The 144179-nt window shown below is 42.5% G+C and overlaps 1 protein-coding gene across 1 annotated transcript; it reads right to left on the reverse strand.

Annotated features, from left to right (window-relative positions):
* Nucleotides 1-22828: 22828 nt before the first annotated feature.
* LOC310937248 (cadherin-18) lies at nt 22829-101362 on the reverse strand (the record flags this gene model as incomplete). Its single annotated transcript, XM_083901478.1, has 11 exons — nt 22829-23382; nt 33300-33551; nt 45017-45134; nt 46384-46505; nt 51480-51616; nt 57282-57535; nt 58105-58292; nt 59621-59788; nt 74303-74422; nt 81092-81386; nt 101132-101362. 11 exons carry the CDS (start codon nt 101360-101362, stop codon nt 22829-22831), a joined length of 2439 nt encoding a protein of 812 aa, XP_083757604.1.
* Nucleotides 101363-144179: the final 42817 nt, after the last annotated feature.

The raw sequence follows: 144179 nt of genomic DNA on the forward strand, positions 1-144179 counted from the left end.
TCAACTTGGTCAAACCTGGTCAAATTTGGCATTTTTTAAATGTTTTGTAATACGGGAACATTTTAAAGGGACACTGTGTAGTATTTATGGGTTTATATGACCCAAAGTCCACTTTTTTATACATATTATGTGCTCCTGCATTGTCTAGTCGCTGTATAATAGTTTTTGTTTCATTTTCGTAGTGTTTCAAAAAGTCATGTAAAATAACATGACCGCGGGGCGCGGTTGCATAGCCACTGTTAGCAGCGAGACGCCATGTTTCTACCGGAGCCTGTAAGGACAAACGCGAGAGAACAAAACAAGCGTCTCTTTACTTGTAGCAGGAAGTCCCGCCTCCTCTCTCTCTCCGCTTCGTCTGCTACGGCCGCGGTAGCTCCGCCCTCTCCCTTCGCCTCACGAACCTCATCTGCTGACACGGAGAAAGACGACGAGGACGACATTTGACCAGCTGAGGACACCGTAGCGCTCAGGGAAGGGAGGGGGTGAGCAGAGGAGCAGGTCTTTGTTGTAAATTTCAGCCTCTCCTCTAGATGGCACTATAAACTACTTATTTCCCCTTTAACAGAAATATCTGTAACTTAATTACCACAAATTAGTGTTTTTGCTGCCATGAAATAAAACATGTCCCTTGTAGAGGTGACGTGTATCTTCTGTATGTATTTGAATATGATCGTTGAGTTAAAACCCAGGTCTGAACACTGCCCCGTGTATCACAGTGGAAAATTGTTATGTTATGAGCAGACTGAACTCCCATCCTGCAGCTTTGTAATATTATTGGCAAACAGAAGCTGCTATTAGAGCATTAGGCTGTTTGGATTCACACAACTCAACCCCATCTGTATTTTCGGTTCGCTGCCATGTGTGAGCAATATTATGGCCTGTGCTGCCAAGAAGTGTTTTTGGTCATTGTGTTACAATCCAGCACAAACAGGCTTTGGCTCCATTTTCTGTTTTTTTTTAATTTTTTTGTTATTATTAAAGAGAAGAGAAATTCATGTTTCCAGCATACTGGGGGTTAGTTAGTTTTTTCTGTATCATGCTAGCAGATGAAAGGGCAGCATTGTGTGTGAAAACGGACATAGTTTCGCACTCGTGTTGCGCGGATGTGGAGTCGGTCATTTTGCAAGGTCAAGGTTAAAGCTGTGCCAAATGTGGTCGGCCCTCAGGTTAAATGAGACCTTGAACCAAGGACTTTATTACATATATAGAAAAAGGGAGGTTGTAGTAGGTACAAAAGCTGGGAAATGAATGCTAATTTTGAAAATATATCAACCAAACTTTTTAGATATACAGGCGAGGTCTGCAAACGTCTGCCTCTCTCGCTCCGATCATTTTGTTTTACATCGCTGCTGAAAAGGTCACCATTGAATTATTGATCAATCGCACCCAAAACATGCGATATCCAGCTTTTGAAAAAAGGGAGCTAATGTTAATCTGACATTTAAATTTGTAGATGTGCGTTTCATCGCCGCCGCCGCCGCCACTGAGCACACACACACCACCTTCCTTCAGATAAGCACTAAATAATAACAATAACTTGGCTGCACTCCAGCGTTCAGTGATAACGGGGGGGGGGGGGGGGGGGGTTGGATGGATGCTGCCGACGAAAACAAAAGAGGAAAGGGCGTGGAATTCATTTTCTCTGTCCCTATCAAAGAGATCCTTATCACAGAAAAACCTGGAGAGCGTATATATATATATATATATACGAGAAGGTGAGACGTGCTCCCGCATGCAGATCCAGGCCGTATGTGGGCGCCGTGGATCTATAGGAAAACAAATAACAGTGCAGGAAAACCCACGTCTGACGAGTTCTGCTCTGTGATTTTTACATTATGCAACAATCACGGGTGCAAGAAAGACGGCGACGCGGCTGCAAGACGTGGAGAAACTCACAATTCCGCGTCGTACGTGTCAAGCATGCGTGTATAACGCGTTCTAATGCATCGCTAGCGCTGTATAGATATAGTATTAAGCACTTTATAATGCTCTGTAAATACAATATTTAAAGGTGCCATATGTAAGAATGTGGCCAAAAACGGTTACTACATTCAAATTCAAAATACCGGGGTCTTTTAGGTTTCGTTTTCTGACGTAACTGGCAACCCGTGGTTTGCTCGGCAGCTGAGGCTCTACTGACTGCAGTGATTGGTAGATGGCGGTAGGTGGCGCCACATGACGCCAAAACATGATTTGCAGTTTGCAAAATATTTTTTTTTAATGCAAATATTTTGTCTGTACTGTTGTTGTTGGTGAGTTCAGTTTGTTATATGAACATTATTCCTGAGTCTCTGTGACATATTAGGAGGATTTTATGGCCAGTTGCTTTAGATTTATTACATAATGCACCTTTAACAATGAGCAAGATGCAATACTCACGTGGACAGTAGGGGCAGTGTGTTTTGAACCTACGCCTACTTTGGTACGATTACAATATTTTATTTATTATACCTTTTTCCTGTTATGGAACAATGTGACGCATTTATTATTATGTAATTATGCGCATAAACTGACTTATATATGGTTAAGGCTCTAAGATCATAGAATATGCAAAAGGTCATATTCTATTGAAATGATTTGTTGTTGTAATATGTGATTATAATTCACTAACTCATTGGGTTTTAAAGCCATTATTTCCTCTTAACCGTATACAGTAAGTGATCACGAGTGCTTATAACTGTTTCTATATAATGTATTATTTACAGATGTAGTTACAGTATTTTTCCTCTCTTTTCTCAGCGTGTAGCCTCAAAATGAGCCATATTTCTCTCGGGCTCTCGTTCCATTTCCAAAGGCGCAGTATGATCTGGCCTTTATTTACTTTCTCCAGGAGCCTCTATCTAACAACATACTCCACTATGAACTGGGGGGCAGTGGGTGATTTCTCACGCCGCGATGATTCTGGCAACATGGGGCTGGGAGTGATAAATGCTCCTCCACCGTCCTCTCATCACAGCGGCGCCATTAAGACGCTACAAGGTGCAAAGTGTGACCACAGGCCCTTTTTTCCATTTACGTAAGTGCCGGGCTCGAGGAGTCACTACTGGTATTTTCAATTTTGCTGCGATGAGAGCCCGTGGGTATTTGAAGACATTAGCGCTTTAGAGGGGTAGGTCTAAGCTGTTACTATTCCACTGTGTTTGAACTCTGTATTTCTTTTTTTTTCCTGTAGTCCTCCTCGGATCAATTTTCTTTGTGCGTATGGTAATATTTCTGAATGCCGATGACTTCAAAGAGATGATGATAATGACATGTAAAATGTACAATACACACAGAGGTAAAAAAAGGGTTTTGGTGTCAGAGTTGCACTTGAAAAAAAGTATATGAAACTATGGTTTGATGTCTTTCAAAAACCAGCGTTGATTCACTTCAGTTCTGTCAATCAGGAAAAAGGCATTGAAGACCGTGATTTGGCTGATCTTACGGTTCAATCAGTGAAACTTTTAGTAAGTCTGAGTGTTTTAACTGGAGATAAACCATGATATATCCACAACACGCAATACTCACATGGACAAACCCATTAATTTCCTATAACGGCCTTTTCCTACCCTCCCCCCTTTTTAAGGCTTTTATGCTTTAGGGAAAATTGTAAATCAGTCAGATTAGACCGAACACTGGAGGGAGGTTAAGGGAGTGTGATGTGCCAGTTATGGAGTTGTGATTCGTTCTACTGCCGTGATCCCAGAGGTAACGGCAAGCTATAATCTCCTCCACCATTACTGTCTACTACTGTATGCAAGACACTGATTATGTACAAGTACCTCATACACCCCCCGCTTCAAAAACCATTGAACCATCTCCTATAAGGGTGCAGTTGGTGTGAAAAAGAACCAACCAAAACTACTTAGGACCTAGTCCTTGTCCACATGGAAACAGAACTTTTCCTGTACAATCTTTTGTCTTCCTTCTTTAAGTTTTCTGTGAAGAAGACGTGAAATCCCTCACAAACATAGAAGACAACATGGAGCATGTACATAATAGCTACAAACTCCAAGTACTACAGGGTCGTGACAACAGATAAGACATCATGATTTTCCCAACGTCGCAAATTGGCTGAATACACAAGTGGTGTTTTTTTAAGATTTTTCCATGGGGATAAAGAGCTGATACTATTCCAGCCATCTTGGCACAAGTCGGCAACATCCCAATGAGGGATGCCACACAAGAAAAACATGGGCAGTGGATGAGATGGCAGGGAGTCGAGAGAAGGAAGTTCTCTTGGATGTTCTGCCATCTCCCAGTAACCTTAAACAATGGTACGGAGAAAAGGCCCAACATGTCCCACTCTGACCATCTCCAGCATAACCTCAAACACATTCTGGTTGGCTGCGAGACGCAGCCTGGACCCAAGGCCGTCACACCTGGTGGCACAACCAAGTGCTGAAGCTACGTCTGGCGACCAAGACTATCAACCGTCAATGCCATTACCTCCATCATCCCATCCTACACCAGCAAGACAACTTGTCTGTGAGGAGCACAAGACTGGGGATTGGTGGTGGATCCAGACCTTGCGCTCTGGTTTCCGCTTAGTTTGCAAGGCACGCATCGTAGAGCTGACCGTGCCTGGAGGCCTACGAATTAAAGAGCTGTAGCGTACGCTGAGCAAAGTGGCTGGAAGCACCAAGGTTTCAAGGCCAGTGGAAGTTGGCTGCAGAGGCTTTGTGGGACAAACTACTACCAGGCTGCTTAAGGACTTTGGGAATTTGAGGCCAAACCCAATACCCAAGTCATCAAATCCCTCTCAAACGCAGCTGAACTGGCTCTGGACGAAGAGGGAAGATTCCACCTGGGCCTCAAAATGCATCTGTGGCACAGAAGGGCTAAGAGCCCTCTGGAGGTGTCGTGGGCCCTTTATCTAAAAACACCAGAGAAGGAGGGTGCCCACCTGATGAACCCTTCTGTCCCATAAACAGTACCATGGCTCCTATCCAGTAACCCCTCAGATGCCTGCTCCAACCCACCTGCAACCCATCTAAGGGATTGTACGACCGAGTCCTAAAACAGAGCACAACCAAAAACATTTGAGGTTCTTCACTCAACTTAGAATGTGGTAGGTTTGTTAACTTGATGCTAGCAACAGGTAGCATAAAAAAAACCTAACTCTGGGGCATGATAGATCTGGACGGCCTCCTAACTTTGCGTCCCTCATCGTACAATGTATTCACTGCACCACTTTGTGTTTGCTTTTTGAACAAAAAGACAATACCCACTTCAAAAAAGACAGGAAAAAAAATGGGACCAATTTGCGGTGAATATGAATATCAGAGAGAAACACTCGAGCGAGTGCAGAGCCTCAGTCAAAACATTATACATCCAAGCTTTACAGACCTACGCTAAACTATTCTGCTGGTTGAATGAACACAGTTTGTATTTCCGTGCTTTGATTGTTTCTCTGATGCATTTAACCGAACCATACATATACAGAACAGCCATCACCGCCGAGCACCAGCTGTGAAGATGTGGATGTTATTCATAAAGAGCAGATGGCGAAGGCATAGAATGCTACCAGTCTTACTTAATGAATGTTGGCATTCATAAAGGAGTCGTGTTTATCCTGTTTTCAGCCCAGGGGGAGGGAGGGAGGGGAGTTTATCAATTTTCCAAAAAGAAACTGAACAAGACAAGCAAAAGAAATGCAATGAAATATAAATGTGTGTAAACATTAGTCGTTCAGTTTCAGAGGAAAGAGTATCTGACTTTACTTTCATTAGAAATGAGGGAAAAATAAGATGAAATGTAATAAATCATCTATTCCGTTGATTTTTTCTTGTGCAGAGGCAAAGAATTCAGTTCAATGTCATAGAAAAATACGTACAAAAATGAAAAAGATTTCAGCGAAAGCGAAAAATGTTGCGCTTTTTTTCACTCGGGCCCCGCGCCACTTTGTTGGTTTGATCCAGGTCTCGTTTGTTGTGGGCCTTCAAAAGTCTCTCCGCTCTCTTTGTTCCTAGCGTTTTTTAATTTCCTCCCGCGCCGTTTGGTGAAAGTCCATGATGATAAAGAGGCATGTTCTCATTCATCTGCTGGATCGAAGCTCAGTGTGGTTAGCAGGAACATCAGATGGAGCGTTTTTATTTGCCTTTTGTGACTTGGCTGTGCCGGCGCGCTCACCAGCTAACAGGTGGAAATGTGTTCTGGGCAGTAAAGAAACATTTTAATTGCTTCTAAAGCAAAGTCATATCCGACTGCTTCAACAACTTTCCGACAGCATAAATATTGCTTTTCCTCTTGTCGTGGTTTCTTCATACACAAACCTTTGGTTTTCCCCGAGTCAAAAATGACTGGCGTAGGAAATTAAAACAACTCCCTCTGACTTTTAAATTCCCTACAGCATACGTTTAGCCTTTTTTTTACTCCTCCACACTAAGCACCTGAACAAATACAAAGATTATCACCACGTTTATTGAATTTTAAGTGGTTCATTAAACTCATCGACTCCTTTAACCCTTTAATCCTCTAATAATGACCTTTAAAATGACCACCGTTTGGTTTAATCCGACCCTGTTTCTTTTTTTTTTGCTTTTTGTCTTCCTGCCTCAAAAATCGCAGGATATCTTCCCTCCATAAGCGACTGGAAACATAAATTGTCAATCACCACGTTCATTTAATTTTAGTTAAAGCGGACCGAGACCGGAAGTTCCAATTTACGCTGTTTTTTTAGTGTGTATCTGCGTCATTACCTTGTTTAAGAAGCCCTGAAGGTTCTAAACAAACAGTTCAGCCACTGCTGAGAACGCTGTGTTTTATTGTAATCTCGGGCTCAGCGAGATCTCTGAAAAAAACCTGGTCCGGTTACGTAAACATCGGTTCTCCTGAACAGCAGATCGTCCTGCTCCGGGTACTAGTCCGGGCACATCCGGTTGCGGCGGGGAGTCGTGAAGAAGCTATTTGTAAACATTGTTAAGACAATGTTTTGATAATGAGTAGCAGTGCATCCACCGTTCCAGAGGGGGGAGCTGTGCTTCTGAGAGCGGGTGTGCTGAATATGTCACTTCCGGCTACTGGCCAATCACAAGACAGTCTGTCTTCTGGGTGAGAGAGTCGAGTCTGAAATATTGCGGCTGGGAAACACCGTCAGAAAAGACAGATTTCTATCGGCTCGTTTACAGCAACTAGGAGGTTTTTGAGCATAAAAACAAGTTAATGTATGTAAGTAGACCTCCATAACTAACATATATGTGCAACAGGACCACTCTATGTGAGCTTTAAATGAACGTTTTCACAACAGTGAGGATAAAGCGGTAGACACAAGGGGGAGCTCTGCAGAGAAAAACGCTCCACTTCGACTTAGCTACACCTTCCCATAGAAAACAAACAGGTGAGATGATTTTATGTTCTTTTAACAGTTGGAAAACATTCACATTGATTGCATCTTATTAAAAAGGCATCTAAATCTCAACACTGATGAATTTTAATATCTTAAAAAAGTGTGTTTTGGCAGCCCTAGATTTAAAAAAAGAACTTCCAAACATTCACATTAACTTTATTAAGCTCCCCTGTGATGAATGCCACTCATTTATGTTGCGTGGATTCATTTCAGGTTTGAAATGGTGAATAAAAGTCTTCAGGAAAATGAGTCTGTGTGTGGGCTTTTATGAGCCGCACATGTCCCTGCTGATGTTCCCGAACACGTTTTTCTTTCCTTTTTTTTTTTTTTTTTTTACAGAATGTTTCCAGACGTCTCGGCGCTACCTCGACGCAGCAGCTCAGTGATATTTCCAGACTCTGTGTGTTGGCATTTTCACTTCTCGCATATTCAAACACTTTTCCACCTCAATTTGCCTTTCTTTGGTCTGAACGGAGCCGAGAGCGCTGCCTCGCTGCGTGTGCGTTTGATGGCGCTCGGGGACGAGGGATGAGTCGTCTTTACACGTGTAGGATTCTGAGTGGGAGGCCTCCGTCTCGCAGTGGAGGTGCATCACGCAGCAGAGGGGAAAAAAAAGGCTCCCACTTCCTAATGAAGTAATCAAACCCAGCGGAGATGTTTATCACACAGCTGGAGGTCCAGTGAAAAGGAAGCCAGATGTACCGCGTGAAAAAAGGCGAACGTTTTAATTCCATTTATACGTGCGCTTCCTTTCTGTAGCCTCGTTTTTAAAGAGGATAAAAACCTGCATGCAGGTATTGAATCTTTCATCTGTGCGGTTTGAATGTTTTGAGAGCCTTTGTTGGAATATGAAATCAGGCTTTTTGCCAAGTATCGACCAACGCAAAGTCATTTACAAATCAGGACACGTCCGACTTTGAATCTTAGCTCAACCGCAGCCTTCGTTCTGCAGGTTTTCTGTGTCTACACCTGCTTCCTCTCATAGTCCGAAGATAACGCTTCGAAGACACCTACTAGTCCGTTATATTCGGTACGATTAAGGACTCGGTTCAATTGGGGGTTGCGAAATTCCCACTTTCCCACTTGTGAAACTGAAGCCCAATTTATACTCCTGCGTAAAGTGCTCTGCTTCGTCTCCGACTCAAAATATTTTTTAAGTGTCCGTCACTCCGTCAAGGGACAAAGGAGGCGGCAAGAGCTGCGATCGGTTCTCAGGACAGGCCGAGCTAACGCTGCTCTGTGCCGGCTCACAGTGCGCACCGAGCGTCCACAGAGGCGGAGCTGATCACCGCCGACAACGTCGCTGCCAAACTGTAAATACGTCATATCTATACACACAGCACATGTTTAGACTCTAAATGGCTCATTTCTCGCCTCAAATTATCTTAAAAACTGCGTTCCGTGACACAGAAATGTGAGAAACGGCCACTGTTTCAACAACAACAGTGTTTCTCTCTCGAACTCCATTGCTCACTGTAGCCAAAAGCACAACAACCTTGCGCAGCGACCCCTACTGATCGGGCGGGAAATTGCAGTGCGTATCAGTCACCACGACGCAGAAGTATGAAGGCTCGAGGGGTCTCCGTGGTTACGCAGTCGTATAACGCATTACGCAGTCGGTGAAGTATAATGTGGCCTTGAGCCTTTTTAAACAACTCATTCCCCTCCTCACCTGAGGGGGCGCTGCGTCAAGAATTACTGAAGGAGAAGACGAGACAAACAATGAACAAGAACTGTTTCCTCCACATCGGAGCAAAACACGGAGCTGCATCAAATCCCATCTTTTTATGTGAACATAAAACACATGCGCTGCTAACGTGCGTCTATGTTTTGGTGGCGTTTACCCACAATGCCCTGCGTTTTAGTCCGCTTCCAGCATTTTTTGGTTCGCCGTTTTTAGGCTTCTCCCCAAACGAAGCTAACGAACTAGGATTCAATTTAGAAGGCGCTAGCATGAATTAGGTGTAACGTCTGGTTCACATTCATCTCGTTTCCGTGCACAGTTAAGTGAAGCTAAACGACACAATTTAACTGTACTATACTGTCCCAGCATATAAGCACCAACAGAGGAACAATTTATTGAATAAAGCGCGTCCACCATCAACTTTGTGACCCCATTTCAGCATTTTCTGCCCGACTCACGATGTCACAGATATATCTGGCGTTTACTCCGATGTCGAGCATCACTCAGAGTCCATGCTACCATCCCATTCACTTCACATTATTTAATTCTTAAGGCTGACGGAGTGTAAAATCCACTCTCGTCGTCAGTCTTAAAACTGCACCACCCTAGATTTTAACCGTCTTCTTTCTTTCTTGGTGAAAACCTAGTAAATCTACCCCCAAACTGCATTATCAGGCTGCATGTGTTCGTCTGACGTGTTAGTTTCCCTCAGACTAAGACACGTTTGATTCATTTTTGTTTTCCCTTGCGTGACCCAGGAAAGACTGTTGTTCACACCCCAAATAACTTCATTTTCACTGCAGCACAAAACATCTAAAACATTTTAAATACACAGCGTGAGGCTCCGGTGTCGTGTCTTGGCCTCTCTGTTGCCTTTAGTCATCTGAAGCTTCAGCCGTGCTCCTCCTTTTCAAGGGAGAGGATAATCAGAGACAAGCAGCAGCAGCTGCTGCCGTGTCACTCAGCTCAGTGTCCACACCTGCAGCAATCACACCCACCACTGCTAGTAACTCCAAAAACAAATCGCTTTATCATTGTATTTCTTTCTAATTCATGAGCTATATTGACAGGGAGAGCGTGCAAGCTTTTGTGGCTGCACCAGATTTAGCTGAAGGGTAAATTTCCTGTTCGGGAAACAAAGAATAATCGAACATAATCACACAAAAAAAGCATCATAACATTAAAGTGCAACACATATTCTTGCTTATTCAGCCGTGATGACATCAAATATAGACCATATATGTTTATTTGACAGTGATTTAACGATTTAATTCTGCATTATGTTCACATTTGTGTGATTATATGGTGAATATTGCTCAAATAAGTGCTTACAGAAGCCCGATCTCTCCACAAACCCTCAGGTTTAGGGTTCACACGGTATATAACGTGCGAACACGGTGAAATGTGAGCCTTAGCTTTGTTGAGAATATTGAATGACAGAGTGTCTCCTTGTTCCCTTTGTGCCTCACCATTCTTGTTTTTGTGTGGTTGTACAAGAAGAAAACATTGCCACTCATGCATGGGAATGCTAATAAAAGTGTTGTGATGCATGCGGAGGAGGGAGGGGGTGTTTCATTTGTTTGTTTACTTCTTCTCAAGCATCATATTAAATAAACGTCCCTCAGAGATTTGGCCGCGTCGGCTGGGACAAGACTGTGCTATGAGGCGGCGGCAGAGACGGCGGCGGCGATGCCTCTGCAGCAGCAGCAGCCTTCACATATTAGCTTTTGAGTAAGTGGGACAAAATTCAACACTACTGTATGATTTCAATATGTCATGGGCACATGTGGGTCACAAAACATTTCCCCGGAGAGTTGGAGTCACAGAGTCGAGCGCAACGTTACACCAACACACACACGATAATGAAAATAATCTCGCCTATATTCCCCCACGGGGGGAAAAGCTACAGTCTTCTTTCCTTCGCCGTTTCCTTTCATATATATTTTTCCTTGACTGTTTTCCTTTGCCTTTCATTGACAGGAAAAAAAAAGAAAAAAGAAAAAGCTCAAACAAACGAGACCTTGAAGTTGTTTGTGCGGCGAAAGAAGAAGAAGAAGAAGAAGAAAAAATAGGAGTTAGTAAACACTTTCTCTACCTGTTTGATGTTCCTGTTTAATCTCCGCGTGTAAAACTTCTGCGTGTCTTGCAGGGTTCTTTTTGCTCATTTTGGAAACAGCGATGAGCTGAAGAAGAGCGTCAGCCTGCGTCAAACACATGAAGGAAACGCGATCATCCCCCGAGGCTTTTCTCTCTTTATTTTCCTTTATCTCCACATCATTTATTTCTACAACAAACACAACGAGACACAATCGTGAGACTGCAAGTTCTGGACTGCAAGCGCTTCTTCGTGCACTTCTCAACTCTGCAAATAATTGTCAAACACGGTCCATGCAGACGTCGTCTTCATTAATTAAGCATGTAACCTGTTCAGAGAAGTTCATAAATGCCTCTAAAAAAAACTATAGAGGAAGAAAATACAACCAATATTAGGGCAAAATTACTTGTTTCAAGCTCTATGATCTGCCAGTGCAGCAAGGAAATGGCAATACCTTGAAACAAGTCAAATCATCTTCAGTATCTTCTGCAGAAACAAGATAACCCTTTATTTTAGTAGAAATTCTGGCAAAGGTAGTGAAAAATAAAAACATAGCCATCGGAATATTTTTCCTTTTTTAAAAAAAAAAATGCTACTTCAGATTTATTTTCCTGAATTATTGAGATATGTTTAATACATTAGATTAAGTGCAACTAAATGCCCTGTCAAAATGTATTCATAGCTATTTATAAAAACAGTTCTATATGTATGTATATGTTACGGCATGCCGTTCAGGAAATTAATCTTTCAATATATGGAATGAAACTTTGAATAAATTGAATGAAACTTGAATATATTGAATAAAACTTGAATATATGGAATGAAACTCTGAATATATTGAATGAAACTTGAATATATGGAATGAAACCTTGAATATATTGAATAAAACTTGAATATATTGAATGAAACTTTGACTATATTGAATGAAACTTGAATATATGGAATGAAACTTGAATATATCTAATGAAACTTGAAAATATTGAATGAAACTTTGAATATATTAAATGAAACTTGAATATCTGGAATGAAACTTTGAATATATTGAATGAAACTTGAATAAATGGAATGAAACTTGAATATATGGAATACAATTTGAATATATTGAATGAAACCTTGAATATATTGAATGAAACCTTGAATATATTAAATGAAACTTGACTATATTGAATGAAACTTGAATATATTGAATGAAACTTGAATATATTGAATGAAACCTTGAATATATTGAATGAAACTTGAATATCTGGAATGAAACTTTGAATATATTGAATGAAACTTGAATAAATGGAATGAAACTTGAATATATGGAATACAATTTAAAAATATTGAATGAAACCTTGAATATATTGAATGAAACCTTGAATATATTGAATGAAACTTGAATATATTGAATAAAACTTTGAATATATTGAATGAAACTTGAATATCTGGAATGAAACTTTGAATATGTTGAATGAAACTTGAATAAATGGAATGAAACTTGAATATATTGAATAAATGCTGTATATATGGAATTACACATTGAATATATTGAATGAGGAGTTTCATTCAATATATTCAAAGTTTCATCCATATATTCAGCATTCATCAAGATTAATTTCCTAAACGGCATGCCATGATATATATATATATATATATATATATATATGTACACATATACATATGCACATATATAAACATGTGCTCTCATGCCCCTTCCACAGGGACTTGCCACCACTCAGAGAAAACGACAGGCAGCTGGTGGATCCTCACAGCTCCGCCCCTTTAATGACAGTGTGTGCTTCACCTGGGGCTCAGGAGCCTGTTGTTGTTGTGTATGTTGAAGCCTCACTGAGTGATTGGCTCCCGGGAAAACCAGGTGAGGGCAATTAACCGTTAAGTAGCTGGCAGGACATAAAAGCTGCAGCAGCAGCAGCAGGAGCAGCAGCACAAAGAGCGTGTGGTTGTTCTGTGAGATGTCTGACAAAGCTTTTTCTGCCCTAAAAATGTTTGTTGTCTTTGATGTGTGAACACACCACTCAATCTCAAATGTCATATCAAATTTTAGATGTTTGTTATCCAGAGTGGGACTGCTCTCCTTTCACTCATCAGTTTGAGGAAAAACTTTGGTCTCTGGTGAAGGGGGGGGGAAAAAAATCAAAGCGAGTTTATAAATAATCTGTCCCTCATTCAGCTGAACGTCAGAAACGCTCATCGCCCGTCTCCCCACAGACCTCATTATCCTCCCTTAATTTCAGATTTTATTTTTTTTTATTTTATTTCAAAGACAAACGAGTGCACCTGGCATCTCTCAGCGAACCTGTCGATGATGAACACGAGGAAGACTCTGCCGTCTCCGCCTCTCCCACCGGAGACAAACGGGCTCACAATCAAACCCAGTTTTTCTTTTCCCGTTCCAAGTAGAATTCAAGGAGGACTCGTGTCTCATATCAGTGTTTTTCTTTCATTCATTCATTCATGTTGTTCGTGTAAGAAGCTAATGTGTGAGAGAGGATCTCCCCACTGTTTCTGCAACACCATCATCTGTTTGCTGCTCACAGTGAAAGGCCTATAAATTCACCACATATACAAATATTGTTCATGTTCACAAAGCACCTTTCTATACTCTTACTGCTTACGTGCATGGTTTACACCCCTGCATCTATTTAGCACTAATTAACAGGTCACTGTGTTTACATTCAAATGTGAAAGCTGCACTTTAAACCTGCCTGTGAATGTTTTTACATGCATGTTGGGTTATGAGAAATGTCATTTAATCTTTGTTCCCATGTACTTTGCACGTGGAAATTAGAGCTGCAAACCTGTAAATGATGATGTTCTCAAATGTCTCGTTTTTGTCCACAAACCGAAATGATTCATTTGCTTTATGGAGCAAAGAAGCTAGGGAAATTTTAACATTTAAAAGGTGAAACGATCAGAAATCTTGTTTTTTTTTAACCCTGGATTTCCTCTGGACGAGTTACAGCCGCGGCACGTCAGCGGGCGCGGTCGCCGTTGCAAATCGCTTCCATTCTAATCAATGAGAGATCGGCGCGTCCCAGAAGCGGCTCGCCGCGCCGCGCCGCAGCGCTATCGATAGGTAGCGGTTCTATTTTTTTGCCGTTGCCGCCGCTGAACCGCGTAAATTTCAACAGAGCAGATCGCACCAGACGGGGAAAGCGACACAGACTCAAAGTAAAACATTTCTGACCCCCTTTCAAAATAAAACACAATACGCAGGTCATATAGCCTGTCACAACTGCACATCAACATTACGTCGTGACCGGTGCTGCCAGGTCAACCGTCAATTAATCAGAGCGTCTCTGAGAGTCATAACGTACGACGAGAGACTGATTGTTGAAGTGGAGAAACATAAAATAATGTATGTATGACCCCAGATCGACAGTTCTTCCACGTCGGAGAATGAAAAGAAGCTGTGTTGTTGTTGTGTCCTTTAGACACGCAGTCTATCGCGATCTCGGGGCCCGTTTCGAGATTATCGCGCGAATACCGCTGGCTCCCAAGGCAACGCGGCGCTGCTGTAACGCTCCCGGTGGGGATTGACGCCGAGCAGAGGACGAAGCAGAACCGCGGCACGTCAGCGGCTGTAACGCGTCCAGTGGAAATCCAGGGTAATAGTGGGGGGGGGGGGGTGTAAAAGCTTCAAAGCGATGAATTCATTATCAAAATCGTTGACGATTAATTTACTAATTGTTTCATCTCTCGTCGAAATCACTAATCTTGACAATCTGTGACCGTTGATACTATAATGGAGCACTTATCAGTCCAAGACTGAATCTAAAAGCAGAGTAAATAACAACAAAATGAAAAACTAAAACCCTTCTAAGAAACCAGGCAGCTGGATAAACTCACTTTCCATTTAAAAAAATTGTCAGTTGAAGACCTTGACCGACTCCTGTTTTTTTTTTTTTTTTGCTAAACTGATAAATCTGTGGAGCCGATGTTGCACAGGTTTAAACTGACTGAGTTTAAGCACGGCAAGACGGAGGAGAATATCGACTTCTATAGCCACGAGAGCATAAATCTGTTTGTTTCCAAGTGCTGTGGTGGGGAGGAGCCAAAGCTGAGGCTGTCGCATGTTTACAGAGGCGAACCTAGACTTTAGGGGGGGAGGGGGCCCCAGGCAAAGAAGCTAATCGGGGGGGGGGGGGGGGAGGGAAACCCTTCTCTATGTGCATGGAATAAGCCTCTAATGTATGCATGCACAAGGCTAATTCAAATCTTATTTGAGGGTAAAAAAAAAAAAAGGTCATCAATCTCTTTAAGTGTTGACTGCCGATTCCCTTTATGTGTAGTTTTTATGTCCCAGCAACCACAACAAGTGAAGTTACGACTCCCCAGCCGTTCATTTAGATAACTGCCTGATTTTTTTTTATTATAGTCTGGAATCGCCGTCCAGAGGTTAGCAAGATGGCTGCACGGTGTCGGGGACTCGCGTAGAGGGACTTTAGCTTCAGCTTTTGACCTGGGACGTCCTCTGGTGACACGCTCCATGTGTCGAACAGAGCCGTTTCTCGCTATATGCGGACTATGCGGCTGCATAGGGCCCCACGGCCACCAGGGGGCCCCCCCCAACTGCAAGTTCAGACTCATATTTTATTATATCTTTGAGAATTAAAAGTAACCTGTCTTTATTTGCATGTATTGGATGCATTCATTATGCATTCATTATGCATGCAAGTGTTTGTGGTGTCATCGGAAAAAGTCGCATAGGGCCCCCAAACAGCTAGAAACGGCCCTGGGTTATTCAACAGTGTTTTACATTGGGTCATTTCCTGTATAAACATACTGATATTAATACTATTTATTTAAAGGCATGTGTTGACCCCCAGTAAAGTGAGATCATTGGATTCCATTTGCTCTGAACCTAAAATAAATGCTCCTCATTAACTTGTAATCCTAGTGCAAACAAGTGACTTTCAGTGAAGTAGGCAAGAGAGGGAGAGACTGTTGACACCTCTGCAAAATTAAAGAAGGACATAAGAAATTTATTCCTTCCAAATTAATAATTCCTGGCTGAGCCTCAGGCTTTGAAACATCCATCAAACACCTTTTTTTTTGGTGTAGATGTCGGTGATAATCCACCGTGTGACTTTACAGCATGTTTAATTTATCTCGCACGTCGCATTCAAAAGTTTACCCGTCGTTGAGGAATTTTTAAATAAGGCGTGGTTGGGAGGAGCTTGCGCGTTAATTGAAGAAAATAAACGCGTTAAGCCCTTAAACACTAATTAGACATGGACTCTGTGTGAGCGAAAATGTTTCAAATTATATAAGAAAACGTCATCGTATGTGAGATCAGTGCAGTAAGACGTGATTTCTTCCACTGGGGATAATCTTTGTCTGGCACTTAATCATTTAAGCTGTTTTGATTTCCGCCTGTCAGGAAACAGTGGGGGAGTCTCTCGAGTGCCTTCATGAATTGTTAATGCTTGTCTTGCACCCGTGTGTGTGTGTGTGTGTGTGTGTGTGTGTGTGTGTTTTTGTTTGTGGTGAATAAGGCATCACCGCGCTCATTAGCAGAGTGAAGGGTGAAAATTGCTCGCAGCTGCCGTCGTTCAGGAAACTCGCGGTTTTCTTTATCGATCGGGTTCTTTGAGGAGATGACGGGCGTGATGGGAAGCCTCGCGTCTGATTTGCATTATTAATCATAATTAATGATTTCATCTTTACCCTTTAACACCAACGAGTGTGTCGGCGACAGTTTGCGCTATTGGAAAAAATTCAGGTGGGTTTCTGGCAGCTGAGAAGTTGAACGTCAAAGCCAAAAGTGTTGTGGTTATTACGGTAATTTCACTCGTGCTGTTGGGGACCGTATCTATGTTCCCCGATTTGTATGGGACCCTTTTTCCCCGCTTTAACCCAAAAGGACTCGGGGGAACATAGGACCCTAACCCTAACCCTAACCCTTTACCCTCCACGCCCAGGCTTCCACAAAGTGGGGAACATAGGACCTTTTTGGGGAAAAACGGGGAACATAGGCCCCGGGGAACATAGGTACGACCCCTGCTGTTGCAGGAAGCCAGAGAATCAGCGTCTTTATCACCATAGTTGGAAAAAGGCCCGTTTTGGGACATTGAGACAAACTCAACTCTGTTTTAAAATGTTATAATTTAACTGAAATCTGTTGCTCATGTACTACAATGTTTTTCTTTATTTCAAATGAATACACTATTTGCAGAAAAATGGGCAAAAGCACTTACTTACATGACTTTTTATGGTTAAAATGAGCAACAACAGAGTCCAGAGATATTTTGAGGCTGAGGTGTTAAAGCATTGGTTCTCAAAGTGCGGCCCAGGGGCCAATGGCGGCCCCTAGAAACATTTCTGGAGGCCCGCAATGAATTAGAGTTGATAGTTTTAATCCAGCAGGTACTAAGCTTGTTAAATGTTTATTGGACATTACTGGATACAGACCAATAAGTGTAAACTGTAGAACTGCAATCTGGTCATTAAAATTATTACAAATGAGATTTTTCTGGGGTTTTTTTTTCCTTTTGTGGCCCTCAGTCCAACGTTGGGTTCCAAAATTGGCCCTCGGGTATCAAAACTTTGAGAACCCCTGTGTTAAAGGGTTCAATGAGCAGAAATTAACTGATCAAAACATGGGTGGCGGTAGAAGGAGATGAAGAGTTAACGGTCAACTGGAGCTTGAAGGAAGAAACAGAGGTCTGACGTTTCCTTTAACAGTTCACTACGCTGTAAAAACAATATTTGCTTTAGTTTAGAATGAAACATTAATAGTTCTTCCGTGTCTTTCAAACCCATTGACTCGCTGCCAGAAGAGTTGTCAGGAGGTAATTGTCCAAGGAAAACATCTGCATGAAGACTTGGAACAATAATCTGTAAAAGATCGAGGGGGAAAAAGTGGTGGAAAGAGGCAGTTTCAAATTAAACTTCAATTAAAAGTTTGAGGTTTTTAGGCCGTAATTGATCACACACGAAACGGAAGGAAATGTCATTTCAGCTAAATCAACAAATAAGTGGGAAAGAACGTACTAATAAAATCCTACAAAGAACGTAATGGGAATATTAAGGAAGCAAATAAACAAAAATGATTAAAAGAAATTGTGTTAAAATGTATAAAGAGGAATTTAATTATGAACAAACTAAACGTGTCTTGAGTTTGCGTTCATTAAGGCTGAGGGTCATAGTGAGGCTTCATAATGGACTTTTTTAAAGCAGAGACGAGAGCTGATGAACAAAATGAGAGAGGTCTTTATTTTTCCCTGACAGCGATGAAGATGTGTAAAAACTTGTGTTCTCTGAGGAGACTCGTTTTTCAAAGCCTGAGTTCACAGACGCACAGTTTTTCCATAATGGCCTCTCAACAGTCACCAGCATCAGTGGAGGAGAGGAGGAAAAAAACAACAACTTACTTATTAGCATCTTTAAAGTTTAAAATTCAAACTTTCTCTTTTGGATTCGAAAACAAAACAAAAAAACCTGACTCTCCTCCTCAAACTTTTGGGGCTAAAACAACTTAATGATCCTTAAAGCTCGGGGAAATTTGAAAGGAATTTCGGTCTCTTTGATCTATTTTTTTTATTTTATTTCCAGTTCACCTCCACATTACTCTGGAGTCATGAACATGTATAATATGCAAAGCTGGCCCCTCCATTAAATCACACCGTGTGAAGCCCTTCAAACCTGCTTTAGAAGCTTCTGACCTCAAACAGTAGATGAAAAGCAAAAAGCAGCAGCAGCAGCTGCTGCGTGTTTTGGCCCCGAAGGTTTCACGAACAACCACTGTTCAGTAAAAACAATTAATAATCATGGAAAAGAAACACCTAAAGTGTGAGATAAATGCACTTCCTTCCTTGACCTAATTTGCAAACCGCAATTAGTGCTGTTTGCGTTGCCGTGTAAACACTCGGCTCTTCATGTGAGGAGACGCTGAAACTTCATAAGAACCAGCGCAGCTCCAAATGGGTCATTCTTTTTTTTTTTTTTTTTCAAAAAGAATCCATTGTACGGAGCCCCGAAGTGACATGAGAAAAAAAAAAATTCAAAGTCGAGATCTCGCGTTTCAAAGTCGAGATCTCGCGTTTCAATGTCGAGATCTCGCGTTTCCCTGAGAAATATGAAAAAAAAAAAAAAAAAATTATTTTTTTTTCATTTTTTTTTTCATTTTTTTGGGAAACTCAAAATGAAGAGAAAAAAAATATTTTTTTTTCCCCCAGATTTTTTTGGGAAACTCGAGATCTCGACTTTGAATTTTTTTTTTTCTCATGTCACTTCGGGGGCTCCGTACCATTGAGCTTCTCTCTTAACAAAAGATGAAACTGTGGAAGCCCCGACGCTCGTCCCCCTCATACGACCTGTGAGATATTAGCCCGTCGCCTTATCTTTGGAAACCTACATGCTGCCAATGCTTTGATAGATTGTGCTTCTATAGGAGTAGATTCCCTTTTTAATCCATGTAAACCTCAAGGTCTTATGATGAATCAACATTTCTTGGCTGCATCATGTATGTTTAATTACCTTCACGCTAATTGCCCTGAGATTTCCCCCCTCTCCCTCACATCCTCCACAAGATTCATCTTGTACACAAATTACCTGCCTATAGATGAGATAAGAACTCGTTTAATGTAACAACTGAGGAAATGATGTTGATTTTGAAGCTGGGGGAGGGGGGGGGGGAGTGCACAGAACACAGAATCCATCAAGGGTCATAGACGAATATAAGATCCTTTTTAATTACATAGTAAAACTGGTTAATCATGCAGTTCAGCAGATGTTTTTCGCTGACTTTAACCCTCCTGTTATCCTTGAGGTCCATTTGACCTCATTCAATGTTTCACGATGATGATCATTTACATCACAAATTACTTCATATTACAATACAAAAAAGATCTGTCAATCAATGAGATGATATGGTGATGTATTTTATTTAAAGGGCTATATAGGTAGTCAACAAAGACACTTAAAAATACATATCATTATTTTTTCCTTTACAGGGGTCAGATTGAGCCCAAGGATTAATGGATTGACGTCAAATTTAAGGAAAGCAGGAGGGTTAAGAAGACTTTAAAGCTCACATAGAGTGGTCCTGTTGCACATATATGTTAGTTATGGAGGTCTACTTACATACATTAACTTGTTTTTATGCTCAAAAACCTCCTAGTTGCTGTAAACGAGCCGATAGAAATCCTCTTTTCTGACGCGGTTTCCCAGCCGAGAGATTTGAGACTCAACTTTCTCACCCAGAAGACAGACTGTCTTGTGATTGGCCAGTACCCGGAAGTGACATATTCAGCACACCCGCTCTCAGGAGTGCAGCTCCCCCCTCTGGAACGGTGGATGCACTGCTACTCATTAGCAGATACACACTAAAAAACGGCGTTAACTGGAACTTCCTGTCTAGGGCCGCTTTAAGATTTATTGTTTTGAATGGTTCGTTTAAAAAATAAATACATAAATAAATAATTGATTGGAAAATAAAGCAAGAAACGTAACTCTCTGTCAGAGTGATGTAAAAGAAGTTAACGGTGAATCCTAAGGGTTTGAGAAACTGCTACTGCCTTTTATTTGAATAATCGATGACTTAAATGACACTCATAGAGGATAAGTTGAAGTCACTGACTGTCAGTTTTCATAACTTCCATCATCTTCTTGCTTTAATCTAAATGCAAAAGAAGAAAACAGTCATTCATCGGGAACAAATAAGTAAGGAAACAATTGAGACTGTGGGTGAAAAGTGTTCATCCTCCATTTTTAAAAACTCTGAACTAAAATGCCCCGAAGAGCATTACAAACAGACGAGGGACGACGATGACTAATCGTCAGGGAAAAACTCACACCACTGTATAAAATTCTGATACTTGTTCGCCATTATTTCACAGGAAACTGAGACGCGATCTCCAAAATGCTTGATTGCACAAAACGACGGCAACTTTAACTCCCAGCTCGGCAAATGACACGACTTTAAAGGTCGTTTTTCTTCTTCTAGTTGACCTGAAATGTGAGGAGATTTCACCTATTTTTACTGCACAAGAGGAAAAACATCTTTTCCAGTATACAAAGGCCACCGTAGCTCACCTACACCTGGAGGAAAAATCTGTCAGAACCTGCAGTCTCACCACTAGATGTCACTAAATCGTACACCCTGGGCCTTTAAAGCCTCATTGCTGTAGTGACCTAATTGCTGGATTGACACTGGATAAAAATCCTCGCGTTGTTGGAAAGTGGAAGTGATCCTGATCTCAAAGTCCGATACACAAAACCTACAGATATGTTGCGCATCTAATTACCCTCGCACGTGACCCCGGATCATCCTGGAACACTAGCGTACACGCAGTTCTCCGGTGTTCTAGCAGTTGCTGCAAAAATAAATCAATAATATCGTGATGCTCTCTAACTCAAACGGAATTATATAAGAAGTATGCTGAACGCCAGTCAACTGGGACTGTTATGAAACATGAAAAGTTTAAAGAAGGAGAATCATTTTTAGTTCTTTAAGTCGTCCCCGCAGAGCGAGCGAGCGCTCACCAGCACCGCCCACACCCGGCAGCCTCGGCTCCATTACCTCGGCTGAATCGCATTACAGGATCGTGAACGTTCCAATAACACTAAAAAAAAAAAAAAAAATGTGTCCTGATGCGCGTCATTTCTCCAGTTTCTGCTCCTCTGAATTAGTATAGAGCGCTGTAATCAAGACTGGGGCTTTGCCGGCAGCATCTGGAACCACTGCACACATGTACAGTGTGTTTTCACCCCCATTGCAGAAAAGTGTCACGCGCAAGAAAAACTAATGAACCGATGCAGAGAGAGCGGCTCTCCTACGGAGAAACGAGAAGCAAATTGGAAATTTGACCTTGCGGGGAAAGAGGGGGGGGAGGGGAAAAAGAACGCTGAGAAAAGTTCAGGACCCTTGAGTTGCATTTTTGTTTTAGTTTTGTGTCATTAAAAACGAAATCTGTGGCAAGAAGACGACGAGATGCACGACGTCGACACTCGGACACTGTACATTTCTACATTTTGATCCAGAAGAACTTTCTGGATCTGTATAGAACTTTACCCGTTTATAGCTATGACCATCTTACATAGGCATGCCAAAATCCATCCCATTAGAACCAAGTTTTGCTGCCAAATTCATTATCTGATCTCTACTCCTGTCCGCTCTTAACCACACCAACGGATTTGATGATCAACCCGTCGGATAAAACGTAAAACTGGCTGATTTTGAGTAATAAATGACATTAAAAAAACCAACTCCTTTGACTCGCGTTTGCATACGTTCACACGGCTCCGCATCATCCTCTGCTCGGTGAATCACGAGGCACCTTTGGTAACAACCTCCCACCGTCGTGATCCCAACTACAGCACTCAGTGATCGATACTTGGAAGAAGGAGAAGAATAAGAAGGGAGGAGACAAATGTACCATTTTCTCACATATCCACTCGTATGGATTTCAGGTCTTTATTAAGCAATAAAAAATATACACCGAGGAAAATATCGTTTTCCTTCCCCCCCCCTCCCCATATTGTTGTTGGTCCGTCTCAAAATCTGATTTCAATACTTCCAGTTGAACGACCCATAATCCAAAGCAACAAATTGAAAAAGGGAAAAAAAAAAAAAAAAAAGAATTGAGCGAGCGGTCTTTTTAGTTCAACAGTTGACGTTGCGAACCACCAGCATCTGTGTTCGTTTTTTATCATCGTTGACTGGAAAATTGTTGAAAAAAACAGATTTGGTTCGAAACGGGAGCGAAATCACAGACTAGGCTGTCACTTCTGACTCGGCCGCTCCGTAGAGTTCTGCCAGTTTCCGGAACTCGGGCCCCCAGTCGTCCAGGTAGGTATAATCCTGCTCCGATTGCGTGCCAGAATCTAAAGGACTGACGGTTCCCGCGGGCGAACCCTGACCCTCGAACGCGTAGGTCTGGAGAGAGTCGTAGGGCGGCACGCTGGTGTCCACGTCGGCCTCCGCCAACCTCTGCTCGATGAACTCGTGCACTTCCGATTCGTCCAGCTCCACCGAGCTCGCGCTCCGGTGGCTGCGCGGCGGCGGCGGCGGCGGCTGCGGGTGCGGGTGCGGCTGCGGCTGCGGCGGCGGCACGCAGTGTTGCCTTGCCTCGGGGCGAACGTCCCGCCGGAACTTGAGCTCCTCCGCGGCGGCCGGGTTGCGGAGGGCGATGATGTCGAAGGCCTCCGTGTCCTCCTCGCCGCCGCCCTCGTCGTCGTAGGTGACCACGTTCTCCCGGACGTCCTCTTCGGAGATGATGAGGGGCTCTTTCTTGCTGCGGCGGAGGGTGACGAAGAGAACCACGATGGCTGCAAGACAGAAGAAGAAGAAGTCTTATAATTTGGGAAGGGGGAAAAAACACAACATATGATCAGAACAAGACTTTTTTTAAGACCATAATGAACACAATTTAAGACCCATTTCAAAACCATATTGGCAAAAAAGTCACGAAGGAAAACTGGAGAACTGTCCAGGGTGTACCCCGCCTATCGCCAAATGTCAGCTGAGATGGGCACAGCACCCCCCGCGTCCCTCTGGTGGAGGATAAAGCGGTAGATAATGGATGGATGGATGGATGGATGGATGGATGGATGGAAAATCGGAGCCACAAATCGTTGAACTTGCAATTTCGGCTTAGCTGTGGGCTTTCGTTAAGTTTTCTCCGCTGCTATGCTAAGCTGTAACACACCGCGGCGCGGCGCACGAACGGCACGCTAGCTAGTGGTGTTAGCGGGCAGCACAGGTGGCCTACTTTAGTTCCGTGTTGTAGTTATGTCATCGCATTCTCAAGAATAGAAACAAACATCTTTTATATAAAAGTAAAGTTAACAGATTTTTAAGACCTTTCAAAATTGTATGTTAGACCTTTTTATAAAATTTTAGGAGAATTTAAGTAGAGCTGAAACGATTAATCGATTACTAAATTAATCGCCAACTATTTTGATAATCGGATTGAAGCTTTTTTCATTATTAAAACAAGATTTCTGATTGTTTTAGCTTCTTAAATGTGAATATTTCCTTGGTTTCTATGCGCCGCATAACAAAGACATCATTAAAACTGAATCATTTTGGTTTGTGAACAAAATGAGACAATCGAGAACATCGTCATTTCCAGCTTTGACAAACACTGAACAAGGTTTTTTAATTTTTTTTGACATTTTATGGACCAAACGATTCATCGATTAATAGAGAAAATAATCGACAGATTAATCGATTACGAAAATAATCGTTAGTTGCAGCTCTAAATTTAAGACATTTTTAGGCCTTAAATTCAAATTATTGGATTTAAGACTTAAAGACCCCGAGGGATACCCTGCAGCATAAGCAATAAAAGATGTGAAGTAAAAGGCAGTGGCACAGAATTATTGCAGATGTATAATTTCCAGGATATAGGCCATAAAAAGAGTTAGAATATTGACAGAATCTAACCCTAAAACACTCGATTCACATTAGCTTTGCTTTTTAAATGGAGCTGTCCATGTTTTTCTTATTTAACCATGGATAAATTTAGCATCTCAGATATGTAATGGTCTGATTTAAGAACTCAAAATCAAAATGTAGCGAACTGTAGTCTGGAAATAAGTGGGATTAATGTGTCCCTAAAAATATTACATGTTTATTTCCTCCTAAACAAAGTCAGACAGAAAGGAAATGGAAAACAAATGAACAACGCACTTAGCACAGCTGAATTGCCATGATGTGATTCTATGCTAACACTGTGTGTTGTTGAATCGAACGTCGTGCTTTGTAAACAGGAAATGAACACAAAGCACAATTTTTTATGTGCACATCTATCCAGTTTTCCATCAGGACACTCCACCACTAAAACTGTACCAAGCGGCGAGGAGCGATGAATCAACGGCGGCATTAGCCGACGTTAGCGCGTCGCGGCGGGCAGGTCTTTCGGGTGCAAGCTGTTTTTTGAGACGATGACAACAATACGCATTATCGTCGTTATCGTTTTATCCCGCCGATCCAATATGTACGACCTCGTGGATGCATCGAGTGGGATGACGGCATATGGAGCCACGTCTCGTGCGATAATCGCCCTCATCTTTTAGCGAAAGACGCTGGGGGGAGGGGGGAAACTGACTTGCGCCGCCGCGTCAAAGGAAATATGTTGAAAAAAAAAAATCGATCTGCTGATGAGCGAGCACGCGTCGAGTGTGAGGAATCTGCTCCGACTGTTAATGAAACCACCAAGCCGAGTAATATTTGATGAGATCCTCTACAGCTCGGAACTCGCTGCTATGCGGCTAATGAGAGTTATGCTTCTTTGGGTTGATGATGACCTCTCTCTGCAAAGTTGTTAACGCCAACATCCGTTTAATAAAACGGTGTCGGCACTGAGGAGGGGGAAGTACTATTTTATTTTTAAAGGAAGTTCATTACGCCACATCAGCAGAGATGAGGCAGATAGATCAGCGTTTCCCCCGCAGAGAGAGCGAGAGGGAGAGGCGTCTATATGCGTCGTAATGAAGTTACGAAATTTAACATCCAACTGTTAGATTATATCGGTGTTAGATGAGCTTCTCAGGAAGAAGCACCTTTTATGTGTGAGAACTTCACACACTCGCAAGGAAGGTGGTGGCCGTCGGGGTAAACGACGAGTGAACGTTATCTTGATTATTGACACACACTCTCAGCAGACTGAGTCGGAATTCAAGCCCAAAAGCACACGCAACGGATTAAAGGTGCAAAGTTGTTTATTTAGCCGAGTGAAAGCCTGAGCTCCTCCGTCTCACTTGGCTGAGCGAGAATGATCCTGACCGCGCTGAAGAAAAATGTTCCAGCTCATCCAGATTTGTCACACCTGAGAATTCCAACCCGTCTCTGTGTGAGTTGGTCACCGGGAGCAGAACGAAGAAGAAATGTGGTCTGTAAATGACCTTTTAATATGCCACAAATGCGTTGTTCCTATAGTTATTAGTTTCATAAGTAATCTCTTAGAATTGGCATATTTATTTTTTACCGTCATTTCCGGTGTTTAGGTTGGTGCTTTTATTTTGATAGCGCGTAACCGGAAAGGACGAAGCTGAGAAGAGTCGAGCGTTCGCACGGCATAAACGGGTCTAAAAAAGGTTCAAAAACGTTAAGAAAATGGATGTTAATAAGTTGAGTTTAGCACCTGGCTGACAGAGCCGTTTTTTGCTATATGCGGACTATGCAGCTGCATAGGGCCCCACAGCCACCAGGGGCAACCCCAAACTGCAAGTTCAGACTCATATTTTATTATATTTTTTTTAGAATTAAAAGTAACCTGTCTTTATTTGCATGTATTGGATGCCTTCGTGACGCATATATTTGCAGTGTTTGTGGGGTAATCAGAAAAAGTGAGGAATCTCTACCTTGAATTTGAAAAAATAGGGGCCCCCAAATAGTTTCTCGCATAGGGCCACCAAACAGCTAGAAACGGCCCTGCTGGCTGATAAGGGGCACAAGGTTTGTCATTTTGTTTCCTTTTATTTCCTTAATAATGCTGTTTTGGTGGGATGCAGGGCATGTCTGTCGGTCTGAATGAGACAGTTATTTCAGTTGTTTGTTTGCTAAGCATAAATAAAAGCAGGATTACTTTGTTTACATTAATAACATTTCCTGATATTAAAGTTGTACATTGACAGTTAAAATACTGAATTGTAAGTTAAATATGTTTGTTTATTGCACTCTATTCTGAGGTTGCCATTAAGCTAAGATAGGTTAAAAAAGGATTTCATGATTGTAAACGGAGCCGTTTCTTGCTATATGCGGACAATGCAGCTGCATAGGGCCCCACAGCCACCAGGGGGCCCCCCAAACTGCAAGTTCACACTCATATTTTATTATATTTTTGAGAATTAAAAGTAACCCTTCTTTATTTGCATGTATTGGATGCATTCGTGATGCATATATTTGCAAAGCATGCAAGTGTTTGTGGGGTAATTGGAAAAAGTTAGGAATCTCTACCTCCAATTTGAAAAAAATAGGGGCCCACAAATAGTATCTCGCATAGGGCCCCCAAACAGCTAGAAACGGCCCTGATTGTAAAGGAGGATTATTTATTTTTGGTTAAAGGTTTTAACACACTCTTTTGATTTTACTGGACGTTACGAAGTTGGTAATACTTTACCTTTGTTTCATTCCATAGCTCTGATGGTGTGTTCAAGGTGTCAAAAGTTTAATGGAGCCACGTTACCATCTATTCAGCTCAAAAATAAACACTACAAACAATAAACACGCGACCATCATTCAGCCGGGGACGCTACGTGGATCTTTAAACTTCCTGTTGAACAATAATAATAATAATGCAGTCGCTACACCCGCAAATTCTTACTCTACTGAAGCCCACACTTGCCAGAGCTCATCACCTCAGATTAGTATATTTTCCCCATTCACTGTGCACGCTTAATTGCGCCGCACTCACTACATTAACGCTCCCTGAATGGTCCATTCAGGTCGTTTCATAAGCAAAGACGATTGTTTCGCGCGCACTTCACTGCAGCAGTAACCACTGCACAAATCTGATTTACGATCCAATCGTCGAAGATTACACTCGCGGCCTAACGCGTCTCGTCCACGTACGAGGCCGTCTCCCTCCGAGTGTTTTTAAACGTCCTGCATCGCAAAACAAAAGTAGTAAAGTTTTTCTAGGTCAAGGCGAGAACAGAAAACTTATGATAAAATTGCAAATTATATGAAAAAAACAACACAAGGGGGAAAACAACCGGTGACAAGTGCATTATTTACTGTGATCAGTATCAATATAATTAAATGCCATCCATCACCCGGAGCCACTTCAGTTTGTATTTCAGAAAATAACAGTCCCTGAAAAATGTTCTCCGCAGTCGGACTGATGTTTGCGACAATACTTTAAATTGGAAAATAATCTAATGTGGACCTGCTGGAAAATATCATCGTCAAACTCACATAAATGTTAGCGGAAATGTTTGTAATATTATGCAAAATTCTACATCGACCAACAGCAGAAATGCAAAATACACCTGTTATTTATGTGGGTTCAGTAGCAAACATCCGTGCGATTTAGTTCAGAACTACTATTTGTAAAGCGGAACATTCCGTCTCATTTAAGCAAAGTGAAAACGACTCGACGTTATCAGCCCGAGTCAGTTTAGAGATAGTCTTTGGGTCTTTTTTTTTCTGCTGCAGGCTTAATTACGTGGGCTTATTAGAGGGCACGGTGATAAGACGCCAACATTAATTGGGCAGAAGGAAAAACAGACTCAAAACAAATCACAGCGATGAGCAAATCGAGCGGAAATGGCAAGTGTGAGTAAAACGGACAATGATGTGCCACTTTAGTCTGAGAATAAGGCTTTTCTTCATGTTTTAATATTGATTTTTAAACTAGAAATATGTTCATTTTGGAATTTGGACATGTGAAGGACACCAGTTTGTTAAATAAATTAGTAGAATCAAAAGCTTTGGAGCCTGTAGGAACTTGTGAACCTGATCTACCAATAGTTGTATAAAGTTCAAATTCAAAATGTCTGACTTCCTGTGGCGTTGAGGCCATGGACCAAATTAACTGTTTTGTTCGTTTTGGGCTTTTAAAAGTTCCCACCAAGTTTCGTGAAACTCGGTATAACTTAATCTTGGCGCGCTCCATCCACTTTTCACCTCGGGGCGGCGCTATAGAGCCCTGGTTCAACACACGGGTCCGAGTCCTATGTCGATATCACATTCATCCATGGCAAGAATCAAGAGTTTTTAATGCACGTTAACCCCTTAAAAAACGACCGCAAAGCCACGGATAATAAAACAATAATAATAATCTGAACGATAACTAAAGGTTCCAGTGATTTTAAAAAAAGGTAAACTTTCACTTAAATCACAGAAGTAAACTTTATCACTTGAGAACCTTTTTTCGATTAAACTTCGTTAAGTTTTAAGATGAGATTAAAAAGTACCAGCCTAAATTAAGCTCAATGTGGTGCACGAATTAAAAACGGTTCACTTTAAAATCAACTGTAATTGCTTTTCTCTCTCTCTCGTTTTCCTATGTGTATTATGTGAAACTACTGTTAATACGACACATTTTCGCTTTTCGACGACTCTACCCCCGGTGATCTGGCATTAAGCAAAATTAAAGCCCGAGTAAAAAAATGTGTCCAGAATACAGTTTTTTACAAACGCACATTTTAATGCAGCAATTTGAAATAAGACGGTTTTCTTTTTTTTTTTACTTTGCTGCACAGAGGACACAAGCCTGTCGGACCCACTCGACTCATTTGCATAACAAGATCTGTCCATAAAAGCAAAGTCCACTGGAAACGGAGGTCATGATACAGATCTGTTGCAGATCACGCGTCAAAGAACCAGATCCTCGCTAAAAGTCTGGCAGAACAGAACAGAGAAAGAGAGATAAATACCACAGGGAGAGAACACAAGTCCCCAGTGGGCTTTAAACTGGCTTTACACTGCAGTTACACCAGGACACACACACACACACAATCAGCTTCTCCTTCTACGATATACCACAACACCTACTGAATGAGCAACGTAGAAGATGATGACGAAATGATGCAGATGGTTCAAATAAATGGACTGGAATCTGATTTACTTTGACAGCGACGCGTCTCTTGAGGTGATGGGTTAGCGAACCGCCGTCCGGCAGCGGAGCCGAGTGTCAAACAACCTAATTTGTAAGTGGATGAAGTGCGAACCTGATGCAAAGGAGGTCAGACATAAACGCACTCTGTATTTACAGTACATCAGTGGCTATTGCTCCAAGACGGCAACGGCTTCCTCTAAACCACGTGTCAAACTCGAGGCCCGGGGGCCCAGATATGGCCCGCCACCTCATTTCATGTGGCCCGCGAGTGATTCATTCTTGTTTTAAAAATGGTCTTAAAGGGACACTGTGTAGTATTTATGGGTTTATATGACCCAAAATCCACTTTTTTATACATATTATGTGCTCCTGCATTGTCTAGTTGTTTTTGTTTCATTTTCGTTGTGTTTCAAAAAGTCATGTAAAATAACATGACCGCGGACCGCGGTTGCATAGCCACTGTTAGCAGAGAGACGCCATGTTTCTACCGGAGCCTGTAAGGACAAACGCGGGAGAACAAGTCAAGCGTCTCTTTACTTGTAGCAGAAGTCCCGCCTCCTCTCTCTCCGCTTCGTCTGCTACGGCCGCGGTAGCTCCGCCCTCTCCCTCGCCTCACGAACCTCATCTGCTGACACGGAGAAAGACGACGAGGACGACGTTTGACCGGCTGCGGATACCGTAGCGCTCAGGGAAGGGAGGGGGTGAGCAGAGGAGCAGTTCTTTGTTGTAAATTTCAGCCTCTCCTCTAGATTATAAACTATAAACTACTTACTTCACCTTTAAGGCGTGCGTTGACCATAAACGCCACTCGATCGCAGTGTATCATGGTATATGCATCATGCGACGAGTGAAATTGAATAAGTAATAAATACAGAAAGTTATTTAGCAACATTTTACGGAGTAGTTAGCTTTATTTTACATTATATTTGGTTACGTTTAGTCCCATTTATTCTGTATGACAGTTACATCTGGCCCTTTGAGGGTGACAATTATGCTGATGTGGCCCCTCAGTGAAAATGAGTTCGACACCCCTGCTCTAAACTGTCATCAAATATGGTGCGTGTTGTCTTTTACGTTTCAAAACTAAACGTGCACGAGAACGTGTGTCCAGAATCGGCAGTTTATGGACCGTCTTACGTGACTTTCGTATTCCCACCAGTCGAAGCTCGGAGGCTTCGACTGTTCACAACGGCGATTGGGGGGAAAAAATACGGCAAAAACGTGACTTCCGGGGAAGCTCGGCTTCTCTGGGAGTCAACGGAGCAGTGGGCCGGGAGTGGGCAGAGGCTGGGCTCCTGCGTGATGATTGGAGGAACTGTCTGAAAGGTGTGGAACCAGTTTTTGACTGACAGCGTTGCAGAAACAGACCTGTGTGGATTTTGCGAGGGAATGTAGCTGCTCCTAGGGTTTGAGCCCCAGTTGTGCGTGGGTTTTCTCTGGGTTCTCCGGCTTCCTCCCACAGTCCAAAAGGATGGATAAATATTGCGTTTCCTTTCTTGTTCTAGGTTGTTTGTGCAGAATGCATGTAAGAATTTGCATAAAGACAACATCCGGTGTTGCTCTGTCAGTTGCGATTACGCTCACGGTCCAAAACTGGGAGAGCGGCTCCAACATCTGAGATCTATGTCCACCAGAGAACCCTCAGGCTCCCAGGAGACACAAGCGCAGCGAGTGGGGGAATTTTACATAATGTACATATGTATATGTGTGTGGTGAGCTGTTCTCTCTCTCTGTCCTAACTAGGATAAAGCCTGGTGCCGACGATTAGGCATTCGGAGTGCGTTCTCTCACTCAAGCGCCAAACAGCGGTGATGGCCTTTTGTTCGCACTCAGCCAGAGGCTTTGTCGAGGCGGAGGCAGACAGCCAGTATGAATATGCATAACCTTCACGCGCTAATGTCCACAGACAATCACTAAAGAGAGAGGAAGAGGGAAGGAGCGCGGCGACGCTGTCCAAGACGATGTTACTAGATAGTGGTGTCGTTTCCGACAGGGTTTTACGATCGTAGAGGAAGAAATTTGGCCACAGGTTGTGTCTTGACATGCTGGGAAAAATGGAGAGGTTGAGCAGAGAAGTCATTCATGTGTTAGATGTCACTAATTCTCACACATTTGGACCTTTTTATTTCATCTGGAAATTAGCCAGTAATTAGAAATTTACACCAGTATGGGTCAAAATCACTTGAACGGATGTCGGTTAATGAAATATGATCCAAAAACCAGTACAAAATTGATAAATTCAGCTTGTTTTGTATATATATAAAATAATGTGACCAATAAAGTCAAATGTATATGTTAAAGACACACACATTTGTTGCTGCCATGGTAACGAGGCGTGCCCGGTTAGGTTTTGTGAGAGTGTGCAGCGGGGGCTGCTGGCAATATGGGGGAAAAATAGCCCGGTTGTGTTTTCACTGTTTACATTTCCAGACTTCTGTATTCAAGGTGCTGACAACACATCCGTCACACGTGAAATCAACGAGAGCGGGTTTTCCTGTGTTGGCTGTCGCCACATTCTTCTATGCTTGTCCTCTGCTCCTGTAGTCACAACATACAATGTCAAACACTTGCCAGGAAGGGGAGGGAGAGGAGGAGGAGGAGGAGGACGACTGTGCTGCATTGATATTAGGAGAGATGACTTAAAGCTGCAGTGTGTAACTTCATTTGGTGATTTCTATACGTTACTATTCTGCCTCCGTTTGGTCAGAAACGATGTAACGAGGAGCGTATATTGTGCGTATACAGCCGCAGCACCGGGTTCAAAGCGGTGAACGTTTTTTTGAGCAGTAGAAACATTTCTCTTTTGAAGTGTTCTGTGGATACTTGCTGCGGGAGGCAACAACAACATCGAGCTAGTAAAGCGTCTGCAGACTGTATATAAAAACGGTCACGTCACGTCATATTTTCACATTTTCTTCACTGACTTCCATTAAAATTGAGTCATCTGTGTGGAGTCTCCCTCAAGTTACCAACTGCTAATTCCCTCCCCGGGCTTCGTTTTTCAAATAGGAAGACGACTACAGTCACGTATGCATTACCTTCATCTGTCTTGATATAAGACATATCGCTTCCTATCCTCAGAAACACAGTCGTGTGGTCGTTGTTCCTATTTAGAGTTATTCAATTAATCTTTATTTATCAGGGACAGTGCAGTGAGACACGGTGGACATAAAGTGCATCGGATGTACTGCACATATACAGCGAGTATATAGCGATTTGCTAGTTTGCAGTTTTGCTAGTTAAAAAAAGATTTCAAACTGTCAACAAACATATTTGAGGGTTTGCTGATTTGTGCTTTTTCTTTTGAAACAAACACTCCCCGGCTCTCTCCCCAGGCACGGTGCGATTACTCTCTGTATTCCTTCAGATGCATTCACCTCCTTTGTGACCCCGGCGTCTCACCATCTCCTTCTCTAGTCACCTCTCTATCCTTCAGTCTTTCTCTCTGTCCCTTCGCTGCCCTCTCCCAACATTTACTGCTCTCATTCTGCATTCTCCGTGTGTCCTCGCATGTCTATTCATCGCCTCCTCTGCCCTTGTCAAACCCCTCTCTCTCGCTCTCTCTCTGCTTACTCACTGTACATCTCCTCAATCCAAGCCCTCAGGACATTTGGAACCCCGAGGCTGTTCCCCCCCCCCCCCTCTCCACAGTCCCCGCAGAGGTCGGCCGCGACTTACCCAGCAGGATGACGATGCACAGCAGGATGGCGATCAAAGCCCCGGTGCTGAGCCCCGCCGAGGAGAGGAACGCTTCGCCTTGGCACATCCGGATCCTGCCGTGGCGCTGACACGGGCACACCCGCAGAGTCAGGGTGCTGGTGCCGCTCAGCGACGGCTCCCCGCCGTCCCACACCACGATGGGCAGCTCGTAGAGCTCCTGCGTGAGGTGGTTGAAACGCCTCCGCCTCGCGATGATGTTTGCTGTGCTGTCTGTGATTTAAAAAAAGAAGGAAAATGAGTCCTAATGCTTTCTTTCATTGAAGCCTGCAATTACATATTTATACAGACACTGTCAGATTTTTTTTTTTTGCCACAATGAAAGGCTGCTTCCCCGCGCGTTTGTGGCTAATTACTTTTGAAGGTGTTCATTTGCTATTTGGGTGTGCGCGCAGCAAAGGAGCAGCTCACCTTGGCCTCTGCGGAAACCTGCTCACTTCACGGAAAACATGTCATGTAGATAAACTTGGAAAAAGGCTGACTCGATAGAAAAGGAGGGAAAACAAATATAAACGTGGGCTCTGGAGGAAGAGGAGTTGAAGGAGACGCGGCTCTAACGCGCGTTTGTATCTCTAACGAATGGCTTTCGGTGAAATGTGCTTACTGTGTGTGTGTGTTTTTTTACAACGTGGACTTTCCAGACCAAGCGGTCAAGAGCCGTCTTGTTTCAGTGAAAAGAGGAACATTTTACTGACTTTATTAAGAGCGTGAGGATCGTCGGGTCAGCGCCGTTATCTACTCGACTCGAAATATGACCTAAAATGGACGTTGTGCCGTATTGAAAAAGAGTTCAAACGAGTGATTTGGTTCCATAAACGTCTCAGGGAAACATTTGCTGCTGTTGTAAATCAACTGAGACCCAAACAAATGTTTTTCCAGGCATGGAAAAGCTTCATTTTTCCAGATCCAGAGACAAAGTTGTGTTTTATTAATGTTGGAGGCTCATAGACCACATACTGTAATAAAAGATGAAATCAGTGTCTTGAATATTAATATTTTCTGGTTTCTTTGACGCATGTAACACACAAAAAAAAAATCATTAAAACTGAATGATTCTGGTTTGTGGAGGTTTTAAAGCTCACATAGAGTGGTCCTGTTGCACATATATGTGAGTTATGGAGGTCTACTTACATACATTAACTTGTTTTTATGCTCAAAAACCTCCTAGTTGCTGTAAACGAGCCGATAGAAATCTGTCTTTTGTGACGCTCTCCTGAGCCGCGATATTTCAGACATAAATCTCACCCCCGGAAGACAGGCTGTGTTGTGATTTGCCAGTACCCGGAAGTGACATATTCAGCACACCCGCTCTCAGAAGCGCAGCTCCCCCGTCTGGAACGGTGGATGCACTGCTACTCATTATCAAAACATTGTTTTAACAGTGTTTAAAAATAGCTTCTTCACGACTCCCCGCCGCAGTCCCTTTGACGACCTTTGACCCGGAGTCAGAAGACACTGTCGCTCGTGAAACACCTCCACAACGGACGTTATTCTTCTTCTGCGGTTTCAATGTAAGCAACCGGATGTGCCCGGACTAGTGACCGGAGCAGGAGGATCTGCTGTTCCGGAGAACCGGTGTTTACGTAACCCGGACCGGGTTTTTTCAGAGATCTCGCTGAGCCAGAGATTACAATAAAACACAGCGTTCTCAGCAGTGGCTGAACTGTTTGTTTAGAACCTTCAGGGCTTCTTAAACAAGGTAATGACGCAGATACACACTAAAAAAACTGCGTTAAATGGAACTTCCGGTCTAGGTCCGCTTTAAAAATACCGATCAACATTTTCTGGACCAAACAAGTACTCGAGATGAATCGATTACGAATCAAGTGAGAAGTAGGATGACATTCCCATAAGCCATACAGTGTGTATGGTCATGTCCTATATATGGTATGAGCTGAGGTTATGTAAAAAAATAAATAAAAAAATTGACCTGAATTCTTCAAAATAAATCCATACATTGATGTGCGAAACACGTGCAACGGGGCAACTTGGCAGCAGCAGCCTGTTTTTCTGCTTCAGCTCAATGAAGTATAGCCCAGTTCACTCATGGCTTAATTATGACACTTATGTAAGTTATAAGCCCTGCTAAAAAAAACAACAACAACAACATATATATACTGCATGTGCTTGTGTATGGACGAGAGAACGTGTGCATGATGAATGACAAATCAGACTACATGGGCGGATGATTCACATACCGAGACACGACTAACTCCGGCCTACCTAGAAACAGGTGACATACTGCACACGCACACGCACACACACACACACACACTGATCTACACGATATTTTAAGCTCCAAAAAATGCTGAATCGTGCACAAGGCAAACCTTTTTTTTTTTTTTTTTCTCTCTCTCTCTTTCCTTCCCACCCAAATAAAAAAAAAAAAGAAGAAAAATCTCAGTCATGCTGCTCTTTCACGGTGCTGCTCTGAGACCTCGCCTCCCACTCCAATCTCTGCTCCGTCTCTGAATAATTATAATGATCGACAGTCGGAATGACAACATGTACTTCAAGCTTTATTAAGTCAGACTCGCAGTATCACCGCATCAGCAGGCACATGCATGGGTGGAGGGGTTGGGTTCTTTTTTTCGAGAGAGAGAGAGTGTGGAGAGGGAAGGATGCAAATAACGAGGGAGAGACTGTGTGTGTGTGTGTGTGTGTGTGTGTGTGTGTGTGTATTTGTTAACCCTTTAGGACCTCAAACACTGACCAGTCGTCATCATAGAGACTCATTTCTGAGGAACTAGTCACGTTTAGGCACTGTGCGAAACACAGGGGGGTCTAAAAACATTTTATAATCGAAGAAAAATGATTAATGCGCCGCACGGTGCGGCGTGTGTGTAAATTCCTACGCTAGAAAAACACCCTGAATGCACCCGTGTTGCGTGCAGCTGCAGCAGCAAGGGTGTGACGTGTGTGGTGGTTCAATAAATACTCAAGTTTTGAAATCGATGAATATCGTGTCTATTAATCATGATTTAAATATTCATCTTTATGGTTTCAGGTTTTCTGTCGAGTGAGAAAGTTCACATAGGCAGAAGCGCGCGTGTGTGTGTGTGTGTGTGTGTGTGTGTGTGTGTGGGTCTGCACAGCTTTGTGGAATTCCCAAAGCGCTGGGTTCATTAGGCTAAAGCTGTCATAACCACAGCCACAGATGTGTCACAGGGAAATTTGCATACCCCCCCCACCACCACCACCACCACCACCATTTTACTGTTTTCTATAAAACATAAAATAGTGATTTGGTTGTTAAACATCTGGTTTACCTATGGAAAGTAAGTTACTATCTATGTATCTTTCCACATCTTAAACTCTATATCACAGCATATTCTTTTTTTTACCCTTTAGTGTTTTACAACGTTTGGCATCCGCCGCGTTTCAATACAGCCTCCTTATCAATTTAAATATCTCCTTTCATGAAACTCCTTTTCGCCTTTAAAACTAGACTATTATATTATTTCCACACCAAGCATACAGTTTATATGTACGGAGTCCCCGATGTGTATGGACGAGAAAAAAAAAAAAAAATTAATATTTTTTTTGGAAACTCGAGATCTCGACTTTGAAAATTGAGATTTTCCAAAAATGTTGAATTCTTTTTTTTTTTCAAATTTTTTTTTTTTAACTCGAGATTTCAAATTTGAAAATCGAGATTTCAAAAAAAAAAAAAATCAAACTTTTTTTTTTTACATTTTTTTTCAAATTGTTTGGAAACTCGAGATCTCGAGTTTACAAAAATGATGAAAAAAAAAATTTGAAAATTATTTTTTTCAAATTTTATTTTTTTGAAACTCGAGATTTCCCAAAAAAATGTTTTCCAAATTTTTATTTTTTTTTTCTTATGTCACTTTGGGGGCTCCGTATATATGTATTTGCACTTTTACAGTATCAAATAAACCACTACTGACAGACGTGGATTGCGTGTTCTTTTCTGTAATATGTTTGTAGTGGAACAACAACTCAAACCTTGTGCCTTGCCAAGGAGAGCTGGGACCGTAGGTGGAAAAGGAGCCATATCTTTTGTTTTGTATGCAACAGATCTAATAATCTCTTTCTCTCTGCCAACATGGACACATTTATTTGCAGCATAGGTAGTAGCCCTTGGTGGTCTTTGGAGTAGCTATAATCCCAGACTTCAAATACAAATATTTCTGTCCGTAAGAAAAGAAAGAAAATCTCAAACACGTCTCTACATGCTTCACACACGCGTGTGTGTTTTCATGCACTTAAATGGATTCCTTGAGAACTCTGGTGTGGCTGATGGGATTCAGCAGGACTCTTGTCTCCACTTGCCGCCTATAGAGAGCCACATGCTGAGCGACAGTATGGCTGGATATACTATAATATACTGACTCACAATCTGAAGGAGCGGCTCAAGCAGCTCGTATTTTCTGTGGAAACTGAGTTTCCTGTCTTTAAGATGTGTTTCGTCAGTTGCCTATATTATACGGACTAGTGTCACATTCAGAAAGACGGCGTTTCAACAGCTCCCGTGTCGAGTGCAGCATGTGGCGGCAGGCGCTCGACACGGAAAACGTGGTCGAAAACGCCACCTTTTTGTTTCGCGTTTGCAGAGAAACGACGTGCATTGAAACAGGACGACACACAGTCATTAGCATCTGCTGTCCAGCAGTTCAAAAAGCAAAAGTGCTGCCAAACACAGACGACGGGGTTGGAAAACTGCACTGTTGACACACGTGCCAAGATGTAGCCTGTAGTCGGTCCACATTAGGCTTAAACCCCCACTTTAATTATTTAGTTGACCAAATGTTGTGCGGCAAACGGAGCAGGGCTAATAAACCACATACCACATACACCTTTAGGTGTTATTAGCGAGTGGCTCTGAATATCGATTAAAGGCTCAGCGCTGTACAAATACTCATATCATTTTGCTCAGGAATAATTGGCATTTTCGTTGCAGAATCTCAAATTCAACAAGGATTAGTCTCAGGCTCAGAAAGGCTTAGCTTAACTAATCATACCCGGCAGATAGTCGGATCAGTCAGATCAGTCTGCCCACTGCTTTCTTTTCAGAGCATCTACTCCATCCACCACCTGTGATTTGTGTAGTTGATGTAATTATGGGTTGGGGGGGGGGGGCCCCGTGTGCTTCTGCACTCACAATCGAGTCAAGAAGTGCTGTTACGGCTCTGACGCGGCACCTTTTAGTGGTAGTTAATGGTGTTAGAGAAGAAATTCAGACTTCTGAAAGTCACGCTGTTATTTACGTTTGGCTGCAGCTGCTGTTGTTCAGGAAACGCTACCTTTTGCTTCCGTTTTCAACGTCGCGCAATCACGTCGGAGAGTCCGCGCGCGTATGTCTTGGTTGTGTGCGTGTACCCACAATGCCCTGCGTTGTAGTTGTAGTCTCCGCTTCCTGGATTCGCTTCGCTTGAAGCGAACGGAGGCCTACGACCGAAGATTTTTGCTTCTTTGGTGCGGATCAGAGTTCGGTTTGCGCGGTCGTAACCCCAAACGAACCGGAACTTTACCGAGCAAACGAGCCAGGGTCCGATTTTAAAAGGAGCTGGCGCGAACGCAGCCTGAGTTGAAGGAAAACGGTATGAAGTCACTATAGAGAGCAAAGAACTCTCTGTAAATGCAATGTCTGTTTAGGACAAGGTGGTTTAACTTTGATGGCGTCGACGCTTGTTCAATTTCTTGCCAACCAGTCCTGTGTTTTAATATCAAGGGCAATTTACAAGACATAGTCTCTCCCCTCCACATCTACACTTCAAGTTAGGGCCAATTCCTATCTTAACCCTCAAGCTCAACCCTTAATCTAAAATAACCCTCAAAACCAAGCGTTGAGGGTTATTTTGTCACTTAGAAATGGGACAACCCCTTAAATGCAGATACGTCTTCAGACTGTAGGGGGCAGAATAACGCGAAAGCTGCGTCCAGTCTGTCAACTCCAAAAAAGAAGAAGAAGAAGAACACATTTACGTCAGGATTATTTATTACGATCCGTTTGTCAGTCAAGTTATTAGGTTGTCAGTTAGTTATAAGATGATACTCATACAAATATTCAGCTGACAGTTACCACACACCACGACTTATTGAAAAGTAAACCAGAAGATCGTAAAATAAAAATAAATGTTACGCAAACAATGACGTCAGTAATCCATAATATGGGCCTAAACTAAGATAATACAATGGTTTTCATCATTTTTATATCTCTATTAACAAAGAAAATACTTCATTTGTATCGCACTCGTTTCGCTGCTTTCGACGCCATCTTTCTTATGTCAAAACACGCAATGCATTCTGGGTAGCCCTTGCTCCCAAGGGTGGTCTCGGAAAATCTCAATATCGAGGGCGATACAGCCCTGAAACTCGGCCCCTCAACTTAATTTTTCTGAGAATCGGGGACAGCACTTGCACTAGAGGGAGCGCTCATTTTTGAGATTGAGGGTTAAGCAAGGAATTGGAATTCACCCTTAGACTAAACGCGGAGCTCTCGTCACCCTGGACTTTACCTGAATAATAGAAGATCTTGTGTGTCAGACTGTGACACAGTGACAGCCCCCTCTTCACATGGATCACGCCGTCTAACAGGCATTAGAGGGGGACGTTGAGCTGTTTAACAGCCATTTCCAGTGAAGTGTGAATGACGTAAAAAAGGGAATTAAATGTCCCGCATATCAGTGACTTGACAGTTCTTCATTTTCTCTTCTTCTTCATCAACACCGCTGATTAACTGTAATATTATACGCTCCTCTCTCTGTGTGGAAAGACGGGAGACGCCTCGATGGAAATCGATAGATCTATTTATAAGGTACGCGGTTTATTTAGAGATCAGAGCCATGCAATCGCTTTTAATTGTCTTTTCTAGAAACAAAAATTGAGATCGAACGGGCTTTTTGGACCGTCAGGTGTTCTAAAGTAGGTGTATACATACAGGACTTTAATATCAACAGACGTGCAGGGAAACAACAACAACGTTGATCTCATTTAAGCAGCGAATGTGTGGTTTCTTGATGGTAAATATCACTCACTTACTACACTGATCTGATGGCACCGACTGTAACAGGATAATGGCTTTAAAAAAAAAACAAAAAAAAAACGGATACGGCTGCCGGAGAAGACAGAAAATCCAGAGTTAATGGGTTCTTTCAAACGTCACCGTTATTGAATTACTCAGAGCAAAAGAAAAAACAAAAAAATAGTCATCTAACATATTAGTGTCTCAAACCCGATCCAATTTGTTTTTGCTTCAAACTAAAATAGACTGAGCACAGAGCCACACACAGGTTTAATGATCTACTGTAAGCAAAGTGTAACCGAGGAGGGAACGAGGGTTCAACCAGAGACTTTTAGATACGTGAGGAACTGCAAAGGTTTTTCATCAGCGGCACAACAGAGAGGGAGGTATTAGGTCCTGGCACGGAGCAGCGATGCCAACTGTTGCTGCGCTGGAATGGAGCTGCTTCAAGTGTGAAGAGCTTTACTTTAATTATCCGACACAGGATTCAACAGTATGGTGCATTGTGTGTGCGTGTGTGTGTGTGTGTGTGTGAAGGACGCTGACACCTCCCATTGAGCACAAGTGCAAATGCAAGGCTCCCAGCGACTGGATAAAGCTGTGCAGAGAGCAGTGGCTTATTATGACGAGAGGGGGGGGGGGTTTGTGCACATGAGATTGAAAAGAAAAAAAAAATATATATATATATATTTTACACTCCAAGTGCCAAGTCATTTTAGGGTCACAGGTCACTAATGGGCAGACAGGCTGTTCTAAGTAAGGTCCGTATAGAACAGCTGTCTGGGTCTGGACTCCGACCTACGACCAATAAATCATTGATGATTGTCACGTTTCAATGGACACAGCTTTTCTAACCATCTAAACTCTTAATTCTGTACATGTATAATGTATAAATGAGCGTGTTAGGTTGTATAACGTGTTTTTAATTAAAGCGGACCTAGACCGGAAGTTCCAATTAATGCTGTTTTTTAGTGTGTATCTGCGTCATTAGCTTGTTTATGAAGCCCTGAAGGTTCTAAACAAACAGTTCAGCCACTGCTGAGAACGCTGTGTTTTATTGTAATCTCGGGCTCAGCGAGATCTCTGAAAAAACCCGGTCCCGTTTACGTAAAAACACCGGTTCTCCAGAACAGCAGATCCTCCTGCTCCGGGCACTAGTCCGGGCACATCCGGTTGCGTACATTGATCCGCAGAAGAAGAATAACGTCCGTTGTGGAGGTGTTTCACGAGCGACAGTGTCTTCTGACTCTGGGTCAAAGTCATAAAAGGGTCTGAGGCGGGGAGTCGTGAAGAAGCTATTTTTAAACACTGTTAAAACAATGTTTTGATAATGAGTAGCAGTGCATCCACTGTTCCAGAGGGGGGAGCTGCGCTTCTGAGAGCGGGTGTGCTGAATATGTCACTTCCGGGTACTGGCCAATCACAACGCACTCCGTCTTCTGGGTGTGAGATTTATGTCTGAAATATCGCGGCTGGGAAACGGTGTCAGAAAAGACAGATTTCTATCGGCTCATTTACAGCAACTAGGAGGTTTTTAATGTATGTAAGTAGACCTCCATAACTAACATATATGTGCAACAGGACCACTCTATGTGAGCTTTAAGCAAAAAAACGACGTTGGCGAAGGCAAAAATGGACTAAAATATCAAAGAAAAGTAAGAAAGGGAGGACTTCAAATGGCAGGTCCTCAAAGGAGAAAATTGGACGGTGAAAACAGAGTTGGTTAATTAACATTTCTTTCCACTTTTGGGAACAAGGAGGTAAAAGCAGCCACTTTTGTGCATCTTAAAAATGTAGTGTTTGTGTTGTTATCTGTCCTTTTATCTGAGGCTATTTTCATTCTCCTTCATTATTCTACCACTTACTCATTTCTAATCCGTGCGATCAGTGCTGTAAAATCTTAAAATAAGCATTTCAGGAAGGAACTGACCTCACAAATGCAAAGGATGATAAATAACAAATTTACATCCACTGCAGTTCCTGTATGCGTTTTTTGTAAAAAACGCCTATTTGTGCAGTAACCTTTTCTGTGTTACTGTGACGTAAAAGACTTGAGTTTGTCTTGTTTCTCGTGCTCCTCCTCGTTGTGAAAATGTTGCACAAGCTGCCGTCCGTCTGTCTGTCAGTTGTTTGGTTTTTTTTGTTTTTTTCAAATCAGGACCACATGCCTCGTCTAACAGCAGGCTCGAGTGTGAGCCTCTGGCATTTAGCTGCTCCACTGGAGCAACTCTGTGGTCAGCATGAAGAAGTTAGAGGCTTTGCTGCCTCTTCTCTTTCCCCCCTGACCAGCTAACCACCCTGTCTTCTTGCTGTAAATCAGAACATGCTCTTTTAACACCTTTTTTTTCCTGGTTAAGTGACGGGGAAATACACGGTTCTCTTTGTGTTTGAGTGGTTTTCAGTAAACCCCCACAATGAGCAATACTATGTTCTTTATATGAATTATTTAGACTCTTCTCCTCATCCCACATTTGTGATGTACAAATCCCTTTGTTTGTTTGTTTGTTTTTTTCCTCAGGTTCTAACATGGCAAATGATTAAAACATGAATCCGTATTTTCTGTTTCCATGTCATGACACATAATCGTCCCATCCCACGGGATGGGGATTATTTCTCTGATACAGAGGAGAAGAGATGGTAAACAGCAGGTGATAAAACCCTAAATTGAAATGTACTCCCCTGCTCAGCCAGCATGAATCAAATGACACAATGGGGGGGGAAAAAAATAAATAAATAAATAATAATAATAATACTATTAATCCTTCAAGAAAGAAGGGTTTCTTTCTAGAATGCTTTGGGGAGATTTGGCAGCAGATGCTCTGATGTAATAAATCTTAAGACAGAAACGTTTTTTTGCAAGAGAGGGGAATATTTTCATATATATATATATACATATATATATATTTACTATGTCTTGAATGCACAATAAACATGCATGCACTAATGTATTATATCTATAACTGTATACCCAGGCCGCCCAATAACCACCTACAACACATTTTATCAATGATTCTAACGTCCCATGCACATTATTATTATGATGGTGATTATGAAGCACAAAGCAGATTATGATGCATTACAACCACAGGTCAGCGTCGGTGTTACCAGACTTTATTGGCCGCAATAAAGAAGCTTTTTGATGCATTATGATACGCTTATAACGAGGATTGCGACAGTGACGTTACGATGTCGCATATTAAATTATGAGTGATTAAAATTGTAAAAGACATGAGAAAAGATAAAGGAAAGACGAGGCAGCGTTGCGGATTTTATGCGACATCGCGGATGCCGACGTCTTTAAAACACCCCGAGAAGAAGAATCCAGAGGGAAGAAAAAGGCTGTAAAACACCAAAACTGTCATTATAATAATGTCATACGGCATCATGAATAGTTGTAGACATGAATCCTAGTGTTTTCATGAAAAGACAATATGGCGTAAGCGTCAAACTGTCCCTCTATAGATGGCCTGTGTCCCTGTGACCAGTGCTGCTGCTGCTGCTGCTGCTTAACACATGGTTTTCTCAGCATTAGCTTGATTATCTCCCCCCCCCCCCCCCCCTTTTCAACTCCACACTGTGATTCCCCCGACGCAGCATATGGCAAAGCAGCAAAGAGAGAAGACTGGCTGTAATGTACCTCGCTGTGAGTCTCTGTGATACCCAAACGATTAGGGAGTGCTTCTGCAAACACTGAGCTTTCACTGTAGGTGAAGGAGCTCCAAATCTTTTTAGTGATGTCGATGTTCAATTAAGTCCTTTTGGATCCTCTGAGAAATTAGAAATAAAAGATCTCGGCGAAGATGTATCGTTAATTATCAAAGCACGGGGAATGTATTCTGTCGCCATTACCATAAGAATAAACACTTCAAATTGTGTGCGTCTTCACTTGACTTTGGAGCAGGTCTGCTGGGGTTAATATGCGTCGGCACGTTCAGTAATGTGACACAAACTACAGCCCGACGTGGAGCAGCGATCTGCTCCTTGTTTGATTCATCGCACCCCCGGGAGTTTGGCGTGTATATACACAGGAAGCGAGCAGCATCTCTAAGAGCCACTTTACATGGAAGCTGCAGCTGGGTGATGTAGAAGAGAGGAAAGGGGAGGATTATTGCGGTGGTGGTGGTGGTGGTGGTGGGTCAATCAAGCTGATTTATTTCCTCACAACCAATCTCTTTCTGTCTCTGTTTTCCCTGCCTGTCTTTGGCTCGGAGATTCACGCGGCGCGCTCTGAACTCCTTCTCTTCTCAGTGGGCAACTTTTGAGAGATATTCTGGCTGAAAGCTTTTTAAAAAATACATTAAAAAAAAAAGCCCTGTGATTGCACAACAACCCTAGGGCTCAAGTATTCACCTGAGACTGAGATGGTTGCCATGGTAACAACGCACTCAGGACGGCGTGGAAAGCACCAAAGCGGAATGCACACAAACATGCTCAAAAAAACTCTACGACTCTTATATGTCGGGGAACTCCCGGCAGATTCCAGAGGCATTCGAGAGTCAAACATTTTGACGAAAGCACACATTTTTCTATTCTATCGCACCTCCAAGGGATCAGGAAATCACTGGATCACTTATTGGATCTCAGGATCCCCCCCCCCCCCCCCGTAGGTAGGAGTGGGAAAACTCAAAAACTCATACTGAAAACTCATCAGAAATGCAAAACCAACACATTATCGATCACGTTAAATTACCTCCGTTGTCCTTCAGGGTGAAGTTGGGATTAACGGGGAGCTGGCTCGGCAACGCGAAGGTGAACCGCTGTCCGTTGGCAAAGTCGTCCTTATCCACAGCTGTGACGGTCTGGATCACCTGTTGTTGTTGTTGTTGTCCCGGAGACAAGAGGGCAAATTAGTAAAAAAATGACACCTGCAACAGCTGCTGCAACTATTACCCGATAACATTTGTCTGCAGTGAGATCTGACCCAGGTGTTTTTTAAATTGGCTCAGATCAGCAGCGATTTAAACACCTGGTACCTGGGTGATATCTTCTTCTTCTTCTTCTTCTTCTTCTTCTTCTTCTTCTGCTTCTATAGTTTGGTAAAGGCCAGATGCTGATGAGTCAGCACTTTTTTTTTTTCAAGCACAATGTTTTTTTTTTCCTACGCACTCAAACTATCTTCCTCCATTATTTATGGCGCTTCCTGTCTCTCTGAAGTGGAAGCAGCGTTTTTCCACGGTAACGAGACTCTAATCATTGGGAGCGAGCCACACACACACACACACACATGGGGGAAAACATGACAACTCCATCAAGAAAGAGCTTCGGTTTACTGCTGCAGGACCCTAATAATAAATTATAAATAATAACAATCTCCTCTTGCGGTGTTTGGCGTAAACATTGTTCCGTTTCTTTTGTGTCGTCGGATCAGAGGACGACCTGGTATATGAAGTCCCAGCTCTCGCAGCATAAAAGGGTGCAAACATTAATTAATCCATTTAAAAAGACCACTCTGGTGCCATCGTGCTTATCATTATTATTATTATTATTATTCTGGTAATTCTGCTTGATGGGATTGTTTAGAAAACCACTCGAAAGCAATACAATGCAATTACGATCTTATTCAACGTATAATTATTCCTATTTCATCCGAGAAAGCCCGACGCTAAAAAGCAGGTAGCGTTTTTCGAGAACGATTAAAACAAATGTATTTAGATTGCGTATTCTCCGTCTCCACTGAACCAGCGTTTCCGCCACCATTTTCCAGCCGCTGATTGCTCTACATCTCAGAAAAGAAAAAAAAAACCCTCTCTTAATTTGAGTGATTCAAAAAAACGACTGAGAGCAAATTGGAATGAGCTTCGATTTCGGGGGCTTCTCATTGTTTACTGATGAGATGCTCGTTTTTTTTTTTTTGAAAGAGCGATGATTAAGCGGCTAATTCTCGCGCCTTTTGCCGTCTGTTGCGACTCCTCTCTCAGACGGCTTTTACAAACTGCTGAGGGAAACGGTCGCTCTTAGTAGAGTTGTGAATGTGTGTGTGTATTCGTGGAGGTACAGCTCTCTTGCACACTTGTTCTCGCACACTTGTTTTTCTAGGGTGAACCTCACGGCGCTCACCTGTCCCGGCCTCGAGCTCTCGCACACGATGACCTCCTCGTCTGCGGCTATTTCTGGCGGATTGTCGTTGACGTCCAGGACCTGGACAGTGACGGGAACGTGACTGAAGAGGCCGGGGTTGTCTGTGGAGAGAGAATACGGGACAAATAAGATGAAAGTCAAATGTAATATAGAGCATCGACACAGTCTTTTTTTTTTTTTTTTTTTCTTTCAAAGTGGGGCACACTGTGCTCCTGATGCTGGGCTTTGTCTTACGCTGTGTCACTGTTAAAAAGCACTGGAGTTTGCAGCATTGCAGAAGGTAATTTTTTTCTGTATTAAAAGCCCATCTGAGCCTCTCTGTGCTGCCTTGTGTTGTCCCAGTTGGCGTTGGTGTGCGCGCACGCTTACGACACATTATTATTTAACAATTACACTGCAGAAGCCAGTCAGTCATGAAGCGTGCATGTGAAACATATGCCTTATGTTAATAATAATAATAATAATAATAATAAGTTTTCTCTAAACCAACTTTTAGAAGATGACACGACGTAGCAGCAACTGCTACAATCCTACAACATTCTACATTATCCATCCATTTTCCACTGCTTTATCCTCCACAAGAGGATCACGGAGGGTTTGCAAGTCCATCGCAGGCAGGCTTTTAGCCAGCACGGCGTCTGGGCGTCCCGTTTCCCCCCCGGTAACCACCGAAACGATGTTGTGATGACGCGCGGGTATAGGCAGGCGCGCTGGCCGCAAAAGATCAGTTTGGAACACCAATAAAACGATTCCAACACGACGCGAGGACAGCACCTATTAAATGCTGGAAAGTCTCTTTGCGCAAAAGCGAAACTTGGCTGCCAAAGCGTCTTCTACAGAAAGAATGAGACCACGGAGTGAAAACGATGAAAAGTGCGCTCTTGAGAATCTGTCCACACGTTTTACTAAGATCTACTCGGACCCCCTGTATTCCATCGAGACTGCTGTACTCGATCCTCGTCATAAAGATGTATGCGTCATATATGGATGTGGGGTTATATAACTGCGCATAGAGATATTATCCATTCTGCGTTGGATGGGGGGGGGGGGGGGGCAAGGGGGGACACAACCTTTTAAAAAATCTAGCTTAAAGCCTGATCACAGGGCCACATAAAGAGACAAACAACCATTCACTGACTCTCACACCTAATTTAGAGTGTCCAATTTACCTAATCCCCATATTGCATCTTTTTGGTAGCCCGAGAACCCGGAGGAAACAACGAGAACATGCAAACTCACTGCAGAAAGGCCCATGTTCCAACCGGACCTCGAACCCGGCCGTAAAGGCAATAGTGCTAACCAACAACCTACACCAACCGCGTGGCCTTTATTCTACATTATGTCCACTTAAAATGCTTGTTTTTAACCATCAAGTACAAAAAAATAGGTGTCTGCATGATACCTCCATTTGAGGTATCATTCAAGGGCACATGATGACTATGAATTTCTAGCATCAACAACCTGGGTATATGGTCAAACATCCATCCATCCATTTTCTACCGCTTAATCCTCCACCAGAGGGTCGCGGGAGGTGCTGTGCCTATCTCAGCTGACATAGGGAAATAGGCGGGGTACACCCTGGACAGTTTGCCAGTCCATCACAGGGCCACATATATAGACAAACAACCATTCACTCACACTCTCACACCTACAGTCAATTTAGAGTCACCAATTCACCTAATCCCCATATCGCATGTTTTTGGACTGTGGGAGGAAGCCGGAGAACCCGGAGAAAACCCACGCACACACGGGGAGAACATGCAAACTCCTTGCAGAAAGGCCCTCGCTCCAAAGTTGTTCCAACTGAGGCTCCAACCCAGCAACCGGGTCTTCTTGGCAAGGCAACAGTGCTAACCACTACACCAACCGTGGGCCCTATATGGTCAAACAGCCACAGTAAAATCAACAGATTCCAGAGGTTCACATCTTTGTAGCTTCCACTTTTCTCCACTTCTCAGCCATCAAATTTAACTGGCTTGTCTTTGTCGTCCACATCAGCTACATATTCAGCCCAGAGTCTCGTGATAATGTCACAGTCAGATTTCACACCATCATTGATAATCGTAAGGCTGAAAACCTCCCAAAAAATCACAATCAACACATACGCTTTACTCTACCAGATGAGGCACAGCATTTCACACGATCTGTCCCTGGTTCCAGAATTAATCTCCCACACTCTTGACCCCTCTTCTGCTTGGCCGTTAAAACATTCACCTTGTGGGCAAACCTCGGTCCCCAGCAGATGAGGATTAGATTTACTGGGCAGCTTCCAGGTGCAAAGTATATTTCACAGTTTGACTGTGTTGCAGAACAACGCTGACAAATAGCATGCTCACTCAGCAAGGCCTTCCTTGAATAGAAAAGCAGACATGCAGGTGCAGCAGTCTTTTCCATTAAATTAATGTCGCCGGGGCTTTTTTATTTATTTACATCATCTTGTGCAAACACTGCAGGTCAAAAGTTTTCGCAAAAGACATTTTTTTTTAAGCCAAACAAATTTGCGATCTCTGTGATGAGAAGTTTTGCTGCAGAGGTTCCTGGCTAACGTTTTTGCACTTGCAGGCTGATTCGATTTCACCTTGTCTCCGGTTCCTCCTCTGCCACCTCCGCACAGTTTAAGTGTGGAGACGGTGCCGCTCTTCCATCATGTGAAACTCCCATTTGTCTTCCCTGCTAATGTTTTTGGGTCATTGTCTTGCAGTAGAACAAAAAAACCTTGACCAACCATCTGTCACCATTACAATACCTGCACTTCCTGCAGGTACAGTGCATTGTACTAATGATGTGGACACAAGTTTGTTTATCCCTTTTTATATACACAAGAAATGTCTGACTTTGATGTATGTGTAAGAAATACAAGAGAACAGGTACTGCACCAAATTTCCAATGCACTTCCATTAGCTCCACCCACCCACCCACAAGTCGGCCATTTTGGAGAAACAAAACTGGCTAGTCTACATATTTGAACAAACTCGCCCTAGCCTGTTTCAGCTAGCCGCGTCAAACTCCGTCGATATGTTTGAAACAAAGTTGACTTTAAAATGGCAGGAAAACTACTTTTAAAATTACAAAGATGAAAAGTTATGGAGAGGTTTTGTGGATTCAAGACGGCAGGGACACAGCAACCATTGGCGTTTTGGTGGATTTCGACCATTCGCCACGAAACAGGAAGTGCCCAATGACTTCGACATACATTGAATTCCACCAAATCTCCCAAAACTTTGTGTGCAGATGTTATAGACCAAGACGAACAAAAAAGTCAAGCGTAACCATGGCCTCAACTCAACAGGAAGTCGGCCATTTTGAATTTTTCCGTCCATTTTTGGCACCCTATGTAAATGAGCTAGACGCATCAGTCCGAGTTCATTTTAATATCTGAATGAAAGGCAGTTAATCAAATGATTAATTGAATTACCTGTTTTTTGTTAAGTTTGACACCTTACCTAATATCTTAGGGTATTTGCTATTTACCTTTGTGTCATTTAAGGTTATTCACCGATTTGTTTCTGATTCAAATGGGGAAAACTGACTGGAAATGAACAGAAAGGTTTTCTGATATCTATTATACCAAGGTGATCCAAAAATATTCTCATTCATCCTTTAATTCACTCCCTTTGATTTCTGCTGGTGATCATTATACACGCGTCAGTATGAAGTCTGTGCAGCGAGTCCTTTTTTCTACATTCAGCTGTGCATTTGAGAGCCTTTTGTGTCCTTGTTAATTCAAAAGTGGTTAAAAAAAACCTGCTATCACACGCTCGTTTGATGTTGTCTTGGCGTGTAACTGCAGCCTTGAATACTGAAGAGAAGCAAAGAGATAACATAAAAAAAACATTAGCATGCAGCTCCTTTCGCCTTATGGCGAGAGATTTGCCTAATTGTGATTACAAATTGCCCAAGTTACCTGATAGCAATTCTTAAAGTTGGCGCGACCTGCATCGATTTTAATTAATTTCCAATGTAAGGGGGAGGACATTGGAACAATTGGGACTAATTTGATTTTTCGAGCTAATAAGGAAAATACACGAACCTATTTGAATACATTTCTAATCAACATGCAAATGAAGTCATTCATCCGCGTTTTCTACAGACAATTAATTCCACTATTAACTCACCTGATTGTTGTTGTGTTTATTACTGTGTCGGCGGCTGTAGCTGTTGCTACAGTCTACCCAAACGCTTTCTGTTAATTTCACGCCGTTAAAACATCTCGTCGCTCTGAAAAGCGGTCATGTGTGGTAAATGTAAAAAAAAAAAAAAAAAGTACAGATGAAAATCGAACGCGTTACGACGCGACGTGACGAAGGGTATTTTGTTCACTAAATTGAAAGTGAATGCACTCGTAGGGAAGCAAATAAGTGTAATCTCACTACTTCCTGGAATAAAATCTGAAGTATTCCGCTTACGTCTGAAAGAGCTGCAGCTACAGACGGCCATTTTCGTTTGCCTCTGCAGTGGATTTGTCGACAGTTGTCTTCGATCAAGACGTCAAATTGAATCTCTGAGTAATGTGCTGCCCGTTTTATTCTGTAGGTAACGGGAGAGGCTCACACGGTTTGCTTTTTTGGTGTGTGTGTGTGTGCGCGCGTGTGTGTTATTGATTTTGACTCCAGTTTTACACTCCATGAATTTGAAACTGCACTCTTTGGTCTGACTATATGATCCCCCCCCCCCCTCATGGTGTCTTATTATCTCACAGAGAGAGAGAGAGAGGAAAAAAAAGTCTGGGGGTTAAACAACGGCACTTTGTGCTGCCGTGTCTTTCATCCGCCTCTGTTCGGCTTTTCAGTATTTCAAGTGTCAGTCATTGGAGACGTTCTGCTATATTTAAGCCGGTAAGTGATGAGGACGGAGTTGGTTTCTGCATGCACTAAATATTTAAAACGCAAGTTTGAACATTTTAGGGCTCTAAAACTGCTAATACGTTCACTTTCAGCCCCGCTTAAGGGCCACACTCACGTGGATTTAGCAGCAGAACACTGCTCCGCTGACATGAGAGCAAACAGCTCAAAGCATGTGCATTCATTTGCTCGCTTGTGCACATTGGAGTTATGGAAATGAGCTTGGGTACCTACCAACCTCCGAGGCCATCACAGTGATGTTATGCCAAGGCATGTCTTCCCTGTCCAGAGGCTGCGTGGTCCGCACGACTCCGGTGCTCTCGTCGATCCTGAAGTACCTCGTCCCTTCGTCTTTGCTGTCCATGAAGTATCTATTGGGGAAAAAAAAGAGTAGATTTTCACTTTCCGATGCATTTAAGAAGTCTGTTGGATACATAGACGATGAGGTTGAAAGGTTCTGATCATATACCAGTTAAGAATCAGCAGGGGGGAGAGTCACGTAGTACAGCAAGGTCAAAATATGGACTTATTAACGCTGTTTTTTTAGCGTCTATCTGCGTCATTACCTTGTTTAAGAAGCCCTGAAGGTTCTAAACAAACAGTTCAGCCACTGCTGAGAACGCTGTGTTTCATTGTAATCTCGGGCTCAGCGAGATCTCTGAAAAAACCCGGTCCGGTTACGTAAACACCGGTTCTCCGGAACAGCAGCTCCGGGCACTAGTCCGGGCACATCCGGTTGCGTACATTGAACCGCAGAAGAAGAATAATGTCCGTTGTGGAGGTGTTTCACGAGCGACAGTGTCTTCTGACTCAAACACTGTTAAAACAATGTTTTGATAATGAGCAGCAGTGCATCCACTGTTCCAGAAGGGGGAGCTGTGCTTCTGAGAGTTTGTGTGCTGAATATGTCACTTCCGGGTACTGGCCAATCACAAGACTCTGTCTTCTGGGTGAGAGAGTTGAGTCTCAAATCTCGCAGCTGGGAAACACCGTCAAAAAAGAGGATTTCTATCGGCTCGTTTACAGCAACTAGGAGGTTTTTGACCATAAAAACAAGTTAATGTATGTTAGTAGACCTCCATAACTAACATATATGTGCAACAGGACCACTCTATGTGAGCTTTAACCTTTCTTCCATGTTTGCTCCAATGTGACCAATATCATAACTTTCCCAGAGCTGAATAATTCTGGTTTTCGTCTGAGCTGCTCCCCTCAGCCGTGGCTCTGCACAATCCCAGTCTTAAACCAAAAAAACAGCGATAGAGTTTTCAAACAAAACAGCAGCCTCTTTTGAGCATCTGTGTTTTTGGGACTCAACAAAAAAATCCTCGGTCATTTAACCTTCGACTGGTGAAGTCGCTGCAACACAAGCAGACATTCAGACTCAATGCCGAAAATGTTTCAACAGACCGTTCTGTTATTTCACTGTTATGTCTCTGAGCTTAACTGCAGATTTCTGAGGATAAAAACAAAGACAGAAAGCTCTCGACACATTTAAAAAGATACAAGTGTTATTACCCTCTATCTGAGGGACTTTTTTTTTTTTTTTAGTTTTGGTCCTGATTTACAACTCGATTCAAGCATTTGATAACAAAGTTCGTGCCATCCATCCAGGATCCTGGATTAGATCTCGCGTGGTTTATGAATATTATAAATGATTTGTATCCGTGCAGAAAGTAAAAGTGAAATTGTGCAGAAGCCGTTGAAGCCGGGAGGGAATGAACTCGTGCCTCCACACTTTTAAAAAGTCCTCTAAAGAACACGGAGTGAATAATCCCAACTGGTTTTTCAAATGGACTTAATCTCTCGACACAATGTTCTGAAATATATATTTCTGTGTCAAGAGCATTTATGCTCAATATTTAATGACAAAAATATCTTTAGCAACGCTGTTATCAAACTCAAACGTGAAGCAGCTGTGGAATACGAAACAAAAATAGCTGACCTGCCCCTTTCTTTTAGAGTATAAAGCAGAAAATGAGCATTGACGGTATTTTCCCCTAATTTATCTCATAATGACCCATTTACACCTTTAATCCCGCATTCACTCTCCCGAGCAGCGCAAGTTTGACGCCAGGATTGCATTTATTTAAAGTATTGCGCTAATTCTTTAAGCATGGATTGATTACAAGTTTGCACAGCAAAGGCTGTCATGATTTATTAAATGCTCAAGTGTATAAGAGCAGAAGGTTTTTTTTTTTTCAGTTGCTGCTGGGCTCTTTGCCTGGAAGAAAATCGTGTTATTTTCTGGCTCCACTGAAAACAAACTTCAACCGTTAATTACTGCTATTGGTGTTTTGTTGTTTTGAAGGTGTATTCTCATGTTCACGGAGGAGGTAACTGCTGCTGCAAAGTCACGACGTCACAGTCGCGCGCCGATAAATTCCAAGAAAAAGAAGTGGAGTCATGTGGCAACACACTTGGGCCGAAGGGTCTTAAAGTTAGTTATTTATGGAGGTCTACTTACATACATTAACTTGTTTTTATGGTCAAAAACCTCCTAGTTGCTGTAAACGAGCCGATAGAAATCTTCTTTTCTGACGCTGTTCCCCAGCTGCGAGATTTGAGACTCAACTCTCTCACCCAGAAGACAGAGTCTTGTGATTGGCCAGTACCCGGAAGTGACATATTCAGCACACCAGCTCCCCCCTCTGGAACGGTGGATGCACTGCTACGCTTATCAAAACATTGTTTTAACAGTGTTTAAATATAGCTTCTTCACGACAACCCGCCGCAGTCCCTTTTATGACTTTGACCCGGAGTCAGAAGACACTGTCGCTCGTGAAACACCTCCACAATTCTTCTTCTGCTGCGGTTCAATGTACGCAACCGGATGTGCCCGGACTAGTGCCCGGAGCAGGACGATCTGCTTTTCCAGAGAACCGGTGTTTACGTAACCGGACCGGGTTTTTTCAGAGATCTCGCTGAGCCCGAGATTACAATAAAACACACAGCGTTCTCAGCAGTGGCTGAACTGTTTGTTTTGAACCTTCAGGGCTTCTTAAACAAGGTAATGACGCAGATACACACTAAAAATCAGCGTTAATTGGAACTTCCGGTCTAAGTCCGCTTTAAGTTTATGAAGCCGCAGTCTCATTTCAAGGTGACGGGGAGAGAGGAAAGTGAAGATTGGAAGAAAGAAGTATAACTAGTCAACCATGATATTAATCAAGTCTAAAATCCTGCAAAGCTTGGAGAAATTACAGTCTTTTTTTCTTTAACTTGCTGGTGATACTACACACTAAAGTTGAGCTGTTACTTTGGCAAAAAAAGTAAATACAAATACAAATTGGTGAAGGAATAGATCATGTGAAGCATGTTTCAGCAGAAAAAGTACAGTTTTAAATTCATGCAAGTCAGATACGAGCCAGTGTAGAAGTTAAAATTGGATTCAGCTAATGTTCACTTCATGATTTATACTTGTGTGTTGAATAAACGACCCATTGTGTCTTGTTTAATATACAAATCGGGCAACTAGAGCTGCAACTAATGATTATTTTCGTAATCGAGTCATAGTTTGGTCCATAACAACAAATAATGTTAGAAAACTTTAAAAAACATTGATCAATATTCACCTTTTAAGAAGCTGAAACAATCGGAAATCTTGTTTTAATCATGAAAAAAAGCTTCAAACCCATTAGTCGATGATTAAAAATGCCTAATGACAGCTAGATTATAGTTATAAAGCGTAGGAATCACATTCAAACATGCATGTATCGTACAGAGAGGATTACATTGCGTGACGCTGATTAATATGCAGGTAAACAAAAACAACCTGAAAGTGGTTTCTTCACAGGAAGCAGAGCGAGAACTCGCTAACTGTTCCCGGTGATTGTGATCACGTCTGAGAGCAAACGGAGCTAATGAGCCGCCCAGGCGCTGATTGGCTATTGAGATGTCAATTTCACGCCGTCACTCGACATGATATGTCGTCACTTCGATGATATGTTTATCCCGTACAACACATGGCGCGACACACGAGGACGACTTTTGATGATCAAAGGGAGACGAGCACAGATCCCTGCTGCATTCCCGATACAGGCACGGGGGGAGAAAGAGTGGCCGAGTTCAAGTGGATGTCGTTGGAAGTGCCTCCTGGTGCTTTCTCCTTTATGTGCTGAACATGGAGAGTGATGTACAGCAGGGATGGACAGAGGAGGTATCCCACAGGGAGAGAGAGGTGGTGGTGGTGGTGGTGGTGGTGGTGGGGGGACTCTTTCATATGTAGATTGAGTCTTGGAAAATCTCACGCGAATCAAAGAGGCCATATGTCTATCTGTCATTTCACATTGTATATCATTAACAAAGATATGCAGCACTGGCCTCTCAAAAAAATCATCCAATAGTCTGTTAATTCTCTGTCTTTCTGAAGCTTTAAGCTCTTCAGCCTTGACTTTAAAGCCTCTGCTCACCTATCGTCCACACACAGGTGTTTTTTTATTAAAAAAAACCCATAAATTATGCTTGGGAAACACCTGCCACAACCACAATAACATCACATTTCAGTTAACACTGACTCTCTAGTTTCAGTTTCACCTCGTTGTTGGTCTCAAAACATTGTTAAAGGTCACATAGAGTGGTCCTGTTGGACATAATATGTTAGTTATGGAGGTCTACTTACATACATTAACTTGTTTTTATGCTCAAAAACCTCCTAGTTGCTGTAAACGAGCCGATAGAAATCCTCTTTTCTGACGCTGTTTCCCAGCCGCGGGATTTGAGACTCAACTCTCTCACCCAGAAGACAGAGTCTTGTGATTGGCCAGTATATTCAGCACACCCGCTCTCAGAAGCGCAGCTCCCCCCTCTGGAACGGTGGATGCACTGCTACTCATTATCAAAACATTGTTTTAACAATGTCTTGTAACAGAGTCTTGTGATTGGAAGAACTGTTTGTTTAGAACCTTCAGGGCTTCTTAAACAAGGTAATGACGCAGATACAAACTTAAAAAAGCAGCCTTAATTGGAACTTCCGGTCTAGGTCCGCTTTAATTTTCTGCAAATTGAACTTTCTGAAACTACACAGAACAACCACAGAGGAGAGAATCGCATGCCCATTGTACCTGAATGGTCATTTTATGTGCATTCTCTGATGTATTGGTACGGTTTAACACCGTCTTCTCATTTCAGGTGTTATCTTCTTTGGAGGCTACATTCAAAGGCCCCTTTCTATTTATTGTTTGGCATCCACGATATTGGATGTGCTATTCCATAGGCTCCCCTAAATGTGGTCGGGAAACAAAGGAAATAATCAAAGAGTTTTCGTTCCTTCGAGGCCTAAACTACAGGATTCACGAGAAGCGAGAGAACAACGTTTGGAAAGGATAAAATGGTTGGCTACAGATGAGAAAAACATTGAAAGATCTCGCTGTTTTAGTCAGTGATGTAAGACCAGAGCTCGACGTCGTTGAACACGTCGCCCCAAAAGTGGCAGCTGGTAACTGGATTGGGTTACACCTCGTTTCTAATCAGTCAAAGTAATTAAAACAAACATACGTGGGCATGCAAAGGCTTTCGCATTTGATCCAATAGCATGTAACAGCTACAGACACACACACACACAAATACGCAAATAATACATTCGCATTGGCTGTCATCTCACGAGGAGTTTCAGCTCAAATTAAAACAAGCTGCGCGTAGCTGCTCAAGTGTAAAGTCATGAAACGATGCACCTGTGCAGAGCAAAAACCTGAGATTAGTCCAGCGCCCGAGGCTAATATCGGTCTCTTTTCTCGGCAGTACACAAGCATGTGTTTTAAAGAGCATACAGATGTGCTAAGTTGTTGTATCACCTCGGGCTATGCCACGACGCACACTCTGTTATTCATGTAAAAAAAACAACAAAAAAAAAACAATTGGCTTGCGGGAAAAAAAATGAGAATCCAGACAAAAACAACACAAACAAGATTCTAATTCTAGAGACGATGGAAAAACCTGATTAAGAGCAACAGTATTTTGTATGTTGACAAATGTGCATTAACATTTTAATCCTAATTTGAATATATATACACACACAGTATCGCGTTAGCATCTTACCTGACGGGGCTGTTCCTGCCGTCTGGATCGCGAGCCGTCAAAGTTCCCACCTCGGTGCCGCTCGGCGAGTTCTCGTACACGTCCATGATGTAGTAATCCATAGAAAAGACGGGCGCCTCGTCCACGTCGCCGACGGTTATCTTCAGCGTGGTGGAGTCTTTGAAAGAGCCGAGGTAGGAGTAGCGAGGATCCACGTGCGTGTTCATGCCCTCGATGTGGAGGGTGTAGGTCTTCTTTCTCTCGTAGTTCAGAGGCTGTCGGCGGGGGGGAAAAGGGGAAGCGTAAGGATTAGCGAAAGTAGTACAAAGCAGCATCTAATCCAACATGTGCATCGTTAAAACTTTGCTATTAAGCATCTACTACTGATAAAACATCCACATTCGGCAGATATATACCATCAATGACATTGGGCGATAGGTGGGGTCACAACCTGGACAGTTCGCCAGTCCATCGCAGGGCCACACATTTAGACAAACAACCATTCACTCTCACACCTACGGTCAATTTAGAGTGCCCAAATCACCTAATCCCCATATGGCATGTTTTTGGACTGTGGGAGGAAGCCGGAGAACCCGGAGAACACGCAAACTCCAGGGAACTTTAAACCCAGGTGAATCCACTAAATGCCGATGGTAGCTCTGCCCTTTCTTTACCCACATATTTATGAATAACGACCTCACGAATGTACCGCAAGAAGCAGACGACGACAACAAGATGGAACGTAACTTTAAACCACTTGGAACGTCCATGGAGAACATTGACCTATGGTGGTCAAAGGTCCCTGCAGATGTTCCTCAAAGAAAAATGGTCCTTTAAAATGTACCTTTTTGAGGCTGATGATTCCCTCCCTCGTGTCCCGGTCCGTGGCTATGGAGAACATGTTGGTTCCCTCCGAGTTGATGATGCTGTACTTGATGTCCGCGTTGACGCCGAGGTCCTTGTCGTTGGCTTTGATCTTCCCCACCGGTTTGCCCACTTGAGCCGATTCGGGGACGTAGAGCTGGTAATTTTCTGCGGGGGCGGACGGACGGACAGACGGGCAGCGATGAGTGTAACCATTAAGACGCAGACTGATCTAACCCACATCTCTGTCTCGATGAGAGCCCTGTAAATGACTTAGTTTTGACAATTTTCAATCCGTCACCCTTTTGTTCCTGAGGGAACGTCATTAAAAAGCCTCTGCAGTTTGGTTCAGTTGATGCGAGATAGCGCTGCGATGGAGCACATCAAACGCCGAGGCAGTTGATTATTAGGAAAACATCGACGGCTGCAGCACCAAATGAAAAAGTCATGGCTGAAAAGGAGGGAGGGGGGGGGGGGGGCGGGAGGGGATTGTGTTTGATGAGGCACTTGCAAAGGCAAAGAACCACAACTACATCATCACTTTAATTTATCATTTAAATGGTGGTGGGGGTGGGGGTGGGTGCAGACATTCAGACTACAAAACACAGGGTTGGGGATGAATGCTTGTCTAATTTTGCTAATTTAACTGCAATATTAAACCCCGACTGAGCCGCGCGGTAATGAAGTCTAATACATCACGGTGAGGAACGCTGCTGAGTCAGTCGGCGAGAGGAAGACTCAATAAGCCGTGATTTACTCCCTCCAAACCAACTGAGACTGATATATGGTTAATCAATGTCTGCATGGAAAGGAAAAGTAAAGATTAAAATGATTTGTGATCTGCAACGAGCACACTTTACTCTTATTTATATATATATATATATATATATCATACTGTACTGTGAAAAATAATGTAAGCCTGGAAGTGAACACTGAACAATTTGGTTTCAAATTGTGATGAGTCAAGGTGGCTACCAACATTATTTCACTGAGGCTTTTATTTGGTCATAGTTTGGCTTCTTCGTGCTAAAAAACCTCACTTTGTGTTTTTCATGATGTGACATTGAAAGAATCTGAATAAGCAAATGGTTTCTTCCTTAAATCTTCAAACTGTCTGACAGTCATTTTAAAGTCCATCCTAAGGGGAATGAAGTGGTAAAGTTTAGTGACCTCTACTTTCTTCCCTTGACCTCTGTGTGGCTTGAAGTGGACCGATTAATGCTTCGGAATTCAGATTTCTGGTCTTTATTTGCGTCACTGATGTGCAGAGGCCTTTTAGAATGGGCCAGGCCAATCACAGCCATTCGTATAAAATGGGAGCACCCGACGGGTGAAGCACTTAGCACAATATTGCGTACATCAAACTCTACTGGTTTTCTTCTTCGCTACCTTTTAAACGGCTCCTTTTGATAAAATCAGAAATGAACTTGAAGGTACCATATCCATTGGTAAAAGCCACCTTATATATATATATATATATATATATATATACGTACTTTGGGGGAACTCGGGCGGGTTGTCGTTGACGTCGGTCAGAGTGATGTTGATGGTGGTGGAGCCCGAGAGGCCTCCGACCTGACCCGCCATGTCTTTGGCTTGAATAACAACGGTGTAGTGTTCTCTGGCTTCCCGGTCCATATTTGATAAGGCAGTCCTGATGATTCCTGCAAAGTAGGAGAAAAACTTTTTTTTTAGAATTAAATAGATAAAATACAGTTGTTTGGGCCTTTATTTCAAAAATAAATGAAGGTGATACATGTTGACCAGCAACAAGACATAGGGCCAATTCCAATTCCTATCTTAACCCTCAAGCTCAACCCTTAATCTTAACTGACCCTCAAAACCAAGTGTTGAGGGTTATTTTGTCACTTAGAAATGGGACACCCCTTAAATGCAGATACGTCTTCAGACTGTAGGGGGCAGAATAACGCGAAAGCTGTGTCCAGTCTGTCAACTCCAAAAAAGAAGAAGAACACATTTACGTCAGGATTATTTATTCCGATCCGTTTGTCGGTCAAGTTATTAGGTTGTCAGTTAGTTATAAGATGATACTCATACAAATACTAAGAAAGTAAGATAATACAATGGTTTTCATCATTTTTATATCTCTATGAACAAAGAAAATACTTCATTTGTAGCGTACTCGTTTCGCTGCTTTCGGCGCCATCTTTGTTATGTGAAAACACGCAATGCATTCTGGGTAGCCCTTGCTCCCAAGGGTGGTCTCGGAAAATCTCTATATTGAGGGCGATACAGCCCTTAAACTTAATTTTTCCAAGAATCAGGACAGCACTAGCGGCAGTGTTGTTTTTGACAACCATCTTAGATTTAGTCTTAGTCTTAGTCTTTTGGACGAAAATTATTATTAGTTTTAGTCACATTTTAGTCACTTCTATATGTGATAGTTTTAGTCGAGTTTTAGTCGACGAAAACTCAAAAAGGATTTAGTCTAGTTTTAGTCGAAAAAAGAAGTATAGTCTTTTAACAAATGTATTTAGGTCAATAAGTATTGGAGATTGTTGTTGGGCAGTGTCGCACATAAGTTGTGAAAATAGCAGCAGATCTATAAGTTCAACACACTGTGAGCTTGCAGATTGGCTATTATTACACACAAAGAGATCACCACACCGTCACTGAATGTAAACATGGCTAAACATGCTGCTAAAGAAACACACACACACACATAATGAATTGACGTTAGCGTAACAAAAGCTAACTTTAACCACTACTACTAACTACTGTGTCCAGTTATTGTCATGTCCCTAAACAATCCATCTCTCTGTTGTTTGCTAACACGTTAGCATAAAGATCGCTAGCTTAAAATGCTAACGACTCCACTTACAGAAGTGTCGGGTTAGAAGAAGTACAGACGCAGTTCAGTCCCTCTGTGGGATTCCTTATCCATCCTCATTCAACGGTGAGAACACACACGCACACGCACACGCACACACACACACACACACACACACACACACACACACACACACACACACACACACACACACACACACTGCAGAAGCAGTAGCGGGGACGACGTGCATATTAAGTAGCCATGTGCTTTCTCCGTGACCGTCAGGTGATTGGCCGAAAAAACTAAATGTCATGCGTTTTAAACGTCTGTCAGACCACCCACTGACATTTTTCGTCCATTCTCGTCTCGTCGACGAAAACTCACACACGTCTCGTCATGTTTTCGTCATCCAAGAGTCATGTTTATCTCGTCACCGTCTCGTTATCGTCGTGAAAAAAAGAAAAAATGGCGTCAACGAAAAGATTTCGTCATCGTCATCGTTGACGGAAAAAAAACACTTGCACTAGAGGGAGCGCATTTTGGAGATTGAGGGTTAAGCAAGGAATTGGAATTCACCCAAAGAGTGATTTTAGCAACTCCGTTTGATTAGCAACAAAAAGACAGTATTTTTGTCTCCTGATATTTGTTCCTTAAAAACCTCGTTCACTTACAGTCCACAGTCATTCAGCAATATGTCCGAATTTCCTTTTAAAGAGACACCAAATCAAAACATGTGTTTCATCTTTGATTCTCCTCCTCTTTCTCGCCATCAAGGTTAGCCTTTACTCACTCATTTAAAAAAAAAAAAAAAATCATATTTAAAATGACTATGCAACCTTGGCTCGCGATGAAATGCAACTTTTCAGCCACTCAATCAAATGTATTACTACAACAACACAGCCATGAACTTTCATTGTGGTAACTCTGTGATATACGACTCCACCTCAGCTCACAATGGGGAAAAAAAACAAAACTCTGTCCAGGTAAATTGTGACACAGTTAACGAGCTTAAAAAGGGGAAGGTACAGTATTTTGCTTCCTGTGTTGCTGTGTGGGAGATGATTTATGGAACACATTCGGTGCACCCTTTTTTCTGTGTATGTGTGTGTGTGTGTGTGTGTGTTAACATGCCTGTTAGTCCAAATTAGCTTTGTGGTGGTGCTTTATGTCTTTATCTGTGCTCAGGGCCTTAAATGGCCATTTCAGCTCCTAAAAACCACATCAGCACATGGGAGCCTGATTTAATATGTCCCACCACTAACGGCAGCGTTTAGTCAATCTTGCTTTTTTCCCCCCCCCCCAGAGCCAAGACCCTGCAGGCAAACATTGAACTTCTGTCCCCGTGAACTTGTGAACCCGGCAAATATAAAGACACGGTCGGTGGCTGAATGGGAACAGTGAGACCCAGGGGGGCGCGGGGGGGCGCGGCATGGCGGCGTGGCGCCGAGCGCGACAGGAAAAGGACCTTCCTGCTGCCTCCGGGTTGTAAGAGGAAATCTTTAGGCTTAAGGTAATGAATCTTTCTTTTTCATTTACTCGGAACATTGTTTCCTGAAGATGCACACAAATGGCTCTAAACGCTGTAATGCTGAAAGTAAAAGCACATAAAGGTTTGCACGCTGTGTACAAACTCAGAAACATAATTTTCCCAAAGTTGCTTATCCACTGGAAGTTATTTTTCCAGTCAGCCTCACGATATGAGCTGTTGGTGCTACCAAACTTATTTTTATTAGGGGTGTCAAATATGATCATCATTAACGCGTTATGTTTTTTTAATCGCGTTAATCTTCTTCTTTACCGGGGGGCAGCAGCGGCAAAAGCGTCATAAAACCACGTCTAACTTTAACAAACACAGACGTGCTGCATACCCACAGAAAGGTCGGAAACTCAGCTAAAAGCTCATATAAACCACTCTTATGTTCAACAAACACAGTTAAAACACCGACGGATCAAACCCGCAGGAGCGGGAAAAAACCCGTTCCAGCGCACACGTTGAAAAGCGGCACCGGAGAACTCACAGATTTTTATCACTCAAAATAAGAGCAAAACAACAACTGACTTTCAAGAAATACAAGCGGAAATGTCGTCTTACCTCTGCTGTTTATCAAAACAAGTTATTTCCACCGGAACAAAACTGATTCTCTTGAAGAACTACACTTCCCAGCATGCTTTGGGGGCAAATCCCAGTCTGATTGATCATTTACTTTGTATTTTTCAACAGTATCGTTTTGTTACAGAAAAGAGAGAAATCTTTGGTTATTTATTTATGTTCAAATCTGTTCACAGTGTTCCAAAATATGTGCTATTAAATGTTACATTAAGTTGTTATATAAGTAAATGTTGTTTAAATAAAGTGTTTTTTAAATTTAAAAAAAAATCGTGGAATGTATCGAACCGTGGGTCAAAAATCGTGATACGAATCGAACCGTGAGTTTGTGTATCGTTACAGCTCTAGTGTTTACGCAAACTAAGCCGACGGAAAGCGACTCAGACTTCGTGTCACCACTTCAAATGAGACTTGAATGAATCATTTTCCAGAACAGATAATGGTTTCTTGTGTAGTAAACAAGTAAAGACACATTGTAATGATCCTAAAGCCAAAGTACGATAAGTACGACAATTCAAAAAAAATGCATTTCTGCACCTTCCAACTGTGATACTTTCACCAGATCATTGGATGAGATCAAAATCTAAGCTAAAAGGTAGAAAAAACAGCCACTAATAACACTGCATTACCTGCACATAATACGTACTTGATTTCCATTCAAAGGCAAACAACCCAATCACATAGTTATTTATATAAGTGTGTATGTGGCTGCTGGATTTAAAACTCCAAACCAAAAGTGCATATTATAGTTAAAGCGTCTGAAGTACGTCATTAAAGACTCAGTTGGAGTCGGTTTCTCTACGAGTACTCGAGTTTAAATTCAAACCATAAAATCTTAAATTTGACAAACCTCCGTTTTGCAGCAAATAACACTAAAGTATAATATGATTTCTTAAATGTCGCCACCAAAGAAGCAGCTATAGTGTTGTAGTGTAGCATTAGTGTTAGCTAATTTGTCTCCTTCTGTCTTTCGTTCTTCTACAGACAGAAGTTAATCCACTGGCCTCTGGCAGAATAATCATTAAAAAAGTGGGTCAAGGAGCAGCAAAGCAGCAGCCGGCAGTATTAAGATCCAACGAGATCACAGGTTACACGTTTTCTGTTACACTGAGCCGGTGCCGAAAGGAAACGCGAGTGATTCTGCAGCCAATTACATTTAAAAAAACATCAACTTGTCAAGTTTAAATAAATAACTTCTATGATGGAGGTTAAAAATGTTGTGGTTTTTGGTGAAACGGGAGACGAATCTGGCAAAGGACGACATGTTTGACCAGCTACAAATGGCTGTTTTTTTTCCCATGTATACTTTTATATAATAATTGGTCTGGTTGTATGTCCGTCGAGGCATTTTGATCTATGTCCTTCGGTCGTGCTTCTTGGAAGTCGGAGGTGACGCCACCCTCTCTCGACTAAGGGTGAATTCCAATTCCTTGCTTAACCCTCAATCTCAAAAATGCTCTCCCTGTAGTCCAAGTGCTGTCCCGATTCTCAGAAAAATTAAGTTGAGGGTCAAGTTTAAGGGTTGTATCGCCCTCAATATTGAGATTTTCCCGAGACCACCCTTGGGAGCAAGGGCTACCCAGAATGCATTGCGTGTTTTCACATAACAAAGATGGCGTCGAAAGCAGCAAAATGAGTGCGATACAAATTAAGTATTTTCTTTGTTAATAGAAATATAAAAAATTATGAAAACCATTGTATTATCTTAGTTTAGGCCCATATTATGGATTTCTGACGTCATTGTTGCGTAACATTTATTTTTATTTTACGATCTTTTGTCAATAGTCGGCCGGTGTGGTTTACTTTTCAATAAGTCGTGGTGTGTGGTAACTGTCAGCTGAATATTTGTATGAGTATCATCTTATAACTAACTGACAACCTAATAACTTGACTGACAAACGGATCAGAATAAATAATCCTGACGTAAATGTGTTCTTCTTCTTCTTTTTTGGAGTTGACAGACTGGACGCAGCTTTCGCGTTATTCTGCCCCCTACAGTCTGAAGACGTATCTGCATTTAAGGGGTGTCCCATTTCTAAGTGACAAAATAACCCTCAACACTTGGTTTTGAGGGACAGTTAAGATAGGAATTGGAATTGGCCCTAAAACTCAATCGAAAATGAGAATTGAGATCTTCTCCCACCTAAAACACGTTTGTAGCATATCCAATCACTGTCAGAAGCAGATGGAATTGTATATTTCCCCACCAAATTGTTCAGGCCTACTATCAAACATATTGATTCCTCCCATTCATGTTTGTATAGCAGCTGATGTTTTTACAAAAACAGAAACAATTTACCCTTCTTACAAACTTCACCAAAACAAACTCTCGACTCAAACGCTCAACAGAAATTCAACTTGTTAAAAGTTGCGAGGAACAAGCAAAATAAGAGATTTAGACCTCTGCACTATATTAAGGTGGTGGTGGAGTCTGTTTAATGCAGCAGCTCAGTGACTCTCTGCTGCTGCTGCTGCAGTGTCATTTTATGTGAATTAGTTCTGCTCAGGAAAAGGAACAATGGTTAAGTGGGCCAGTGAGCTTGACAGACGCTAATGCTTTAGCGGGGACTTTTTTTATATCAAAGGATATCAAAGCAAAATTTTGAGTGTCAGGATTTAAAAATAGGCTCAGTCATCGCTGCGTTTGCATTCTCTTCACTCGACTTATTTGTCTGATGTTAGAATGCACGCGTACAGAGTGATAATGCTAACGCTGGTTGAATGATTACCTTTATTTACGTGGGAGTTAACTGACCTTTGAGATTTATATTGGTACATTTGCTGCTGTTTGAATCCGTGTTAGCACTGTGATTCACACGCACATTAATAATGAACACTTTTGTTTTAATATTAAGATTCTGTGTGAGTTGAACTCGTTGTGTGTATTCACTTTAAAACACAATATATGTTCTTCTTGGGGGGGGGGGATGAAGTGATAAAAGCAATTTCCCGGGAAAAGCTTATAAATACAAACACAACTTCAATCATCAACTTCAAGCAGCCGTCTGTTTATTTCACTCGCTCAAAGCTGACCTATTACAAATAGGAAAACACAGACTTGGGCAAAGCCTGGAGGAATATATCTGTATTTCAGTCCATAAACTCCACAAGCTTCAATAAAAAAAAGATTTCTCAAGAATCGGAACACTCTCTTCAAATGTCAGGTCTCAGTGTGATTCTGCTGCTTTTCCTCTCCTTGGTCTCAGTTCTCATCAAAGTGCTCGCAGCTACTTTTCCCATAATGACTCTGCAAACTCCACGGAAAGTTATTCTTTGTTATTAACAAAGGCTTTTTCCTTTGGAGCCGTTTTAGCAAGTGGCTACATTTCCTCCCCCATTAAAATCAACGCTACAACAGATGATTTGACCCCTTGCAGGTCACTTATTAGCGTATTATGCGAGATCGTCTTTGTTGTCGGCCTCTGTTTCACCATCCACCATCCACCATTTGCAGCCTACGCAGTTACATATGAATGCTAATGCTAATCGAGGTTGACTGCAGTGCACTTACACGTTCATGTAACAGTCATCAAAAATACTCAGAATTCAAGTCTACACTTTTAACTACTTAACTTAGAGTTAATGCACGATACACGCTTCCATGACGACTGACTGGAAATAGACGCGCATGCCGCCGTGTTCAGGCGCCGTTTACCAGTTAGCTCCGTTTGCTGCATTAGCTCCTTTTAGCGCCGTTAGCACACCTACGGTGGAACTGGAAGGGTCGTACCTATGTTCCCCGGGTCCTATGTTCCCCGTTTTCCCAAAAAAGGTCCTAAAGGTCCTAAAGGCCCTACCCTTTTTTTGAAAAAGGGTAGGGTTAGGGTTAGGGTTAGAGAAAGGGTCCTATGTTCCCCGGTCACATACAAAGCGGGGAACATAGGACCCGGGGAACATAAGTACGGTCCCGAACTGGAGCAGTCTGTTTATTAAAGGAAAATGAGCAGCACCACAAATAGCCAGCGTACCTGTGTTACTGCGTATGTGTGCCTCTGTTTTTTAAAGTTTAGCGTTACTTTAGAGCAGGGGTTCTCAAAGTTTTGATACCTGAGGGCCAATTTAGGAACCCAACATTGTACTGAGGGCCGCCAAAGGAAAATAAAAAAGAACAAAAAACGGAAAGAAATCCCATTTGTAATCATTTTAATGACCAGATTGCAGTTCTACAGTTTACACTTATTGGTCTGTATCCAGTAATGTCCAATAAACATTTAACAAGCTTAGTAGCTCCTGGATTAAAACTATCAACTGTAATTCATTGTGGGTCGCCAGAAATGTTTCTGCGGGCCGCCATTGGCCCCCGGGCCGCACTTTGAGAACCAATGCTTTAGAGACTAATTTTAACAATCGGAAGTCACGTAAACATGACGTGACACACGGCTTTTTTCATTCAGTCTTCTAGGAAAGGCGTTAACGAGCATTAGCGTTGAAGCCGTTAAACCATTGACAGCGTTTGTCAAATTTGTAACGTTACCTTTCAATGTCCTATGTTAATGTCTCCAATTTGAATTGGTAATTAAAGGGTTGAAATAAATAGACATCAGGATGAAAACTACATAAAGTTTTGGTGTAAACTTGGATAAATAAGTAATATTTCTCCCACTAATTACCCATCTTGACTCACTAACCTGCATTCATTGTTAAATGAAACTCTTCAACGGTACAGAAAAGCCTCCCCCCGTGGGTATATTTTGGGATGTGCTAGTACCTGACAGACATGTCACTTTTTTCTTTCTTGACCAGTCCTGAGCCACAACACCTCCGTTAATCTCTGCTAAATCTCTGCAGAGGCTTACGGTTAATTTAGAAAATAATTGAGAAAGAGCTGACTTCTTTGAACCTGGGGCCCATTTGACACAGTGAGGTGGGTTTGGCCTTTTCCTCAACCTCCCCCAGTCTATTAGACGTGATACCATCGCACTACCCTCGGCTCTTTGTCTGGCGAGAAACTTCTAAGAGAGGACAATCTCCTGGGTGAACAAAAAGGATTATAGGAGATTACTAAAGCACTGTTCAATCTCCACCTTCAGGAATCTCGTTTTGTTGGCCTCTTTCATACGATGTTATCCCCTCATGTCTGCTCTCTGACAGCATTTTCCAGATCAAAAAAAAAGGAAAAGTAGATAACATCAATGGCGGCGGGGGCAGCAGCAGCTATAATAATCACAGAAATAATACAAGTGTATGTCTACGTTTTCAAAAAGGTTTGCCCTTTTTATTATATATTGGATCTTTAATCTGATTGTGAATAATTGGTCGGACTTGCCCCGAGGCTACGGCACAGCTGATTGACACGAGTGACAGCTTCCCTTTTCCTTGTTCTTACCAAAGACTTAATCCGCAAACTGCTCAAACATCTTGATCTGTGTCAGCTCCTTCAATAAACTCTCCCAAATCCCAGATCAGCAGAGAAATTAGCCTATTTAGGGATGGAAAAGGGCTCTGCAGCATGTGTGTGTGTGTGTGTGTGTGTGTGCCAGTGCAGATGTGTTGAGAAAGACCCTCCGAGTCTCTGCGGGTATAAGTGACAGATGCGCAGCGGCGGTGGGAAGGACAGGTGTTATGACCCGACTATAAAAAGGATGAATGCAGCCATCGGTCTGCGATGTGCTTTTGCTGAGATATAGAAAGCTCTTAAATTAAATTTGCTGCCTTGGCACTTTTGAAATTTGCAAACCATGTAATCAAATCCACCGCAGTGAAGAAAAAAAAACGCAGTTATTAGCATGTCACTCAGCTTGCCTGCATAACCACGCTACTTACACTTCCTAATATTGTAAGGACACTAAATCAGGGCGGTGGATGTCCACTTGTAACTTGGATTCTCCTGGATTTGGTCCAGCATGAGCAGCAGTTATTTAGAGATTTAGGATTTAAAGCGGACCTAGACCGGAAGTTCCAATTTAAGGCTGTTTTCTTAGTGTGTATCTGCGTCATTACCTTGTTTAAGAAGCCCTGAAGGTTCTAAACAAACAGTTCAGCCACTGCTGAGAACGCTGTGTTTTATCGTAATCTCGGGCTCAGCGAGATCCCTGAAAAAACCCGGTCCGGTTACGTAAACAGCGGTTCTCCTGAACAGCAGATCGTCCTGCTCCGGTCACTAGTCCGGGCACATCCGGTTGCGTACATTGAACCGCAGAAGAAGAATAACGTCCGTTGTGGAGGTGTTTCACGAGCGACAGTGTCTTCTGACTCTGGGTCAAAGGTCGTCAAAGGGACTGCGGCGGGGAGTCGTGAAGAAGATATTTTTAAACATTGTTAAAACAATTTTTTGATAATGAGGAGCAGTGCATCCACTGTTCCATAGGGGGGAGCTGCGCTTCTGAGAGCAGGTGTGCTGAATATGTCACTTCCGGGTACTGGCCAATCACAAGACAGTCTGTCTTCTGGGTGAGAGAGTTGAGTCTGAAATATCGTGGCTGGGAAACAGCATCAGAAAAGAGGATTTCTATCGGCTCGTTTACAGCAACTAGGAGGTTTTTGACCATAAAAACAACTTAATGTATGTAAGTAGACCTCCATAACTAACATATATGTGCAACAGGACCACTCTATGTGAGCTTTAAAACTTCACCCAAGTATATGCAGGAGACTTGGTGGCAATTGAATGAATGAATCACGGTGTCGTCCCACTTAACAAAGTTCAGATGTACAACATCTTAACAGATCAGGAGGATGGATTTTGTCACGCTTATGTAAAACGGTAACAGCTATGAGCTGCAAACAAGTTCTATAAAAACACCCAGAAATTGTTCTGGATCCAGCAAATCCAAATTTAAAACGCCGTTGACAAAGTGTTTAAGCCTTTAAGGCGGAGTTTTCTGCACTCAGTGCCCCTGATTGCGATATAATCCCAATTCTTTGTCTGACTTATTTTTGAAACGACTATATATAAGTGCGGCTATTACCGAAAATGCCTTTACTCACGAGAGCGACTGCGATTGAAAACCTTTTTATAAATGTACGGCGGCTCTGCTCCGAGTCAGACCATCTCTGCGAGGAACGTTAAATTCAGGTGAAAGCTGTTTGGTTGAATTCCGGCTTACCTAATAAATAGTCGTTAAAACCAACACCTGTTCTGTGGCATTTACTCTTCACCTGAACAGAACGGTGCTGACAGCCGTACAAATCTTACAAACCCACGATGTACGTGCAACAGTAACAACCCAGCCAGGGCTATAACCTTATTAGCTGTACAAATGTCAGCGTTATACATCTATTTGCAGACAACTTCACGAGTTTTATTGACAATGTTGAGACGGAGAACTCCTGGAAAAGGCTGCGGTGGATATACTGCAGAGTTAAATTATTGTAACGCCGGCACATTTGTTTCCCTTTTGTTTGCACCGTCTCCCCTCAGCCCTTTCATCATTATCTGTTGCAGAACTTCAACAAAGTCTGCGCCGTTGCTCGTTCGTTTCTTTGAGCTCGATATAATCCTTAATTGTTATCTCTCCTTATTTTTTGCATACTGCATGATGACGCCCTCGTAGATAAAGTTGGGCAAAGTTTTACATCCATGACCGGATCTCGTTTCCAGCAGAGACGAGCAGCGGCTTTAATCTGCTTCTTAATTAGTCGGGTAAAGATGTTTAACTTCCTGAGTGAGATATTAATAGATCTGTCTCACTTGTCTGACTTTGAAAATGGGAAAAAAAAATGTCAAATGGAATTTCCCTTCCACAGTTTGGTAAAAGAAAAATGTGGAAATGTGAATGCTGGTTTTAGTTTAGTGGCATTTTGCAGCTGTGGATTGTGAGTTCATGCTAGTTTTTGAGGAGACTCCTGATTGAAAATGTTAAAAAGTTATGTCTCAAAATAGGCCTCTGCTAAGAAAATGACTATAAATATTTCACTATTTGAGGGGAGTGCACTGCGTTAAGAACACAGCGTGATGTCGAAATGTTAGAAATCACAGATGCAACCAACTGAAAAAATTAGATCATTTGATTATTAAAGTCTATCTGTAAGTGTGGCTATTTGAAACTATATAAAAGACACTACACTGAACTCTACTCCCTAAGTAATCTGCAGTGCATCCATTACCTCAAGGTGGCAGCAGCAGCAAGCAGAAGTGACGACATTTACACGGGTTTCTTGAATGCATCTTGTAGCCACTCCAAAGCACCAGCTTCTACACCGCGTGTCTTGGGTCTTAACGGGTTAATGAGCTTTGAAAAAAGTCACAGCGTCCGTCTAAACGGACATCATTTTTCAAAATAAACATGCAAATCTCTTGATTTGGTCATACAGCCGTTCCATTTTGTTTCTTTTAGGTCACAGAAAGGCATTAAGCCTGTATCGCATTGCAGCAATCATCACAGATGTTCTTCAGTTTGATTAGGGTAATTAAAAACAGAGCGTTTTTAATTTCCACAGCTGCAAGGCAACAAGAGTCGAGCTAATTGAGTGTTTGATAAAAGTTCCCCAAATTCATGATTTGCTTTGCTGATCATTTTCCAAACAAGTCCTGGCAGTTTTTGACATTTTCAAACACACTATGCCCCAAAAGGGGATTTGGGTGAAGCTGGAGACGGTTCTTTGGGGGGGTTTCATTCGATCCTACACATCCAGGTCAAATGCAGTCATTACCCTCTGTCCTGAAATGGTCTTTCCGTCTTAACTCACGGGTCATAAAATCCGTTGCCCCCAGGTTAAATATGAAGAAGTGGCTGCATTCACGCGCGTGTTCTCTCTTTTAATCCTGCTAAAAAAACAGAGAGACGGCAGCATGTATTCGCAGCTCAGGCGTTCGCGGGCTGTCGGCACAACTGCAAGCATGAAACGTGCGTAGGTGCAAGGCCACGGCAGAGGATGACAAGTGACCGCCACAAACCTGCAAATTATGCCACCTTGTATTCAGAGCAGTTCACGAGATATCATTTCAAATTCAAAGGTGAAGCCAAAGAGAGTAGGGTGGGGATGTAAAAAAGGAAAGTAGACGACACGCGAGTGGACACCAGCGTGATCGACGGCTCGTATCATCCGGTCGGGCGCCATTGGTTGCGGGGTGACGTCTCCAGAAACTGATGAAAACTGAAATCTCATTTCAAAGCAACCTATCGCAACCTGTCGGGGGGGAAAACCCCAGCTAATGACACACCGAAGGAAAAAGATATTAGAAATGAAAGAAACAAATCAAATAAAAGGCATCTCTGCTGTTCAGTACAGCCAGTACAATAATCGTTGGTGGAGATTCCTGCTGGAGCCAGGTGTGTGTGGATATCAGGGGGGTGTAAGCAAGGCAGTGCACTGTGAGACAGATGCAGCCTCAGCTTCCCAGTGAGGTGTTCAAATAATGGCAGCGAGCCAACACAACTGCTCTAAAGTCTCTGCATAATAAAGACCCTTGTGCTGGTGCTGGTGCAGCTTCCTTCCATTTTCACACTTTTTTTCCCCACTGCCCACCGGAGTTCCCCCCCCCCCCCCCCCCAGTCCTAATTCGCCTGTGGCGGAAAAAAACAACAGCCGACTTATATAAATTGGAACGCGTGGGTGGAATTGCAGTGTCGGCCGGCTAGGACTTCGATCACATCCCCCCACTCCTCCGCACGCCCCGCGCTGAATTACAATGCAGGCAAGATGCTGAGTCAGCTCGGGCAAAACAAGCCGTCTCATGTGTCTAACGGCACGGCACGGCACGGCACGGCACAGTGCATTGGAGGAAAATCCCATTAGAATAACATCTTTGGCAGTCAAAATGCGATTTAAAATGAACTTCATATATTTGGCTGGAGAAAAAAAACAAACTTCTTGAGGAGGAAGTCCAGTTTGCAGAGCTTCAGCTTCACCACCACGCCGATGTGAAATTGCTTCATCAATCCCCCCCCCCACCGCACACACCGCCCCCTTTCACCCCCTCGAGGTGAAGTCAAAATATTACGCCATTCATTTGTGTTGCTTGTTCAGCAAAGACTTTGTGTTTTACATGGGGCGGTGTGGTCTCAGAGGGGCCGAGCAGTCGTTGCAGACGGCAACGAATCAATTCATACAAGTGGATTGTTGTTGTTCGTGCGAGCGAAAGCAAAGGCTTGAAGAGGCAGAAGTGAGCGAAGCCTCCGATGAGTACGAGCGTACACTCTCTTTTGAAAGACAAAGACAGCTCAGGAGCCCATGGGCGCACACTTACTTTTTACATGTCTCGCACTTAAGAAGCTTTATTAACATTTAATAGATCCAATAGCGCACATGCAAATACAAAAATAGGATTTCGAAAAAACACAGAGCACTATCACCTATTACGCCTACTTCCTCTCTCTGAAGGTAGGAAACAATGGATTTCCCCTTGACCAGCGTCTCCTCTGACCACCCTGAGGAGTTAGTTACGGTCCACAAAGAGTGCACCGCGTGCTCTACAGTGCGACGGTCCTACGAGCGCTCCATAACTCTCGACTGTGGCTGCTTCAGCTTTTATGAGCTCTGACGTGCCGCAATAACAGAACAGGATGTTTCGCAGCGAGAAACATACGCTGGGCTAGATTTGACAGCGCTGATATATACGCATCACTTCAGGGAGGAAACGACAACACAGATTATGGCGTTACGGAGTTATGTTCACCCATATTAAAGCCGACCTAGACCGGAAGTTCCAATTAACGCTGTTTTTTTTAGTGTGTATCTGCGTCATTACCTTGTTTAAGGAGCCCTGAAGGTTCAAAACGAACAGTTCAGCCACTGCTGAGAACGCTGTGTTTTATTGTAAACTCGGGCTCAGTGAGATCTCTGAAAAAACCCGGTCCGGTTACGTAAACAACGGTTCTCCTGAACAGCAGATCGTCCTGCTCCGGGCACTAGTCCGGGCACATCCGGTTGCGTACATTGAACCGCAGAAGAAGAATAACGTTCGTTGTGGAGGTGTTTCACGAGCGACAGTGTCTTCTGACTCCGGGTCAAAGTCATAAAAGGGACTGCGGCGGGGAGTCGTGAAGAAGCTATTTTTAAACACTGTTAAAACAATGTTTTGATAATGAGTAGCAGTGCATCCACCGTTCCAGAGGGGGGAGCTGCGCTTCTGAGAGCGGGTGTGCTGAATATGTCACTTCCGGGTACTGGCCAATCACAAGACAGTCTGTCTTCTGGGTGAGAGAGTTGAGTCTGAAATATCGCGGTTGGGCAACAGCGTCTGAAATGAGGATTTCTATCGGCTCGTTTACAGCAACTAGGAGGTTTTGGACCATAAAAACAAGTTAATGTATGTAAGTAGACCTCCATAACTAACATATATGTGCAACAGGACCACTCTATGTGAGCTTTAAAAAAAACACAGCCGTATTTACGCACCTGTTTTGGGGTCAACGGAGAAATATGGCTGTCCTTGTAGAATGCTGTAGACTATTCTGGCACTGTTTCCGTAGGTGGGGTCGTCGGCGTCACTCGCAGTCACTTGCAGCACCGACGTGCCTGCAAAAGGAACACAATAACAAAGTTATTTCCTAATGTAGAGCGTATTGATGGAATTGAATTGTATAATGGCGCGGCGTGTTAAACATCTCCTAGCAACTGTGCATTCAGGGGTCCAGGGAGAATGGGCTGTGCACAACAACGTGGATGCAAGATTGCAGAGACACTTTGCCATGCACGCCGCGTCTCGAGTGCTGGTATGTGTTATTTAGGCTGGGCTAGTGGCAGAAATTGAATGGTACCTCCCATTAACGAGTGTATAATCTGTTAAAAATAAACTTATAAGTAAAATGTAACGACACAAAGAAGAACAATATCCTTTTTTTTTGGTATGCAAAGGCCACCGTAGTTGTTCCTAATCTGCAGTCTCATCATTGGATGTCGCCATTTCACACACATTGGACAATGCAAAGAAAAAGCCGCTTCCTCACAAATGCGCTCACACATTACAGTAACGTTGTTTTCTTTTATGTAAACACTGACTCAGTCACATGTGATTATGTTCAAAACGTAAATAATACACACATAATTCACCGGCTGCCATGTATAACCACTTATGTCACATGAAAGGAGGCTTAAATGGAGGAAGAAACACCGGTTATTATTTTAAACGACAAGGAATGCTTTGAAAACTTGGCTCATTATTTACATTGATATATTTTTTTTTTCGAGAAAAACAACAACAACCTGCGTAAGAGCCATTGTGGTTCAATTTAACGCATCGAGCGTTGCTCAAACAGCATCACAGGCTTCATTAACCCATTATAATTGCGTGATGAGTGCACTGTAATTGCACTACAAGTCCATATAATGGACGAGTATATCTAAGAATCATAGCAGTGTAATGTTAGAGGGAGACGGGGACAGCAAATCTCCAGGACTTGTTGTTTTTCTTCTTCTGGGAATTAAATGAAATTAAAACTCACTCCACTGTGTCTCACAAGATGTGGTTTTTTTTGTGTTTTTTTTTTTCTCCCGGGAAAAACCTGAAGGAGCCGAGTGGAAATGTCAGGCCATAATGAACCATGTACTCCACCGTATGCTTGGCCACTTCTGAATCTCCCATGTCAACCTGCACTGGGAATTATTTGGAGCAAATTAATTCTCAGATAGGGTTTGGATGGCGAGGAGGGGGGGGGAGAAAAAAAACAAACCCTGTAAAGATAGAACATCATTCATTCGACAAACTTTAAATTGATATTCGGTGACGTAGGTGTTCACGGTCGACCTTTTACGGTTAATGTATATTTGTCAAGAGAGCACAGCCGCATTTTCTTTGCATCGCAGCAGATGCGACGTAAAGATTCTACCTTTTCTTCTTTATGATTATGACTATTCGCACCGATGCTGCACTCAACAACGTGCAATGCACTTAACGTAATTGCTGATAGCATCCACCTTAAGTGTTTGTCATTTTCAGAACTATAAAGGGCGACATAAATAGGTGTTTTTCGACGCTAAAGAGCGAGCACTCGATATTTAACCTAAAAACCAGAGCAGCTTCGTGAATGAAAGAGCGACCTCTGCCTAATGTCTGGCAACAACAACAAAATTAAAAAAAACAATAATGTCCATTAGTCGGTAACCCATGATCCCAATTAAGGAGTTGGCGCTTTTAACGGCGTAAACCCCTTCTTGATATGGAATCGTTAAAGTTAAAACGACATTGACGCTGACTACATTTGAGGTTTAAACCCTCGTAATGAATTTGACCTCACATTATTGACACGGCAGATGAGCTTTAAAGACGAGCTGGCACTCCTCCATACATTAAACCTCGCTTAGTTTTTTCAATGGTAGTAAGAAACTTAAAGCGGACCTAGACCGGAAGTTCCAATTAACGCTGTTTTTTTTAAGTGTGTATCTGCGTCATTACCTTTTTTAAGAAGCCCTGAAGGTTCTAAACAAACAGTTCAGTCACTGCTGAGAACGCTGTGTTTTATTGTAATCTCGGGCTCAGAGAGATCTCTGAAAAAACCCGGTCCGGTTACGTAAACACCGGTTCTCCTGAACAGCAGATCCTCCTTCTCCGGGCACTAGTCCGGGCACATCCGGTTGCGTACATTGAACCGCAGAAGAAGAATAACGTCCGTTGTGGAGGTGTTTCACGAGCGACAGTGTCTTCTGACTCTGGGTCAAAGGTCGTCAAAGGGACTGCGGCGGGGAGTCGTGAAGAAGCTATTTTTAAACACTGTTAAAACAATGTTTTGATAATGAGGAGCAGTGCATCCACCATTCCAGAGGGGGGAGCTGCGCTTCTGAGAGCGGGTGTACTTCCGGGTACTGGCACAATCACAAGACTCTGTCTTCTGGGTGAGAGAGTTGAGTCTGAAATCTCGCGGCTGATGAACATCGTCAGAAAGGAGGATTTCTATCGGCTCGTTTACAGCAACTAGGAGGTTTTTGAGCATAAAAACAAGTTGATGTATGTAAGTAGACCTCCATAACTAACATATATGTGCAACAGGACCACTCTATGTGAGCTTTAATATTTCAACACAGAGCATATTACATTAGATCAGTTGGTGGTGAAGCTTGAATAAGAAAATTAAAATATCCAATGTTATGAATTGGCTTCTTATTTTCTTGGGGAAAACATTACAAACTATGCACTTGGCCTTTTGGCCATTGTGCCTCCTTTATTACCTCCACCACGGTGGTTATGTTGCATGGGTAGATGATCGCCCAAGTCTGTTCCCATTCAACTTTGGTGAGAATCTTTGCACTGATAAAACATCACATTTACAGTGTGGGTGTGCATGTACAATTTCTGTGTGCCATTGTTTAAAATGCTAAGGTTTTTGAGCCTTGGCAGAGGTCTCTCTATAAGTGCTCTTTCCTTATCTTCTTAAAGTTTCAATCTATGGATCACTGACAGCGATAACCGATGCTGGTGCTCAGCTTTCTTCTGATCCACTCCTGTTAGCAGCAGTGTTAACTTGTAATTATTATAATTTTTTTTCCCTGATAGAATTGGCTTAAGTTTCCCAAAAGTTTCAAGCGTTAGCGCGCAACGTCGCAACGCAATCGCCTGATGTCTGCAGTTTTTTTTGTATCATTAGGGGAACGACTCGGGAGTGGGAAATGGCGGCCAATTCTCCAACTGTTCTCAAACAAGCAGAATGTGGTAAGATTTGTTCCAGATGTTAAGTGATACTTTGGTACTGACCATAAATACTGGTTTTCCAAATTTCCTCCCCTAATCACTGCTGACCTAAACTCATTGCCGTGACCACAAAACACAACAATCAAGAGTGTTGAACCCCAAAGTCTCCATTTTAATTCATTTAGAACATTGGTTCTCAAAGTGCGGCCCGGGGGCCAATGGCGGCCCGCAGAAACATTTCTGGCGGCCCGAAATGAATTACAGTTGATAGTTTTAATCCAGGAGCTACTAAGCTTGTTAAATGTTTATTGGACATTACTGGATACAGTCCAATAAGTGTAAACAAAAATACTGAGTATTTTATTTTTACTTTATATTTTAGTGTATTATTGGGTTATAAGCTGGGAATAAGCAGGTAGCTACAGGCAGTAAATATATGGTAACATAAATGTGTTACTTGGTATTAACCTGAAATGAGAAGGTTAGAAAAATGGCCAAAATACTGGGTAATTACCCAGTAAATTATAAAGCGTTATTATATTAATGCCTAAATTACATTATATTAACGCTTATATTACTTAAGGCTAAACTGTAGAACTGCAATCTGGTCATTAAAATTATTACAAATGGGATTTTTTTCAGTTTTTTTGTCCTTTGGCGGCCCTCAGTCCAATGTTGGGTTCCTAAATTGGCCCTCAGGTATCAAAACTTTGAGAACCCCTGATTTAGAAAAAGGTTCAAAGCTTTTCCATTTGTGCAACCAGCTCAATTTTTTCTACATTAGCACCAGTAACACTCAATTATTCATAACCCATCATCTAAACAAGCCACCGCGTCGGCCTCGGGGTAGTGAAACCACAATTAAACAGTGTTTTTTTTTTTTTTTTTTTTTCCCAGAAGTGAAGTGATTTGACAGGAAGACGGAGACGCTAAGCTCCAGCGTGTCCATTTTCCACTCCAACATCTCAACTGGGAAACACACACAATAGTAAGAAATCGAGTCAAGCACTCAAAAAAACCTACGATTACGTCAAAGATATGAATCATGAACATAGGATTACCTGGCACACAACCAGCTAATCAATTTAGACAGGAAAAAAAAAAAAAAATCACAACCAATTAGCTGCCACACTCGCAGACAGCCTCTCCCTGCACTTGGGAGCGCCGGTATCGACAAACGCTGCGGGGATTAGTGCTTCGGAGTGTGAGGACAGTTGATTGTTACAGCCGATTTGACGCCACAGACCCCGAACCGAGAGAGGAATTACTTTAATGGACACGAGCAAAAGAGGGGTTGGGGGGGGGGGAGTCAGGGGGGCTGAAAAAGGCTAATTATTTTCCCCTTCACAGTCCTTGATTTCCTCCCCTGGGTCATCAATGGTGATTGATTTTTTTTCTTTTGGGCAAACTACAATAAAGTTTGGAGCAAAAAGTGAAACTTTGAAATGAGCAGTCTCATTATACGAAGGACGGTGTTTTTTTTTTTTTTAATAACGCTGTTACTACTCTCACATCAAAAGATATAGCAACAGAGTTCAAGGCGCCATATGTAAGAATGTGGCCAAAAACGGTTACTACATTCAAATTCAAAATACCGAGGTTATACTTTTAGGTTTCGTTTTCTGACGTAACTGGCAACCCGCGGTCGCTCGGCAGCTGAGACTCTACCGACTGCAATGATTGGTAGACGGCGGTAGGTGGCGCCACATGACGGCAAAACATGATTTCAAAACAAAAACGTGATTTGCAGTCTGCAAAATATTCATTTTTTTAATGCAAATATTTTGTCTGTACTGTTGTTGTTGGTGAGTTCAGTTTGTTATATGAACATTATTCCTGAGTCTCTGTGACATATTAGGAGGATTTTATGGATTTTATTACATAATGCACCTTTAAATAATAATCTAAATGAACGATCTGAGGAAAATATCTAATTGTGATATATATATATATATAGTTTTAAGATGTGGTTCATAATTACAAGAGTTAAAAACTAATGGAGCTGGAACTGCAGCTTACCATTATATTCATAAATGATTAATCTGTTGAGTTTCATCGAGTCACTGTTTGGTCCATAAACAAAGGATTCAGTTTAAAGTTCATATGGAGCAAAGAAACGAGAAAATATTTACATTTAAGAAGCTGAAAGGAGCAGAAATCTTGCTTTTATTATGAAAAAAAACCCTCAAACGATTCATTTAGTGAAATGCCATCAACATTCTAAAATATGATTTGCTCACAACATGCAGCGTATATATGTGACTTTTTTTTATTTGGCAACGAACAATAAAAGAACAATGATAAATTTCAGCCTACGCTGTTTTGCAAAACTGAACTGCGTCCGGTTGCGATTTCCATCGCAGAATGAGTAATTAATCAGCCCTATACTTTGCAGGGGCAAACGCAGCAGCACATGTTATTCTGCAGAACCACAGACACTCATGGTCCCAGAGGAGATGAAGTCACGTATTTGACACGTCCGACTTGGAAAACAAATAGACTGACTCGCAAAAAGCTGTATATGTGTCAGGCTTGTCTGCTCATGCATATTCATGTTTGCAGCGGTGCAGATATTGACTGTTTTATAAAGGAGGGGGGGGGGGGGGGGGGGCGCGTACAGGTCTATTGGGGTTTGCATATTTAATAGGTTTTCGCACATTTCTCATCCCTGTGCTGCAAGAAGCAGATGAAGCTGTTTATTTTAACAAGTATTTCTGCAGTTCTTCCGGCAGCCCGAAAGGAATTTATTTCACACACACAGACGGATATAAATTCAGCAAAACTGTCAGCTCCACAAATTGACTGTCTTTGAGTGGATTTGAGGCGAAATCAAATTGACAGCAGTTTGACCACACATTCGGACGACCGACGTGTGTTTTTTTGGAAGGAGCGCCTGTGAAATGATCTGAGCGTCGGACTTTTTTTGAGCTACGGCGCTGTGAGGCAGGAACCAATGGAGCGAGCAAACAGAGTGCCCTCTGTTCAACCCGGGCTAAAAACAGAGCAGCGAAAATAAAAGAATGAAAAATAGATGTTTGCAACATGATGCCGGGGCCACGGTGCGTCTCAGAGGAGGGAGATAGAGGCTTTATCTTTCCGCCATGATGCTTGAGGACTCCGCACTCTCTCTCTCAATGGCGGAGGCATTATCGAGTGCTTTATAAAGACCAAGGCCACCAGGGGAAAACCCATCGCAGCAAGCCAGAAAAACAAAAGATGGAGTCTGCTGGCTCACAGAAGATCAACCACTCTGGAGAACGTCATTACAGACGGGACAAACCGCAGCGTCGTGCAGGTTAATAACATGTTTGATCCTGGTTTTTTTCAATCCTAATGCCTTCTTCTGAGGCGTCTCTCTCTATTTCAAACGTATACTGTACACGAGACGGGGAAAAAAAGTCACCGGTCTCGCTAAACTATTTCCCCATCCGTGCTGCAGGGGGGGATAAAAGATCATAAACATGAATTCTATTTAAAGTCGACAAAAAATAGCGCTCGATCTTAGAAACTTTTTTTTTCAATCGTCTGAAGGTCTGTTTCATATTTGTGGGACGTCTACTCACCAACTTCAGACATCTCAGGCACCGTCGCTGCAAAGGGTCCGTCTGGAAATTTGGGCGCATTGTCATTGATGTCCTGCACTTTGATGATGAATTCCGACTTGGGCTCCAGGGCCTCCTCCGTGTGGCGGTCCAAGGCTTGCGCGTGCAGAACATAATGGCCTTTCCTCTCGCGGTCCAGGCTCTTAGTGGCGTGAATATCTCCCGTCACCTCGTCGATGATAAATATAGTCCCGGCTCCTTCCCCGCTCAGGATGTACCGGACGGAGCCGTCGCCTTTATCTGAATTTGAGTGAAGCTGCGGAAGGAAGAGAAATGAGAAAGAAAGGTTATGAGGATACAGAGGGAAGAACACATACAGATGTTTGGCTGTAAAATTGTCTGCCGTGAACTGAGACATGGACATGTAGAATCTACTCTATGTCCATGTCAATCACATTGTTTTTGACATACCATCGAGTTTAAATTCCCTGCATTTTTCAGGCTTACGTTGGGCTGTTTTCACATTTTTCAAATCCAATTCATTCCAGATCGAAATCTACTGGTTCGCGTTCAGAGTTGTCTTTCCTGTGAATCCTACTTCCCTTTCAAACGACAGGCACGCGCACGATGAAACCTTGCTAGTCGACTCAGACGTTGAAGCAGGTACTGGGTCGAAAAATGGAAGCTTTCACAGCAACTTTTCGGGTGTGATTTAGATCTAAATGACGGCACCTTCATTCATTGCTCACTGGCTTTACCATGCCGAGCACATGCATATAGGAGACTCAGGGCCAATTCCAAGTCCTATCTTAACCCCTCAAGCTCAACCCTTAATCTTAACCGGCCCTCAAAACCAAGTGTTTTGACCAAGGGTTATTTTGTCACTTAGAAATGGGACACCCCTTAAATGCAGATACGTCTTCAGACTGTAGGGGGCAGAATAACGCGAAAGCTGTGTCTAGTCTGTCAACTCCAAAAAAGAAGAAGAAGAAGAAGAACACATTTACGTCAGGATTATTTATTACGATCCGTTTGTCAGTCAAGTTATTAGGTTGTCAGTTAGTTATAAGATGATACTCATACAAATATTCAGCTGACAGTTACCACACACCACGACTTATTGAAAAGTAAACCATAGCAAACGATCGTGTGTGCGCATCAGCCGGCTATTGACAAAAGATTGTAAAATAAAAATAAATGTTGCGCAACAATAACGTCAGTAATCCATAATATGGGCCTAAACTAAGATAATACAATGGTTTTCATCATTTTTATATCTCTATTAACAAAGAAAATATACTTAATTATTAGCGTACTCATTTCGCGGCTTTCGCCGCCATCTTTGTTGTGTCAAAACACGCAATGCATTCTGGGTAGCCCTTGCTCCCAAGGGTGGTCTCGGGAAAATCCCAATATTGAGGGCGATACAGCCCTTAAACTTGCCCCTCAACTTAATTTTTCTGAGAATCGGGACAGCACTTGCACTAGAGGGAGCGCACATTTTTGAGATTGAGGGTTAAGCAAGGAATTGGAATTCACCTTTTCTCACGGCCACATCAGTATCTCAATCAATCAATACTGGCCACAATCGCTGAGTCAGATATCGCTAAAACAAGCAACTTAAATCTGGTAAGATCTAATGCTGTCAATTAGCACAGGAACCATGCTCTGTAGTGACAGACGTACACCACCATCATCATGTCAGCATAATGAATGAGGGCTGTAAACGTCTGTCTTACAGCTGTGCAGAGTGTTAGGATTGTGAAACGGCTGATTGTCACCAGGCGATAAGTGGATCAGCACAAAATGTCACATAGACTGCTGAATTTAACAACTCAGAAAGGAGTATCTGATACGGAAATCTTGAATTGAGGAGTCGACACAGCACATAGATATTCATATATGAGTCACATTAATGAGAAACAATGGTGCGTGAGTTACTCCACGCCTGGTAGAGATAAACTCTCTAAAAAGAGACGTACGATTAGATTACGAAGAAATCGAGAAACCAACCAGTGGATTGATCGACAGAATTAGTCTCTGTAACTGTGTCTCAATACAAGACGGCCAATGAAAGCCACCGGCTTCCTCATAGACCACAGAGGCTGAATCGAAATGATAGACAGAGGTAACTGGACTTGCTTGAACTAAAGCCCAATTCATACTCCTGCGTAAAGTGCTCTGCGTAGGTTACCCAGAGCCTGACAGACAGCCTCTGCGTCGTCTCCGACTGCAAGAAATATTTTTTAAGTGTCCGTCACTCCGTCAAAGGGACAACGGAGACGGCAAGAGCTGCGATCGGTCCTCAGGACAGGCCGAGCTAACGCTGCTCTGTGCCGGGCTCACTGTGCGCACCGAGCGTCCACAGAGGCGGAGCTGATCACCGCCGACAACGTCGCTGCCAAACTATAAATACATCATATCTTAACACACACAGCACATGTTTAGATTCTAAATGGCTAATTTCTCGCCTCAAATGATCATAAAACTGCGTTCCGGGACACAGAAAAGTGAGAAACGGCCACTGTTTCAACAACAACAACAGTCTTTCTCTCTCAGACGCCATTGCTCACTGTAGCCAAAAGCACAACAACTTTGCGTAGCGACCCCTACTGATCGGGCGGGAAATTGCAGTGCGTATCCGTCACCACGACGCAGAAGTATGAAGACTCGAGGGGTCTCTGTGGTTACGCAGTCGGAGAAGTATAATGTGGCCTTAAGTTGACAACCTCTCACCAAAGAGGCTTCTTTAGCTCCAACTGACTGCTGGAGAAACCTCAGGTATCAGGTATTTTGCTTACCTGTCCTGAGAGTCGTTATATTCAGGAGTCAAGGTGAGAGGATGCACTTTTTGACCGCACTTCCACTTAAAATAAAAATGAAAAATAATGGTTGTGATGCAATCAGCCTTCAAAGGCAGGCTCCCAAGGAAACGGCAGCAGTCCCTTGGATTGAAACAGCAGCTCGTACGAAGGCTTCGGTCTAGACGTTCGCACCATTACTGAATGTTGAAAAGCGAGCGCCTCAGCAAAATCCTCAGATGTTGGTAGTTTTTCTGAAGCTCAAACACGGCCTGAGTCAGATATCGCTTTAGTCAATATTCCGCTCTGCCACTCGACTGTACCCGAGCGTCGCCGCAGAAACGCGTCTTTACAGATGAAGGTTTTTTTTTCTTTCTTTTCTTTGGCGGAGAAAGACTGTTGAAGACCTCGTGTCTCACCGGGAGAGAGGAATAATAAAGGCAGAGACGGACACTTTTTTTTCCAGCCATAATTGATACCAAGAGGATAACAACTTTCATGCCAATTGCTCAGTTGCATTGCAGTTTTTAACTTTTTAAATATATATATATATATATACATGAGCCAGAGCGCCACTCACTAACATCATTATTTAAACTATTTCATTTTTCAGCCATGAATAAAACATGTTGGAAATCAGGTTTTGTATCCCCCCCCCCTCCCCTCCCCCCTTTGGGAAATGTCAGAGCTGAACAAGACAGAACAATCCATTTTTCAATGTACATCGGCGTCTCCTTACTCAATTTTGTTTGTGTTTTTTTTCCCCCCGTCTCTGTGTTTCATATTTGTAGATATGCACATCGACGAGCTGAGAAGACACGCTTCGGATTTCCAAAGCACGAGACGCACATAAATAATTCAGTGCTTGTATGTAGATAATATGTTACTCCCTCTCTCTCCAATTACACGGTAAAGTCTGGATAAGAGTGGATGCTCACATTCATAAGGGTATACAAAGAAAAACAGCAGTCACACATTTCTGGTGTCAAGTTTTTGTTTGCAGAGTCTTAATCCCAGGACCTGATTTGCCTTAACTTTCAACAACACTCAGGTCTCGTTAAAATTAGAATGTGTTGATTGTGGAATAAATTGACACGTATAACAAAGCTTTATTTGTGGTTTTAACATCAAATTTCCTGCATGTTGAGCCTCGGAGAACAGAAATAGTAACCTAATGACTCTTTCATTGTTGAAGTTCTAACTTTGGCTGCATTTATCCGTCTGCCTCGGCTTAAGGATGCTATGACCAAAACTAAAAAAAACAAGCAGCCTTGATGAAAGAGTGCCCTCTGTGTTTCTTCCAAATTGAAATAATGTTTTCCCCTCTTCAACTTTGCAAAAAGAAAAAAAAAATGAATGCCACGCTACCCACTGTGTTGTTGCTGGTAATTAATTAGACGTCCTGCAGACTCTACTGTCACAGCGAACCAAATGAGGCTCAATGAATCATCACAACATCTAGAAAAAACCCTTTCCTGAACAACACACGGTCACCAAATCTGCATTTGACATGATATAATAGTTTTAATTGAAAATTACGGAGCCCCTGAAGTGACATTAGGAAAAAAAAAAAAAAAAAGAAGAAAAAATTTTTTTGGAACTCAAGATCTCAAGTTTCCCCCCAAAAAATGAAAAAAAAAAAATTGTAGAAAAAAATTTCATCATTTTTCAAGATGTCGAGTTTCCCAAAAGAAAATTTGAATTTTTTTTTTCATAATTTTTTTGAAACTCGAGATATTGCCTTTGAAACTCGATTTCCATTTTTTTTTTTTTTCTCATGTCACTTTGGGTGCTTCGTAGAAAATGGATGGAAAAAAGCAGTTTCTTTGCCACATTAACTTACTGAGAATAAAACAAAACCAGCTCATTAAATAGGTTATGACTGTTCTACAATAAACCAATTGACCAAACGGCATAATGCATTGTTTTCTGTCCATACGTTACATAATTAATCACCACGTCTCCACAGGATTCCCATCAGACGTCTCTGCTGGGAAATCTGACACGACTAGAAAGCATGTGTTCATGTATGAACGTCCATTAGGACTCGTGTACAGTGGAGGAAAATCACTAAATTAAGGCCACATTATACTTCTCCGACTGCGTATGCGTTATCCGTCTGCGTCACCACGGAGACGCCTCGAGCATTTATACTTCTGCGTCGTGGTGACGGACACTCGCTGCAATTTCCCGCCCGATCAGTAGGGGTCGCTGCGCAAGGTTGTTGTGCTTCTGGCTACAGTGAGCAATGGCGTCCGAGAAAGAAAGAGAGAGAAAGACTGTTGTTGTTGAAAAAGTGGCCGTTTCTCACTTTTCTGTGTCACGGAATGCAGTTTTAAGATAATTTGAGGCGAGAAATTGGCCATTTAGAGTCTAAACATGTGCTGTGTGTGTTAAGATATGACGTATTTATAGTTCGGCAGCGGCGTTATCGGCGGGGATCAGCTCCGCCTCTGTCAGGACGCCTGGAGCGCACTGAGAGCCGGCACAGAGCAGCTTAGCTCGGCCTGTCCTGAGGACCAATCGCAGCTCTTGCCGTCTCCGTAGTCCCTTGACGGAGTGACGGACACTTAAAAAATATTCCGTGCACCCGGAGACGACGCAGAGGCTCTTCGACAGGTTCTGCGTCGACGCAGAGTCTCTACGTAGCCTACGCAGAGCACTTTACGCAGAAGTATAAATTGGGCTTTAGCCTGTGACTTTCAGACTTTGTTTCCGCTCACCCAGCGGTCAGCACAACAAAGTCCAATTAAGCGAAACCCCCCATCGGTATTTCCTTCCTGTATCTAAGAAGTTATTTAACAAGTCGAATGTGCGAGGTTGTCGGGTCACGTCTAATCAAAGTCTGGAGGAGCAAACACATTAACGGAGCTGCTGTTGATTGCGAGCCCGACTCTTGATGAGCACGGACCGTCCTTTTCACGCGGTTAACACTAAGCCTGTAATTGCGAAGAGTCAAAAGATCTCCCGTTTGAATGAGGTGTGTTAATCAGTCACTGAAACAGAGCAACAAGAAAGTTGTGCCTGTTTGTATTTTGCCAGTGCAGACACAAAATGTGGATTGGAGAGACGACACATTGGCGTTGTCTGTCGACTCATTACCGAAGACTTTCATTAAACAGTAATATATTTCATCTGAAGGAGAAAAAACAGGGTTTGTTTGGACAGGACAGCAGAGTAGAGCTGCACTTTGAGGCCCCCCAAAAATCATCATTTTGACAGATATTTTTCATAATTGGTACACGCACACCATGATTTTTGCTTCCCGACTGTCACTTTCACAAACTTTCTTGAATCGAAATCATAAAAGCTTGACATCTCTGGAGTCTGTCAATGATTTTGGGGCCATTAAATTGCTGCAGAATTTCATCATCATGTCGAATTTTCCATCCATCTTGTTCCACTTTATCTCAGCAGACAGAGGGCGACAGGCGTGGGGGTCACACCCTGGACAGTTTGCCAGTCTCTGTGATGGACGACCATTCTCACACCAATTGAGTGTCCAATTGAACTTATCTCCATATTGCATTTTGTTGGACTGTGGAAGAAAACCCACACACACACAGGGAGGACATGCAAACTCCAATCAGAAAGACCCTTGTTCCAACCTGGGTCTTCTTGCTGCGTTGTCTTTCAAACTGGACGTCACCATTTCCGTTGTCTTTGCAATTAATGTTGTGGCCCCTCATTTGCAGGGCGCTGCCTGTAGTTTGAAAATCTAAACTAAATCATTTAGATGAAGCAAACAAGGGTAATTACTTCAGGGCAGTTCATTTCCTCGACTCCTGCGCGGCTATATCCACTTCCACCCAGCAGCAACTCGACATCTCCGGCACATAAATGGAATTTCGCCTGCAGGCAGAGCGCTAATTTAGCCATTGCCTTCTTTTTTGTAGGAGCCAATAAATCAAGATCTGGGCAAAGTGCAAACCAATGATGCATACCTCGACTGCTGCCTTCCAAAATCTATGGGTGATAAAAGTGTCAACAGGTTGCGGGCCATTACACAAACATCACAGGCCGAAGGAGCAGCAGTGTCCAGCCAGCTGAGAGGGGATTTGACAGTAGAGAGGGCTCAAATCAGACAGTTATTAAGCGACGACTGCTTGGATAGCAGTGTTTTTAGGTGTTCTCTGAGAGTCGGGAGAGTGTAAATTATTCAAACGTACAGTTTTCTTTTACATCCAGTGGAGTTATTAGCGCTGCTGTACAGAAATGCCTTCACAAGATGGTGACCACGGTAAAACATGGCTCTTGTTGAGATTTAATTTGAAAAATAAGTCTTTATTCTGAGGCTGTAAAGTGAATATAGACTTGTAAAACATACGTGGAGGTAGTATATTCACTTTCTGCCGCTGAACATCCTCTAAATGCTACACACTGGACCTTTGGAAGAAGTAATATATAAATCAGGGTTTCCCCCAGTGTATTATAAGCCTGGCTTATTATATATAACCCTTTTATACACCACAGATTTTTCTATACCCGGGAACAAGAGCGCATGCGTTACATCGTTCTTGTCAATAAAGATGTTATATTTAGGGATGCACCGATAATTCGGCGGTCGAAACACAGCTACAGCGTTAAAGCGTCGTCTTTCACAAAGATTAAGACCACGGAGTGAAAGCGATGAAAAGTCTGTCACCAGGTTTTACTCAGATCTACTCGGATCACCTGCACTTCATCGAGACTGTACTCCATCCTCGTCATAAAGATCATTAGTTTTATGTGGGGATAAAACACGTAGAGAAATGATCCAGTCTGCTTTAGATATGAAATGACCGCTTGGAGACTCAGAAGTGCAGAGCGACGAACGGCGCAGGAGAGGGAGAAGAGAACATCGCAGGGGCGGTGCGCAGAAATAAAAGGGCCATTTGTCTGAACCAGATGAGGGGGCACTACCACTTTTATATTTATGTTGCTTTATTTTACTTTTAAATGTGACCATTCACTGGCCGATTACTTAATTAATATTTAACTTAAGTGAAAAAAAATGATATTATTTATTTAATTTCAAGAGTGTCTTTTTGTAAGACTCTATAGTTGGTGTTTAAGTATTGTTAATAAATGTCTTACAATAACACACAATAGTCATAATTAAAACAAATTCCTGTGAACTTTTGGGCCCGAGAGGTACCACCGGGCTTTGCGGGTTTTCTGGGGTAAACCCTGATAAATATTATTTCAAAATCACTCATCTTGGCTCCCTTTGAAACAGCATTGATTGAGTATATATGTAAGCACATTTTTTTGCTCTTTGTATAAGTAAATAAACTCTTACAGTATATTAACAAACCATCTGTGAGTGTTCAATGCCAAAGAGATGAGAAGAGAGGAAAGACTCAGTGAGACAGACGCCTCCATCGCTGCTGTTTAAGTCTCTATTTCACTTATTTCTCCACTAGATCAAAGAAGATTGGACAGAAACAGGCGCAGAGTAAATTTCTATCACATGATTAAAAAAAAACAAAAAAAAAGACACGAGCCCCAATTTCCCCCTGTTTAACTAAAAAACCAATAACTACATTTTCTCCACAGAGGCTGCTGCTGCCACTGCGTTTCACTTTAGGCTTTGGGATATTTTATTTATACTTCATTAATTTTGATCACACGGAAAAATTTAACGATTGCCCGCCCTCGATATGACGCGAGTTAATTTAGTTAAAGTGCAGAGCACGCGCGATACGGGCTCGATGTGGGAGACGCGGGTTTCCAAAGAGAAGGAAGCGGCGTCAGTGTCGCGTGCATTAAATCAATAATACATGGAAAATGCACAGGGAGGGAGTTTGATCGGCGAAAAAATCAAAGAAGGAATCAACGAGAACGGTGAACCCGACGACCTCCGCAGTCTCGTCGTGTTTGTCGTCCCCCGCAATTCAGGCTTGGGAGGAATCCGTTTCCCTCCGTTGGACATCAAAACAAGGGATTGTGTTTTATCTCTCTGTCTCTACGGGCGACTTTATTAAAGACTGGCGGAATATAGATGACGGGCGTGTGGCTGGCAGCCGGCAATGCATTTTTCTGAGGAGGAGTTTAAAGAGATCAGCCGAGTCTGGGGCTTTAAAGTCGCCCCGGCGGAAAAATAAACATTCGTCGCACACGATCCCAAGGTGAAACTCACTTATAATTTCATCATATGCCCACAGGAGCGGCCTTGAAAGTTTATCTTTCACTTAGTTTTGTCGACAAAGAGAACGGGGCTTTGTACGCTCGTCATCAAGAGCAGATGGTAGCGTTACTGTTTTATCAATACGGAGACTTTTTAGTATTCATCTCTGTCATTTGGTGCCACTTTGGAGCGAATGACACCTGAAGGCAGGTGTAGAGGATATTTTCAATACCGCATACACCTTTAACGCCGAGTGTATCGTAGACAACGTTGCATTACCGTAATTACGCAACGGTTTATGCTATGGGAAACGTTCCAACTCTTTCTGAAAGCTGAGAAGTTGCACGTCAAAGCCAACATGCGGTTATTGCGGTAATTTCACTCGCGCCGTTGCAGGAAGCTGGCAAATAAGCGTCTTTTCAGCGTCACCAGAGAGGAGAGCGTTTGAAAAATGCCTGTAAATACAGTCGTTTCCAATTATTTTGAACCTGTTTTGGACATTGAGACAAAGACTCACACAAATTTCATTTCAAAGGTGCCATATGTAAGAATGTGGCCAAAAACGGTTATTGCATTCAAATTCCAAATAGAGAGGTCTTTTAGATTTCGCTTTCTGACGTAACTGGCAACCCGTGGTTGCTCGGCAGCTAAGACTCTACTGACTGCAATGATTGGTAGACGGCGGTAGGTGGCGCCACATGCCAAAACATGATTTCAAACCATGACTTTGCAGTCTGCAAATATTTTGTCTGTACTGTTGTTGTTGGTGAGTTCAGTTTGTTATATGAACATTATTCCTGAGTCTCTGTGACATATTGGGAGGATTTTATGGCCAGTTGCTTGAAATTTATTACATAATGCACCTTTAAATGTGTTATACTGCTAAACTTCCAAACTTAACAGGCAAAATCTGGCAAAAAAAATTGTAAATAACTGCATGCGACATTAAGTTATTCTGGAAAAATGGGCCATTTTATGGTTAAAATAAGCAACAAAAACAGTAACGCTCCTTCGTCTGTGGCTGGTGCTCAAGCTACGTCTCTAGGCGTTTATTCAGATTTATGAAAAATGATGTATGCGAGTTTTAAGTTGAGTGTTTATCCATCTATGGTGGTACAAAAAAAAAAGCGGTGGATAAAATGGCAACCGCATGCAAGCACTGTGCAACACACACATATGCTTACGCTCGCGGCAACACTTTGAATAATATATTCGCTCATCTACGGAGAGACGTCAACCCCAGTGCGACGACTGACAGCGCGAGGAGGAGAGAGCCGAGTTTTTATTAGTGACAAGAAAACCTTATTCTTTTTTTGAGGGTTTGACAGAACAGACAGTTTATATTCTTACCTGGAAGGCTAACAGTTGTTTTTGCCAAGTAAATGAAGAGCGTGTTTAAATGCGGCGACGTCTCCAGACTCTTACGACGACTCCCCCGAATATCAACAGCGGTATTTGTCCATTAGACCATTATTATATTGAAACTGATACTGATCCACATGCACAGAATGTGACTCATGCAACATTAAATAGTCACATTTTTTTTTTTTTTACTCCCCGTAATAGAGCTGGGTAATATAATAAAGTTGAAGGGTCACGGATGTAATCAAGCCAGAAGCTGCAACAAGTGATTATAGTTATTAAAAACTCTCATTTGCGGAAGTTGATGGAAAACGAGAAGTCGCATTTTCCTTTTCTGCGTTGCTCGAGAGCACAGTGTGAAAATGGCACCGAGGAATAAGGAGAAAATTGAACCGTTTCACAAAAAATAATTAGCACTTTTCGACGTCATTTGTAACAACGTGCCATTGTTTGATTAGCTATTTGTACCAGGTACTTGTTTTAGTTCCTCCTTTAGTCCCAAGGAACCAAGGCGAACAAGGCCAAACTGTAGATCGGTTAAAAAGGCTTAACAATCCTAATAACGTGGGTTAATCTCCAACAATTATCAAGGAAATGTTTAAGTGGAAAAGGACCATATGTTGCCACATACAAGCTATTTCTACACAGTCATCTGACGACTTAATCACTTCTTAGGCTTCTTATTTGGTTATCTATTGATAATCTTTTCTAAAAACCTATGAAGCACTGTTGAAACGCATAAAAAAACACATCAAATTGCAGTGAATCTGCGATAACTGACGCATTACAAGACAATCGTCCATCACATTATCTGTCTAACTGATTAATGCAGAATGGTTCAGTGCAAGTTTTGCAGGAGTTGTGCTATTTTTTTTACCACTGTCGTCTTCTTACACATACACAAATTGGCAGGAAATCTATTAAGAGTGCCGCCATTTTTGATACCAGGGCATCAGTAATCATATCTGTAAAATATATTTCTATACTACAGATATGATTACTCAGCAGCTCAAGGATATTTTCAATTCAAAAGAACAATATTTATGCATGCATGAATACAGCGTGAATGAATTGTTTAGATTATCCCGTAGCGGCCATGCTAATCGTTTTGTCCGCAAACAAACCAGTGCCGTGCACAGTCCTCCATAATTATGCAGCAACGGTGGGCGGATCTGCTCTGGTGAGCACCGGCCCTGATACGAGATTAGTTTGGACACACAGCTTGACCTTCATCTCCACTTGTTTTCTGTTCTTAAACGGTTTTGTCGTCGTGTTTTTTTTTCCTCTCGTACAGATCCTGATAATGTATGCGTCTGGTTGGATTGCATTATTGCTGAATGCCCCCTATTGTGTAACAGCTTGGTCATACACAAGCACACAGATCCACATAATGTATGCATGCATGTGCCTCGTCGGGGCCTTTGCTTTCTCTGTGGTTTCACCGCTGCTGTGTCCTCTCATTACTGAGTCCGTATAGGAAGCTATTCTGTAATACCGTCGTCTGTGGTACCGGACTCGCCGAAAAGGCTATTAATAGCCGTGCATGCATCACATCACATCACGGCAAGGTCGGGCATCTTTTTGTTGATCTGTTGTGTTTCCTGCATGGTTGCGGGCTTTCACAACTCCCGTAATCATCGCAGCCGCCGGACAAACAGAGGTGACATTTACTTAGCGTTTGCTCCCGGAGAGATTCGTCGGGAAAAAACGGCGTCGCTTTGGCGTTCGAGAGCACGTCTGAAGGCTGGAGTCGGAAATGAGCAGCCTATGTGCTGTAGCTGACGATCAGAGCATTGGCTTCATATTTGTAATTAGCGAAGGGGGGGGGGGGTTGGTTTTTGATTAAATCTCGGCTCTTATACTTCACTCAAGAGGACTTAATCACTTTTTATGTGACCATGCTTGATTGTCTGATTATCACCACATATCACTGATCAACTCCTCTCTGCACACACCCCCCATCAATCCTTTCTCTTGGATTGATTTGTAACAGTCACGGTGTAAAAAAAAAAAACCCGGATGATGATGGAACGCCAGCCTAATGACCGTACATCAGCAGACAGTGATGAGGGGGAGTGCTGCAGACGCACCGTTGAGTCCCCCCCCCCCCCCCCCCCCATCCACCCCCCGGGCCCTAATCGCCGTCCTCTATTTTGACATCTGCGGGGAGACGGAGAATGAATCGTTGTCTCCCCAGCAGGATGGTTGACTCCTTGACGTACAGTAATGAGATTATTAGAGGCGGTCGGAAGGAAACTCTGACACTCGTTTAATGGCTTTTTGCCGCTGCTAAAATTTAATATTTGAATCAGACTGGACCGAAACCATCTGCAGATCGGCTTTCGGGAAAACATGACTCCTCTGTCTCGTGCTCTCGTCGGGGGGCAAACGGTTCAGTCTCAAGTTTCTAAATGGTGATAATATGTTCAAGTGTCAGACGGGAGAAAGCACTTTGGAAGCAGTGGATGTCGACACAGTAGACAGTGGACGTGCACTTGAGTTTCCTTTTCTTTTCTTTAAAGCTCACATATATATATGTTAGTTATGGAGGTCTACTTACATACATTAACTTGTTTTTATGGTCAAAAACCTCCTAGTTGCTGTAAACGAGCCGATAGAAATCTGTCTTTTCTGACGCTGTTTTCCCAGCCGCGATATTTCAGACTCAACTCTCTCACCCAGAAGACAGACAGTCTTGTGATTGGCCAGTACCCGCAAGTGACACATTCAGCACACTATCGCTCTCAGAAGCGCAGCTCCCCCCTCTGGAACGGCGGATGCACTGCTACTCATTATCAAAACATTGTTTTTAACGGCGTTTAAAATTAGCTTCGTCACGACTCAGAAGACACTGTCGCTCGTGAAACACCTCCACAACGGACGTTATTCTTCTTCTGCGGTTCAATGTATGCAACAGGATGTGCCCGGACTAGTGCCCGGAGCAGGATGATCTGCTGTTCAGGAGAAGCGGTGTTTTACGTAACCGGACCGGGTTTTTTCAGAGATCTCGCTGAGCCCGAGATTACAATAAAACACAGCGTTCTCAGCAGTGGCTGAACTGTTTGTTTAGAACCTTCAGGGCTTCGTAAACAAGGTAATGACGCAGATACACGCTAAAAAAACAGCGTTAATCGGAACTTCCGGTCTAGGTCCACTTTAAAGAAGAAACTGACATTAAACAGTATTTTAAATATTTAAATGATCTTCACAGATAGACACAGTGAATTCCTCTCTGCCACACACACACACACACTCACACAGCACTCAGTGAAACCACAACACAACAAAGGATGAGTTTAACCTCATCTGTCCTTGAATGGTTATCTTTTAATATGACATTAGGGTTTTAGATTTGTTTACTACATTAGCTCATGTTTTGGTTTTTACCTGCCGCAACTTCAGTTACAGTTGCGTAGGGATGCACCATATTGGTAATTTCACCAATAAATTGGCAGTACTTGGGAAATCAACATTATATTTCCATACTCGTGTCAAAGTAGATGTCTACTATTTGCCATCAGTCACATCAGGGGAATGTTTGCCAATTTAAAGACCAATAATCGGCAATATATATATATATATATATCGGCAGGAGCTCAAGACAAAGAGACGCGATCCCGACGTGACTCAAAAATCAATCATTTTCCATGGAACACTAGAAGCTATAGCCGGCGAACACAGTCCGATATTTTTGCTAAAGCACAATTAAAACGCGAGTCATTCGAGGGAATCGAGTTATTTGTAGCTTTACGGGTTTTTTTTTTTTTCAATGACCATGCAACACATTTATGTGATATAATATCCTTTAAAAGTAATGGTGTAAAAAGGCACGAGGCGTGAAGTTTGTATCATCTGTTCGTCCTGTAAGAGTTTCTGCTTCTCTGTTAAGCTTTGAGATGAAACTGCACTGCTCTAAAAATACCACATTGGCTTCTGTTCAGATATCTTCAGCGTACATTCATGAGAGGGAGGCCTCAGATCTGGTGTCTTTTTATTCTCTTCTTCTGTGGTTTTGTTGCTCGTGGTCACGTGATCCCTTTTGCCAGATCGCTGATACTGACCTTGACTCTGTCTGAGATATGTAGCTAGGTTATTTTTCATTTTCTTTAGAGGTATTGGCGTGAGCTTTATTATGTAAGAAAGAGCTTTGGTGTTGATTTGCAGATACTCGTTTTTTTAATGGAATACGACAAAGGGACATATTCTGACTTATTGGCAGAAATCAGTAGGTTTGTGCATGTATGTGCAATCACTTTACCGGTAGTTGCATCATTAGACGGAAGGTTTCAGTCATCTCCATGACAACCAATCACACACATCCCCTGTTTATCGTTTATCCTTCTGTCCGCGTGTTTGTTTGTGTCTATATTTGTGCCACATTTGTGTGTTTTTTTCTTGTTTGTTTTGATCACGGATGGATTTCGATGGCGTTGTTGTTGGTATACTGTAACGGAGGAGGAGGAGGAGGAGGAGGAGGAGGAGGTGGACTTCATTTATTTATACTGACGAGACAGAGAGGAGAAAGTATCTCGTCTTCTTCCATCTTCCCCTAATGGGAGAAGACGACAAAACTCTGACAATGTAATATATATACGTCGCAACTTTGAAGTACGAATTAGGCAAAAACCAGAAGCCATACACAGCCACAGTCGTATATATCCGCGTGTGCTAATACATTTGCAGCAGCGCGGGAAGAATGATTGTTCCGTGAAATATTGAAAATCTTCGTGCACTTTGCTTCCTTCGCTATTGCAGCAAATCTCGTTAGGAAGCAATTTTTTTACGTAGAATAAACACTTCACTTTCATTACGTCTCGTCACCCGTCGGAGCTGTTTACTGTAAACGCAGCGACAAAGACGATTCTGTCACAGCGCAGTGTCTGTTTTTAGACGTATGAATAAAACATGAAGGCGCACCTTTTTTTTTTTTTTTCCCTAAAGGTTGAAACTTTGCTCTACAAAATGAACGCGGGGACGAGGACAACGATCGTCCGTCCGTCCGGGGGCCTGAGTTTCAGCCTCGAAGCGAAAAACGGCGCACTGAGCCGACTGACACGAAGACATTCACGCCTCCCACTGAGCGAGAGGGCAGTTGTCTCCTGTCTCTTACTCGGACGAGTCCTGTCCCCTTACCGAGCGTTTGCGTCTCGCTCGTGTGCAAAAGCTGTCATTACCCAGATGCATGAGTTCTCTTGTCCCTTCCAGAAAGGTGTCACTGGGGATTATGGGGAACCTTAGAGGGGGGGGGGATTAAAAGTGTTCTTGACAGTCTGGCATATTCTTTTATCTCCAAAAGTTACTCTTTCTGTCCATTGCACGAGACATAGAATAGAAGTATGAATGTTGTGGTCTCATATCACAGCGTTGGGTATCTTCAGATAGTCAGACAAAGTTCTTTTACTTCTTTTTATACGACATTAAAGCAGCATACTAATGTCTTCAGCACATGATGGCGGTAGTAGACATCTCTCTTTTCAGCATATTTAGGGTTTAAAGCAGGGGTTCTCAAAGTTTTGATACCTGAGGGCCAATTTAGGAACCCAACATTGGACTGAGGGCCGCCAAAAGGAAAAAAAAAACAGAAAGAAATCCCATTTGTAATCATTTTAATGACCAGATTGCAGTTCTACAGTTTAAGTAATATAAGCGTTAATATAATGTCATTTAATCATTAATATAATAACGCTTTATAATTTACTGGGTAATTACCCAGTATTTTGGCCATTGTTCTTTCCTTCTAATTACAGGTTAATACCAAGTAACACATTTTTGTTAGCATATATTTACTGGGTAAATAGCTAGTAATTGGGGGCTGTAGCTACCTGCTTATTACCAGCTTATAACACAATAATACACTAAAATTCACCATATAGAAACCAGGTAAATACCCAGTATTTTTGTTTACACTTATTGGTCTGTATCCAGTAATGTCCAATAAACATTTAACAAGCTTAGTAGCTCCTGGATTAAAATTATAAACTGTAATTCTTTGGGGGGCCGCCAGAAATGTTTCTGCGGGCCGCCATTGGCCCCCGGGGCCGCACTTTGAGAACCAATGGTTTAAAGGGACACTGCATAGTATTTATGGGTTTATATTACCCAAAATCCACTTTTGTATCCATCCAATCCATATGTATACATATGTGTTATGTGCTCCTGCATTGTCTAGTCGCTGCGTAATAGTTTCTGTTTCATTTTCGTAGTGTTTCAAAAAGTCATGTAAAATAACACGGTCGCGGAGCGCTGTTGCATTGCCACGACGCCGTGTTTCTACGGGAGCCTGTAAGGACAAACGCGAGATAACAAATCGAGCGCCGAGACTAGGCTGAGAGCGGATCTTTTTACGAGTTTAGAACGGAGGACCACACGTGTTTTACAGCGGATAAAGGAACACCAGTACCCGACCGTACGCCCGCATCACGGAGAAAGACGACGAGGACGACATTTGACCGGCTGAGGATACCGTAGTAGCGCTCAGGGAAGGGAGGGGGTGAGCAGAGGAGCAGTTCTTTGTTGTAAATGTCAGCCTCTCCTCTAGATGTCACTATAAACTACTTACTTCCCCTTTAAGGGACGTACGAAATTGAGCTTGTTTCCCATATTCAATCCAGTGATGTTGTCCAGAACTGGGCTGATATCAACACCAAGTTTAAAAGTGTTACGTTTGACCTTGTCGTTGTGATAATTAGACTTTCTCCGAGTCCACTTTTTTTTTTATATATCTCATCTCATATCAAGAAAATATCCTTGTATTTTTTTGCCCTTTCTTCTTGATGAAAGCAATTATCAAACGCTAACAAATTCCCTGACGGTGAAAAAATGCTCATTTGCTGATCGCTAATGTCCAGAGTTTTTTTTTTTTTAATCAAGCAACGATAGAAGAAAAAATCAAAGCAAATACAGTGCACACTGTATGCCGGGTACATTAATCGTCCTCCTTCTCCTCCTCCTCCTCCTCCTCCTCCTCCTCTCCTGTCTCGCTCTAATTAAGGGTCATTCTGTCTCCGAGCCACATTAGGACACAGCACAACAGTCCCAACCCACATAATTAAATGTTTTTTTTGTGTGTGTGTGTGTGTGTGTGTGTGTGCTAACCATCTGGAGACCTCATCTCTTTAAACATGCATGTCAAATTGATTCCTTAATAATGTTTACGTTTCCTCTCAGCGCTTTATTATCATCCAGGATTAGCTGTTTGTGTTTACTTTGCATCGGCACACACACACACACACACACACACACAGAGAACAACAACAACAACAACAACAACGCCCCTAAGGTAGGAGGGAGAGTTCAACCAACCAGCGTAAAAACCAAACCAGTCTGAACTTTACAGCAGCGGGTGAATTTAATGTTAGACTAACCACGTCTCGGTTGCCGTTTCTGCTTCGGCGAACTGACGCTGCGAGAAAATGCTTTGCCCGTTGTGTAACACTCGGAACACAATGTACGTCTGTCTCACAAAAAAAACCACTCAGGGATTGTTTTTTTTTTGTTGGTTTTTTTGTCAGCGCTGTGGGATTTAACGGTTCATTCATGCGTCAAATAATATTAGCAAAAACATGCTTCACCAATAAATAGCCTTTCTTTGCCTCTTTGTCGGCCGCACAAGGACATTGTGTGATTTAAAAAACCCCAGGTTTATCGAAAACAACAACAACAACAACCACAACAACCCGCACACATTTGAGTCTGAAAGTGATATTTTCCCTTCCCTTCCTCACACCCCTTTATCCCAAGCTTGTCATTCTATTTTTTCATCCTTTCTTCTTCTCCTCTACTTCAAACAGTCGCTGGATGTTGAAATACAGACATGTGTGTCACAGTCACAGGAGCGTCCTGCCTTTCTCGTATTCGTGCCTTTCGCGGTGCAAGTTGAGAGGATTAGTCTGTGCCTGAGTGGCCTAGAATAATGATCACTGCAGCGGAGAAAATACATTTTTCACATTTTCAGGAGATAAGGGGCCAGGCAATCTGCAAGCAGAGGACTTAACCAGCTCCCTGTGGCTTATTGTGGAGCAAAAACATAAATGTCACCGGCAACCGCCATTCAACCACACTGCTCCTTAACTCCTGAACGAGTGGCGGGAGGAACACCCACTAGGACTGTCACTTTTTTTTTGTTTATCTTGAAATACAGATATACGCTCAAGACTTAGTGGGGGAAAAAAGTTCAAACTTGAACCTTACACAGTCTAGGAGTGCATCAGACCATCCAGCAGAGGGCACCTTGTCGTTAGATCCACTTTGAATCCGACAGAAATGTTTATTCCGCAGTGAAAATGGGGGGGGGACAAAAGCTAAACCGCCATCCTGAGCGAATAATCACGACATTAAAGCGGAACTAGACCGGAAGTTCCAATTAACGCTGTTTTTTAGTGTGTATCTGCGTCATTACCTTGTTTAAGAAGCCCTGAAGTTTCGAAACAAACAGTTCAGCCACTGCTGAGAACGCTGTGTTTTATTGTAATCTCGGGCTCAGCGAGATCTCTGAAAAATCCCGCTATGGTTACGTAAACACCCCTTCTCCTGAACAGCAGATCCTCCTGCTCCGGGCACTAGTCCGGGCACATCTGGTTGCGTACATTGAACAGCAGAAGAAGAATAACGTCCGTTGTGGAGGTGTTTCACGAGCGACAGTGTCTTCTGACTCTGGGTCAAAGGTCGTCAAAGGGACTGCGGCGGGAGTCGTGAAGAAGCTATTTTTAAACATTGTTAAAACAATGTTTTGATAATGAGGAGCAGTGCATCCACCATTCCAGAAGGGGGAGCTGCGCTTCTGAGAGCGGGTGTGCCGAATGTCACTTCCGGGGTACTGGCCAATCACAACACAGTCTGTCTTCTCGGGCGAGATTTATGTCTGAAATAGTGCGGCTGACAAGTGCTTCAAAAAGGACAGATTTCTATCGGCTCGTTTCTAGCAACTAGGAGGTTTTTGACCATAAAAACAAGTTAATGTATGTAAGTAGACCTCCATAACTAACATATATGTGCAACAGGACCACTCTATGTAACCTTTAAAGCATTTGAAAAATGCAAACTCATCTGTTAGCTCCCCCGAAACGAGGCAGGAAGGGGGCATCGCAGCAAAAGTTCAATAGTGAGAGTCAAATAAAACCCGTCATATTTGTGTGGGTGTGTGGAATATGTGAATATCTTCGAAGGAACATGATATAATATATCATATAACATTCATTTGAATGTGATTGCTGTAAAAAAAAAAAGGTGACAGCCCCTAACACCCATCACTATCTTTTTCCACCGAAGGTCCCATCGCTCACTCTGAAATGACACTGAAATTACGTTCATAAAACCCTCTAACAATGAGACACTTTGTCCCCATTGGACGACTCTTCTCAATTTCTCACCGCGCTGCTCCATTTCTCACAAAGAGATCAAATCTGGGATTACTGCCCGCAGAGATGAACCATAATGTAATATTTCTGTTCAAAGGCGCGGGGGGGGGTGACGCTCACTTTCAAACTGCACTCCACTCTTGCTTTGCCGATGTCCCAGAGTGACCAGCGTGCTGAGAAGTGCTCCTTAATTACAGAGAATCAAACATCTTCTTTTTTGGACGTTATCACGAGAAGAAGTCGGTCAGACTTTGTGATGATGTGAACACAAATGAGAACTCAATTTCCACATCTGAAGAAAAGGAAAAGCATGTGCACTGCCAAACTACCTCAATAAAACAGCCTCCTAATTCTGTTGTAACCCCGTTTCTCAATAAACAAGACAAAGTTAACTGTTAAAAAGCATCAACATATATATAGTTCTTGAACCTACCTTTCCCACATACTGTGCATCTGGTCCCATGTGTTCTTCTAAAACAAAGAACTGATTCCAGATCCAGCCACGTTTGGGTCTGTGGTGCACCTCCGTCTCCCCGTTAGCCAATTTGGTCTGGTTCTTGGAGAGCACTTTGGCGGGAACATGGTGGCTCGCACCGTAGCACCTCTGGATGAAGCAGAGGCAGACCAGAAAGGGACAAATACAGGAGGTGGTGGATATCCTCATGGTGTGCTTTTGTAAAAGTTATCCCCGTTTTATTCCAAAGTAGCGAGGTCCTCCTCCGTCCGCCGCCACCACCGCCGCCGCCGCTGCTGCAGCCGCCACCACCGCTGCAGGCTCGTGATGTAGTCCAGGCAAAAGAGGGGATCTAAATCCAAACAAAGGGAACAGTGGTCCTGGTAGCTCCTCCAAGGCTCATGGCTGGAAAGCCGAAAAGGTTTCTTAAAAAATCAAGAGACCGAGACGCGTTCACATTATGGAATTTCCCAGGCTCTGAGATGAGCTGCACAAATGAAAAACGTGAAGTTCTCTCCTCGTTTCTACCGAGCGTAGAGGTTAATCCCTGAAGCCATTCCGGATTTCCTGTGGGAGACAGGAACACACTCGTTAGAGATAAACACGACGGATATAAGCCGCTAAATGTCCAATATTAATTCCCTCCGATTAAACTGCAACTCATAAATCCTTCAAGATTAGGTCGTACACTCCTGACAAATGTATCTAATTGTGATCTTTCTGGCAGATCACAATTTTGGCTTGAGTTAAATGTAAACAGTTTTGGTGAACTTGAAATACCAGGACACAAAGATTAAAACTCAAAGATACAAGTAAATGACAACCATTGACAATAAGGTCGAGAATCTGGGTCAGATGGACAATATTTTTGTATCCTAGATTAGCTAACATCCATACAACTACATTCAGTCAAAAGTCATCTGCATTCATGCTAATATGCCCCAAAAACACACATCACATGACCATATTTGCTTGGTTTCATTAAGTACTAACGAGAAACAACAATGGTGGAGAGGACAGGGACATTTGTTCCGGAGGTTTTTGTACACATGTGATTGTAGAGTCTCAGTTTTTGCCCGCCCAGCCTAAAACACAGAGCTTGGAGCTTGTTATTCTTAACTTCTAAAATGCCTTGGTAATGTAGACGACAGGCTCACTCAGGGCTGAATTTCTGCCTTTTTTAAAGCGGACCTAGACCGGAAGTTGCAATTAACGCTGTTTTTTAGTGTGTATCTGCATCATTACCTTGTTTAAGAAGCCCTGAAGGTTCTAAACAAACAGTTCAGCCACTGCTGAGAACGCTGTGTTTTATTGTAATCTCGGGCTCAGCGAGATCTCTGAAAAAACCCGGTCCGGTTACGTAAACACCGGTTCTCCTGAACAGCAGATCGTCCTGCTCCGGGCACTAGTCCGGGCACTAGTCCGGGCACATCCGGTTGCGTACATTGAACCGCAGAAGAAGAATAACGTCCGTTGTGGAGGTGTTTCACGAGCGACAGTGTCTTCTGACTCTGGGTCAAAGTCGTCAAAGGGACTGAGGCGGGGAGTCGTGAAGAAGCTATTTTTAAACACTGTTAAAGCAACGTTTTGATAATGAGGAGCAGTGCATCCACCGTTCCAGAGGGGGGAGCTGTGCTTCTGAGAGCGGGTGTGCTGAATATGTCACTTCCGGGTACTGGCCAATCACAAGACAGTCTGTCTTCTGGGTGAGAGAGTTGTGTCTCAAATATCGCGGCTGGGAAACAGCGTCAGAAAAGACAGATTTCTATCGGCTCGTTTACAGCAACTAGGAGGTTTTTGACCATAAAAACAAGTTAATGTATGTAAGTAGACCTCCATATAATATATGTTAGTTATGGAGGTCTACTTATTATGTGCAACAGGACCACTCTATGAGAGCTTTAAAATAAGGAGATAGTAGTAAGGATGAAGCCTTGTAGTGCTATTAAAAGGCTGTCCGTGACAATAAGGTCACTCGGTGACTGATGCTGCCATATGAGGTCAGACTCGTGTATCAGAGGAATGCAGCGGTCACAAAAACTCAAAGGACGACTTGGATTCATTAAAACATATCTGGGAAAAAAAAGTGGGTTTTGGATGTTTCAATGCGACCCGGGCAGACTGCGAGGCTTAGCGTGTGCCGCGGCGTGGTGAATAATAAGTGTGGTGGAGAAGAAATACATTTACTATGATAAGGGCAGACATCAAGGCACTCAGACGTAGAGCGGGGGGGGGGGGGGTGATTTTTAGAAGGCAGTGGAATGGAAAAGACAGAGGGAAACGGTTTCTCCAAATCAAAATTGTACATTGAAGGTGGCACTGAAGTGGTGAGAAAAAAATAAATATAACCGCGAGTGGTGTTGAGTTTCTGTGTTTAGCGAGCGTCGGAGTGAAGCGCTCGTGTTGTCTTTGCGCGAATGTGCATTTACGCGCCGCTGTTGTCTTTGAAGAGGAGGCTTTACGGAGAGTTAGATGTTCGTCAAGTGCCACTGAAGCATGAAATCATTCCTCGGTTGTTTCTTTCTTCATTTGATGAGAGGGAAAAATGGCATCATTTGACCTTGCTGATGTTGCAAGAATGCCCTTCAGCGTGATTTCAACGTGAATAAAAGAAAATCACGATTCCAAATCTCATGTAAGTTGCTTTATAGTAAGATTATGTAACATTTGTGACTCCTATATAAATGATTACCGCTCTTAATACTACTTTTCTTTCTAAAGTAAATACGTTAAAGGTGCATTATGTAATAAATCTAAATCAACTGGCCATAAAATCCTCCTAATATGTCACAGAGACTCAGGAATAATGTTCATATAACAAACTCAACTCACCAACAACAACAGTACAGACAAAATATCTGCATTAAAAAAAAACATTTTGCAGACTGCAAATCATGTTTATGTTTTGAAATCATGTTTTGGCGTCACGTGGCGCCACCTACCGCCGTCTACCAGTCATTGCAGTCAGTAGAGTCTCAGCTGCCGAGCAACCCACGGGTTGAACCAGTTACGTCAGAAAACGAAACCTAAAAAGACCTCGGTATTTTGAATTTGAATGTAGTAACCGTTTTTGGCCACATTCTTACATATGGCGCCTTTAAAACAACACAATCAGATGAGCTTTTCCAAGCATTATCATCCCTTTCTGTTCCATACAGTTTTCTGAGATGTGCATAGTTGTACTTCTGGGGACACGTTTGGACCTCAAAAAAAAAAAAAAGTAGTTGCAGAGTGAGCTTTTGTGGCCATAAAGTGAGTTAAAACCTTTTATTTTAACACATTTAATAGCCTATATCACACTGCAGTGAGCGTGAGAGCTGTGAAATCCTCCACACCGGTGCCAATCCCGGCTGACATGGACAGGTCGCCAAATTAAGAGTGTCCAATTTGCCTTATACCCCAAATCTGCTTGTTTTTTGTACTTTTGGAGTAAACCCACGCACACGCGGGGAGAACACGCAAACTCTTATACCAACTAAAAAAGAAAAAGGCCAGACAAAAAACTATTTTGTTTTGTAAAAACACAGTTTGACTGAAATGGTATCAGGAAGATTCTGAAGGCTGTGATAAAAAAAAAAACTCTTCGAATCAAAAGAGGTATTGAGCCATCCGTACCCATATTATCCGCCATTACAGCTGCTGAAAGATCCTTTATAAAGAGGATGGCAGGAAGTACACGAACTGGAAACCAGTCTGGTTCAGTGGATCGACTCGCTGTTGTCACAAAAGCAACGTTTATGATGCGTTTAAAGAGAATAATTGCATGAACACTTTTGTAAAAACAGCAACAACAACACCCTCAAAATGCAGGTGAGTTAGTCCCGTCTTCAAAGTGCCGCTGTAGAATAGCAGCTTTGCTGGGATTATTTGCGAGGACAAACGCAGGCATTTTGATATTTAATAGGATATACAGCCTGACACACCGACATCAGAAGCCTGCTGTTTTTCCATCCCTCACAATGTGCGTGACAACATTAGAGAGGAACGTTCAAATGAGACATTAATGCAACTTACAGCTGTCGCACACTGAATTTCCACTTTTTAAATGAATATAAATAATTCCACATATATGTGGATTAGGAGATTTAGAAGTCCCCACGACTAATCCCCATGTTTTTATGTATATGGGTTTCGACTCAACGCTCTTTGTTGGTGATGTGACTGAGAGTCGTTGCATTGGGTGATAGACAAAGTCTGCTTGGATTAAAGCAGCAGAGGATACATTTGTGTCAGACAGACACTAAACATGTGTAATCTGGGAGAAGATCCTCATCTCCATAGGTGCAGCCACTCCTCAATCCCGCTTTCACCCTTTGTAAGTGAAGAAAAGATGGGGATTTTAAAGCTTTTTTCCTCTTTGTTCCTAACAATTTGATCCTTTCAAAAGCCTTCGGTGAGACACTTGTGTCTACCTGAATTCAGGCTGTATTATGTCAGAATGAGAGCGTCTTTTCCACTGGTTTCACGTTTCACCTCCCGGGGGCTTCCCTTCAATCAGTTTCCCTAATTGTCTGATTATCATGCTGATTTCGAAGCAAACCGCGTCCCGGGAAGCCGTGAAATCAACAGCATCTGGGCTCCGTCGATGGGAATGATTTGCTGCTTTTATGTCGATGATATTGTTCCTGCCTACGGCTTGTTTATGTGTGTGTGTGTGTGTGTGTGTGTGTGTGTGTGTGTGTGTGTGTGTGTGTGTGTGTGTGCAGCTTTTAACAGGATGGGTTATGCACAGTGGCAGCCACTGAGGGTTTGGCGGGATTCACACACACAAGACAGATACTTTTTTTTTGTATTCTCGTATAATTCAGTTTGATTTGGTTCTGGTCCTGCTGTGGGTGGTTGACTAAGTTCATAATCTGATTGTGGAAATCCCAAACTTTCTATCAGAGGTGGAAAAAGTACTAAGATATTGCATTCAAGTAAAAGTACCAATACTTTGATGAAATATAACTCAAGTAGAAGTAAAAGTAGTCATCTAAAAATGTACTTTAAGTAAAAGAAATCACTTACATAGAGCAAGGTAATGCAGCTCACATAGAGTGGTCCTGTTGCACATATATGTTAGTTATGGAGGTCTACTTACATACATTAACTTGTTTTTATGGTCAAAAACCTCCTAGTTGCTGTAAACGAGCCGTTAGAAATACTCTTTTCTGACGCTGTTTCCCAGCCGCGAGATTTGAGACTCAACTCTCTCAACCCGGAAGTGACATATTCAGCACACCCGCTCTCAGAAGCGCAGCTCCCCCCTCTGGAACGGTGGATGCACTGCTACTCATTATCAAAACATTGTTTTAACAATGTTTAAAAATAGCTTCGTCACGACTCCCCGCCTCAGTCCCTTTGACGACCTTTCTACCCGGAGTCAGAAGACACTGTCGCTCGTGAAACACCTCCACAACGGACGTTATTCTTCTTCTTCTGCGGTTCAATGTAAGCAACCGGATGTGCCCGGACTAGTGCCCGGAGCAGGACGATTGGATGTTCAGGAGGACCGGTGTTTATGTAACTATAACGGGATTGTCAGAGATCTCGCTGAGCCCGAGATTACAATAAAACACATCGTTCTCAGCAATGGCTGAACTGTTTGTTTTGAACCTTCAGGGCTTCTTAAACAAGGTAATGACGCAGATGCACACTAAAAAAACAGCATTAATTGGAACTTCTGGTCTAGTTCCGCTTTTATAAAAACCCGGAAAATAAAGTGATAAAGTGCGAGGGAGGGCGACACGTTGAGCAAACAGTTCAGTCTGCGAGAGAAATGAAGAAAGACAACATGCTCCTGCCACTCAGTGCTAAGAGCTAATGTTTTGGCCTCCCGCTGAAACCTCGCCCGCTGCATTCAATTTCACGGCGTCAGCTTTGTGCTGATGTCAAACACCAGATCGGCAAAGACTGGGGGGAGGGTCAAAACACATATCACTGAACCTCCATCCGTCTGTCAGGAGGAAGAAGAAGAAGAAGAAGAGCCTGTTGACTCTTCGACTGGAAAAAGAACAAACACTTGATTTCACACCTTTTACCATATGGAGTGTTTGTAGTCCTGGGTAATGTTTCACTGAGCTCAGGTAAGTAAACAAGAGGATTACAGAGAATACAGGAGAGCACAAACCGCAGAGGAGGAAATTAGTGACACAGCACAAAAAAAAAAAAAAATGTGTTGTGCTGTAACAAGGCTGCGAGATGTTTTCCTGAGGCCCGAACATGGATTCATGTTTCCTTTTCTGTTTCGTTTTCTGCTGAATCAGATGGAGCTTTTAGGAACACAAATCCTGTGTGTTCCCTCATCTTGTCTGTAGACAAATAAAGTTTTTTAGGGTCTATTTTATGTGGCTTCTTTGCTGATTACAGTGAGCTGGGAAAATTCAACAATGTCGAGAACGTTTTCCATCCAGGGTTTGGTCTAATCCGAGCAGATTTTTACAACTTTCAGATTAATCATAGTTTATTTTTATCGTATTCCCTCAAGATGTCAATAAATTTAAGGCGGTATTTCAAGCATTGATTCACGTCGCTGTGTAAAAAACACAACCCTGAACAAGAAGAGGTTCAAGGACCACTGAACCAGTGTTGTTTTCCGTTGACGGCACTTTTTTTCATGACGATAACGAGACGGTGACGAGATAAACACGGCTCTTTGAAGACTTAAACATGACGAGACTCGTGTGAGTTTTCGTTGACAAGACGAGAACGGACGAAAATGTCAGTGGGTGGGTCTGTCAGACGTTTAAAACGCATGGCATTTCTGCTTAGTGTGGATAAGGAAACCCACAGAAGGACTGAACTGTGGCTGTACTTCTTAACAAAGATAGAGGCCGACACTTATGTAAGTGGACTCTTTAGCATTTTAAGCTAGCGATCTTTACGCTAACGTGTAAGCAAACAACAAACAGATGGATTATTTAGCAGCAGAAAGAAAGCAGGACATGACAATAACTGGACACAGTAGTTGTGTGTGTTTCTTTAGCAGCATGTTTAGCCATGTTTACATTCAGTGACGGTGTGTGGTCATCTCTTTGTGTGTCTGCAAGCTCACAGTGTGTTGCAGTGTGTTGAACTTATAGATCTGCAGCTATTTTCACAACTTATGTGCGACACTGCCCAACAACAATCTCCAATACTTATTGACCTAAATACATTTGTTATGAGACTATACTTCTTTTTTCGACTAAAACTAGACTAAATCCTTTTTGAGTTTTCGTTGAATAAAACTGGACTAAAATTATCACATATAGAAGTGACTAAAATGTGACTAAAACTAATAAGCATTTTTGTCCAAAAGACTAAGACTAAATCCAAGATGGTTGTCAAAAACAACACTGCACTAAACAAAGGTGAGGTCACGTGACTCATATTGTCCTTTATTCCCTGGATTAGCCACATAACTGATTATGTAATCCCGGAGAATCCCTATCAAAAAGGTGAAAAATAAAGCCCAGCATAACCCCTAAATCTGTGAGATTAGCTGGATCTGCACCAGAGTGGCTTCCTCCTTGTGTCCCTCAAGTGGAATTCACTTTGACAGTTTTGGATTAACCCTGCAGACAGAAGACAAACCAGTAAATAGACTTAAAAAGGAGCTCCAGGAGAGCATATTCAAGGCTCCAGATAAACCGTGGTCGACACACAGCAGTAAATTTGTGCTTCAAATATTAGATATTTTGATTTGGTTTGGGGTTTTAAGTAATAAATATTCATGGTATTCATCTTCTGTGTTTATAATCCGTTGCTCTGTGAATGAATGCTCGGTGACAGTGACAGTCAGTGCTGTCAGAACTCCAAAAAACGAAAAAAAAAAAAAAATGTTGCTAGATCTGCACCTGCTCTGTAAATAAGGCTAAACCGACCCGGTTTGTTGTCGGTGAAAGGGAAGCAGATTAGTGTGATCGGGTTCGCGAGCGAGGCATTCCCCTGACTGTGTGGCACACCCTCGAGGTTCCCGCCCGAAATTGGAGGAGACAAATAGGTTAGAGAGAGCGGTGCCAGCAATTCTGGGCTTTATTCAGGCTGACTGTTGTGTTTCCTCATGTTACTTTGAAAAACAACGGGGAGGGGGAACCCCCAGCAGCCGGATGGGATTTTTGAGTTTCGACTTTTCGACCGTCCGAGCTTGTGTCCGTCCATCAGCAATCAGCCAAACCCTCTAGGACTGTTGACATTCACAATTACTAGTTTTCAAATCAAAATATCAATTCAAATTAGTCTTTTTTGGCATACTATTTTATGCCATTTAAAAACGCAATACATCATCCTTATTTTTCCGGTAAATACTACGGCCGCAACAATGACATTACATTAATTTGGGAAAACGGCGATCAAAACGTTCACGTTCTTTTCCCAAATTCATTCATTCCACTTTTCCCCACATTCATCACATCTGTTCTTTACCAAAACATTCTCAGATTCTCTCCTCCCTCCGCTGTTCAAAGTCTCTCATGAGGGGGTGTGTGGGCTGAAATATGTGCCACCAAAAACTGAATTTGAGTCGTTTATATTTGAATTTGAATTGCTAAACGTGAATAGTTGCATTGAAAAACTGAATTCGAATCACATAATTTGAATTTGTATTGTTTAATTTGAATTATTGCATTGACAAACTGAATCTGAATAGTACAATTTGAAATTGATTTTTTCAAATTCAACACTCCATATCTTTCACATTCAGTTCTCAAAATTCAAATTCAAATTACTGTGACAGACATCCGGGTAGTTCAAGGATGAAGGAGGAACAATCGAGCGCGGATACGGGATAATCGCTTTGGTTTGTCGCCAGAACACAGCAGCAGAGAAAACAAACCTGAAATAAATATTTATATATATATATATGTATATATATATATACATATATATATATATGTTAAAGTCTATTTCTCAGTGTAGCGTTGTTTAGATCTCGTTTCCCGCTATGCACACTGGAACTTATTAGTTTTATATCAATACAGAGGGAAACTAAAGTATTGGGATATAATAATCGCCCGACCCTTTACCAACTCCTGTCATAATACACACAACAGACAAAATGCTTTCCAAACGTTCCATCTCAGTCTCTTCCAAATACACTTGAGGGTAATTAAAAGCAATAAGCAGCAGGTTTTGTTTTTTTTTTTAAGCACAGATTAGGTCTGGAGGTAATTAAGCCCAGTGCAATAATAATGACTCCCACTGAGTCGTGTGGGCAGCCGACGGCGTGTCAGTCACCTCCTCCCACCATGTATCCAAAAGTCAACGGCAACTCATCACGCTTCCAGTCCACTGCCCTCTCCGAAACGCCATCTGTCTCCGCTGTTTATCGCGAAAACCTCAAACCCGTCGCACTCAAAGGTTTTTTTCCGCGAGACGCGAGTTCATCTCCTCGAGTTAAACATCCTTAATTACATTTGCCAAAGAGGAGTCCGTCCTCTTCTTCTTTTGACGGTGTCAAATTTGAAGACACGCCAGCTCTTGTCATCCCCGACTATATGTTGTTTGACTGCTTAATGAGAGCTGGCTGCGAAGAAGGAGAACGTTCCCATCTGTCGTGTGTTTAATGGTCGAAATCTTTGAGCTCTCATCACAGAGGACGGAGCAGACAGCGCCCATCTGCTGGCCACTGTGTTGAAAACGCAGCCACTGTTTATTCCACTTGCATCATCATCATCATCATCTTTGTCAAATGCAACCACAGCACTGTGCTGCTGGACAACATCCAGACACAAATCCATCAAAGAAAAGCAGGGCAAATGCATCGATTTGAGGACTCAATCCTTGATTGTTCATGGATTATTGAGTAAATCTGCTTTTTTTCAACATTGTTTTCCTTATTAAAGCGGACCTAGACCGGAAGTTCCAATTAACGCTGTTTTTTTAGCGTGTATCTGCGTCCTTACCTTGTTTAAGAAGCCCTGAAGGTTCTAAACAAACAGTTCAGCCACTGCTGAGAACGCTGTGTTTTATTGTAATCTCGGGCTCAGCGAGATCTCTGAAAAAACCCGGTCCGGTTACGTAAACACCGGTTCTCAGAAAACGGCAGATCCTCCTGCTCCGGGCACTAGTCCGGGCACATCTGGTTGCGTACATTGAACCGCAGAAGAAGAATAACGTCCGTTGTGGAGGTATTTCACGAGTGACAGTGTCTTCTGACTCTGGGTCTGAGTCGTGAAGAAGCTATTTTTAAACATTGTTAAAACAATGTTTTGATAATGAGTAGCAGTGCATCCACCGTTCCAGAGGGGGGAGCTGTGCTCCTGAAAGCGGGTGTGCTGAATAGTACTGGCCAATCGCAAGACTCTGTCTTCTGGGTGAGAGAGTTGAGTCTCAAATCTCGCGGCTGGGAAACAGCGTCAGAAAAGAGGATTTCTATCGGCTCGTTTACAGCAACTAGGAGGTTTTTGACCATAAAAACAAGTTAATATATGTAAGTAGACCTCCATAACTAACATATATGTGCAACAGGACCACTCTATGTGAGCTTTAAATCAATTACTTGAGTCAGGGATGGTTGATGATTCAAAAACAAAATATGTGATTCCCTTTTACACTTTATTTGACATCCACTCAGTCGGTATAATTATCTGGCATTTTATTGCAATAATTATCAAATATCAACTGAGTAACTTCACCTTGTTGCTCTCATTAGCTCTTAAGGCCTAATTTGAGTTTATGAAATCTAATGAAATAAATGAAAAAATTGCAGTATTGATTTGGAAATTGCAGCAAAAAAAAACCAAACAACATATAACAAATTTATTCATTTATGAAGAAACCAGTAACTCTGATCATTAGATGTTAGAATTCAATGACAAAAAAGTTTACTGTTGGGTAACTTTTTCATCACTGGTTAACAGAAAACTGGTGACTTAAGACAGACAGGTCAATGCCTCTCATATTGATTGAAAAGCTTGTGAAGAGTGAAATTATTCCGACTGCTGAGGGCATTTTCAAGGTCTTTGTGTTGTGGTTGGAGGGCGTGTTTACCTTAGAAGACACAGGGTCATTTTACAGCACTATAAAAATTTATAAAAAAATGCCCTGAGCCCTTTTCAGTTAAGAAGTGTATTGTCTTGGATTTATGAGTTTTAAGTGTGAACAAATTTCTGCTCATCAATTAATTGACTAAGCATTTCAGCAGCACTTGACCGAGCCGCTAACGCTTTTGGGATTGAAGTCGTTTCCGTGACTAATGGAACGAGAGAAAAAACAAGAGGAGAAGGTGGCTCCACAAAACGTAAATGTATTCACATCCCCTGCAGCTACTTTGGTTCTCTTTGTGTCTGAGGAGTCTCAACTCTGAGGCTGAGGCTGCTGGAGTTTGGCAGCCTCCACCGTTTTACACACACACACATTCTTGTACTTGCTGCATACTGAGGACCAGCATTTCCACTTTATAAATCACCACAATTACAAATATCTACTTCATGAATGACATCTATAAAGAACTACTGGTTGCAGTACAACAAAATGTATGCAGGTGGAGCCCCAGAGCAAAAAGGGCTGGAAAACTTTTTTGATTAATTTTTTTTTTTTTTTGGGTCCAAATTTTAACAAAAATGTCATACTATACTGTCGTCCAAAATTTGAAAAAAATCTTTGACAGAACCATTTTGGTCCAAAATGTGGCCCAAAATTTGACAAGACGTCATGTTATACTATGTCGTCCAAAATTAGAAAAAAAAAAATTTGACCCCAATTTTTGGTCCAAAATTTGAAAAAATCTGACAAAAAAAATGTGGTCCAAAATTTGACAGAAAATGTTTTTACCCAAAATGTTTGGTCCAAAATTTGACAAAAACATCATACTATACTATGTCATCCAAAAGTTGAAAAAAAAATGTGAAAAAAAAGAATTGACCCAAAATTTGACAAAAACGTATAGCATGTTATAGCAACCTAAGGAAGTGATTTGAATGAAAACAAAGTGAGGACCGGCCAAAATGTCCTCACTCCGTAAAAATGACCTCACTTTGTTGGTTAAAAACCCTCACTGGTCCTCAGTATGCTGCAAGTACAAGAACACACACACACACACACACACACACACACAGGTGGGTTTTACAACGAGGATATAGGGGAGGGCATTGTGCTCTCATCCACGTAGTGGGGACATTAGCATTTCATACACAGATACGCTCACTTTTCTCGCTGCCAGGTAAGATTTCTCTCATGAGAGGTTGAAGTGCAGAAGTTTTTTGGGTTGGGGGGGGGGCTTCGCAGATGCTCAGGTGCCAACACACACACACACACACACACACTTGTGGCGTCGGGAGGCAAATATGTCACCTCACCGCGCAAATAACGAACAAGCTGGCGATGTGGACGGACGGAGGATGAGCGGCACGTTGTGTGGGCTGAGCTCGGTCGTGATTTCACACTCGTGCAATACAAACGCTGTTGAAATCTAAAAACTATAGGCATTCTTCTGTAATGAGAGCAAAAAATCAAAAAATCACGACTTTCTCACTTATGAGACGACGGCTCACTCACTCACACAATTTACAATTTGTTTTCTGTTTCTCTGAATCACCGGTGGGGATTCCATTGTTTATTTCTCTCTTTTTTTTTTTAGCTCTTCGCTTTTTCTTAGTTCAAGGTTTGTTCCCATCGTGACCGCTGAGTCCATTACCACTGGGCCACTTGTGTCATTGTGCCACTTTCTTGGATTTCGCCATAGAAATTTGATGAATGCTGCCCTGTACTTATTGTAAGCACCGCTACAATCAAGTTCTTTCACATTTAAAGCTGCATTATGTAATAAATCTAGAGCAACTGGCCGTAAAATCCTCCTAATATGTCACAGAGACTCAGGAATAATGTTCATATGACAAACTGAACTCACCAACAACAACAGTACAGACAAAATATTTGCATTAAAAACAATATTTTGCAGACTGCAAATCATGTTTATGTTTTGAAATCATGTTTTGGCATGCGGCGCCACCTACCGCCGTCTACCAATCATTGCAGTCAGTAGTGTCTCAGCTGCCGAGCAACCACGGGTTGCCAGTTACGTCAGAAAACGAAACCTAAAGGACCTCGGTATATTGAATTTGAATGTAGTAAACGTTTTTGGCCACATTCTTACATATGGCACCTTTAATTAAGGCAGCATTTAAGTTCTTGATTAATTAATGAAAGAAAATCCACATCTAAGGCGACTTTGACCTAATGTTTTCACAAATTGAAGGATGTTTGGTTTGGTTGAGCTCCAGGAGACATTTGACTTGTGAGGAGCCATTTTCTTGTGCGAGAATTAGGAGAGTTTGACTTGTTTATGGGCTGATAAATGGACTTCTAAATTACTACGTGTGCCCCTGTGGTATTGGACTCTGTTGGCCGGCGATTGGCTGACTCACTGTTGTAAATCCTTGTGTATTTTATCTCTTTGTATTTTTGGATTGCTTTTCTGTGTAGGAAGTCTGTCTGCCGAACATTTGTTTTGTTTGTGGGTTCAACGTCTTGGGAAAAAATTGTGAGGACGAATTAAGTGTCTCGTATTGACCTCCACTGGACTGCGAAATCCCAGTGCCAAATTGTTTTAAGGATTTCCCAGTTTTTTGGGATCAATACAGAAAACATTTATCAACAAAAGTTCCAACCAATCTGTCTTGGAAAACCAATCTAAGCACTGTGACAACTCAATACTACATTTCTGTGTCTGATACCGATACTACAACCTCGAATTACTACTCATACCAATCTCAGTCCGTTATAGACTTTTACTTTTCGAATAACATTGCTGTTAGTAAGACATCTGTGCTGAAGCATTTACTGCTAAACTTATTGGTAGCAGGGATCTCTCTCTTATGAGCATCTGGTCTCATTCTTCACCTCCCGCTGTCCATTTTTACCTTTCACCCCAACCTGTCTAGGCAGATGGCTGCATGATGGCTTCTGTTAAAGGGAGTTTTTTCTCTCCACTTGAAAATAGTGTTTGCTCATTGCGTGAACTGTTTAGGTCTTCTGCTCTGAATTATGTTGTCTACACTCTTAGAAATAAGGGTTTCAAAAGGGTCCTTCTACAAGGGCTGAGGTTCTACGTGGAACCATTTGCTTCTGAAAAACCCTTTTCCCGAAGAAATGGTTTTTCAAGGGTTCCTGGTAACACTAATGGTTCCAGTAAGAACCGTTTTCATCCAGAGAACCCTTTAAAACCCCTTTCCTGAATAAAGGGGTTTAAAAAGGTTCTTGATGGAACCCTCCAAAAGGGTTCCAGGTAGAACCTTTATAAGAATGTTCTACCGGGAGCCAAAAAGGGTTCTCCTATGAGGACAACCAGAAGAACCTTACATGGTTCTACTTAGCACTTTTATTTCCAAGAGTGTATGTACAGATCCTTGAGATAATGTATGTTGTGATTTGACGCTATGAACGATACCGAGTACAAAAGTTAAAAAAAAGATTTCTTTTTCTGTGCTACAGAACAAAAACAAATAGAAATACAGTTAAAAATGTTTCAGTTGACTCAGGGATTATGTAACTGATGATTCTCATTAGGTTTGACCCTCCATCAAACCTAGAACAAGACAGTTAATTCAATTAATTCAATTAAGGAGTTGAAGCTAAAATTGAACATCAAGGAGACGAGGAAGAGTTGCTTCAACCCAGTTGATCTACTGCCGATTGCAATCTAATTGCTAGATTGTCTCGATGAAGCTTCTGATCGCAGACGTTGTTTAGCTACACTGAGGTTCATCTCAAGACGTGAAGGAGAGCTGTTCGATAACATTTGGCAACAGTGCACGAGAACTCGGGGCATGGAAGTGGGGAGATGTTGCTACAAAGTGAATGGTTCCATCACAGTTCTGGAGAGTGTTCTAAGAAAATCCTGCTCTCACGCTACACAACCAAGCTGGAACACAAACAGTAACGGCGGCGATGACGTGAGAGAGCGACGTGTGTTTGCACTATTCTCTTTGCCGTGCATATTCTGACTCGCGTCAGCCTCTCGGTTGGATGTTGAAATAGAATAATAGAAAATATTTAGGTCAAATGCTGCCGCTTTTTAAATGACATTCAGTGTTGACTTTCAAGTGGAGGGTTTATTGAAGTGGTTTCTTTAAGTCGGGCAAACACTCAGTCGCTCAGAGCTCAGGCTCTAATCCACCTCCGACCTGTGAATCAGTAGGGATGTCCTGTCCACCCACTCCCGCACCATCATCCACCCGCCCCCACTCTCCCTATCACGCTAAGAAAATCGCTGGCACGGTCCAATTAACATCCATCTCACATTACCATGTCCACGCGAAGCATGTGAGGGCTGAGCAGGACTGACAGGCGCGCCGCACACTCGCGCTTTTGATCAGCGAGCAACGCATCGAGGTCACTCACTGACCGACCAAGTGGCATCACTCGTCAGGGCACTGGAGTCTATGTATCTAAATAATTTAGAATATGGTGGTATGTAATGCAGTTTTATTCATAGTAAAGACAATCATTTGGATCATTGGAAGTATTGGATGAACCAAAACAATACTCAGTGTCGGTGCCGTTACTGATACCGGTCCAATACTTTCTAAATACTGTCGGAATCACTGGATTGGAAATCAGTCCTTGAATTTGAGGAACTTGGTCCAGGAAAGGCCTTGAGAAGTCCTTGAATTTGATGTCAACCAAGGTGTGGAGCACTAGGTTTTTGAAATCCCGGGTTATGGCTATCTAGTAAAATGCAAAATACTCGTATCACTTGAAATATACAGGAATCGAATACCTTTTTTTGTTTTGGTATAAAATAGTATTATTTTTGTACCATCAGAGATTTAGGAGACTTTTTAGGAGACAGACAAACTTAAATCTCCATCATGCTTATTCTGATGACTGTTAACTGACTTACTGTGTACACGCTGGGTATAAGCGGCGTGCCAGTGACTAAGCCTGAAGCGTTGAGAGGTAAATCTAGAGGGAAATGAGCGCGATAAAGGATGTGCCCAGGTGAATAAAATAGACACTTTCCTCCTTGAAGAAGCTGAAAACCTTACGGAATGTGACCAAAAGGCACTTCCAGCACCCAAAAAACGCTTTTAAGCAGAGAACAAAATAAAATACTCAGAGGCAGAACTCCAGGATCCCAGGAAGACACGCAGAGTGCTTTCACAATGACAGTTCATCCTTAAAAGCTGGGGGGTTTTTTTGTTGTTTTTTTTTTTTTTTAAAGAAAAATCCTCTGTGCAAACTCACAAGTGTGACATGGAAATCCACCATTAACTGTTCAGGCGTCATATTGGCAATCAAATGACTTTGTTCCCATGGCTATGAAAAAATATTCTTTGCACACACAAAAATAATGTGCGGATCGGGAATATCCGTGTCTCCATTTCCCTGAAGCAGCGTTTGTTACTTTAAAGCTTCCGGCATCTTCAACTACATTGAAGGCAAACATCTCTCAAGCTTTCAAGCGATAGGAACGAATAAAAGGCAAGAATCTCCTTCTGTGACGATTCGCTGCACGGTTTTGTTGACTTTGCAGGTTTGTGACGACCACTACCCGATCAATATTCACTGCCGCTAATCCGCAAAATAATGGACGAGGTTGTCACAGCGAAGACAGCCGATCTCACAGCAATCGCAACAAACGCTGCGCGCGAAAGACGGCGGGAAACGATCAGACTGCTGTTGCGTACGCGTAAATCGTATATGATACACGACCCGTGATGAGAAATCAATCGTCAAACCTTAAAAACGGGACAAACAAGCCTCGGCGAAAAATAATAAATGATGATGAATTATGACTAATGTGAGGGTTTTTTTTTTTTTTGGAGGGGATTTAATGAAGACGAATGTATCATTACTTGTGTTTTTCCTGAAGTTCGACGTTGCACTAATGCTCCGCTGTGCATTCACGTCCTTCTTAAAGTGCTCGGCGTTCCTTAAGGAAAGGCTTTGCCGCCCATTCGTCACTGCCAGCGCAGGCAGCAGATGAATCATTCTAATGCTGCTCTCGCCCGTCCTGAGGAAACTGGGTAGTGCAATAATGTGATTCAGACGGCTCCGTGTCACACTGTAAGCAATGAAAGGCAAAATAAAAATAAATTAAAAAAATGGAAAATGCTCCATGACAACGGGCCAGAAATCACGAAGCCCCTTTTTTTTTTTCTTTTTTTTTTTACTGTTGGCATTGCTGAGCTTGCTGTGTACAATTTCAATCATTTCCTCCTTTTTTTGCCCCCCCGTTCAAAACGATTCAGGCAGAAAGCCTGCAAGGTGTCATCGCTTCCTGATTGATTGCCATGTGCCTTGACCAGAGCAGCCAGGTGATGATGTGCAAATTGAAAACACCCTCTGGCTTTCGCCACGTGTCTCCTGATTGGCTCACGCCATTTGTTTGGCAGAGTATTTAAAAGTCAGCACAACCATATGGCCTGTAAAGCCTTCCTGAAGCTGCCAGCTCAGATGGGGTTTTTTTGGGGGGGGTTTTATGTGCAAACTGATTTTGATCTGGATGGTAAAAGAGCGAAATGTGATTCACCTCCACATTTGGAGGTTGGTTTGAAGTGCATTGCCACATGGACGTGTCCCAGTCTGGACGCTCGAATCGGACTTTTTGAGTTCCACAATGCAACAGCGTTGAGACAAAAAATCCTTCCTGTATAAAGAGACCAGATGGCAACAATGGGAGATTACCAGCAGGGGATTTTTACTATTGATTTGTTTTATATGTGGAAGATATTTGACAGGGGGGAAAAAAAGTACTTGTTGAAGGGGAAAAGTGTGTTTTTTGTTGTATAAAAACTCATCATTTTCATTTGGACACACATAATACAAATCGACTCCAGCGATAAGTGTCGCAGAGATAATAGGAGTGGCATCAAAGGAGGACTTTCACTCAAAAACAGTAATGCTGCTGGAAATGTGTTTACGAAAAATCAGCTCCCTGGTCATGTGGCAGCAGAAAACTGAGCCATTAGCTACATGGAAATTAAAGTTTTCGCCCACCTTTTTCCAACTATTAATGCTGTATATGTGCCAGGCCTGTATGTGGCGCTGCAACACTGCCATTGAAATGCAATAAAAACGGAAAGGAACGTGGAGCATTAGCATTAAATGACATCACGTCTAAACAGGGATAAGGGTTGGCTTAGAGAGGTGAAGATATTTGTAGATAGAACTCTGAATATCTAAGGAAAACTCGGAGTTCGACCATGAGTTTGTGTATTGGTTGGATGACATGGAAATGAATAATGGATAAAATCCATCCATCCATTCATTATCTACCGCTTTATCCTCCACCAGAGGGTCGCCAGGGTTTGCTGTGCCTATCTCAGCTGACACAGGGCGATAGCTGACACCCTGGACAGTTCGTCAGTCCATCGCAGGGCCACATATAGAGACAAACGACCATTCACTCACGCTCTCACACCTACGGTCAATTTGGAGTGACCAATTCACCTAATTCCCATATCGCATGTTTTTGGACTGTGGGAGGAAAGCCGGAGAACCCGGAGAAAACCCACGCACATGCAAACACGTGGAGAACATGCAAACTCCTTGCAGAAAGGCCCTTGTTCCGAAGTTGTTCCAAACGGGTCTCGAACCCAGTGAACCCGGGTCTTCTTGCTGCAAAGGCAAGAGCGCTAACCACTACGACAACCGTGGGATAAAAGCCAATACAATACTAAAACATTTGTGGATTCTCCGAAACTCATTCTCACACTTATAGTCCCCGAATGTCAACAACAACAAACGTTTCCCAATTTGACGTTTTGCCCTTTTAATTTTGCTGCACATTGTTCCATTTTTTTCTTTTTTAGAAGCAAAGACTTGTTATTGTGTGTGTTTGAGAACATACGCATTCCCCCATTCGATGCATTATTTAGCCCCTGACAGCATCACAGCAACTCCAAACTGGTGCATGAGAAGCAGAGGATTATTTGTTTCTTAAACTCGTCCGAGACCACATTCCAAAGCTGTCACTCGTAAGATTGCAAGTAAAAAACCTCCTGAATTGGCAAACCTGGTTTGGCAGACAAGAGCCCGGCGAATGACCGGGGCCTTTTGTGTTTGCTATCTGTGAAGAGACTGTTAATGTTGGGTAGAAAAGGATGATTTATCTTTTTGAATGGCTCCTTTGACTGCACTATTGGGGACAATAATCCCCGGCACTCGTTTCTGTCTAGACTGCCAGGGATACATTTATAAACATTATGGCAGCCATCGCCCTGCAGCCACCTGCAGTCGACCATTTCTGCATGGACCATGACTTGTTGAAGGAACTTGGTTTTGATTTAAAGGCTGATGTGTGTGTGTGGACAAAAGCTTTATAAGCAAGAATTGAAAAAATAAATGTGACGTCCTTGATGCACGATGATCAGAAGCATCAATATAAGTGTAGACCTCATTAGTGTAGATCAATATGAAGCGTTCATGATGGCAATTGCGAGGGAACTCATACAAGACGCAATAAACGGCGTACAATAGCAATAATGTCACCATTAAGCGCTTCTGCAATAAACTATTTCATATTGCAGAAGAGACCTTTTGGAATGCACGCTGTAAATTAGTGAGCAACTAATGCAGCGTTCCGTGCTAATATTGATACTGGTATCAAACCATATCGTTATCCAATATCCAATATATTGGGTTTTTTTAAACTCTATTTTTCTTGCTTTTCTCTTCCATCTTAAAATAAATCCACATGGCACACATGATCACTGCAGCCTGGCAGGCATGTGCTCTGAACACCATCTGCTGAGTAAAGCATTTATGTGGGGAAAAAATAGTTTGGTTTTGTGTTTTCTGGTATTGAGTGCAGTCATTCCGTTCCACTAAAGCCCAATTTATACTCCTGCGTAAAGTGTCGTATAGCCTCTGCGTCGTCTCCGACGGCACAACATTTTTTTCCGGAGACGGCAAGGGTTGCGATTGGTCCTCAGGACAGGCCGAGCTAAAGCTGCTCTGTGCCGGCTCACAGTGCGCTCCGAGCGTCCACAGAGGTGGAGCTGATCACCGCCGACAACGTCGCTGCCAAACTACAAATACGTCATATCTTAACACACACAGCACATGTTTAGACTCTAAATGGACAGTTTCTCGCCTCAAATTATCTTAAAACTGCGTTCCGTGACACAGAAAAGTGAGAAACAGCCACTGTTTCAACAATGACAGTCTTTCTCTCTCGGACGCCGTTGCTCACTGTAGCCAGAAGCACAACAACCTTGCGTAGCGACCCCTACAGATTGGGCGGGAAATTGCAGCGCGTATCTGTCCACGACGCAGAAGTATGAAGGCTCGAGGGGGTCTCCGTGGTTACGCAGACGGAGAAGTATAATGTGGCCTCAACACTAGCAAATTGACAAAAAAGCGACCAGTACTGTGGAAGAGTAAGTGAATCCCACATTTAAGACTCAGAATTACGATTTTTCCCGACTTGTAAGGGCAATATAGTAAACATTACAAAGTACTTTCCCACCAAATTTATAAATATCAATAAAAATACATAGTGTAAGTACGTATGGTTTCTCTGCACAGTCATTTCAAAGGGGAAAAAAGGGCATTGAACCATCCCTAGTTTAAGACTTTAAATACCTTTTTCACAATGACAATGGTGCTGAGCTACATTCTCTAGTTTTACAGATGTCCCCCGATGCTGGAATAAGTGACGATTGATGATTGCGGTTGTTCACAGTTCAGTTGACACACAACACTTCAGGGTTGGGTTTTGGCGCAACTGGTGTCGAAAAGAGAGGGGCGGGGCTGGGCGGGGGGGGGGGAGGAAATGGAGTGATTAACACGTACAGTTTGGCCTTTCTGATGCTGCTGCTGCTGCTACTGTGATGTCTGCATCACGCAGTGATATTCAAAGAGCAGAGTGTGTGAAATGTTTCTCCGAATGGCTGTGTTCATTGGGATTAATAATGGTGTAATTAGCTCGGTGCCCTTTTCAAACAAGAAAACACCCACAAGCCTGGACAAAACACTCGTATTATTATTATGATTTCAAAGAGAGTCTGAAAAGGTTGTGGGTCCGTTTTCTTTTCGTCGTTCCTCAGTTCCCTTCGGGTTAGTGTCAGTCATTAGCTCGGGAGAAAACAACACAAAACAGTCTCATCACAGGTTAAATGAACATTTGGTATTTAATCTGTTCAGATTACATCACATATCAGTATGATTGAAGTGTTTGGTTTCAATGATTAATTGATATTTAGCCAATTACTAAATAAATTGAGTACTACTTAACTACGAGTTAACTTTTATGTTCGTTTATGATAACTCATGCTCTCTCGTTTCATTCTCTTAAATGTGACTATAATTCAGGTTTTATTTTCACTCTGCAGTAATCGAAATATCTTACACAGTGTTTCTGCTTATTATGGACACAACTAGGACTGCAACTAACAATTATTTTTATACCCGATTAACCGAGTAGTTGTTTGGTCCAAAGAATGTCAGGAAATGCAGATCAGCGTTTATCAAACCTGGAAAGGATGATGTTCTCAAACCTTTTTGTCGAAGAACCAAAAAATTATTCAGTTTTAAAGGTGCATTATGTAATAAATCTAAAGCAACTGGCCATAAAATCCTCCTAATATGTCACAGAGACTCAGGAATAATGTTCATATAACAAACTGAACTCACCAACAACAACAGTACAGACACAATATTCCCATTTAAAAAACTGTAAATCATGTTTATGTTTTGAAATCATGTTTTGTCATCATGTGGCGCCACCTACCGCCGTCTACCAATCGTTGCAGTCAGTAGAGTCTCAGCTGCCGAGCAAACCACGGGTTGCCAGTTACGTCAGAAAACGAAACCTAAAAGACCTCTGTATTTTGAACTTGAATGTAGTAACCGTTTTTGGCCACATTCTTACATATGGAAAATATTCACATTTACGAAGCTGGAAATTCAAAAAAACTTGCTTTAATTCCCTAAAACACTCAAACCAATGAATCTGCTCAATTATATTATCACAATAGATGAGTAATTGTTTCATCCTTAGACAAAACAACAAATTGATTAATCCAGAAAATAACCAATTGATTCATCAGTGATTGAAATAACTTCGTTGCAGACAGTAACAGTTACCATGGCTGACCAAGCAAATCAAGGCCCCCGAATGTGGCTGTAATCTGGGTTGGGTTTTCCACTTAATGAAAATAATTGAATTATAAACAAACAATTTAATCAACTGCATGTTTTCTATCCTTTCTCTTGCTCTTTTTCACCCCAAATATGTTGTCAAGTTGACGCCACTTGTCTCTGGAACCACTTCCTCTTCATTTCCATTAATAAATTGAAGGTTAAAGTCAGTTGTCAGGTGCTGTGAAATCCTCCCACTTTACACATTATAAAAAAAAATCAGTGCTAATGGCATCTATATGTGGGAATAATTCACCACTAGAAGATTGAGAAATTGACATGATGGGGTTTTCTTGCAGAGGGATGTCTGTGGCTGAGGTCTTCAATGCTTTTCCAAGGAAGTCCATTATGCATCTATAATATCTGTCAATTAAAGTCCCAATGTTAAGTCTGACGGTGTAACTAATCAAAGATGCCTTAAAGGGTTCATTGATCATTAATCTGGCCAAAAATGGTAAGGCTGTGATTTTCCATCCTTTGGGAATATTATCATCAATTGATTTTTGGAACATTGTGATGGACGGAGCAACCTTGGCAGCTAATTACCTGATATGCAAGTGAAAGATTAAGTGATAATGAGAAAAAAAAACCACTTGACTTCTCCAGTTCCATCCACTGCATAAATTAGGGCCATATCTTCCAAACCCAAGAAAAAAAAAATGGGGACAGTCTGGTCCCCAGGCCCCAATTACAGGGGGAAGGAAAAGCATGACAACTTCCTGCATTGGCACAGTTTACATCAAACATGTAAATAATGTTTACATGTTGCCAGGATCGCTGTCAAGGGACAAACGGCTGACACATGGTTAGCGGAGCCATGATGGAAACTACACAGCAGCATCACAGCTTCTCTCTCCATCTCACTCTCTCTCTCTCTCCAGCAACAACATGCGTCTGAATCACATGACTCTTGACATCTTTTGCAAACACGTCGAAAAGATGCGAGCACCTCGCGACTGCTCAAAGACGAGACTGGCAGCCTTCCACACAATTCTCCTTGTGCGCTCACCAGAAGCCAATCAATGCCACATTAACGGGGGACAGCTGGGCATCTTGGCACTTGGCTCACGCATCCACAAACACAACTGTCAAAGCGTTTCAGAGAATGACAGTCTAGACAGGACTGAGGCTTTCATTCAGACGCCTCAGTGTATGAGTGTGTGTGTGTGAGTGTGTGTGTCTGTGTTCCACAGAGAGCTGAGAGGAAAAAAAAAAGCTCCACTTGTAAGGAGAAGGGACTGCAGTCAATGAGTGGACTCCTGTTTCCTGCAGTGCGCGTAAATTTCAGTCTGGCTACACTAGTGCGGCACACGCAGAACGCGGAGGGATCGGATAGCCTCCCCCCCGCCCCCCCCCCTCCCTTAACTCCCAATCCGTTTTACCACAGCGCGTCTGTCAGTCTTAACTCCAACCATGGCGCTGTTGTGCGCAACAACAACATTTCCTGACGCGCGCCACAGCCAAAAAAAAAAAAAAAAAAAAAAACCTGCAGTCGTACAAGGCGTGAAAGATGACTGAGTGGAAGTGCGCGCACTTTGCGCGTCTCTGGTGCCAAATTTTTTTTACGCAGATGCGCGCACAATCCAGCTCGACTCATCATGTGGACGCGAGCGCGCGCACGTGCACGACACTTGTATTTATTTGTTTACCACTTCAATCAACAACTTCGACATTTTTTTATTTTTTTTTTTAAATAAGCCACGGTGCCAAGAGCGTGCCAAATGTGCACGGGAAAACTGCGCGCGGACACGGACATCAGCAGCAGCAGCAGCACGAACTAACTTATCTCGTCTTACCTGTCCTCGTGCGCTCTCCTGCACACACATGACACTGATGCTCAGCGGTGAAAAACATGCACGTGCTTGAGTTTGTCCCTCATGTTGTGTCTTCTTTTTCCATGTCTTTTAGTTTCCTCTCCCTGCGCCGCTGTCATCATCCTCCTCTCCGGAGCAGAGCTGGACTGTCTGCGCGGCTTTCCGAGAGCCGCTACTCCTCCTGTCTCCCCGTGCATGTGCGAGTGTGTGTGCGTGTGTGTGTGTGTGTGTGTGTGAGAGAGAGAGAGAGAGAGAGGGGAGGAGGGCGAGCGAGCCGAGCCGATCCCCAGTGCTTGTGCGCGGATCTCTTCTCCTCCGAACATTCCCTCCAATCCTGCCCGGGCTACTGCGGCGGCTCAGTTCCGGGGGAAAGCAGCGGATTGGTCCGTTGGCGCATCAATCCAGCTCCTTGCGTCTCCTCCTTCACACACCTTCCTCTCCATTATCTCCCTCTCCTCCTCCTCCTCTTCCTCTGCTCCTGTCTTTCTCTGTTAACACGTGATTATATAAGATAGTGATCAGGAAGCGATATGTTGTCCCTATCTCATTTTCTTACACACACACACACACACAAGCTTCTTTGCCCCAGCAGTCCCAGTAGGATTTTCTATAAAAGCTTCAGTGACTGAAGGAAACTGCAGCACTGGAGGAAAAAGGTGCTTCCGAACACACACATGGAGGAATTTACCATTTATTAACTTTGAAAGGTTACTGAGCGACTGCACATTTACTGTTTTCTCTAATTTCAGCATCAAAACCTGGAAACAAGTGTTTCAAACCCTGCATGTTGGAGCCCTAAGCCTGGAAGTTGTCTTTGTGTGTGTGTGTGTGTGTGTGTGTTACGTCTGTATTAGGGATGGATATTCTAAACTCAAGCACATGAAATCTAGTGAAAGCAGCGCAGGCCTCACGGTGTGTTGAGCTAACAGTATAGTTGCCTTCAAAGAACCAGGTAAATTTCATCTCTTTCGTGAGAATCACAGCGTGTTGAGCGTAGAGGAGCTGCTACGAGTTGCATTCAAGAAATCTGTAAATAAATGCACCATGACCATTTGTAGTAATAGATTAGAAACATTTTTATTCAGACTTTCTGTAATACTTTCCTCTTTTGCGTGGTTATTTCAAAACACCTCGTGATTGTCTTCTACGTTTTCTTTTCCCCTTCTTTTACTTCTCTAAACTCTCTCGGTAAACAACCAAACGAGCGGCCCTGCAACACAACAGAGGAATGCACCATGGAGAGCTCTGACAGTGTCACAGTGGTTGCTCTGCGATAGATCTCTCACTTCACTGAGAGCCTTTTATGCTCGGCAGCAAACTGAGCGATTGTAGATTGCGTCACGACATCGCACGCGCGCGGACAAAGTTAACTCGCGAGAGAACTCCGATTACTTTTTTACGCCGCGAGAACGTAATCTGACGCTTTAGAACCAGCAATTAAAGCACTTTGAGTTGTTTTACTTTTGCCAAATGAAAAGAAAACCTGTCAGGAATTGGCTCCGTATCCCATGTTTCTCATACTGTTTGACAGGCAGAGAGACACATGTCTCACACAGCTGTGTCCTCCTCCAGCCCTGAGACAACGGGTAACTTTTAATTAGGCCGAAGCTGCCACTTCAAGGGCTATTAGCAAGCTTTTAGCTTAGGCAACATGTGGAGTGCACACTTTTCTTTAAAATTATACGAGTGAAATCCTTTGGCTATGAAAAGGAGCTGACAGAAAACGATTTGCTACAATACAAGTGTTATGGTCATGATCGACAGCGAATGGATCCGTCTTTTCTAATTCACAGAAAAATGGAGTGAAAAGGCCACATTGTACTTCTCCGACTGCGTAACCACGGAGACCCCTCGAGCTGCAATTTCCCGCCCGATCAGTAGGGGTCGCTGCGCAAGGTTGTTGTGCTTTAGGCTACAGTGAGCAATGGCGTCCGAGAGAGAAAGACTGTTGTTGTTGTTGAAACAGTGGCCGTTTCTCACTTTTCTGTGTCACGGAAAGCAGTTTTAAGATCATTTGACTCGAGAAATTGGCCATTTAGAGTCTAAACATGTGCCACGTGTGTTAAGATATGACGTATTTATAGTTTGGCAGCGACGTTGTCGGCGGTGATCAGCTCCGCCTCTGTGGACGCTCGGTGCTCACTGTGAGACGGCACAGAGCAGCTGCGCTCGGCCTGTCCTGAGAACCGATCGCAGCCCTTGACGTCTCTGTTGTCCCTTGACGGAGTGACGGACACTTGAAAAATATTTTGTGTTGAGGGCTCTGTGTAACCTACGCAGAGCACTTTACGCAGGAGTATAAATTGGGCTAAAGACACGGATCCCAGTGAGATCGAGCAGAAAGAAACGACAGAGGTTTTCATTTTTGCCAATGTAGAAGGTACTTCTGAATCTAAAACGTTCCCAAATGCTAACACTGTAAGGTGAATTTGTTTTGGTTGTAGCAATGCTTCCGGTACACAAAGGAGAATAAATGCTGGGATCAGTGCACGTAAAAATGTAATTATTTGGTCGCTGTGTTAAAACTGATTGCACGTAATTGTGATTGAAATAAAAATAACACATCCACTTTTACACTGACCCCCTGTAGGCTGTTCCATTTAAGGCACAAAGGAACTACTGCGATATCCAAAACACATGCACACAATAGCAGCCACGCGACGTCTATAATGTCTTTGTTACTTATTGTGACACAAGAAGTGAACAAAACTCAACCACCGATTTGAAGAACTGTCAAATGTTCATAGCAAAAGCGTTTGTTAATTAAGGTTGAAGGAGACAGCTGGTCTTTGCTTCCGAGTGTGTGGGTGAACAGAGGCGGCGAGTTGTTTTTGAACCTTTTGCTTTTCCACACTCTGTGAAAATGTAAAAGCTGTATCTTTGCAGCCTGGCTGTATATGCATCTGGTGTCACTGACGGGGCTGTCGCAGGGTCTGTTCCCTCGAGGCGCCGCAATGATTTTTCAGTGTCTGACCATAATCTGACTGGGGAAACGAAACAGGCACAGAGTCACAGCAGTCGCACACTATTGTGTGGACAAGCGACATAGACTGCAAAATACTTCCCCCCCCCCCCCCGCCTTCATGCAAACGGCAAATCCACAGCACGACCTGGAACGGGTTTTTAGGAAAGATTGAACAAAATAAAGTAACACCGCAAAGCTCTAAAACCTAATTAGTGATGATAACGTGCGTCAACTTCTTCTGCTGCTGCTGCTTCAATTATCTGTAATCCCATGTCGGAATCAGAAAGTGCTATTCTTAGCTCAAAGACATCTGGCTTGATTAATGACAGATGTTTGGAAATGTTTTTTGTATCATTGAAAATCAAGGACGCAGCAGAGTGTGGGAGTATTTAGACGCCTGCAATGCAATATTCCATAATATTGCATTGCAGGCGTCTAAATACTACACACGAGTGGTTTTTCGACATGCGACACATATTATGTGTCGCATGTCGAAAAACCACTCGTTCCCAGAGACTTTGGGTGAATTCCAACTCCAATTTTAACCCTCAATCTCAACCCTCAAGCTCAACCCTTAATCTTAACTGGCCCTCAAAACCAAGCGTTGAGGGTTATTTTGTCACTTCGAAATGGGACACCCCCTTAAATGCAGATAAGTCTTCAGACTGTAGGGGGCAGAATAACGCCAAAGCTGCGTCCAGTCTGTCAACTCTAAAAAATATGAAGAACACATTTACGTCAGGATTATTTATTCTGATCCGTTTGTCAGTCAAGTTATTAGGTTGTCAGTTAGTTATAAGATGATACTCATGCAAATATTCAGCTGACAGTTACCACACACCACGACTTATTGAAAAGTAAACCATAGCAAACCATCACTTGTCTGCACCGGCCGACTATTGACAAAAGATCGTAAAATAAAAAATAAATGTTACGCAACAATGACGTCAGTAATCCATAATATGGGCCTAAACTAAGATAATACAATGGTTTTCATCATTTACTTAATTTGTAGCGTACTCATTTCGCTGCTTTCGGCGCCACCTTTGTTATGTGAAAACACGCAATGCATTCTGGGTAGCCCTTGCTTTCAAGGGTGGTCTCGGAAAATCTCAATATTGAGGGCGATACAGCCCTTAAACTTGCCCCTCAACTTAATTTAGACAGCTCTTGCACTAGAGGGAGCCCGCATTTTTGAGATTGAGGGTTAAGCAAATAATTGGAATTCACCCTTGATTTTTCCAGGTTTCTTCACGAAAGTCAATCAGGAAGCAATAATATCCTGTATATCCACCCGGGGGCGACTCCACTTGGGAAAATGACCCACAGTTGGGTCAGGGAAGATTTAACAAAATATTCCAACTTTTTCACTGAAGGATAAAGCATCAAAGTTGAGTCATTTATCACTCGTATGTCTTCTAAATAGCGTTAGCCGTTACAGACACTGCAGTAGAAATATAGGCAGAAAGATTATTTTACCCACACATTTCTCACACTCTATATCATGAGACCATCTGGTAATGATTCGACCACCTTTTCCAACCTTTCCTCTTCCTGGTAGAGCTTGAGATTTAATATATACACGAGAGTTATCGCAAATATTGAAGTTTTTTTTAAAGTCACTTTGAGTTGACAGCTGGTCTTTAAAGTACAAACTTTATTCTTTCCTCTATGCCTTTGTTGCTCAGAGATGCAGGGCTACATCTGTGGGCTGCGTTTTGAAGGATCCTTTAAAAAAAAAAGGACAGCCTAGCGGTGGTGCTGTGATGCAATCGACCTTCGATGTAGAGGCTTCCATCAGTTTATGACACAGCGTTTTACGTGATGTGTCTGTAAAGGCACAATTTTTTCCACACAAAATTGTGTAGAGCCGCTAACTTTTGAAGGCTTTTAGGTCCAAATATGAGCCTCATTCTACTCTATTCTACATGTTCAGTGTTTGGATTCAATGGTGATTTCAAATGACTGCGGTTGTGCAGTAAGGGGGGAAATTATGTATATCATTTGCTTGTCAAAAGGGCAAATGAATATATATTCGCTTTAAAAGGAGACAATCACAGCTGACTGAGCAGCAAATGAAGGGAAAATAACAACGAACGATCCATTCTCGACGTACGCCGATGCAAAAGCCTCATAGGAAGTCGCGTCGCGTCGCGTCGCTTGCACACACTCTTTTTTTTCTGTCGACTCCACTTCCTCGCACGTTTGTTTTTCCTCACACATTAGTCGTGTTTTTAAAACACGGCGACGTTCACAGGCGCTTCTCCCGCATCCTGCATCGCTCCGGTCCACGCAGTGTCACTTTTTTTTTTCCAACGCTCGATTTTTGACGCCTCCTTCAAAAAAACGGCACCTCTGGGCTCGGCACGCTCTGCATTTCCGTGCTTTTACGAGCCCCAATTACGCTGTTTTGAAACTTGTCTTTATTTTCTGACTTCTACTCCCCTTCCCCTACCTCTCTTTTTTTTTTTTTCTGTCAATCAATTAGACAGTCAGTCACTCTCTCCTCCACACACACACACAGGTACACGCACACATCGCTCAGGTAGCCTGGGGCCAGCTGTTGAGTCTGCCTATTCAGCCATGCTTTTGCTCTCTCTGGATCCAAAGGGAGACTTGATGAATAATGAACAGAGTAGTGAAAGAGGCTGGTGGGGGTGGAGGATGAAGAGATGGGCAGCACAGGAGCGAAAGGAGAGAGAGAGAGAAAGGCCCTTCAGGACCAGGACACGATGGAGAGATGGAGGGAGGGCAACTTGTTAGTGTTCACCCATCAATTAGGCCACAGAGGAGACATGAGGAGAATGGAGGGCGATGCGTCATAGTTGAGGGGAGGAGGAGAAAGACTTGGAGGTCCATAAACTGAAGTGTGCCGGCTAAGGAGACAGATTAGGCATCGGGAGGCGAGTCAGAGGGGAGCGGACGTGCGGCGGCTGGGGTCTCGGAGAGACGTCAGCATACCCTCCTCGGCACGCTACTTCCAGCTTCATATATCATCCGGGACCTACTTCTCTACCTGCCAACACAACTGCTTCTCTGCATGGTCCATAACCCAGAGCTTTCAAAAGACAAAGAGAATGTGCTAAGCATTTTAAAAAAGTAATGAATGTGCAAACACTTTTTTTTATTATTATTCCTGGCTCAAAAATGACATGAATTAACTTTCAGATTTGACATACTTCATGTGTGCAGTATACTTTTCATCAGCATTTAAAAAATATTCTTAATTTGTATTGTATTGTTAAATTTTAGGTTGTCAATGTCAAGTAATTTCGAGACACTTTTTGTTTTTTTGAAGAAAGTCAGCTCACTGTCAAAGTGCATCAGGGCAAATGGATCATTTCCTGATTTTCAAAAATTCATAAAAAATTATTCCTTGAGAGGTTTGCAAATATTTTCAACAGAGCCTTGTTCAGGGCGATGCAGACTATTATGATGGTAAATGTCAAGTCATTCCGAGATACTTTTTGTTTTTTTTAAGAAAGTCAGTTCACTGTCAAAGTGCATCAGGGCAAATGAATCATTTCCTGAAATTTGAAAATTCATTAAAATTATTTCTTAAGAGGTTTGCAAATATTTTCAACGGATCCTTGTTCAGGGCGATGCCGACTATTATGATGGTAAATTTCAAGTCATTCTGAGATACTTTTTGTTTTTTTTAAGAAAGTCAGCTCACTGTCAAAGTGCATCAGGGAAAATGGATCATTTCCTGATTTTAAAAAAATCATTAAAATTATTCCTTAAGAGATTTGCAAATATTTTCAACTGATCCTTGTTCAGGGCGATGCTGACTATTTTGATGGTAAATGTCAAGTCATTCCGAGATACTTTTTGTTTTTTTTAAGAAAGTCAGTTCACTGTCAAAGTGCATCAGGGCAAATGAATCATTTCCTGAAATTTGAAAATTCATTAAAATTATTTCTTAAGAGGTTTGCAAATATTTTCAACGGATCCTTGTTCAGGGCGATGCCGACTATTATGATGGTAAATTTCAAGTCATTCTGAGATACTTTTTGTTTTTTTTAAGAAAGTCAGCTCACTGTCAAAGTGCATCAGGGAAAATGGATCATTTCCTGATTTTAAAAAAATCATTAAAATTATTCCTTAAGAGATTTGCAAATATTTTCAACTGATCCTTGTTCAGGGCGATGCTGACTATTTTGATGGTAAATTTCAAGTCATTCCGAGATACTTTTGGTTTTTTTGAAGAAAGTCAGCTCACTGTCAAAGTGCATCAGGGCAAATGGATCATTTCCTGATTTTCAAAAATTCATTAAAATTATTCCTTAAGAGCTTTGCAAATATTTTCAATGGATCCTTGTTCAGGGCGATGCCGACTATCATGACGGTCAATTTCAAGTCATTCTGAGATACTTTTTTTTTTGAAGAAAAAAGTCAGCTCACTGTCAAAGTGCATCAGGGCAAATGGATCATTTTCTGATTTTCAAAAATTCATTAAAATTATTCCTTGAGAGCTTTGCAAATATTTTCAACGGATCCTTGTTCAGGGTGATGCCGACTATTATGATGTCACATTTCAAGTCATTCCGAGATACTTTTTATTTTTTTGAAGAAAGTCAGCTCACTGTCAAAGTGCATCAGGAAATGGATAATTTCTTGATTTTAAAAAATTCATTAAAATTATTCCTTAAGATGTTTGCAAATATTTTCAATGGATCCTTGTTTAGGGCAATAATGACTGTTATGATGGTACATTTCAAGTCATTCCGAGATACTTTTTGTTTTTGAGACTAAAGTCAGCTCACTGTCAAAGTGCATCAGGACAAATGGATCATTCCCTGAAATTCAAAAACTTAAATTTGGAATCACAAACCCACACATTAGCTGAGTGAGGTTTTTGGGGAATGATGAGAGAAAGAGAATCTAAAGGCAAACATTCCTGCTGGTAGCACCAGGACATTTTTGTAGGCAATGGCATGAGCAGTGGATCAGCAACGATAAAACAGTTTAAAATTAATTCACAAACCTCTTAATAGTGTTAACTGATCTAAGTCAGGAGTTTGATGTTTGTGCCATGTCAGCCCCTAATTCACTCTCTAAATCTGTCTCTGACTCCGTGCAAACATCTCGATTGTTTCAGACACTTCTTCCCTGTGGTTACCGGCACTTAACTGATGCACGCGCTGTTTATCTGCGTTTCAGAGCGCAGATATCTGGTTTCCTAAAGCCCCGCGTGTATTGTAATGGAAACATCAGATAAAGACGGAAGACAAAACCTTGTACTAATAGCCCGACATCCTTTGTGCCTCCTGCCGATTCTCACTATCATCTTTTTTATTTTTTTCTGGAACGGCCTTTTTCGTAGTAAAAACACACAAGTAAACAGGTTTATATGAAGCTGCTGGTGGAAAACGCATAGATTGTCACTGACGGTTTATTAATTACGACGCCTGTAAAGGTTCACTGCGTGCACGAGTGCGAAGCTCTGTCAACACAAGCGCTTTCTCCCTCGCAACAAGCTTGCACAACAGCGCTCGAAGGGGTTACTCTGGTATCGATCCAGAGGCCGTTTCTCGGCGTGATGTCCGTTTTCCTTTGACGGCTTTTTAATGACAGGTCAGTAAATCATTTTGCCAGGGGGGGCTAATTGCGGAGGAGCCTTTAACGATACACTGAGATTACAGTGTTTTCTCAGGACAGGCTGGCGAGCGGTTCATTTGCGGCGGACATCTTGTGTGGGTTTGTCATGACCTTGGTTGTGGTGGGGGAAAAAAAAAACCACAGGAGAAGACATTATGAAAGGTTTCTGCAGTAAAAATGGCAAAAAAATGAAGAGACCTGTGTGTTTTTTTGTTGAATTTACTCCATATTTAAGGTAACAGACGGTTTCACTGTGGTTATACTTTACTGTCTCTTCTTTTGGGGGAAATATGTGAGCCTTATTTTATTTGCTATGTGATGCACGTTTAGACACCGGCGCTCCGAACGCACAGGGAAAACCAAACGAGACGAGACAACAACTCCTATGATCCGCCGCTGCTTCCTAACGTCGTAACAGAAACAGAACTTTCCCTACATGATTTTTTTTTTTTGGTTCTTCAGACGTTTTCTGTGAGTACGGAAGGGTTTGAAGAAAGTGTCTTCATACACGCGCCGACGAAAAAAAAACCCAGAATGTCCCAGAATCACAGAAACGGAGATAAAGGACATACAATAAAAGCTAGCATGAAACAAATATACAAAAACAAACAAGCTCCAAACACAAGAAGAAGTCTTTGACAATGGTGGGAAATTAGCAACGGTGACGTCAAAAGCGAGGGCTCCCAAAACATTGGTTCCATGTGGATACATTTCGGGGGTCGTACCTATGTTCCCCGGGTCAGATGTTCCCCGTTTTTCCCCAAAAAAGGTCCTATGTTCCCCTGGGTGTGGAGCTCCAGGGTAAAGGGTTAGGGTTGGGGTTGGGGTTAGTGTAAGGGTTAGGGTAAGTGGTATCTATGTTCCCCGGGTCCTTTTGGGTGAAAGCGCGGAACACAGGACCCTTTTTCTAAAAAAGGGGTAGGGTAGGGTTAGGGTTGGGGTTGGGGTTGGGGTTGGGGTTAGGGTTTGGGTTAGGGTAAGGGTTAGGGTAAGGGTTAGGGTAAGGGGTATCTATGTTCCCCGGGTCCTTTTGGGTGAAAGCGGGGAACACAGGACCCTTTTTCTAAAAAAGGGTCCGATGTTCCCCAGTCACATACAAAGCGGGGAACATAGGACCCTTTTTTAGAGAAAGGGGAACATAGGACCCGGGGTACATAGGACCTGGGGAACATAGGACCTGGGGAACATAGGACCTGGGGAACATAGGACCTGGGGAACATAGGACCTGGGGAACATAGATACGGTCCCAAATTTAGCTTCTAGCAGAAATAACGTGCCGTGTGTTTAAGAAAAGACATTTCTTCAACAACTAGCAAGTAAAGTGTGACATACACAGGGTGCCTATACAATAAAACAAGTCTTTTCTGTTGTTCCTAAATGATGCACACGCTGGTTCCTGTGGATCCTCCATGTATAAGAGGCGTTTGGTCAATTAATCACAGCTAAGCAGAATTGAGGGATTATGCACTTGACTGAATCTCATTTCAAGCTGCTGGTTTGGGTGAGTGTGTGTGTGTGTGTGTGTGTGTGTGTGTGCGTGGACCGGAACTGCTGTGGACACAGACAAATGGTGGAGGCGGCGGTGGGTTCTGGTGGTGGGGGGTGGGGGGGTTTTACGGACTCATATCGGAGGGGTAAGTTAGTTTGCCTCCTGCAACACGTCTAATTTATGTGCTTGATGAGCATCAAGGCTACGCCATTAAAAATCCATACGGCACTCTTGTCTCTGCGGAGAGACGGCTGTGAGTACAGTTATCCCCGAGCACTTACCCAGCCAAAATAAATTGCTGCTCAGGAATCAAACAAAGAGTTGCTTTTTTTTTTTTGCTGCTGCTGCTGCTGCTGCCGCCGACTCCACACACGTACCGCTTCCTCGTTAGCATGCACCGGGCATCTCGCAGGAGGCATATGCAGCCCTCTCAGAGGCTGATAGTGTGTCTCACACTCAATGGTTTATGAAGTTGTTCCCTCCTAAAGGGTAACAAAGAGTACTTTTTACAATTTATATCTTAAATACATTCGGTTTAATCCGCAGTAGCAGAGACAGAGGACGCATATGATGCATGTTTTTTGGGTTTTTTTGCATGGTAAACTGCAGAAGTGTTCCCAGTCAAATGCAAACTTTATATCCTCATTAATTATGGATTCACTGGATCTGATTTACAATCCAAACAGAGGCAGCGTCGGGTGAGAAGGAAGGGGGGGGGGAATGTCAAGACTGAAACCTCTCTTACACTAGAGCATGGGTGTCAAACTCTGGCCCGCGGGCCAAATTTGGCCCGCCGTGTAATTTCATTTGGCCCTTGAGGCAATTTCAAATTAACATTAGAGCTGGCCCGCCGGTATTATACAGCGGCAATCGCGCTGAGTTTAACCGGCGATTTGGCGACTTTGATGGTCAGTAGAGCGGTATTTTCAAATTTATTCGCTTGTGAAAAAAGTTAATGTTGATATTTACCTCAGAAGGCTGCAAATAGAAAAGAGGCATTACATTTTTTATTTAAATTTTATTTGATATGCCATTGATATTTTTTAATTATTATTATTATTATTTGAAACTCGATTTTGCATGTCTCTATAAAGTTATATAAGCCTTGCTTGTTCAATATTCAATGCAAAACTTGTTTGGGTCCCTATTAAAAGGTTAATTTGTTCAACCTTGGCCCGCGGCTTTGTTCAGTTTTAAATTTTGGCCCAATCTGTATTTGAGTTTGACACCCCTGCACTAGAGGGAGGGTTTACATGAAAACCTATTTACATCCAACACTGACACACAATGGGAAATCGCGGGAAAAAAAACAATTACGACGACTGCAGGGTAACGGCGAACAACGCTCGTGCGTGAAAACATCGACGGCCTCGTCTCTGCACCGGCGTATTGACCGGCACCACGTGGCTCGGCTCAGATGCTGCCGAGCGATGACTAAACGCAGGAAACGGTGCGAGTGGAGAGAGAGACACTGTCGAGAGTTACGCTTCTTAATGGACCGAGTGCACTTTGACTTGAGCGACGGCGCGGCCGCTAATGAAAACAACGAGGTACGATTATTTTAAAAAGCGCTTCGAGACATTTCGATCACCATCAGAGTATGGAAAAAAAAAAAGAAGGAACTGCTGATTTGTTTGGACTTCACCTGCAAACGGAATGAAAGTGGGAATGACGAGTCAGCAAATTCTAACAATTGGTTTATCCAAACATTAGACTCATTCAGGAAATTCCTATTGCCATTCAATCTTTCCTACTATTGACATTTTTTGTGATATATCCTCTTTTCCTGATTTGGGAACCAAATACTGCCAAAACAATCTGAGTTTGTGACTAAAAAAGGGCAATAAAGCACAGTAAAACAATGGTTGGTGGAGGTATTACAGCTTTCCCAAATGCATTTTCCCAGGAAAGTCAATTACTGACTATAATTATGTGCAGCAGGAACATTCCCAACAACCTCTGCACGTGAGCCCTGATTTAGTCTCTCAGCTTCTCGTACGTTATTCTCTCAGAATAGCGGTGTTTCGATCACGTGTCGCCTTTTGTACGTAAGAAGCGATTCGTCTTGATCAGGACAGCGAGAAGCAAACGCGTGCAAACACAAAGAAGCGTCGACAAAAATGTTTCAGAAGTGAATTCTACTGCGCAATAATCCCCCCGCCTGCCCCTGCTCTGCTGCTGTATACACACAAAAACTCCCTCAGTCTGGTAATTTAGATTTTTTAGAATTTTTTTTTAAAAGTTGCACACTGCAGCTTTAATTGCCACTAAACATAATCAATTTTTCTTTCAAGTAACAGCCAGAACTCTCAAAACACAGCATCCCGAAAACCATTTTTTGTTGTAATGCATATATATTATTTTCGGGACACAAACATGAAAAAAACTCAATTCCCTACAATCCAAGGCATTTTCCAAATGGCTTGTTTGTTTCCGAGCGGTCGTCCAAAAAAAACAAATGATTATTCAGCTAACGCTCGTATCTGAGACAGCGAGAGGGGAAAATAATAATCATAAAAAATAGTGTCTGTAGAAGCCAGTGATTCCATTTTGCTAATACACTAAAGTGATTTATTATGACTCACCTTTTTTGTTGTTGTTGACGCCGCCAAGCAACACTTTGCAGAAACACAACAACAAGGGGAGGAAAAAACGGAGACTATTGATGTTTTTACAGTGACCTTGAAATGTGCAAGACTCCAGCACCTGGAGGCTTTACCCACTGGGTCAAAGGTTCATCTGCAAGGAGTCTTTGAAACGCCGTGACAACCTTAATGAAAGGGTGTCTGCGCTGCAAAAGAGCAGCACATATTCCCCGGTTATGCTTTTGCTATTTTTGTCCTCCCCCCCACACCCACCTCATCCAATGAGTCGGAGAAACGGAGGGAGGCTTTTCACATCTAGTTAAGCTCCAATCAGCGTGTGACTTTGTGAGGAATTGACATTGCAGACACTGTTATTTTCATCTACAGTTAAAGAGCCGTTTTTTTCTGCCGCACGTCTGCACACAAAGTGAGGCCTGAGATCGGGGACCAAATTGCAGGGACTGTGATTTGGAAAATGAGAATCTCCGCTCGCAGTCGGTGTTTTCTCCGCGATGCATTGCCTTATTTACAGCCGGGTCCGGGTCCGATTTACACGGATCCGTAATAGAATCGTTAATGCGACGGCTTATAATGACCTTTTAGACAACAGTGTGCAACTTCCCTGGCTTTGCGCACGAGTCTTCCCTCGACTGATGACGCGACACAGAAATTGTTTCCCCCGTGTTGCGCTCGCACTCCAGCTCAAGCTGAGCTCCAGCAAACACATTTTTGAATGAGTTTGAATTGCCAGCTGGGGAGATAGTCCTCACCGGGGGCCAATCTGACTAATGCTTTAGTGACTGAATGGGAGTAAATCCCTGCAGCCAGGTTTTACAATCCTGCCAGGAGACTTCCTAGAATAGCGCCGACAGTTATACGGGGGCATTTTGACACATTCGGCACAACATCACATTTGGATGTGATGTAATTACCAAGGAGGGTATGTTTTGGCGTAGGTTTGTCTGGAAGTTTGTTGTTGTTGTTGTCTACAGTTTTTTTTAAGCAATCAATGTGTTGGGTAGGCAAGCATCCATGCATTTTCTACCACTTTATCGTCCACAGGCGGGTCACAAAGGGTCCATGGGTTAGGGTCCATCCACTCTCACACCTATGGTCGATTTAGAGTGTTCAATTTACCTATTTACCTAATCGGACTGTGTTTGGAAACTGGAGAAACTGGTCCCTAAAACCCTATCTCCTATAAATAAAAACTCTAAAAAGATCTGATTCTCAGTGGATCAGGATTGATTGTGACGTGCTTATGTAACATAGCAATAGTTATAAGCAGGTAAAGTTCAACAAAGATCCAGAAAGGAGAGGTCTGCTGCTCTGTTTCTGTGTCAGTGAAGAATTGTGCATGACACGCATGGTTATTAGTTTACTTAAAGGTACAGTGTGTAGCAATTTTTGCAGTATTTTTCTGCAGCAGAGTGAACGTCCCTCACCTCACTTTTCCCCTTCCGGGTGTGTTGGAGAAATGTAGCCTTCAGTTAGCATCACAGTCCATTATGGTTTTACTGTAAAAAAAAATATATATATATATATAAAAATAAATAAACATGGTGGTTCCAAAATAGCTGCCTCTGTGGAGCTGAACTGTGCTACTGAAAAACAACAATTCATACAATCAGGCGATTGTACACTTACACCATGGTGTTTTACTGCTGCTGCTGTTGTTGTTGTTGTCATGTCAACAACTTTATCAGCGTAAGGGAAATAAATTATGATCCGCGCTCTTCTGTGTTTCTGGAAAAAGAAAACATATCTGATTGATTGTTGTGTTCTGTAAGAAGCGTACGCAGTTTTGTTGTTGTTGTTTTTCGGCTTCTCACCCATGAACGAGAGGTCACATTGTTATTCATGTAGCATCCTTTAGTCATTGATTTGTGTGTGTGTGTGTGTGTGTCTCTGTGTGTGTGTAGTTTTCTGACTGAAATGTATCTGTGAATGAATTATTTAACACTTCATGGTGTGGTGTACACCATTAGTTAGCTGCTGTGTGTTGTGTGAAGCGTGTTTGGGTGACATTGCTTGTTGTTGTTGTTTTTGTTTGTGCTTTTTGCGTGAGAGCTGAGTACATGTAATAATGCAATTATAACCCGCGTGTGTCACAAACTATATACGCGTTCAGCAGGTTAATGCTGAGAAGCCCTGCAGCGCTGTGCGCTCCTGCCTCTGGCAGCGCTACAAGGATCTTAGTCCTGCCGCGCGTAAAGCTTCTCATTTATACATCCGCACCGTAACCAATCAGTAACTCGCTCAAAGGAGTCGGTTTCACGCCGAGACGGTTGGCAACTGAAAAAAATGTGACACGCGCGCTTCGTAAAAATATCCAAATTCTGTGATTTTTCACATGACGCCTCGTAATTTAGGCAGTTTATCGGATAGCGTGATCAAAATACTGGTGTTATTGCAAGAGGAATGTGTTAATTTCGTTCACTGGATTTGCCAAAAAAACAAGAACAGCTCTATCTTTGATTCACAGCGTTTCGAGTTGCTGAACAAGTGCGAATACACCGAGCCCAAGCATGTTTCACAAAGATTAAAGCTGCGTGAGGCAAAGCTACTTTTGACATTCATGATATATAATTCCATAAAATAACATTTTAGCATAAAATACATCAAATTATATGAGGGTCTTGGGCAAATCTGGCCTCTGACGGGAGATACTGACCGATCGTAATGTTTTGACTGTGAATAAAGTGTGACATTTCTGGTAAACAGTTAATCACATTTCTACGGAGCCCCCCAAATGACATGAGAAAAAAAAAAAAAAAAGACGGGGAAAAAAAAAATATATTGAAATCTCGAGTTTCAAAGTCGATATCTTGAGTTTCAAAAAAAAAAAAAAAAAAATGTCATAATTTTTTGGTAAGCGGAGAAAAAAACTTGAAACTCGAGATTTCAAATTATTTTTTTTTCGTCATTTTTTTTTTTTTTCTCATGTCACTTCGGGGGCTCCATACATTTCTATTGATCTTGAAGTTAAATGAGAATAAAAAAAAATGCATCCATTCAAATTGCAATAAAACTGTGTAAAGTTTCATGTTTCAGTAACTTCTCTGTGAAAATAACACAAAAAAATTAACTTGACAGCATGTTTTTAGGCATGAAAAACCCTGTAAATTAAAGAAATGTGCTTCTTGGGAAACTTGGGAAAGTTGCCATAGCAACGAGCCCACGACGAAACGATGACTGCTTAACGATATGATTAGGTTAAAATTATGTCACGCGTTTAATTAGACAGCGAACTGCTGAGACTACAAATGACCCCAAAACCCTGGTTGAACATAAAGCTTTCACCACTCACCTGCAGGCCCTGACACCACCACATGCACAGCAAACATACAACTTCTCACGGAGAGAGAGCAAAGACCTTCCGCTGTCACCGTCACTGTCATTAACACAGTGATAAAACACCGCTGTGGATTCGTACCGCGGGCAGACATCCAGTGGGAGTCTTTTTACGGTCAGCGTAATGAGTCTGCATGGTCATGTAAAACACTCCGGCGCCGTAGTACAGTGTGACAGACGCTGAATGGAAACAACATTTCCCACAAAAGATAAGCCCCCTATTGTGCCCACAGCTCTGCCTCAGGATGCTGAGATATTACTCAGCCTACGTTACGTCTGTTAGCGTGCGTTTCCCGCCCAAATTAGTGCAAGAACACAACAACACTGACTGATGTATTACACGTAATTATTTGGAGACGTTTTCAAGAAATTTCATTCAGTTCTTCCAGTTGCAGAGTTAGCTGGTGCTATGGCTAGCGCAAGTCAATTGTACCTGCTAGCATGGCATTAGAAACACTCGTACCGACTCCACAGTGCACCCGAGGCAAATCAGTTGTAACGGCAGACTATCGATGTACATATCTGTGTTGATAGAATGTTTGAAATAAAACCAACCTTGCAATTTGAAGGATTTATGTCTCAGCAGCAGCAGCAGCAGCAGCATGTCATACTTCCAGCAGCGGCGGACTGATTCCGCTGCCGGAAGTATAGTGCTGACAAAGTAGTCCCTCAAAAATGAATGCGATGCGAGTTTAGTTTTGTTTCAAATATTATTCTATCAACGCAGATATGTACGTCGATAGTCTGCCGTTACAATTGGGGTGAATTCCAATTCCTCTAAAAAATGCGCGCGGCAAGTTTAAGGTCTGTATCGCCCTCAATATTGAGCTTTTCCGAGACCACCCTTGGGAGCAAGGGCTACCCAGAATGCATTGCGTCTTTTCACATAAGAAAGATGTCGTCGAAAGCAGCGAAACGAGTGTGATACAAATTAAGTATTTCCTTTGTTAATAGAGATATAAAAAATGATGAAAACCATTGTATTATCTTAGTTTAGGCTCATATTATGGATTACTGACGTCATTGTTGCGTTCGTTTGCTATGGTTTACTTTTCAATAAGTCGTGGTGTGTGGTAACTGTCAGCTGAATATTTGTATGAGTATCATCTTATAACTAACTGACAACCTAATAACTTGACTGACAAACGGATCGTAATAAATAATCCTGACGTAAATGTGTTCTTCTTCTTCTTCTTCTTTTTTGGAGTCGACAGACTGGACGCAGCTTTGGCGTTATTCTGCCCCCTACAGTCTGAAGACGTATCTGAATTTAAGGGGTGTCCCAATTCTAAGTGACAAAATAACCCTCAACACTTGGTTTTGAGGGACGGTTAAGATTAAGGGTTGAGCTCGAGGGTTAAGATAGGAATTGGAATTGGCCCTTGATTTGCCTCGGGTGCACTGTGGAGTCGGTATGAGTGTTTCTAATGCCATGCTAGCAGGTACCATTGACTTGCGCTAGCCATAGCACCAGCGAAATTTCTTGAAAACGTCTCCAGACATCTCCATCACCGGCTGAGTTGTGTCCAAACTCATGTCCAAAAAATTCCGAAATATCCCTTTAAGCTACTGGAGGAGTGTTGACACAGCGCAGCAGTTACTGGAGCAAGGTCTCGTTTCCTTCGAGTCCACGGACCGAACAAAAATGAGCCAAAAATGTAACCGCCTCTTAAATTCAAATACTATATCATCAAACGCGTGCATATTACTGTCACTTTATGGCTGCTGGTGACTCACTTTGCCCTTTGAATCGTTGATGTGATCGATACAGGGGGACGCAAGAGGATGAAATCCAAGAGGGAACTTTACTAAAAATGACCACAGGGCACTGAATCATCCGCCAGTAGTCGACCGGATGAGAGACTGCGCGGCGGATGATGCTTAACATTTGATGCGTTATAACGGATGCAGCAGCAAGAAGTCAGGGCTCGGGGTCAGCGGTCCGACGGGAGAGCGGATCGTAGTGGAATCGATGACTTGTCAGAGTGCACATGGCGTGCGAGGGGAAACTCCACACCGTAGCTCATGAATGATGAGCCACGGTGTGCACTTTCATAAGGAAGGTCAGACTTTTGTGGCTTGTGAGGATTGCGGATGTAAATGTATGGAAAAAGAAAGAAAGAAAGAAAGAAAACAGATCAGAATTTGATTTGAATGAACATATGGTCACCGAGGGAAAGTGGATTCAGAGACTTACCAGAGAATTACTTTTATTCAAGCCTGCACAGTTGGAACAGTGGGAACACAACACTGCGCGTAGGAAGACGGAGACATCCCTCGCTCGTACCGCACCATCTGTCGTCGCGTGAACACAGCGTCGACACAACAGGCGTTATTCGTTCATAATCTGCCCGCTGATCCGTTAAGGCCCACAAGGGGAGCTGGAGCTGATCCCACCTGACACTGAGAAGTGAGAGTCTTTGGATAAACATTAGCCAAAGAGAGTTGGCCAACACGCAGAGACGGACGAACGTTCACACAATAACAATTCGCACCTACGGTCCATTTAGAGTCTGTGGAAAAAAGGCTAGCAAACACCCAGGCAGCGAATATACAGTACATAGAAAACAGGTTCATTAAAATGTTGAATAATAAGGTTTGTATGATGTTACATCATCAGTCTGTACTAAAAGGACTGTTCCAATGTGCCAGATCTAGATCTGGTGTTGTCCTCAGTGGAAGTATCCATAATCCTTTGTACATGTATGTTTTGGAAGTGATTTTAAATGGTGGGCACCAGAGCAAGAGCTACAATAACTTACCACACATAGATGCCATGTATAGCACAATAAACACAATGGCTTTTCATACCAAGGTGACCAAGGTTACTACGTACAATTTATATGTTCCCTACATTTTAGTAAAGAGTCTTACTTACTTACAGACTTAGAAAGATCTGCTCTAATTCCCCGTGAGGTCATGTTTTGTTTCTTTTTTTCTTTCTTTCACGGTTCATGTTTCCTGTTTTATTTTGAAACTTACCTCCCCTCTCGTTTCAGATCACTTCACTTCCTGCCCCAGCCCTCATCAGATTCACCTGTGTCTCGTTGTCTCCCTCCACCTCATGTGTATATAAGCTGTGTTCCCTTTCGGCCTCAGTTTGTCTTTGCATGGCTGTGTCAAACAGTCTAGTAAATCTTGTGATATGTTTTCCATCTGTTTTTTTTTT

The sequence above is a fragment of the Microchirus variegatus genome (assembly GCF_963457635.1).
Source record: "Microchirus variegatus genome assembly, chromosome: 15".
In the NCBI taxonomy this organism is placed as follows: Eukaryota; Metazoa; Chordata; class Actinopteri; order Pleuronectiformes; family Soleidae; genus Microchirus; species Microchirus variegatus.